Source organism: Rhinoderma darwinii, unplaced genomic scaffold (genome assembly GCF_050947455.1).
Source record: "Rhinoderma darwinii isolate aRhiDar2 unplaced genomic scaffold, aRhiDar2.hap1 Scaffold_886, whole genome shotgun sequence".
NCBI lineage: Eukaryota > Metazoa > Chordata > Amphibia > Anura > Rhinodermatidae > Rhinoderma > Rhinoderma darwinii.
The window spans coordinates 1-119,717 of record NW_027464457.1 but is presented as its reverse complement, the minus strand read 5'-3'; the positions used below and the strand labels follow the sequence as shown (position 1 = coordinate 119,717).

General features: G+C 38.9%; 1 protein-coding gene across 1 annotated transcript; it reads right to left on the bottom strand.

The window, feature by feature from the left end:
* Positions 1-41,669: 41,669 nt before the first annotated feature.
* LOC142731990 (small conductance calcium-activated potassium channel protein 3-like) lies at positions 41,670-105,988 on the bottom strand (the record flags this gene model as incomplete). Its single annotated transcript, XM_075849477.1, has 3 exons — positions 105,906-105,988; positions 104,954-105,798; positions 41,670-41,765 (listed from the first exon to the last, which is right to left on the bottom strand). Coding segments are annotated over exons 2-3 (864 nt in total), but the record flags the coding sequence as incomplete, so codon positions are not given.
* Positions 105,989-119,717: the final 13,729 nt, after the last annotated feature.

Sequence of the window (119,717 nt, the reverse complement as noted above, 5' to 3'; positions counted from 1 at the left end):
AACCCACTTTATAGTAAACTTAGACAGCAGACACTGTTTTGTCAGTTGCGAATGTCATAATGCATTTTTTTTAATACCTTAACCTGTATAATCGAGATGTTGCGACATCAGAAGGCACCAAATGTGTAAATATCATTCCCACACGCATCACATACATTACAAATATAACCCAAATCATATAGATTGTGTCGTATAACTTATACCAGCTGTACATATATAATTATATACAGAAGATACCCAGGTTATACCAGCATGCTCCATATCACTATATACAAGAAGATGTATAACTTATACCAGCTGTACATATATAATTATATACAGAATATACCCAGGATATACCAGCATGCTCCATATCACTATATACAAGAAGATGTATAACTTATACCAGCTGTACATATATAATTATGTACAGAAGATACCCAGGTTATACCAGCATGCTCCATATCACTATATACAGGAAGATGTATAACTTATACCAGCTGTACATATATAATTATATACAGGAGATACCCAGGTTATACCGGCATGCTCCATATCACTATATACAAGAAGATGTATAACTTATACCAGCTGTACATATATAATTATATACAGAAGATACCCAGGTTATACCAGCATGCTCCATATCACTATATACAAGAAGATGTATAACTTATACCAGCTGTACATATATAATTATATACAGAAGATACCCAGGTTATACCAGCATGCTCCATATCACTATATACAAGAAGATGTATAACTTATACCAGCTGTTCATATATAATTATATACAGAAGATACCCAGGTTATACCAGCATGCTCCATATCACTATATACAAGAAGATGTATAACTTATACCAGCTGTACATATATAATTATATACTGAAGATACCCAGGTTATACCAGCATGCTCCATATCACTATATACAAGAAGATGTATAACTTATACCAGCTGTACATATATAATTATATACAGGAGATACCCAGGTTATACCAGCATGTTCCATATCACTATATACAAGAAGATGTATAACTTATACCAGCTGTACATATATAATTATATACAGAAGATACCCAGGTTATACCAGCATGCTCCATATCACTATATACAAGAAGATGTATAACTTATACCAGCTGTTCATATATAATTATATACAGAAGATACCCGGGTTATACCAGCATGCTCCATATCACTATATACAAGAAGATGTATAACTTATACCAGCTGTACATATATAATTATATACAGAAGAAACCCAGGTTATACCAGCATGCTCCATATCACTATATACAAGAAGATGTATAACTTATACCAGCTGTACATATATAATTATATACAGAAGATACCCAGGTTATACCAGCATGCTCCATATCACTATATACAAGAAGATGTATAACTTATACCAGCTGTACATATATAATTATATACAGAAGATACCCAGGTTATACCAGCATGCTCCATATCACTATATACAAGAAGATGTATAACTTATACCAGCTGTACATATATAATTATATACAGAAGATACCCAGGTTATACCAGCATGCTCCATATCACTATATACAAGAAGATGTATAACTTATACCAGCTGTACATATATAATTATATACAGAAGATACCCAGGTTATACCAGCATGCTCCATATCACTATATATAAGAAGATATATAACTTATACCAGCTGTACATATATAATTATATACAGAAGATACCCAGGTTATACCAGCATGCTTCATATCACTATATAGAAGAAGATGTATACCTTATACCAGCTGTACATATATAATTATATACAGAAGATACCCAGGTTATACCAGCATGCTCCATATCACTATATACAAGAAGATGTATAACTTATACCAGCTGTACATATATATTATATACAGAAGATACCCAGGTTATACCAGCATGCTCCATATCACTATATACAAGAAGATGTATAACTTATACCAGCTGTACATATATAATTATATACAGGAGATACCCAGGTTATACCAGCATGCTCCATATCACTATATACAGGAAGATGTATAACTTATACCAGCTGTACATATATAATTATATACAGAAGATGCCCGGGTTATACCAGCATGCTCCATATCACTATATACAAGAAGATGTATAACTTATACCAGCTGTACATATATAATTATATACAGAAGATACCCAGGTTATACCAGCATGCTCCATATCACTATATACAAGAAGATGTATAACTTATACCAGCTGTACATATACAATTATATACAGAAGATACCCAGGTTATATCAGCATGCTCCATATCACTATATACAAGAAGATGTATAACTTATACCAGCCGTACATATATAATTATATACAGAAAATACCCAGGTTATACCAGCATGCTTCATATCACTATATACAGGAAGATGTATAACTTATACCAGCTGTACATATATAATTATATACAAAAGATACCCAGGTTATACCAGCATGCTCTATATCACTATATACAGGAAGATGTATAACTTATACCAGCTGTACATATATAATTATATACAGAAGATACCCAGGTTATACCAGCATGCTCCATATCACTATATACAAGAAGATGTATAACTTATACCAGCTGTACATATATAATTATATACAGAAGATACCCAGGTTATACCAGCATGCTCCATATCACTATATATAAGAAGATATATAACTTATACCAGCTGTACATATATAATTATATACAGAAGATACCCAGGTTATACCAGCATGCTTCATATCACTATATAGAAGAAGATGTATACCTTATACCAGCTGTACATATATAATTATATACAGAAGATACCCAGGTTATACCAGCATGCTCCATATCACTATATACAAGAAGATGTATAACTTATACCAGCTGTACATATATATTATATACAGAAGATACCCAGGTTATACCAGCATGCTCCATATCACTATATACAAGAAGATGTATAACTTATACCAGCTGTACATATATAATTATATACAGGAGATACCCAGGTTATACCAGCATGCTCCATATCACTATATACAGGAAGATGTATAACTTATACCAGCTGTACATATATAATTATATACAGAAGATGCCCGGGTTATACCAGCATGCTCCATATCACTATATACAAGAAGATGTATAACTTATACCAGCTGTACATATATAATTATATACAGAAGATACCCAGGTTATACCAGCATGCTCCATATCACTATATACAAGAAGATGTATAACTTATACCAGCTGTACATATACAATTATATACAGAAGATACCCAGGTTATATCAGCATGCTCCATATCACTATATACAAGAAGATGTATAACTTATACCAGCCGTACATATATAATTATATACAGAAAATACCCAGGTTATACCAGCATGCTTCATATCACTATATACAGGAAGATGTATAACTTATACCAGCTGTACATATATAATTATATACAAAAGATACCCAGGTTATACCAGCATGCTCTATATCACTATATACAGGAAGATGTATAACTTATACCAGCTGTACATATATAATTATATACAGAAGATACCCAGGTTATACCAGCATGCTCCATATCACTATATACAAGAAGATGTATAACTTATACCAGCTGTACATATATAATTATATACAGAAGATACCCAGGTTATACCAGCATGCTCCATATCACTATATACAGGAAGATGTATAACGTATACCAGCTGTGCATATATAATTATATACAGAAGATACCCAGGTTATACCAGCATGCTCCATATCACTATATACAAGAAGATGTATAACGTATACCAGCTGTATATATATAATTATATACAGAAGATACCCAGGTTATACCAGCATGCTCCATATCACTATATACAAGAAGATGTATAACTTATACCAGCTGTACATATATAATTATATACAGAAGATACCCAGGTTATACCAGCATGCTCCATATCACTATATACAGGAAGATGTATAACTTATACCAGCTGTACATATATAATTATATACAGAAGATACCCAGGTTATACCAGCATGCTCCATATCACTATATAGATGAAGATGTATAACTTATACCAACTGTACATATATATTTATATACAGAAGATACCTAGGTTATACCAGCATGCTCCATATCACTATATACAGAGGATGTATAACTTATACCAGCTGTACATATATAATTATATACAGAAGATTCCCAGGTTATACCAGCATGCTCCATATCACTATATACAAGAAGATGTATAACTTATACCAGCTGTACATATATAATTATATACAGAAGATACCCAGGTTATACCAGCATGTTCCATATCACTATATACAAGAATATGTATAACTTATACCAGCTGTACATATATAATTATATACAGAAGATACCTAGGTTATACCAGCATGCTCCATATCACTATATACAGAGGATGTATAACTTATACCAGCTGTACATATATAATTATATACAGAAGATTCCCAGGTTATACCAGCATGCTCCATATCACTATATACAGGAAGATGTATAACTTATACCAGCTGTACATATATAATTATATACAGAAGATACCCAGGTTATACCAGCATGCTCCATATCACTATATACAAGAAGATGTATAACTTATACCAGCTGTACATATATAATTATATACAGAAGATACCCAGGTTATACCAGCATGCTCCATATCACTATATACAAGAAGATGTATAACTTATACCAGCTGTACATATATAATTATATACAGAAGATACCCAGGTTATACCAGCATGCTACATATCACTATATACAAGAAGATGTATAACTTATACCAGCTGTACATATATAATTATATACAGAAGATACCCAGGTTATACCAGCATGCTCCATATCACTATATACAAGAAGATGTATAACTTATACCAGCTGTACATATATAATTATATACAGAAGATACCCAGGTTATACCAGCATGCTCCATATCACTATATACAAGAAGATGTATAACTTATACCAGCTGTACATATATAATTATATACAGAAGATACCCAGGTTATACCAGCATGCTCCATATCACTATATACAAGAAGATGTATAATATACCAGCTGTACATATATAATTATATACAGAAGATACCCAGGTTATACCAGCATGCTCCATATCACTATATACAAGAAGATGTATAACTTATACCAGCTGTACATATATAATTATATACAGAAGATACCCAGGTTATACCAGCATGCTCCATATCACTATATACAAGAAGATGTATAACTTATACCAGCTGTACATATATAATTATATACAGAAGATACCCAGGTTATACCAGCATGCTCCATATCACTATATACAAGAAGATGTATAACTTATACCAGCTATACATATATAATTATATACAGAAGATACCCAGGTTATACCAGCATGCTCCATATCACTATATACAAGAAGATGTATAACTTATACCAGCTGTACATATATAATTATATACAGAAGATACCCAGGTTATACCAGCATGCTCCATATCACTATATACAAGAAGATGTATAACTTATACCAGCTGTACATATATAATTATATACAGAAGATACCCAGGTTATACCAGCATGCTCCATATCACTATATACAAGAAGATGTATAACTTATACCAGCTGTACATATATAATTATATACAGAAGATACCCAGGTTATACCAGCATGCTCCATATCACTATATATAAGAAGATATATAACTTATGCCAGCTGTACATATATAATTATATACAGAAGATACCCAGGTTATACCAGCATGCTTCATATCACTATATAGAAGAAGATGTATACCTTATACCAGCTGTACATTATAATTATATACAGAAGATACCCAGGTTATACCAGCATGCTCCATATCACTATATACAAGAAGATGTATAACTTATACCAGCTGTACATATATATTATATACAGAAGATACCCAGGTTATACCAGCATGCTCCATATCACTATATACAGGAAGATGTATAACTTATACCAGCTGTACATATATAATTATATACAGAAGATACCCAGGTTATACCAGCATGCTCCATATCACTATATAGATGAAGACGTATAACTTATACCAGCTGTACATATATAATTATATACAGAAGATACCCAGGTTATACCAGCATGCTCCATATCACTATATACAAGAAGATGTGTAACTTATACCAGCTGTACATATATAATTATATACAGAAGATACCCAGGTTATACCAGCATGCTCCATATCACTATATACAAGAAGATGTATAACTTATACCAGCTGTACATATATAATTATATAAAGAAGATACCCAGGTTATACCAGCATACTCCATATCACTATATACAAGAAGATGTATAACTTATACCAGCTGTACATATATAATTATATACAGAAGATACCCAGGTTATACCAGCATGCTCCATATCACTATATACAAGAAGATGTATAACCTATACCAGCTCTACATATATAATTATATACAGAAGATACCCAGGTTATACCAGCATGCTCCATATCACTATATACAAGCAGATGTATAACTTATACCAGCTGTACATATATAATTATATACAGATTATACCCAGGTTATACCAGCATGCTCCATATCACTATATACAAGAAGATGTATAACTTATACCAGCTGTACATATATAATTATATACAGAAGATACCAAGGTTATACCAGCATGCTCCATATCACTATATACAAGAAGATGTATAACTTATACCAGCTGTACATATATAATTATATACAGAAGATACCCAGGTTATACCAGCATGCTCCATATCACTATATACAAGAAGATGTATAACTTATACCAGCTGTACATATATAATTATATACAGAAGATACCCAGGTTATACCAGCATGCTCCATATCACTATATACAAGAAGATGTATAACTTATACCAGCTGTACATATATAATTATATACAGAAGAAACCCAGGTTATACCAGCATGCTCCATATCACTATATACAGGAAGATGTATAACTTATACCAGCTGTACATATATAATTATATACAGATTATACCCAGGTTATACCAGCATGCTCCATATCACTATATACAGGAAGATGTATAACTTATACCAGCTGTACATATATAATTATATACAGAAGATACCCAGGTTATACCAGCATGCTCCATATCACTATATAGATGAAGACGTATAACTTATACCAGCTGTACATATATAATTATATACAGAAGATACCCAGGTTATACCAGCATGCTCCATATCACTATATACAAGAAGATGTGTAACTTATACCAGCTGTACATATATAATTATATACAGAAGATACCCAGGTTATACCAGCATGCTCCATATCACTATATACAAGAAGATGTATAACTTATACCAGCTGTACATATATAATTATATAAAGAAGATACCCAGGTTATACCAGCATACTCCATATCACTATATACAAGAAGATGTATAACTTATACCAGCTGTACATATATAATTATATACAGAAGATACCCAGGTTATACCAGCATGCTCCATATCACTATATACAAGAAGATGTATAACCTATACCAGCTCTACATATATAATTATATACAGAAGATACCCAGGTTATACCAGCATGCTCCATATCACTATATACAAGCAGATGTATAACTTATACCAGCTGTACATATATAATTATATACAGATTATACCCAGGTTATACCAGCATGCTCCATATCACTATATACAAGAAGATGTATAACTTATACCAGCTGTACATATATAATTATATACAGAAGATACCAGGTTATACCAGCATGCTCCATATCACTATATACAAGAAGATGTATAACTTATACCAGCTGTACATATATAATTATATACAGAAGATACCCAGGTTATACCAGCATGCTCCATATCACTATATACAAGAAGATGTATAACTTATACCAGCTGTACATATATAATTATATACAGAAGATACCCAGGTTATACCAGCATGCTCCATATCACTATATACAAGAAGATGTATAACTTATACCAGCTGTACATATATAATTATATACAGAGAAACCCAGGTTATACCAGCATGCTCCATATCACTATATACAGGAAGATGTATAACTTATACCAGCTGTACATATATAATTATATACAGATTATACCCAGGTTATACCAGCATGCTCCATATCACTATATACAGGAAGATGTATAACTTATACCAGCTGTACATATATAATTATATACAGATTATACCCAGGTTATACCAGCATGCTCCATATCACTATATACAGGAAGATGTATAACTTATAGCAGCTGTACATATATAATTATATACAGAGCATACCCAGGTTATACCAGCATGCTCCATATCACTATATACAAGAAGATGTATAACTTATACCAGCTGTACATATATAATTATATACAGAAGATTCCCAGGTTATACCAGCATGCTCCATATCACTATATACAGGAAGATGTATAACTTATACCAGCTGTACATATATAATTATATACAGAAGATACCCAGGTTATACCAGCATGCTCCATATCACTATATACAAGAAGATGTATAACTTATACCAGCTGTACATATATAATTATATACAGAAGAGACCCAGGTTATACCAGCATGCTCCATATCACTATATACAAGAAGATGTATAACTTATACCAGCTGTACATATATAACTATATACAGAAGATACCCAGGTTATACCAGCATGCTCCATATCACTATATACAAGAAGATGTATAACTTATACCAGCTGTACATATATAATTATATACAGAAGATACGCAGGTTATACCAGCATGCTCCATATCACTATATACAAGAAGATGTATAACTTATACCAGCTGCACATATATAATTATATACAGAAGATACCCAGGTTATACCAGCGTGCTCCATATCATTATATACAAGAAGATGTATAACTTATACCGGCTGTACATATATAATTATATACAGAAGATACCCAGGTTATACCAGCGTGCTCCATATCACTATATACAAGAAGATGTGTAACTTATACCAGCTGTACATATATAATTATATACAAGAGATACCCAGGTTATACCAGCATGCTCCATATCACTATATAGATGAAGACGTATAACTTATACCAGCTGTACATATATAATTATATACAGAAGATACCCAGGTTATACCAGCATGCTCCATATCACTATATACAAGAAGACGTATAACTTATACCAGCTGTACATATATAATTATATACAGAAGATACCCAGGTTATACCAGCATGCTACATATCACTATATACAAGAAGATGTATAACTTATACCAGCTGTACATATATAATTATATACAGAAGATACCCAGGTTATACCAGCATGCTCCATATCACTATATACAAGAAGATGTATAACTTATACCAGCTGTACATATATAATTATATACAGAAGATACCCAGGTTATACCAGCATGCTCCATATCACTATATACAAGAAGATGTATAATATACCAGCTGTACATATATAATTATATACAGAAGATACCCAGGATATACCAGCATGCTCCATATCACTATATACAAGAAGATGTATAACTTATACCAGCTGTACATATATAATTATATACAGAAGATACCCAGGTTATACCAGCATGCTCCATATCACTATATACAAGAAGATGTATAACTTATACCAGCTGTACATATATAATTATATACAGAAGAAACCCAGGTTATACCAGCATGCTCCATATCACTATATACAAGAAGATGTATAACTTATACCAGCTGTACATATATAATTATATACAGAAGATACCCAGGTTATACCAGCATGCTCCATATCACTATATACAAGAAGATGTATAACTTATACCAGCTGTACATATATAATTATATACAGAAGATACCCAGGTTATACCAGCATGCTCCATATCACTATATACAAGAAGATGTATAACTTATACCAGCTGTACATATATAATTATATACAGAAGATACCCAGGTTATACCAGCATGCTCCATATCACTATATACAAGAAGATGTATAACTTATACCAGCTGTACATATATAATTATATACAGAAGATACCCAGGTTATACCAGCATGCTCCATATCACTATATATAAGAAGATATATAACTTATACCAGCTGTACATATATAATTATATACAGAAGATACCCAGGTTATACCAGCATGCTTCATATCACTATATAGAAGAAGATGTATACCTTATACCAGCTGTACATATATAATTATATACAGAAGATACCCAGGTTATACCAGCATGCTCCATATCACTATATACAAGAAGATGTATAACTTATACCAGCTGTACATATATATTATATACAGAAGATACCCAGGTTATACCAGCATGCTCCATATCACTATATACAAGAAGATGTATAACTTATACCAGCTGTACATATATAATTATATACAGGAGATACCCAGGTTATACCAGCATGCTCCATATCACTATATACAGGAAGATGTATAACTTATACCAGCTGTACATATATAATTATATACAGAAGATGCCCGGGTTATACCAGCATGCTCCATATCACTATATACAGGAAGATGTATAACTTATACCAGCTGTACATATATAATTATATACAGGAGATACCCAGGTTATACCAGCATGCTCCATATCACTATATACAAGAAGATGTATAACTTATACCAGCTGTACATATATAATTATATACAGAAGATACCCAGGTTAAATCAGCATGCTCCATATCACTATATACAAGAAGATGTATAACTTATACCAGCTGTACATATATAATTATATACAGAAGATACCCAGGTTATATCAGCATGCTCCATATCACTATATACAAGAAGATGTATAACTTATACCAGCTGTACATATATAATTATATACAGAAGATACCCAGGTTATACCAGCATGCTCCATATCACTATATACAGGAAGATGTATAACTTATACCAGCTGTACATATGTAATTATATACAGAAGATACCCAGGTTAAACCAGCATGCTCCATATCACTATATACAGGAAGATATATAACTTATACCAGCTGTACATATATAATTATATACAGAAGATACCCAGGTTATACCAGCATGCTCCATATCACTATATAGATGAAGACGTATAACTTATACCAGCTGTACATATATAATTATATACAGAAGATACCCAGGTTATACCAGCATGCTCCATATCACTATATACAAGAAGATGTGTAACTTATACCAGCTGTACATATATAATTATATACAGAAGATACCCAGGTTATACCAGCATGCTCCATATCACTATATACAAGAAGATGTATAACTTATACCAGCTGTACATATATAATTATATACAGAAGATACCCAGGTTATACCAGCATACTCCATATCACTATATACAAGAAGATGTATAACTTATACCAGCTGTACATATATAATTATATACAGAAGATACCCAGGTTATACCAGCATACTCCATATCACTATATACAAGAAGATGTATAACCTATACCAGCTCTACATATATAATTATATACAGAAGATACCCAGGTTATACCAGCATGCTCCATATCACTATATACAAGCAGATGTATAACTTATACCAGCTGTACATATATAATTATATACAGATTATACCCAGGTTATACCAGCATGCTCCATATCACTATATACAAGAAGATGTATAACTTATACCAGCTGTACATATATAATTATATACAGAAGATACCAAGGTTATACCAGCATGCTCCATATCACTATATACAAGAAGATGTATAACTTATACCAGCTGTACATATATAATTATATACAGAAGATACCCAGGTTATACCAGCATGCTCCATATCACTATATACAAGAAGATGTATAACTTATACCAGCTGTACATGTATAATTATATACAGAAGATACCCAGGTTATACCAGCATGCTCCATATCACTATATACAAGAAGATGTATAACTTATACCAGCTATACATATATAATTATATACAGACAATACCCAGGTTATACCAGCATGCTCCATATCACTATATACAAGAAGATGTATAACTTATACCAGCTGTACATATATAATTATATACAGAAGAAACCCAGGTTATACCAGCATGCTCCATATCACTATATACAGGAAGATGTATAACTTATACCAGCTGTACATATATAATTATATACAGATTATACCCAGGTTATACCAGCATGCTCCATATCACTATATACAGGAAGATGTATAACTTATACCAGCTGTACATATATAATTATATACAGATTATACCCAGGTTATACCAGCATGCTCCATATCACTATATACAGGAAGATGTATAACTTATAGCAGCTGTACATATATAATTATATACAGAGCATACCCAGGTTATACCAGCATGCTCCATATCACTATATACAAGAAGATGTATAACTTATACCAGCTGTACATATATAATTATATACAGAAGATTCCCAGGTTATACCAGCATGCTCCATATCACTATATACAGGAAGATGTATAACTTATACCAGCTGTACATATATAATTATATACAGAAGATACCCAGGTTATACCAGCATGCTCCATATCACTATATACAAGAAGATGTATAACTTATACCAGCTGTACATATATAACTATATACAGAAGATACCCAGGTTATACCAGCATGCTCCATATCACTATATACAAGAAGATGTATAACTTATACCAGCTGTACATATATAATTATATACAGAAGATACGCAGGTTATACCAGCATGCTCCATATCACTATATACAAGAAGATGTATAACTTATACCAGCTGCACATATATAATTATATACAGAAGATACCCAGGTTATACCAGCGTGCTCCATATCATTATATACAAGAAGATGTATAACTTATACCGGCTGTACATATATAATTATATACAGAAGATACCCAGGTTATACCAGCGTGCTCCATATCACTATATACAAGAAGATGTGTAACTTATACCAGCTGTACATATATAATTATATACAAGAGATACCCAGGTTATACCAGCATGCTCCATATCACTATATAGATGAAGACGTATAACTTATACCAGCTGTACATATATAATTATATACAGAAGATACCCAGGTTATACCAGCATGCTCCCATATCACTATATACAAGAAGATGTATAACTTATATCAGCTGTACATATATAATTATATACAGAAGATACCCAGGTTATACCAGCATGCTACATATCACTATATACAAGAAGATGTATAACTTATACCAGCTGTACATATATAATTATATACAGAAGATACCCAGGTTATACCAGCATGCTCCATATCACTATATACAAGAAGATGTATAACTTATACCAGCTGTACATATATAATTATATACAGAAGATACCCAGGTTATACCAGCATGCTCCATATCACTATATACAAGAAGATGTATAATATACCAGCTGTACATATATAATTATATACAGAAGATACCCAGGATATACCAGCATGCTCCATATCACTATATACAAGAAGATGTATAACTTATACCAGCTGTACATATATAATTATATACAGAAGATACCCAGGTTATACCAGCATGCTCCATATCACTATATACAAGAAGATGTATAACTTATACCAGCTGTACATATATAATTATATACAGAAGATACCCAGGTTATACCAGCATGCTCCATATCACTATATACAAGAAGATGTATAACTTATACCAGCTATACATATATAATTATATACAGAAGATACCCAGGTTATACCAGCATGCTCCATATCACTATATACAAGAAGATGTATAACTTATACCAGCTGTACATATATAATTATATACAGAAGATACCCAGGTTATACCAGCATGCTCCATATCACTATATACAAGAAGATGTATAACTTATACCAGCTGTACATATATAATTATATACAGAAGAGACCCAGGTTATACCAGCATGCTCCATATCACTATATACAAGAAGATGTATAACTTATACCAGCTGTACATATATAACTATATACAGAAGATACCCAGGTTATACCAGCATGCTCCATATCACTATATACAAGAAGATGTATAACTTATACCAGCTGTACATATATAATTATATACAGAAGATACGCAGGTTATACCAGCATGCTCCATATCACTATATACAAGAAGATGTATAACTTATACCAGCTGCACATATATAATTATATACAGAAGATACCCAGGTTATACCAGCGTGCTCCATATCATTATATACAAGAAGATGTATAACTTATACCGGCTGTACATATATAATTATATACAGAAGATACCCAGGTTATACCAGCGTGCTCCATATCACTATATACAAGAAGATGTGTAACTTATACCAGCTGTACATATATAATTATATACAAGAGATACCCAGGTTATACCAGCATGCTCCATATCACTATATAGATGAAGACGTATAACTTATACCAGCTGTACATATATAATTATATACAGAAGATACCCAGGTTATACCAGCATGCTCCATATCACTATATACAAGAAGACGTATAACTTATACCAGCTGTACATATATAATTATATACAGAAGATACCCAGGTTATACCAGCATGCTACATATCACTATATACAAGAAGATGTATAACTTATACCAGCTGTACATATATAATTATATACAGAAGATACCCAGGTTATACCAGCATGCTCCATATCACTATATACAAGAAGATGTATAACTTATACCAGCTGTACATATATAATTATATACAGAAGATACCCAGGTTATACCAGCATGCTCCATATCACTATATACAAGAAGATGTATAATATACCAGCTGTACATATATAATTATATACAGAAGATACCCAGGATATACCAGCATGCTCCATATCACTATATACAAGAAGATGTATAACTTATACCAGCTGTACATATATAATTATATACAGAAGATACCCAGGTTATACCAGCATGCTCCATATCACTATATACAAGAAGATGTATAACTTATACCAGCTGTACATATATAATTATATACAGAAGAAACCCAGGTTATACCAGCATGCTCCATATCACTATATACAAGAAGATGTATAACTTATACCAGCTGTACATATATAATTATATACAGAAGATACCCAGGTTATACCAGCATGCTCCATATCACTATATACAAGAAGATGTATAACTTATACCAGCTGTACATATATAATTATATACAGAAGATACCCAGGTTATACCAGCATGCTCCATATCACTATATACAAGAAGATGTATAACTTATACCAGCTGTACATATATAATTATATACAGAAGATACCCAGGTTATACCAGCATGCTCCATATCACTATATACAAGAAGATGTATAACTTATACCAGCTGTACATATATAATTATATACAGAAGATACCCAGGTTATACCAGCATGCTCCATATCACTATATATAAGAAGATATATAACTTATACCAGCTGTACATATATAATTATATACAGAAGATACCCAGGTTATACCAGCATGCTTCATATCACTATATAGAAGAAGATGTATACCTTATACCAGCTGTACATATATAATTATATACAGAAGATACCCAGGTTATACCAGCATGCTCCATATCACTATATACAAGAAGATGTATAACTTATACCAGCTGTACATATATATTATATACAGAAGATACCCAGGTTATACCAGCATGCTCCATATCACTATATACAAGAAGATGTATAACTTATACCAGCTGTACATATATAATTATATACAGGAGATACCCAGGTTATACCAGCATGCTCCATATCACTATATACAGGAAGATGTATAACTTATACCAGCTGTACATATATAATTATATACAGAAGATGCCCGGGTTATACCAGCATGCTCCATATCACTATATACAGGAAGATGTATAACTTATACCAGCTGTACATATATAATTATATACAGGAGATACCCAGGTTATACCAGCATGCTCCATATCACTATATACAAGAAGATGTATAACTTATACCAGCTGTACATATATAATTATATACAGAAGATACCCAGGTTAAATCAGCATGCTCCATATCACTATATACAAGAAGATGTATAACTTATACCAGCTGTACATATATAATTATATACAGAAGATACCCAGGTTATATCAGCATGCTCCATATCACTATATACAAGAAGATGTATAACTTATACCAGCTGTACATATATAATTATATACAGAAGATACCCAGGTTATACCAGCATGCTCCATATCACTATATACAGGAAGATGTATAACTTATACCAGCTGTACATATGTAATTATATACAGAAGATACCCAGGTTAAACCAGCATGCTCCATATCACTATATACAGGAAGATATATAACTTATACCAGCTGTACATATATAATTATATACAGAAGATACCCAGGTTATACCAGCATGCTCCATATCACTATATAGATGAAGACGTATAACTTATACCAGCTGTACATATATAATTATATACAGAAGATACCCAGGTTATACCAGCATGCTCCATATCACTATATACAAGAAGATGTGTAACTTATACCAGCTGTACATATATAATTATATACAGAAGATACCCAGGTTATACCAGCATGCTCCATATCACTATATACAAGAAGATGTATAACTTATACCAGCTGTACATATATAATTATATACAGAAGATACCCAGGTTATACCAGCATACTCCATATCACTATATACAAGAAGATGTATAACTTATACCAGCTGTACATATATAATTATATACAGAAGATACCCAGGTTATACCAGCATACTCCATATCACTATATACAAGAAGATGTATAACCTATACCAGCTCTACATATATAATTATATACAGAAGATACCCAGGTTATACCAGCATGCTCCATATCACTATATACAAGCAGATGTATAACTTATACCAGCTGTACATATATAATTATATACAGATTATACCCAGGTTATACCAGCATGCTCCATATCACTATATACAAGAAGATGTATAACTTATACCAGCTGTACATATATAATTATATACAGAAGATACCAAGGTTATACCAGCATGCTCCATATCACTATATACAAGAAGATGTATAACTTATACCAGCTGTACATATATAATTATATACAGAAGATACCCAGGTTATACCAGCATGCTCCATATCACTATATACAAGAAGATGTATAACTTATACCAGCTGTACATGTATAATTATATACAGAAGATACCCAGGTTATACCAGCATGCTCCATATCACTATATACAAGAAGATGTATAACTTATACCAGCTATACATATATAATTATATACAGACAATACCCAGGTTATACCAGCATGCTCCATATCACTATATACAAGAAGATGTATAACTTATACCAGCTGTACATATATAATTATATACAGAAGAAACCCAGGTTATACCAGCATGCTCCATATCACTATATACAGGAAGATGTATAACTTATACCAGCTGTACATATATAATTATATACAGATTATACCCAGGTTATACCAGCATGCTCCATATCACTATATACAGGAAGATGTATAACTTATACCAGCTGTACATATATAATTATATACAGATTATACCCAGGTTATACCAGCATGCTCCATATCACTATATACAGGAAGATGTATAACTTATAGCAGCTGTACATATATAATTATATACAGAGCATACCCAGGTTATACCAGCATGCTCCATATCACTATATACAAGAAGATGTATAACTTATACCAGCTGTACATATATAATTATATACAGAAGATTCCCAGGTTATACCAGCATGCTCCATATCACTATATACAGGAAGATGTATAACTTATACCAGCTGTACATATATAATTATATACAGAAGATACCCAGGTTATACCAGCATGCTCCATATCACTATATACAAGAAGATGTATAACTTATACCAGCTGTACATATATAACTATATACAGAAGATACCCAGGTTATACCAGCATGCTCCATATCACTATATACAAGAAGATGTATAACTTATACCAGCTGTACATATATAATTATATACAGAAGATACGCAGGTTATACCAGCATGCTCCATATCACTATATACAAGAAGATGTATAACTTATACCAGCTGCACATATATAATTATATACAGAAGATACCCAGGTTATACCAGCGTGCTCCATATCATTATATACAAGAAGATGTATAACTTATACCGGCTGTACATATATAATTATATACAGAAGATACCCAGGTTATACCAGCGTGCTCCATATCACTATATACAAGAAGATGTGTAACTTATACCAGCTGTACATATATAATTATATACAAGAGATACCCAGGTTATACCAGCATGCTCCATATCACTATATAGATGAAGACGTATAACTTATACCAGCTGTACATATATAATTATATACAGAAGATACCCAGGTTATACCAGCATGCTCCATATCACTATATACAAGAAGATGTATAACTTATATCAGCTGTACATATATAATTATATACAGAAGATACCCAGGTTATACCAGCATGCTACATATCACTATATACAAGAAGATGTATAACTTATACCAGCTGTACATATATAATTATATACAGAAGATACCCAGGTTATACCAGCATGCTCCATATCACTATATACAAGAAGATGTATAACTTATACCAGCTGTACATATATAATTATATACAGAAGATACCCAGGTTATACCAGCATGCTCCATATCACTATATACAAGAAGATGTATAATATACCAGCTGTACATATATAATTATATACAGAAGATACCCAGGATATACCAGCATGCTCCATATCACTATATACAAGAAGATGTATAACTTATACCAGCTGTACATATATAATTATATACAGAAGATACCCAGGTTATACCAGCATGCTCCATATCACTATATACAAGAAGATGTATAACTTATACCAGCTGTACATATATAATTATATACAGAAGATACCCAGGTTATACCAGCATGCTCCATATCACTATATACAAGAAGATGTATAACTTATACCAGCTATACATATATAATTATATACAGAAGATACCCAGGTTATACCAGCATGCTCCATATCACTATATACAAGAAGATGTATAACTTATACCAGCTGTACATATATAATTATATACAGAAGATACCCAGGTTATACCAGCATGCTCCATATCACTATATACAAGAAGATGTATAACTTATACCAGCTGTACATATATAATTATATACAGAAGATACCCAGGTTATACCAGCATGCTCCATATCACTATATACAAGAAGATGTATAACTTATACCAGCTGTACATATATAATTATATACAGAAGATACCCAGGTTATACCAGCATGCTCCATATCACTATATATAAGAAGATATATAACTTATACCAGCTGTACATATATAATTATATACAGAAGATACCCAGGTTATACCAGCATGCTTCATATCACTATATAGAAGAAGATGTATACCTTATACCAGCTGTACATATATAATTATATACAGAAGATACCCAGGTTATACCAGCATGCTCCATATCACTATATACAAGAAGATGTATAACTTATACCAGCTGTACATATATATTATATACAGAAGATACCCAGGTTATACCAGCATGCTCCATATCACTATATACAGGAAGATGTATAACTTATACCAGCTGTACATATATAATTATATACAGGAGATACCCAGGTTATACCAGCATGCTCCATATCACTATATACAAGAAGATGTATAACTTATACCAGCTGTACATATATAATTATATACAGAAGATACCCAGGTTAAATCAGCATGCTCCATATCACTATATACAAGAAGATGTATAACTTATACCAGCTGTACATATATAATTATATACAGAAGATACCCAGGTTATATCAGCATGCTCCATATCACTATATACAAGAAGATGTATAACTTATACCAGCTGTACATATATAATTATATACAGAAGATACCCAGGTTATACCAGCATGCTCCATATCACTATATACAGGAAGATGTATAACTTATACCAGCTGTACATATGTAATTATATACAGAAGATACCCAGGTTAAACCAGCATGCTCCATATCACTATATACAGGAAGATATATAACTTATACCAGCTGTACATATATAATTATATACAGAAGATACCCAGGTTATACCAGCATGCTCCATATCACTATATAGATGAAGACGTATAACTTATACCAGCTGTACATATATAATTATATACAGAAGATACCCAGGTTATACCAGCATGCTCCATATCACTATATACAAGAAGATGTGTAACTTATACCAGCTGTACATATATAATTATATACAGAAGATACCCAGGTTATACCAGCATGCTCCATATCACTATATACAAGAAGATGTATAACTTATACCAGCTGTACATATATAATTATATACAGAAGATACCCAGGTTATACCAGCATACTCCATATCACTATATACAAGAAGATGTATAACTTATACCAGCTGTACATATATAATTATATACAGAAGATACCCAGGTTATACCAGCATGCTCCATATCACTATATACAAGAAGATGTATAACCTATACCAGCTCTACATATATAATTATATACAGAAGATACCCAGGTTATACCAGCATGCTCCATATCACTATATACAAGCAGATGTATAACTTATACCAGCTGTACATATATAATTATATACAGATTATACCCAGGTTATACCAGCATGCTCCATATCACTATATACAAGAAGATGTATAACTTATACCAGCTGTACATATATAATTATATACAGAAGATACCAAGGTTATACCAGCATGCTCCATATCACTATATACAAGAAGATGTATAACTTATACCAGCTGTACATATATAATTATATACAGAAGATACCCAGGTTATACCAGCATGCTCCATATCACTATATACAAGAAGATGTATAACTTATACCAGCTGTACATGTATAATTATATACAGAAGATACCCAGGTTATACCAGCATGCTCCATATCACTATATACAAGAAGATGTATAACTTATACCAGCTATACATATATAATTATATACAGACAATACCCAGGTTATACCAGCATGCTCCATATCACTATATACAAGAAGACGTATAACTTATACCAGCTGTACATATATAATTATATACAGAAGATACCCAGGTTATACCAGCATGCTCCATATCACTATATACAAGCAGATGTATAACTTATACCAGCTGTACATATATAATTATATACAGATTATACCCAGGTTATACCAGCATGCTCCATATCACTATATACAAGAAGATGTATAACTTATACCAGCTGTACATATATAATTATATACAGAAGATACCAAGGTTATACCAGCATGCTCCATATCACTATATACAAGAAGATGTATAACTTATACCAGCTGTACATATATAATTATATACAGAAGATACCCAGGTTATACCAGCATGCTCCATATCACTATATACAAGAAGATGTATAACTTATACCAGCTGTACATGTATAATTATATACAGAAGATACCCAGGTTATACCAGCATGCTCCATATCACTATATACAAGAAGATGTATAACTTATACCAGCTATACATATATAATTATATACAGACAATACCCAGGTTATACCAGCATGCTCCATATCACTATATACAAGAAGATGTATAACTTATACCAGCTGTACATATATAATTATATACAGAAGATACCCAGGTTATACCAGCATGCTCCATATCACTATATACAAGAAGATGTATAACTTATACCCGCTGTACATATATAATTATATACAGAAGATACCCAGGTTATACCAGCATGCTCCATATCACTATATACAAGAAGATGTATAACTTATACCAGCTGTACATATATAATTATATACAGAAGATACCCAGGTTATACCAGCATGCTCCATATCACTATATACAAGAAGATGTATAACTTATACCAGTTGTACATATATAATTATATACAGAAGAAACCCAGGTTATACCAGCATGCTCCATATCACTATATACAGGAAGATGTATAACTTATACCAGCTGTACATATATAATTATATACAGATTATACCCAGGTTATACCAGCATGCTCCATATCACTATATACAGGAAGATGTATAACTTATACCAGCTGTACATATATAATTATATACAGAGCATACCCAGGTTATACCAGCATGCTCCATATCACTATATACAAGAAGATGTATAACTTATACCAGCTGTACATATATAATTATATACAGAAGATTCCCAGGTTATACCAGCATGCTCCATATCACTATATACAGGAAGATGTATAACTTATACCAGCTGTACATATATAATTATATACAGAAGATACCCAGGTTATACCAGCATGCTCCATATCACTATATACAAGAAGATGTATAACTTATACCAGCTGTACATATATAATTATATACAGAAGAGACCCAGGTTATACCAGCATGCTCCATATCACTATATACAAGAAGATGTATAACTTATACCAGCTGTACATATATAACTATATACAGAAGATACCCAGGTTATACCAGCATGCTCCATATCACTATATACAAGAAGATGTATAACTTATACCAGCTGTACATATATAATTATATACAGAAGATACGCAGGTTATACCAGCATGCTCCATATCACTATATACAAGAAGATGTATAACTTATACCAGCTGCACATATATAATTATATACAGAAGATACCCAGGTTATACCAGCGTGCTCCATATCATTATATACAAGAAGATGTATAACTTATACCGGCTGTACATATATAATTATATACAGAAGATACCCAGGTTATACCAGCGTGCTCCATATCACTATATACAAGAAGATGTGTAACTTATACCAGCTGTACATATATAATTATATACAAGAGATACCCAGGTTATACCAGCATGCTCCATATCACTATATAGATGAAGACGTATAACTTATACCAGCTGTACATATATAATTATATACAGAAGATACCCAGGTTATACCAGCATGCTCCATATCACTATATACAAGAAGATGTATAACTTATATCAGCTGTACATATATAATTATATACAGAAGATACCCAGGTTATACCAGCATGCTCCATATCACTATAGACAAGAAGATGTATAACTTATACCAGCTGTACATATATAATAATATACAGAATATACCCAGGTTATACAAGCATTCTCCATATCACTATATACAAGAAGATGTATAACTTATACCAGCTGTACATATATAATTATATACAGAAGATACCCAGGTTATACCAGCATGCTCCATATCACTATATACAAGAAGATGTATAATATACCAGCTGTACATATATAATTATATACAGAAGATACCCAGGATATACCAGCATGCTCCATATCACTATATACAAGAAGATGTATAACTTATACCAGCTGTACATATATAATTATATACAGAAGATACCCAGGTTATACCAGCATGCTCCATATCACTATATACAAGAAGATGTATAACTTATACCAGCTGTACATATATAATTATATACAGAAGAAACCCAGGTTATACCAGCATGCTCCATATCACTATATACAAGAAGATGTATAACTTATACCAGCTGTACATATATAATTATATACAGAAGATACCCAGGTTATACCAGCATGCTCCATATCACTATATACAAGAAGATGTATAACTTATACCAGCTGCACATATATAATTATATACAGAAGATACCCAGGTTATACCAGCATGCTCCATATCACTATATACAAGAAGATGTATAACTTATACCAGCTGTACATATATAATTATATACAGAAGATACCCAGGTTATACCAGCATGCTCCATATCACTATATACAAGAAGATGTATAACTTATACCAGCTGTACATATATAATTATATACAGAAGATACCCAGGTTATACCAGCATGCTCCATATCACTATATATAAGAAGATATATAACTTATACCAGCTGTACATATATAATTATATACAGAAGATACCCAGGTTATACCAGCATGCTTCATATCACTATATAGAAGAAGATGTATACCTTATACCAGCTGTACATATATAATTATATACAGAAGATACCCAGGTTATACCAGCATGCTCCATATCACTATATACAAGAAGATGTATAACTTATACCAGCTGTACATATATATTATATAAAGAAGATACCCAGGTTATACCAGCATGCTCCATATCACTATATACAAGAAGATGTATAACTTATACCAGCTGTACATATATAATTATATACAGGAGATACCCAGGTTATACCAGCATGCTCCATATCACTATATACAGGAAGATGTATAACTTATACCAGCTGTACATATATAATTATATACAGAAGATGCCCGGGTTATACCAGCATGCTCCATATCACTATATACAGGAAGATGTATAACTTATACCAGCTGTACATATATAATTATATACAGGAGATACCCAGGTTATACCAGCATGCTCCATATCACTATATACAAGAAGATGTATAACTTATACCAGCTGTACATATATAATTATATACAGAAGATACCCAGGTTAAATCAGCATGCTCCATATCACTATATACAAGAAGATGTATAACTTATACCAGCTGTACATATATAATTATATACAGAAGATACCCAGGTTATATCAGCATGCTCCATATCACTATATACAAGAAGATGTATAACTTATACCAGCTGTACATATATAATTATATACAGAAGATACCCAGGTTATACCAGCATGCTCCATATCACTATATACAGGAAGATGTATAACTTATACCAGCTGTACATATGTAATTATATACAGAAGATACCCAGGTTAAACCAGCATGCTCCATATCACTATATACAGGAAGATATATAACTTATACCAGCTGTACATATATAATTATATACAGAAGATACCCAGGTTATACCAGCATGCTCCATATCACTATATAGATGAAGACGTATAACTTATACCAGCTGTACATATATAATTATATACAGAAGATACCCAGGTTATACCAGCATGCTCCATATCACTATATACAAGAAGATGTGTAACTTATACCAGCTGTACATATATAATTATATACAGAAGATACCCAGGTTATACCAGCATGCTCCATATCACTATATACAAGAAGATGTATAACTTATACCAGCTGTACATATATAATTATATACAGAAGATACCCAGGTTATACCAGCATACTCCATATCACTATATACAAGAAGATGTATAACTTATACCAGCTGTACATATATAATTATATACAGAAGATACCCAGGTTATACCAGCATACTCCATATCACTATATACAAGAAGATGTATAACCTATACCAGCTCTACATATATAATTATATACAGAAGATACCCAGGTTATACCAGCATGCTCCATATCACTATATACAAGCAGATGTATAACTTATACCAGCTGTACATATATAATTATATACAGATTATACCCAGGTTATACCAGCATGCTCCATATCACTATATACAAGAAGATGTATAACTTATACCAGCTGTACATATATAATTATATACAGAAGATACCAAGGTTATACCAGCATGCTCCATATCACTATATACAAGAAGATGTATAACTTATACCAGCTGTACATATATAATTATATACAGAAGATACCCAGGTTATACCAGCATGCTCCATATCACTATATACAAGAAGATGTATAACTTATACCAGCTGTACATGTATAATTATATACAGAAGATACCCAGGTTATACCAGCATGCTCCATATCACTATATACAAGAAGATGTATAACTTATACCAGCTATACATATATAATTATATACAGACAATACCCAGGTTATACCAGCATGCTCCATATCACTATATACAAGAAGATGTATAACTTATACCAGCTGTACATATATAATTATATACAGAAGAAACCCAGGTTATACCAGCATGCTCCATATCACTATATACAGGAAGATGTATAACTTATACCAGCTGTACATATATAATTATATACAGATTATACCCAGGTTATACCAGCATGCTCCATATCACTATATACAGGAAGATGTATAACTTATACCAGCTGTACATATATAATTATATACAGATTATACCCAGGTTATACCAGCATGCTCCATATCACTATATACAGGAAGATGTATAACTTATAGCAGCTGTACATATATAATTATATACAGAGCATACCCAGGTTATACCAGCATGCTCCATATCACTATATACAAGAAGATGTATAACTTATACCAGCTGTACATATATAATTATATACAGAAGATTCCCAGGTTATACCAGCATGCTCCATATCACTATATACAGGAAGATGTATAACTTATACCAGCTGTACATATATAATTATATACAGAAGATACCCAGGTTATACCAGCATGCTCCATATCACTATATACAAGAAGATGTATAACTTATACCAGCTGTACATATATAATTATATACAGAAGATACCCAGGTTATACCAGCATGCTCCATATCACTACATACAAGAAGATGTATAACTTATACCAGCTGTACATATATAATTATATACAGGAGATACCCAGGTTATACCAGCATGCTCCATATCACTATATACAAGAAGATGTATAACTTATACCAGCTGTACATATATAACTATATACAGAAGATACCCAGGTTATACCAGCATGCTCCATATCACTATATACAAGAAGATGTATAACTTATACCAGCTGTACATATATAATTATATACAGAAGATACGCAGGTTATACCAGCATGCTCCATATCACTATATACAAGAAGATGTATAACTTATACCAGCTGCACATATATAATTATATACAGAAGATACCCAGGTTATACCAGCATGCTACATATCACTATATACAAGAAGATGTATAACTTATACCAGCTGTACATATATAATTATATACAGAAGATACCCAGGTTATACCAGCGTGCTCCATATCATTATATACAAGAAGATGTATAACTTATACCGGCTGTACATATATAATTATATACAGAAGATACCCAGGTTATACCAGCGTGCTCCATATCACTATATACAAGAAGATGTGTAACTTATACCAGCTGTACATATATAATTATATACAAGAGATACCCAGGTTATACCAGCATGCTCCATATCACTATATAGATGAAGACGTATAACTTATACCAGCTGTACATATATAATTATATACAGAAGATACCCAGGTTATACCAGCATGCTCCATATCACTATATACAAGAAGATGTATAACTTATATCAGCTGTACATATATAATTATATACAGAAGATACCCAGGTTATACCAGCATGCTACATATCACTATATACAAGAAGATGTATAACTTATACCAGCTGTACATATATAATTATATACAGAAGATACCCAGGTTATACCAGCATGCTCCATATCACTATATACAAGAAGATGTATAACTTATACCAGCTGTACATATATAATTATATACAGAAGATACCCAGGTTATACCAGCATGCTCCATATCACTATATACAAGAAGATGTATAATATACCAGCTGTACATATATAATTATATACAGAAGATACCCAGGATATACCAGCATGCTCCATATCACTATATACAAGAAGATGTATAACTTATACCAGCTGTACATATATAATTATATACAGAAGATACCCAGGTTATACCAGCATGCTCCATATCACTATATACAAGAAGATGTATAACTTATACCAGCTGTACATATATAATTATATACAGAAGATACCCAGGTTATACCAGCATGCTCCATATCACTATATACAAGAAGATGTATAACTTATACCAGCTATACATATATAATTATATACAGAAGATACCCAGGTTATACCAGCATGCTCCATATCACTATATACAAGAAGATGTATAACTTATACCAGCTGTACATATATAATTATATACAGAAGATACCCAGGTTATACCAGCATGCTCCATATCACTATATACAAGAAGATGTATAACTTATACCAGCTGTACATATATAATTATATACAGAAGATACCCAGGTTATACCAGCATGCTCCATATCACTATATACAAGAAGATGTATAACTTATACCAGCTGTACATATATAATTATATACAGAAGATACCCAGGTTATACCAGCATGCTCCATATCACTATATATAAGAAGATATATAACTTATACCAGCTGTACATATATAATTATATACAGAAGATACCCAGGTTATACCAGCATGCTTCATATCACTATATAGAAGAAGATGTATACCTTATACCAGCTGTACATATATAATTATATACAGAAGATACCCAGGTTATACCAGCATGCTCCATATCACTATATACAAGAAGATGTATAACTTATACCAGCTGTACATATATATTATATACAGAAGATACCCAGGTTATACCAGCATGCTCCATATCACTATATACAGGAAGATGTATAACTTATACCAGCTGTACATATATAATTATATACAGAAGATACCCAGGTTATACCAGCATGCTCCATATCACTATATATAAGAAGATATATAACTTATACCAGCTGTACATATATAATTATATACAGAAGATACCCAGGTTATACCAGCATGCTTCATATCACTATATAGAAGAAGATGATACCCAGGTTATACCAGCATGCTTCATATCACTATATAGAAGAAGATGTATACCTTATACCAGCTGTACATATATAATTATATACAGAAGATACCCAGGTTATACCAGCATGCTCCATATCACTATATACAAGAAGATGTATAACTTATACCAGCTGTACATATATAATTATATACAGAAGATACCCAGGTTAAATCAGCATGCTCCATATCACTATATACAAGAAGATGTATAACTTATACCAGCTGTACATATATAATTATATACAGAAGATACCCAGGTTATATCAGCATGCTCCATATCACTATATACAAGAAGATGTATAACTTATACCAGCTGTACATATATAATTATATACAGAAGATACCCAGGTTATACCAGCATGCTCCATATCACTATATACAGGAAGATGTATAACTTATACCAGCTGTACATATGTAATTATATACAGAAGATACCCAGGTTAAACCAGCATGCTCCATATCACTATATACAGGAAGATATATAACTTATACCAGCTGTACATATATAATTATATACAGAAGATACCCAGGTTATACCAGCATGCTCCATATCACTATATAGATGAAGACGTATAACTTATACCAGCTGTACATATATAATTATATACAGAAGATACCCAGGTTATACCAGCATGCTCCATATCACTATATACAAGAAGATGTGTAACTTATACCAGCTGTACATATATAATTATATACAGAAGATACCCAGGTTATACCAGCATGCTCCATATCACTATATACAAGAAGATGTATAACTTATACCAGCTGTACATATATAATTATATACAGAAGATACCCAGGTTATACCAGCATACTCCATATCACTATATACAAGAAGATGTATAACTTATACCAGCTGTACATATATAATTATATACAGAAGATACCCAGGTTATACCAGCATGCTCCATATCACTATATACAAGAAGATGTATAACCTATACCAGCTCTACATATATAATTATATACAGAAGATACCCAGGTTATACCAACATGCTCCATATCACTATATACAAGCAGATGTATAACTTATACCAGCTGTACATATATAATTATATACAGATTATACCCAGGTTATACCAGCATGCTCCATATCACTATATACAAGAAGATGTATAACTTATACCAGCTGTACATATATAATTATATACAGAAGATACCAAGGTTATACCAGCATGCTCCATATCACTATATACAAGAAGATGTATAACTTATACCAGCTGTACATATATAATTATATACAGAAGATACCCAGGTTATACCAGCATGCTCCATATCACTATATACAAGAAGATGTATAACTTATACCAGCTGTACATGTATAATTATATACAGAAGATACCCAGGTTATACCAGCATGCTCCATATCACTATATACAAGAAGATGTATAACTTATACCAGCTATACATATATAATTATATACAGACAATACCCAGGTTATACCAGCATGCTCCATATCACTATATACAAGAAGATGTATAACTTATACCAGCTGTACATATATAATTATATACAGAAGATACCCAGGTTATACCAGCATGCTCCATATCACTATATACAAGCAGATGTATAACTTATACCAGCTGTACATATATAATTATATACAGATTATACCCAGGTTATACCAGCATGCTCCATATCACTATATACAAGAAGATGTATAACTTATACCAGCTGTACATATATAATTATATACAGAAGATACCAAGGTTATACCAGCATGCTCCATATCACTATATACAAGAAGATGTATAACTTATACCAGCTGTACATATATAATTATATACAGAAGATACCCAGGTTATACCAGCATGCTCCATATCACTATATACAAGAAGATGTATAACTTATACCAGCTGTACATGTATAATTATATACAGAAGATACCCAGGTTATACCAGCATGCTCCATATCACTATATACAAGAAGATGTATAACTTATACCAGCTATACATATATAATTATATACAGACAATACCCAGGTTATACCAGCATGCTCCATATCACTATATACAAGAAGATGTATAACTTATACCAGCTGTACATATATAATTATATACAGAAGATACCCAGGTTATACCAGCATGCTCCATATCACTATATACAAGAAGATGTATAACTTATACCCGCTGTACATATATAATTATATACAGAAGATACCCAGGTTATACCAGCATGCTCCATATCACTATATACAAGAAGATGTATAACTTATACCAGCTGTACATATATAATTATATACAGAAGATACCCAGGTTATACCAGCATGCTCCATATCACTATATACAAGAAGATGTATAACTTATACCAGTTGTACATATATAATTATATACAGAAGAAACCCAGGTTATACCAGCATGCTCCATATCACTATATACAGGAAGATGTATAACTTATACCAGCTGTACATATATAATTATATACAGATTATACCCAGGTTATACCAGCATGCTCCATATCACTATATACAGGAAGATGTATAACTTATACCAGCTGTACATATATAATTATATACAGATTCTACCCAGGTTATACCAGCATGCTCCATATCACTATATACAGGAAGATGTATAACTTATACCAGCTGTACATATATAATTATATACAGAGCATACCCAGGTTATACCAGCATGCTCCATATCACTATATACAAGAAGATGTATAACTTATACCAGCTGTACATATATAATTATATATAGAAGATTCCCAGGTTATACCAGCATGCTCCATATCACTATATACAGGAAGATGTATAACTTATACCAGCTGTACATATATAATTATATACAGAAGATACCCAGGTTATACCAGCATGCTCCATATCACTATATACAAGAAGATGTATAACTTATACCAGCTGTACATATATAATTATATACAGAAGAGACCCAGGTTATACCAGCATGCTCCATATCACTATATACAAGAAGATGTATAACTTATACCAGCTGTACATATATAACTATATACAGAAGATACCCAGGTTATACCAGCATGCTCCATATCACTATATACAAGAAGATGTATAACTTATACCAGCTGTACATATATAATTATATACAGAAGATACGCAGGTTATACCAGCATGCTCCATATCACTATATACAAGAAGATGTATAACTTATACCAGCTGCACATATATAATTATATACAGAAGATACCCAGGTTATACCAGCGTGCTCCATATCATTATATACAAGAAGATGTATAACTTATACCGGCTGTACATATATAATTATATACAGAAGATACCCAGGTTATACCAGCGTGCTCCATATCACTATATACAAGAAGATGTGTAACTTATACCAGCTGTACATATATAATTATATACAAGAGATACCCAGGTTATACCAGCATGCTCCATATCACTATATAGATGAAGACGTATAACTTATACCAGCTGTACATATATAATTATATACAGAAGATACCCAGGTTATACCAGCATGCTCCATATCACTATATACAAGAAGATGTATAACTTATATCAGCTGTACATATATAATTATATACAGAAGATACCCAGGTTATACCAGCATGCTCCATATCACTATAGACAAGAAGATGTATAACTTATACCAGCTGTACATATATAATAATATACAGAATATACCCAGGTTATACAAGCATTCTCCATATCACTATATACAAGAAGATGTATAACTTATACCAGCTGTACATATATAATTATATACAGAAGATACCCAGGTTATACCAGCATGCTCCATATCACTATATTCAAGAAGATGTATAACTTATACCAGCTGTACATATATAATTATATCCAGAAGATACCCAGGTTATACCAGCATGCTCCATATCACTATATACAAGAAGATGTATAACTTATACCAGCTGTACCTATATAATTATATACAGAAGATACCCAGGTTATACCAGCATGCTCCATATCACTATATACAAGAAGATGTATAACTTATACCAGCTGTACATATATAATTATATACAGAAGATACCCAGGTTATACCAGCATGACCCATATCACTATATACAAGAAGATGTATAACCTATACCAGCTGTACATATATAATTATATACAGAAGATACCGAGGTTATACCAGCATGCTCCATATCACTATATACAAGAAGATGTATAATATACCAGCTGTACATATATAATTATATACAGAAGATACCCAGGTTATACCAGCCTGCTCCATATCACTATATACAAGAAGATGTATAACTTATACCAGCTGTACATATATAATTAAATACAGAATATACCCAGGTTATACCAGCATGCTCCATATCACTATATTCAAGAAGATGTATAACTTATACCAGCTGTACATATATAATCATATACAGAAGATACCCAGGTTATACCAGCATGCTCCATATCACTATATACCAGAAGATGTATAACTTATACCAGCTGTACATATATAATTATATACAGAAGATACCCAGGTTACACCAGCATGCTCCATATCACTATATACAGGAAGATGTATAACTTATACCAGCTGTACATATATAATTATATACAGAAGATACCCAGGTTATACCAGCATGCTCCATATCACTATATACAAGAAGATGTATAACTTATACCAGCTGTACATATATAATTATATACAGAAGATACCCAGGTTATACCAGCATGCTCCATATCACTATATACAGGAAGATGTATAACTTATACCAGCTGTACATATATAATTATATACAGAAGATACCCAGGTTATACCAGCATGCTCCATATCACTATATACAAGAGGATGTATAACTTATACCAGCTGTACATATATAATTATATACAGAAGATACCCAGGCTATACCAGCATGCTCCATATCACTATATACAAGAAGATGTATAACTTATACCAGCTGTACATATATAATTATATACAGAAGATACCCAGGTTATACCAGCATGCTCCATATCACTATATAGATGAAGATGTATAACTTATACCAGCTGTACATATATAATTATATACAGAAGATACCCAGGTTATACCAGCATGCTCCATATTACTATATACAAGAAGATGTATAACTTATACCAGCTGTACATATATAATTATATACAGGAGATACCCAGGTTATACCAGCATGCTCCATATCACTATATACAAGAAGATGTATAACTTATACCAGCTGTACATATATAATTATATACAGGAGATACCCAGGTTATACCAGCATGCTCCATATCACTATATACAAGAAGATGTATAACTTATACCAGCTGTACATATATAATTATATACAGAAGATACCCAGGTTATACCAGCATGCTCCATATCACTATATACAAGAAGATGTATAACTTATACCAGCTGTACATATATAATTATATACAGGAGATACCCAGGTTATACCAGCATGCTCCATATCACTATATACAAGAAGTTGTATAACTTATACCAGCTGTACATATATAATTATATACAGAAGATACCCAGGTTATACCAGCATTCCCCATATCACTATATACAAGAAGATGTATAACTTATACCAGCTGTACATATATAATTATATACAGAAGATACCCAGGTTATACCAGCATGCTCCATATCACTATATACAAGAAGATGTATAACTTATACCAGCTGTACATATATAATTATATCCAGAAGATACCCAGGTTATACCAGCATGCTCCATATCACTATATACAAGAAGATGTATAACTTATACCAGCTGTACATATATAATTATATACAGAAGATACCCAGGTTATACCAGCATTCCCCATATCACTATATACAAGAAGATGTATAACTTATACCAGCTGTACATATATAATTATATACAGAAGATACCCAGGTTATACCAGCATGCTCCATATCACTATATACAAGAAGATGTATAACTTATACCAGCTGTACATATAGAATTATATCCAGAAGATACCCAGGTTATACCAGCATGCTCCATATCACTATATACAAGAAGATGTATAACTTATACCAGCTGTACATATATAATTATATACAGGAGATACCCAGGTTATACCAGCATGCTCCATATCACTATATACAAGAAAATGTATAACATATACCAGCTGTACATATATAATTATATACAGAAGATACCCAGGTTATACCAGCATGCTCCATATCACTATATACAGGAAGATGTATAACTTATACCAGCTGTACATATATAATTATATACAGAAGATACCCAGGTTATACCAGCATGCTCCATATCACTATATACAGGAAGATGTATAACTTATACCAGCTGTACATATATAATTATATACAGAAGATACCCAGGTTATACCAGCATGCTCCATATCACTATATAGATGAAGACGTATAACTTATACCAGCTGTACATATATAATTATATACAGAAGATACCCAGGATATACCAGCATGCTCCATATCACTATATACAAGAAGATGTATAACTTATACCAGCTGTACATATATAATTATATACAGAAGATAACCAGGTTATACCAGCATGCTCCATATCACTATATACAAGAAGATGTATAACTTATACCAGCTGTACATATATAATTATATACAGAAGATACCCAGGTTATACCAGCATGCTCCATATCACTATATACAAGAAGATGTATAACTTATACCAGCTGTACATATATAATTATATACAGAAGATACCCAGGTTATACCAGCATGCTCCATATCACTATATACAAGAAGATGTATAACTTATACCAGCTGTACATATATAATTATATACAGAATATACCCAGGTTACACCAGCATGCTCCATATCACTATATACAAGAATATGTATAACTTATACCAGCTGTACATATATAATTATATACAGAAGATACCCAGGTTATACCAGCATGCTCCATATCACTATATACAAGAAGATGTATAACTTATACCAGCTGTACATATATAATTATATACAGAATATACCCAGCTTATACCAGCATGCTCCATATCACTATATAGATGAAGACGTATAACTTATACCAGCTGTTACCCTCTGCAAGTAAAGCAAAGGATGGGTCTGGTAGGAGTGAAATAGCGGGTTGGCAGCAGACATGACAAACAATGTACTTCTATATATAACCCAGTGCACAGCTGTGTGATTATTCATATGCTTTATCTATGTGTTCATATGCCACGTGACCGGCACCTGCCCATGCATAGAGGACATATAATTCTGAGGTCGTGGTGCCACGGTGGAGGGGGGGGGGGGGCACTCAGCAGATCACAATGTCAAAGAAAAGCGTCCAAATATCCATACAGAAATACTTCAAAGCCTGGAATTCAGGACCTGCTGTGGTCCCTGGGGCACATGTTTAGGGCCATTGACAGGGACCATCTTGAGTTCACTTCCAGAATAAAGGTTTATTGACAGCTGTGAGTAATGACTGGTTCTGAACAAAGCCGAGCGGTGGCACAAATGACGACCTAAAAATACTGCACAACCAGACATTATACGGCAGATTTATTAATGGAGTTACACCACTTTTTTGATGTTTGGGTCCTGCAGGCGGTGTGGTGAAGGAATAGGATACGCATAGCTTGTTAAGGGCAGGAATTATAGGACAAGTACAGGCGGTGAAGAACAGGAATTATAGGACAAGTACAGGCAGTGAGGGGCAGGAATTATAGGACTAGTACAGGCGGTCAGGGGCAGGAATTATAGGACTAGTACAGGCGGTCAGGGGCAGGAATTATAGGACAAGTACAGGCGGTGAAGAACAGGAATTATAGGACAAGTACAGGCGGTGAGGAGCAGGAATTATAGGACAAGTACAGGCGGTGAGGAGCAGGAATTATAGGACAAGTACAGGCGGTGAGGGGCAGGAATTATAGGACTAGTACAGGCGGTGAGGGGCAGGAATTATAGGACAAGTACAGGCGGTGAGGGGCAGGAATTATAGAACAAGTACAGGCGGTGAAGGGCAGGAATTATAGGACAAGTACAGGCGGTGAGGGGCAGGAATTATAGGACAAGTACAGGCGGTGAGGGGCAGGAATTATAGAACAAGTACAGGCGGTGAGGGGCAGGAATTATAGGACAAGTACAGGCGGTGAGGGGCAGGAATTATAGGACAAGTACAGGCGGTGAGGGGCAGGAATTATAGAACAAGTACAGGCGGTGAGGGGCAGGAATTATAGGACAAGTACAGGCGGTGAGGGGCAGGAATTATAGGACAAGTACAGGCGGTGAGGGGCAGGAATTATAGAACAAGTACAGGCGGTGAAGGGCAGGAATTATAGGACAAGTACAGGCGGTGAGGGGCAGGAATTATAGGACTAGTACAGGCGGTGAGGGGCAGGAATTATAGGACAAGTACAGGCGGTGAGGGGCAGGAATTATAGAACAAGTACAGGCGGTGAGGGGCAGGAATTATAGGACAAGTACAGGCGGTGAGGGGCAGGAATTATAGGACAAGTACAGGCGGTGAGGGGCAGGAATTATAGAACAAGTACAGGCGGTGAGGGGCAGGAATTATAGGACAAGTACAGGCGGTGAGGGGCAGGAATTATAGGACAAGTACAGGCGGTGAGGGGCAGGAATTATAGAACAAGTACAGGCTGTGAGGGGCAGGAATTATAGGACAAGTACAGGCGGTGAGGGGCAGGAATTATAGGACAAGTACAGGCGGTGAGGGGCAGGAATTATAGGACAAGTACAGGCGGTGAGGGGCAGGAATTATAGGACAAGTACAGGCGGTGAGGAGCAGGAATTATAGGACTAGTACAGGCGGTGAGGGGCAGGAATTATAGGACAAGTACAGGCGGTGAGGGGCAGGAACTGTAGGACAAGCACAGGCGATAAGGGGCAGGAATTATAGGACAAGTACAGGCGATGAGGGGCAGTAATTGTAGGACAAGTACAGGCGGTGAGGAGCAGGAATTATAGGACAAGTACAGGCGGTGAGGGGCAGGAATTATAGGACAAATACAGGCGATGAGGGGCAGGAATTATAGGACAAGTACAGATGGTGAGGGGCAGGAATTATAGGACTAGTACAGGCGGTCAGGGGCAGGAATTACAGGACAAGTACAGGTGGTGAGGGGCAGGAATTACAGGACAAGTACAGGTGGTGAGGGGCAGGAATTATAGGACAAGTACAGGCGGTGAGGGGCAGGAATTATAGTACAAGTACAGGCAGTGAGGGGCAGGAATTATAGGACTAGTACAGGCAATGAGGGGCAGGAATTATAGGACTAGTACAGATGATAAGTGCAGGAATTATAGGATAGTGACATGCAGTTAGGAGCAGGAATTATAGGAATACATGTAGCTTGTGGCTAGTGAAAAGCAAAAATTATAGGACAAGTACAGGCGACGAGGGGCAGGAATTATAGGGCTATATATAGGTTGTGACGTGTGAAGGGCAGGGATTATAGGGCAATTACAGGCAGTAAGGGTCAGGAATTATAGGGCAGTGAGGAGCAATGATTATAGGGCAGTGAGAGACAGGAATTACATGATAGTTACACAAGGGAAAGGAAATAATACAATTCATACAGGTGGCGAAGAGCAGAAAATAAAGAATTGGTGAGGAGTAGGAGATTATAGAAATTACTGCCGCTGAGGGGAAGGAATTATGGAACAGTTATAGTTGAATAGGGTCAGACAAGTACAGGCGGTGAGGGGCAGGAATAATTGGGTGGATACAGGGAGTAGGGAACACGACAGGCAGTGAAGGGCAGGTTATACAACGGTTACAACAGGATAGGGCATGAATGGTAGGATGGATACAGGTGAGGGGAACTCATTATACGTTTTACAAGAGTTACTGTAGAACTGGTGATGGGATTAAATTATGGCCAGGGCTGGATAAAGGGGTGACTCAGGCAGCCTGGTACCAAAGGCAGTATTATTTACACATTATATAGCTCTGGTACTGGATGACTATGTATATACGGGGCTGTTATTTAGTTACTGTTTGGGTCATTATTTGAGCACTATAAAGTGGTATTATTTGGTCACTGTATGACAGTATTATTTGAGCACCGTATGGTGGTATTGTGTGACACTGTATGACGGTTTTATATAAGCACTGTATGGTGGTATTATGTGAGCACTGTATGGCGGTATTATATGAGCACTGTATGACGTTATTACTTGAGCACTGTATAGTGGTATTATTTGGTCACTGTATGGTGGTATTATGTGAGCACTGTATGGCGGTATTATATGAGCACTGTATGACGTTATTACTTGAGCACTGTATAGTGGCATTATATGAGCACTGCATAGTGGTATTATGTGAGCAGTGTATAGTGGTATTCAGTGTATGGTGGTATTATGTGAGCAGTGTATGGTGGTATTATGTGAGCCCTGTATGGTGGTATTATGTGAGCAGTGTATGGTGGTATTATATGAGCAGTGTATGGTGGTATTATGTGAGCAGTGTATGGTGGTATTATGTGAGCAGTGTATGGTGGTATTATGTGAGCAGTGTATAGTGGTATTATGTGAGCACTGTATGGTGGTATTATGTGAGCCCTGTATGGTGGTATTATGTGAGCAGTGTATGGTGGTATTATGTGAGCACTGTATGGTGGTATTATGTGAGCAGTGTATGGTGGTATTATGTGAGCAGTGTATGGTGGTATTATGTGAGCAGTGTATGGTGGTATTATGTGAGCAGTGTATGGTGGTGTTATGTGAGCAGTGTATGGTGTTATTATGTGAGCAGTGTATGGTGGTATTATGTGAGCAGTGTATGGTGGTATTATGTGAGCACTGTATGGTGGTATTATGTGAGCAGTGTATGGTGGTATTATGTGAGCACTGTATGGTGGTATTATGTGAGCAGTGTATGGTGGTATTATGTGAGCAGTGTATGGTGGTATTATGTGAGCCCTGTATGGTGGTATTATGTGAGCCCTGTATGGTGGTATTATATGAGCAGTGTATGGTGGTATTATGTGAGCAGTGTATGGTGGTATTATGTGAGCACTGTATGGTGGTATTATGTGAGCAGTGTATGGTGGTATTATGTGAGCAGTGTATGGTGATATTATGTGAGCAGTGTATGGTGTTATTATGTGAGCAGTGTATGGTGGTATTATGTGAGCAGTGTATGGTGGTATCATGTGAGCACTGTATGGTGGTATTATGTGAGCAGTGTATGGTGGTATTATGTGAGCAGTGTATGGTGGTATTATGTGAGCCCTGTATGGTGGTATTATGTGGGCACTGTATGGTGGTATTATATGAGCACTCTATGGTGGTATTATGTGAGCACTGTATGGTGGTATTATGTGAGCACTGTATGGTGGTATTATGTGAGCAGTGTATGGTGGTATTATGTGAGCACTGTATGGTGGTATTATGTGAGCAGTGTATGGTGGTATTATGTGAGCAGTGTATGGTGGTATTATGTGAGCCCTGTATGGTGGTATTATGTGAGCCCTGTATGGTGGTATTATATGAGCAGTGTATGGTGGTATTATGTGAGCAGTGTATGGTGGTATTATGTGAGCACTGTATGGTGGTATTATGTGAGCAGTGTATGGTGGTATTATGTGAGCAGTGTATGGTGATATTATGTGAGCAGTGTATGGTGTTATTATGTGAGCAGTGTATGGTGGTATTATGTGAGCCCTGTATGGTGGTATTATGTGAGCCCTGTATGGTGGTATTATATGAGCAGTGTATGGTGGTATTATGTGAGCAGTGTATGGTGGTATTATGTGAGCACTGTATGGTGGTATTATGTGAGCAGTGTATGGTGGTATTATGTGAGCAGTGTATGGTGGTATTATGTGAGCAGTGTATGGTGATATTATGTGAGCAGTGTATGGCGGTATTATGTGAGCAGTGTATGGTGGTATTATGTGAGCACTGTATGGTGGTATTATGTGAGCAGTGTATGGTGGTATTATGTGAGCAGTGTATGGTGGTATTATGTGAGCCCTGTATGGTGGTATTATGTGAGCCCTGTATGGTGGTATTATATGAGCAGTGTATGGTTGTATTATTTGAGCACTGTATGGTGGTATTATATGAGCAGTGTATGGTGGTATTATGTGAGCACTGTATGGTGGTATTATGTGAGCACTGTATGGTGGTATTATGTGAGCACTGTATGGTGGTATTATATGAGCTGTGTATGGTGGTATTATGTGAGCACTGTATGGTGGTATTATGTGAGCACTGTATGTTGGTATTATTTGAGCACTGTATGGTGGTATTATATGAGCAGTGTATGGTGGTATTATGTGAGCACTCTATGGTGGTATTATTTGAGCACTGTATGGTGGTATTATATGAGCAGTGTATGGTGGTATTATGTGAGCCCTGTATGGTGGTATTATGTGAGCACTGTATGGTGGTATTATATGAGCACTCTATGGTGGTATTATGTGAGCACTGTATGGTGGTATTATGTGAGCAGTGTACGGTGGTATTATGTGAGCCCTGTATGGTGGTATTATATGAGCAGTGTATGGTGGTATTATGTGAGCAGTGTGTGGTGGTGTTATGTGAGCAGTGTATGGTGGTATTATGTGAGCACTCTATGGTGGTATTATATGAGCAGTGTATGGTGGTATTATGTGAGCCCTGTATGGTGGTATTATGTGAGCCCTGTATGGTGGTATTATGTGAGCACTGTATGGTGGTATTATATGAGGTGTGTATGGTGGTATTATGTGAGCCCTGTATGGTGGTATTATGTGAGCAGTGTATGGTGGTATTATGTGAGCAGTGTATGGTGGTATTATGTGAGCAGTGTATGGTGGTATTATATGAGCAGTGTATGGTGGTATTATGTGAGCAGTGTATGGTGGTATTATGTGAGCAGTGTATGGTGGTATTATGTGAGCAGTGTATGGTGGTATTATATGAGCTGTGTATGATGGTATTATGTGAGCAGTGTATGGTGGTATTATGTGAGCAGTGTATGGTGGTATTATGTGAGCCCTGTATGACGCTATTTGAGCACTGTATGGTGATATTGTGTGGCACTGTATATTATTTTTGTAGTGTATGATGGTGACCACACTCTATTGCTGTTTAGACAACTGTATGGAAGTTTTACTTGGTCCACGCAACGGCACTGTTGTTCGGATACCATACTATATGGCGCTGATAATTATGCTGTTTGGTATAGTCATTTGTACTCTGTATGACTGTACACCATCTGGGAAAAGACACCAACAGAAGGTAAGACACAGGGCACCAACAAATGGCTGGCCCTTCAGACAACTACTGAGAAAAGGGGGCAGGGTACATTTTTGAGCAATGTCATGTGATAAGGGGATAATAATGACAGGACAATTACAGGAGCGGTAGACATATAACAGGGTCACCTACCTGCACCTCTCGTGCATGATAAGCAATGATCAGTCCCAGCAGAATGATGGATGATAAACTTATAAGGCATTTCAGGGCCAGAGAAAACATTGAGTCCTGTAAGGGGAAAAAGAAAGAGTGAGGCTAAAGAGCAAACCAGAAGCCACAAGAGTGTGCACCGTATACCTGTAATGGGACGTTGTCCTGGTATATAGCTATATAGGAGCGGGGGATGTATCACGGCCACTCCAGTGGAAGCTATAATGGTGGCCATGGTGTCACATGACCTAATAATAGGCTGTGCGTTCAATGCAATGTATGCAAATACGCCATAAACCCTTTCGGCCAATCAGAAGCACCATTCAAAATTCACAGTTGGCAAGTCCTTTCGACTCTTCTCATTGGCCAAGAAGACTATTTTATAGTGCATACCGCCTGTTCAACCCCCCAATTTGAAGATTTGCAGAGCCATTTAGCAGGTGCACCCTGTAGCCCGTCTTGCCCTAAACCTAAAGGGTGTGTCAGGAGAGAGGATTTAAAGGAGCAGATCCCTGCTGCCTCCACTATGGGCAGAGTCTGCGGGCAGGGAACGCCAGTGTCTGTACATGGAAGGCCTGTCTACAAGATGAATTACAGATGTACCTCTAGTGGTTACTATGAGATCATAATGCGGTAGAGAAATTAAGAAATTGAAGCAGTTTTTCCAGAAAGCTTTAAATCTCGACTGCAGAAAGAGGAAGACTTGTTGTAAACCAGACACCCAGTGTAAATCTCATCTGGAACTTGATCAAAATGACATTTTTAACAGCTCCTTTAAAGCATTGTCGGACCTTACGATATTAATCTGTTTTACCTATTGTGTACTGGTATTATACTCCAGTCACATCCAAAGCTGCATTCAAAATTCTGCTGTTGGCCCCGTTTGCATTAAGACTTAACAGTCTCACATCTTTCTGGTGTCGTTACATGTTTATTGACTGCACAGAGGATTCACTGATATGGTGCATTGTGGTAGATGTAGTGTTCACATCAGGAATGGTATAGTAGTCTAGAAATAGAGCTACATCTCCCAGAATGAAATACATTAAAGTGCAGTCTGGTGTTTCAGCCCTCCAAAGCTGTTAGAGGGGTATCTGTCAGTACAGTGTTGATGGATTCCAAGAATCAGGCTATTTACTTTTTTTAAATACAGCTTTGGATGTGACTAGAGTATGATATGTGATATCAATCAAGGGTAGTAAAGCAAAGAAATTGACACAGAGCTGCTGCTTGTTAACACCTTCTTTTCAGTTATCATAGAGATCCTAGATACAGGGGACTGGATTTCCATTATATAACAGTGATTGACAGGTGTTGAGATTTTTGGTTCTAATTTCTGCCAGTCTTTGGGAGCCCATCATTAAGACGGACCCTTCACATCTATTACATCTTATAGATGCCTTAAAGCATACCTATACCTTTCAGGTGACTTTTCAAAATAATGTCATGTGTGTGTACATGAGGAATAATACTATATCTGACCATTATATAACTTGTATATGCAATTTATCAGAAGCTTTCCCTTCTGCAGGCTCTCTAATTGTCAATTTTCCCTGAGCTCCACTCCAAAATTATAAAAAGCTAGCTGCTATGATGTCTCCCATACACAGCATACAAAAAAAAGAGAAGCTCCTAATCCCCTATCTCTATCTATCATACTATAGAAGCTGCAGCAGCATGGAGGACATTATACAGCAGTAATGAGTAGTGTAGCTGTGAATCCAGCACTGGTGTAAGATATAACACTTACTAGAAGTTCCAGAAGCATAGAGGACATTGTACAGCAGTAATGAGCAGTGTAGCTGTGAAATCAGCACTAGGGTGAGATATAACACTTACTAGAAGCAGCAACAGCACAGAGGGCATTATACAGCAGTAATGATCAGTGTAGCTGTGAATCCAGCAACTGGGTGAAATATAACACTTACTAGAAGCAGCAGCAGCATGGAGGACTTTATACAGCAGTAATGAGCAGTGTAGTTGTGAATCCAGCACTAGGGTGAGATATAGCACTTACTAGAAGCAGCAACAGCACGGAGGGCATTATACCGCAGTAATGATCAGTGTAGCTGTGAATCCAGCAACTGGGTGAAATATAACACTTACTAGAAGCAGCAGCATGCAGGACATTGTACAGCAGTACTGAGAAGTGTAGCAGTGAATCCAGCACTAGGGTGAGATATAGCACTTACTAGAAGCAGCAACAGCACGGAGGGCATTATACCGCAGTAATGATCAGTGTAGCTGTGAATCCAGCAACTGGGTGAAATATAACACTTACTAGAAGCAGCATGCAGGACATTGACCCGCAGTAATGAGCAGTGTAGCAGTGAATCCAGGACTAGGGTGAGATATAACACTTACTAGAAGCAGCAGCAGCATGGGGGGGGGGACGACGACAGCATTTACTTCTCATTACTGCTGTATCTGTGTATCCAGCACTAGATTTTCCTGTAATAAGATATATTACAAAGTTTCTTATCGTCCCTTGTACTATTGATTTATGGGAAATATGTACCGTTTAGATGCCCTTAGAAAAGGGCACAATTGTATCCACTAAACTGCCTCCCAAAATACCAGGAAGAGACTAGAAAGAGCTCCTCTCTGTGATTTCTGAGATAATCAACGCAGCCAAGAGAGCGGTTACATGGCACGTCTCTTCTGTCCGGACTCTCTGACTGACTCTTTTCTGGCCCCTGACTGGCACTTTGCGTCTCACTATGTTTAAGATTTCAGAAGATTCCTGCCCATTGACTCTGAAGAAGCTGGACTCATCCTGGCATGTTACCCTCTTGTTCATGGTCACCTTGTGCATTGACTAAGAGCGGGGCATACGTGGAATGCTATTTTGCCGCTCCCTGACTGGCACTTTGGGATGTGTTCCCTAATATTGGGGTCGCTGTGCCTTTTTAAGTCCGGGATAACGCTCTGGCACTTTTTCGAGCCCATCGCACGCTGCCCACCGGCCATCTAATTAAGAGTCATTAGAGGAAATACTCATGTTCTTTCCTTTTTGGAGAAGTCGCTGCTACTTCTCTGTTTGATTTCAGGTCTTCTCCTTCCCACTTTGTTCTGCCTGTTCTAAAATTCTATATGAAGAATTAAAGAATATGTTTTGTTCCGATCAGTAAAGTGTTCTGGAAACCAAGCTGTTCTATTATATCCTATAACAATGTACAACAATCTCCATACAGCAGCAATTAAAGGGCATTATTAATTACAAATTAAAGGAACGGTCCTGGAAAAAAATGCGGAGGCCCAGAGAACAGATCTCGGTGGGGAAAGAAAGATCTCTGCTGTGGCCATCACTCTCCGCCCATACAGGAAACTATTATTTTGTTCTTTCTACGACTTGACTCATATTAACCTAAAATAAAACTAATATCATAAGTATATATATATATATATATGTAGACACACACACGCACGCACGCACACACACACACACACACACACACACACACACACACACACACACACACACACACACACAAATAATCAATTCTTCTGTTCATGAAATCCATACACCATATACTACAGTGACAGCTATTCATCTATTACTACTGACAACCAGCCTGTATATCATGTGTGAGAGGTTGTCACAGCCCCGCCCCCTGTTACTGACATCACTGATATATAATATAATTACATGTGATCAGACATGAGATCCACACATCTTATATACAGTAACAGCTATTCATCTATTACTACTGACAACCAGCCTGTATATCATGTGTGAGAGGTTGTCACAGCCCCGCCCCCTGTTACTGACATCACTGATATATAATATAATTACATTGTGATCAGACATGAGATCCACACATCTTATATACAGTAACAGCTATTCATCTATTACTACTGACAACCAGCCTGTATATCATGTGTGAGAGGTTGTCACAGCCCCGCCCCCTGTTACTGACATCACTGATATATAATATAATTACACTGTGATCAGACATGAGATCCACACATCTTATATACAGTAACAGCTATTCATCTATTACTACTGACAACCAGCCTGTATATCATGTGTGAGAGGTTGTCACAGCTCCGCCCCCTGTTACTGACATCACTGATATATAATATAATTACATGTGATCAGACATGAGATCCACACATCTTATATACAGTAACAGCTATTCATCTATTACTACTGACAACCAGCCTGTATATCATGTGTGAGAGGTTGTCACAGCTCCGCCCCCTGTTACTGACATCACTGATATATAATATAATTACACTGTGATCAGACATGAGATCCACACATCTTATATACAGTGACAGCTATTCATCTATTACTACTGACAACCAGCCTGTATATCATGTGTGAGAGGTTGTCACAGCCCCGCCCCCTGTTACTGACATCACTGATATATAATATAATTACATGTGATCAGACATGAGATCCACACATCTTATATACAGTAACAGCTATTCATCTATTACTACTGACAACCAGCCTGTATATCATGTGTGAGAGGTTGTCACAGCCCCGCCCCCTGTTACTGACATCTCTGATATATAATATAATTACATTGTGATCAGACATGAGATCCACACATCTTATATACAGTCACAGCTATTCATCTATTACTACTGACAACCAGCCTGTATATCATGTGTGAGAGGTTGTCACAGCTCCGCCCCCTGTTACTGACATCACTGATATATAATATAATTACACTGTGATCAGACATGAGATCCACACATCTTATATACAGTAACAGCTATTCATCTATTACTACTGACAACCAGCCTGTATATCATGTGTGAGAGGTTGTCACAGCTCCGCCCCCTGTTACTGACATCACTGATATATAATATAATTACACTGTGATCAGACATGAGATCCACACATCTTATATACAGTGACAGCTATTCATCTATTACTACTGACAACCAGCCTGTATATCATGTGTGAGAGGTTGTCACAGCCCCGCCCCCTGTTACTGACATCACTGATATATAATATAATTACATGTGATCAGACATGAGATCCACACATCTTATATACAGTAACAGCTATTCATCTATTACTACTGACAACCAGCCTGTATATCATGTGTGAGAGGTTGTCACAGCCCCGCCCCCTGTTACTGACATCTCTGATATATAATATAATTACATTGTGATCAGACATGAGATCCACACATCTTATATACAGTCACAGCTATTCATCTATTACTACTGACAACCAGCCTGTATATCATGTGTGAGAGGTTGTCACAGCTCCGCCCCCTGTTACTGACATCACTGATATATAATATAATTACACTGTGATCAGACATGAGATCCACACATCTTATATACAGTAACAGCTATTCATCTATTACTACTGACAACCAGCCTGTATATCATGTGTGAGAGGTTGTCACAGCTCCGCCCCCTGTTACTGACATCACTGATATATAATATAATTACACTGTGATCAGACATGAGATCCACACATCTTATATACAGTCACAGCTATTCATCTATTACTACTGACAACCAGCCTGTATATCATGTGTGAGAGGTTGTCACAGCCCCGCCCCCTGTTACTGACATCACTGATATATAATATAATTACATGTGATCAGACATGAGATCCACACATCTTATATACAGTAACAGCTATTCATCTATTACTACTGACAACCAGCCTGTATATCATGTGTGAGAGGTTGTCACAGCTCCGCCCCCTGTTACTGACATCACTGATATATAATATAATTACACTGTGATCAGACATGAGATCCACACATCTTATATACAGTGACAGCTATTCATCTATTACTACTGACAACCAGCCTGTATATCATGTGTGAGAGGTTGTCACAGCCCCGCCCCCTGTTACTGACATCACTGATATATAATATAATTACATGTGATCAGACATGAGATCCACACATCTTATATACAGTAACAGCTATTCATCTATTACTACTGACAACCAGCCTGTATATCATGTGTGAGAGGTTGTCACAGCCCCGCCCCCTGTTACTGACATCTCTGATATATAATATAATTACATTGTGATCAGACATGAGATCCACACATCTTATATACAGTCACAGCTATTCATCTATTACTACTGACAACCAGCCTGTATATCATGTGTGAGAGGTTGTCACAGCTCCGCCCCCTGTTACTGACATCACTGATATATAATATAATTACATTGTGATCAGACATGAGATCCACACATCTTATATACAGGAACAGCTATTCATCTATTACTACTGACAACCAGCCTGTATATCATGTGTGAGAGGTTGTCACAGCCCCGCCCCCTGTTACTGACATCACTGATATATAATATAATTACATTGTGATCAGACATGAGATCCACACATCTTATATACAGTAACAGCTATTCATCTATTACTACTGACAACCAGCCTGTATCTCATGTGTGAGAGGTTGTCACAGCCCCGCCCCCTGTTACTGACATCACTGATATATAATATAATTACACTGTGATCAGACATGAGATCCACACATCTTATATACAGTAACAGCTATTCATCTATTACTACTGACAACCAGCCTGTATATCATGTGTGAGAGGTTGTCACAGCCCCACCCCCTGTTACTGACATCACTGATATATAATATAATTACACTGTGATCAGACATGAGATCCACACATCTTATATACAGTAACAGCTATTCATCTATTACTACTGACAACCAGCCTGTATATCATGTGTGAGAGGTTGTCACAGCCCCGCCCCCTGTTACTGACATCACTGATATATAATATAATTACACTGTGATCAGACATGAGATCCACACATCTTATATACAGTAACAGCTATTCATCTATTACTACTGACAACCCGCCTGTATATCATGTGTGAGAGGTTGTCACAGCCCCACCCCCTGTTACTGACATCACTGATATATAATATAATTACACTGTGATCAGACATGAGATCCACACATCTTATATACAGTCACAGCTATTCATCTATTACTACTGACAACCAGCCTGTATATCATCTGTGAGAGGTTGTCACAGCCCCTCCCCCTGTTACTGACATCACTGATATATAATATAATTACATTGTGATCAGACATGAGATCCACACATCTTATATACAGTAACAGCTATTCATCTATTACTACTGACAACCTGCCTGTATATCATGTGTGAGAGGTTGTCACAGCTCCGCCCCCTGTTACTGACATCACTGATATATAATATAATTACACTGTGATCAGACATGAGATCCACACATCTTATATACAGTAACAGCTATTCATCTATTACTACTGACAACCAGCCTGTATATCATGTGTGAGAGGTTGTCACAGCCCCGCCCCCTGTTACTGACATCACTGATATATAATATAATTACACTGTGATCAGACATGAGATCCACACATCTTATATACAGTAACAGCTATTCATCTATTACTACTGACAACCAGCCTGTATATCATGTGTGAGCGGTTGTCACAGCCACGCCCCCTGTTACTGACATCACTGATATATAATATAATTACATGTGATCAGACATGAGATCCACACATCTTATATACAGTAACAGCTATTCATCTATTACTACTGACAACCAGCCTGTATATCATGTGTGAGAGGTTGTCACAGCCCCGCCCCCTGTTACTGACATCACTGATATATAATATAATTACATTGTGATCAGACATGAGATCCACACATCTTATATACAGTAACAGCTATTCATCTATTACTACTGACAACCAGCCTGTATATCATGTGTGAGAGGTTGTCACAGCCCCGCCCCCTGTTACTGACATCACTGATATATAATATAATTACATTGTGATCAGACATGAGATCCACACATCTTATATACAGTAACAGCTATTCATCTATTACTACTGACAACCAGCCTGTATATCGTGTGTGAGAGGTTGTCACAGCTCCGCCCCCTGTTACTGACATCACTGATATATAATATAATTACACTGTGATCAGACATGAGATCCACACATCTTATATACAGTAACAGCTATTCATCTATTACTACTGACAACCTGCCTGTATATCATGTGTGAGAGGTTGTCACAGCTCCGCCCCCTGTTACTGACATCACTGATATATAATATAATTACACTGTGATCAGACATGAGATCCACACATCTTATATACAGTAACAGCTATTCATCTATTACTACTGACAACCAGCCTGTATATCATGTGTGAGAGGTTGTCACAGCCCCGCCCCCTGTTACTGACATCACTGATATATAATATAATTACACTGTGATCAGACATGAGATCCACACATCTTATATACAGTAACAGCTATTCATCTATTACTACTGACAACCAGCCTGTATATCATGTGTGAGCGGTTGTCACAGCCCCGCCCCCTGTTACTGACATCACTGATATATAATATAATTACATGTGATCAGACATGAGATCCACACATCTTATATACAGTAACAGCTATTCATCTATTACTACTGACAACCAGCCTGTATATCATGTGTGAGAGGTTGTCACAGCCCCGCCCCCTGTTACTGACATCACTGATATATAATATAATTACACTGTGATCAGACATGAGATCCACACATCTTATATACAGTAACAGCTATTCATCTATTACTACTGACAACCAGCCTGTATATCATGTGTGAGAGGTTGTCACAGCCCCGCCCCCTGTTACTGACATCACTGATATATAATATAATTACATTGTGATCAGACATGAGATCCACACATCTTATATACAGTAACAGCTATTCATCTATTACTACTGACAACCAGCCTGTATATCGTGTGTGAGAGGTTGTCACAGCTCCGCCCCCTGTTACTGACATCACTGATATATAATATAATTACACTGTGATCAGACATGAGATCCACACATCTTATATACAGTAACAGCTATTCATCTATTACTACTGACAACCAGCCTGTATATCATGTGTGAGAGGTTGTCACAGCCCCGCCCCCTGTTACTGACATCACTGATATATAATATAATTACATTGTGATCAGACATGAGATCCACACATCTTATATACAGTAACAGCTATTCATCTATTACTACTGACAACCAGCCTGTGTATCATGTGTGAGAGGTTGTTACAGCTCCGCCCCTGTTACTGACATCACTGATATATAATATAATTACATTGTGATCAGACATGAGATCCACACATCTTATATACAGTAACAGCTATTCATCTATTACTACTGACAACCAGCCTGTATATCATGTGTGAGAGGTTGTCACAGCCCCGCCCCTGTTACTGACATCACTGATATATAATATAATTACACTGTGATCAGACATGAGATCCACACATCTTATATACAGTCACAGCTATTCATCTATTACTACTGACAACCAGCCTGTATATCATGTGTGAGAGGTTGTCACAGCTCCGCCCCCTGTTACTGACATCACTGATATATAATATAATTACATGTGATCAGACATGAGATCCACACATCTTATATACAGTAACAGCTATTCATCTATTACTACTGACAACCAGCCTGTATATCATGTGTGAGAGGTTGTCACAGCCCCACCTCCTGTTACTGAGAGGTTGTCACAGCCACGCCCCCTGTTACTGACATGACTAAACTTCTCAGTGGCAGTCTATGAGTTTGAACATTTACAGCACTCCACCAAGAAGATGCTTTACGTTGAATTTCCCTTTTTCCGGTACTATCTGAAAATTTTTTATTTTTTTCTTTAAATTCAAGGTGTGATATGGTTAAAAAGTGACTATGTTTTTCTTCCTTTCAGTACCACTACCTCTAAGCATTGGGTATAATGGTATGTGGCGTAGTGATCTATGGTTAGGTGTCCAGCCTTCTTTGCCTGACAGTTCCTGTAAGTTCGGACCCCCATCAATCCTAAGAAGAAAGGACTTGGGGAACCTCCTCAGTGCTGCTCTATGCCATGCTCCCAATAGTGCAGCACGAACCCTCACAAATATTATTCTATGACAGGTCCATAGCATTGAAAAGATAAATATTAGTGGAATTCCCCTTTAATTACATAACCTCCCTTAAAATATACACGTTTTAAGGGAAAATGGGAGATAACGCAAGTCAAAAGATCACAGAAGAATTTCGTCGGATACATCTATGCTTTAGTGAGCAAGGAGAACACAAAATATGAAGGCGATCTAGGAAGAGCTGACACTTCAGACGTGTCGATGCAGCTCATTGCACAGAGATGCCGGTTTCTGGGTTCTATACAGAATAATCTCCGAATAATTTACATTACAAGGACAGGTTGGATGGATGCAGATGTAACTACGTGAACACGGTTTAGTCGACATGGGGGAGCGCGTCTTCGATGTGACCTGTCGTGAGTCACCCGCCGCGTGTTACACAATACAGAAGTGATTACTAACACATTCAGCCTTGAGTGAAGCCACAGGGAAAAAAAACCACACACTGGTCTTACAGGAAAATACATCACTCGTTGTCTGATTCGATTTCGTTCTACATTCAGGAGCTGGAAAATAGACTGACGACCGGATTATGTGAGAAGACCGGCTGGTAGGGATTCTTAAAGAAACAAACTAGTGTAAAGAAAAATATGGGGAAACCTTTATCTGCTGCACTTCACATGTCCTGTCTGGTCAGAGGGGCATCAAAAAGTGTCAATAAGGGGCTAGTAAAGCTAATAAAAATGGTCGTTGCAAAGTGATAAAGACTGAAGGCCTGACCACAGGTATTAGAGGAACATCTACCAGCTTATCGAAGACTGGTTATGTAGCCAAAGACATAGAAACCTGTATTGTCCGTGACGCCCCACACAAATGAGTTCATCCAAAAAGTTCATTGATCATTTTCAGGATTGGTGGGTAAAAGCAAGAACAACCTTCACTCTCCAACAAATGGCTAAAAATAATAACCTGGATGATCCATTGGGACGTTGAATTGATATTTTATCTAAGGACATCTAAAGGTTAGCCATAATAAAGTTGATATCTCTCATCACTGATGGTCGGTGAGACATTTGCTCTTCTTCAGGCCTTCTTGGCACAGCTAAAAAGATCTAGATCTCAACAGTAGTGCCAGTTGGACATGAAGATTGTGACGGGATAAACGGACAAATAAGAGAGTAAATCAAGAAGGTGACCAGCGGAAGGTGTGGTGGAATAGAGGATTTAATTACCACTGCAGGATGGGTGGGATTAAATAAGAAATGGACAAGAGGTTTATGGAACGGGGAGTGATTTGATGAAAAGGCCCGGTATGAGTGGTGACAATTGACGAGTTGGTAGCCACTGGTAGATGTACGGTTGACGATGGGACCATAAGTAGTTGGACTCACAAAAGTGGATGTGAGGGAATGAGAAGGCCACCAGCAGTATTGCCATGATGTGAGTGGAGGAAGTTTAGGAGTCAGTGAATAGCAATAGGTGGACTGACAAGTAGTAGCAACTGAGGAGTCAGTGACTGGTGGAAGATGGACAAATAGATGGGGCTGAGAGTTAATGGTTAGGTAAGTATAAGAGCAAATGAAAGGGCCAAGGGCAAAGTTGGACTGATAAAAGTGGTGGCAATTGAGGAATCAGTAATCAGCAATAGATGGACTGATAAAACTGGTGGCAATTGAGGAATCAGTGATCAGCAATAGATGGACTGATATAAGTGGTGGCAATTGAGGAGTCAGTGATCGGCAATAGATGGACTGATATAAGGGGAGGCAATTGAGGAGTCAGTGATCGGCAATAGATGGACTGATATAAGGGGAGGCAATTGAGGAGTGGATCTCATGTCTGATCACAGTGTAATTATATATCAGTGATGTCAGTAACAGGGGGCGGGGCTGTGACAACCTCTCACACATGATATACAGGCTGGTTGTCAGTAGTAATAGATGAATAGCTGTCACTGTATATAAGATGTGTGGATCTCATGTCTGATCACATGTAATTATATTATATATCAGTGATGTCAGTAACGGGGCGGGGCTGTGACAACCTCTCACACATGATATACAGGCTGGTTGTCAGTAGTAATAGATGAATAGCTGTTACTGTATATAAGATGTGTGGATCTCATGTCTGATCACAGTGTAATTATATATCAGTGATGTCAGTAACAGGGGGCGGGGCTGTGACAACCTCTCACACATGATATACAGGCTGGTTGTCAGTAGTAATAGATGAATAGCTGTTACTGTATATAAGGTGTGTGGATCTCATGTCTGATCACAGTGTAATTATATTATATATCAGTGATGTCAGTAACAGGGGGCGGGGCTGTGACAACCTCTCACACATGATATACAGGCTGGTTGTCAGTGGTAATAGATGAATAGCTGTGACTGTATATAAGATGTGTGGATCTCATGTCTGATCACAATGTAATTATATTATATATCAGTGATGTCAGTAACAGGGGGCGGAGCTGTGACAACCTCTCACACATGATATACAGGCTGGTTGTCAGTAGTAATAGATGAATAGCTGTTACTGTATATAAGATGTGTGGATCTCATGTCTGATCACAGTGTAATTATATTATATATCAGTGATGTCAGTAACAGGGGGCGGGGCTGTGACAACCTCTCACACATGATATACAGGCTGGTTGTCAGTGGTAATAGATGAATAGCTGTTACTGTATATAAGATGTGTGGATCTCATGTCTGATCACAGTGTAATTATATTATATATCAGTGATGTCAGTAACAGGGGGCGGGGCTGTGACAACCTCTCACACATGATATACAGGCTGGTTGTCAGTAGTAATAGATGAATAGCTGTTACTGTATATAAGATGTGTGGATCTCATGTCTGATCACTGTGTAATTATAGTATATATCAGTGATGTCAGTAACAGGGGGCGGGGCTGTGACAACCTCTCACACATGATATACAGGCTGGTTGTCAGTAGTAATAGATGAATAGCTGTTACTGTATATAAGATGTGTGGATCTCATGTCTGATCACTGTGTAATTATATTATATATCAGTGATGTCAGTAACAGGGGGCGGGGCTGTGACAACCTCTCACACATGATATACGGGCTGGTTGTCAGTAGTAATAGATGAATAGCTGTTACTGTATATAAGATGTGTGGATCTCATGTCTGATCACTGTGTAATTATATTATATATCAGTGATGTCAGTAACAGGGGGCGGGGCTGTGACAACCTCTCACACATGATATACAGGCTGGTGTCAGTAGTAATAGATGAATAGCTGTTACTGTATATAAGATGTGTGGATCTCATGTCTGATCACAGTGTAATTATATTATATATCAGTGATGTCAGTAACAGGGGGCGGAGCTGTGACAACCTCTCACACATGATATACAGGCTGGTTGTCAGTAGTAATAGATGAATAGCTGTTACTGTATATAAGATGTGTGGATCTCATGTCTGATCACTGTGTAATTATATTATATATCAGTGATGTCAGTAACAGGGGGCGGGGCTGTGACAACCTCTCACACATGATATACGGGCTGGTTGTCAGTAGTAATAGATGAATAGCTGTTACTGTATATAAGATGTGTGGATCTCATGTCTGATCACAGTGTAATTATATTATATATCAGTGATGTCAGTAACAGGGGGCGGGGCTGTGACAACCTCTCACACATGATATACAGGCTGGTTGTCAGTAGTAATAGATGAATAGCTGTTACTGTATATAAGATGTGTGGATCTCATGTCTGATCACAGTGTAATTATATTATATATCAGTGATGTCAGTAACAGGGGGCGGGGCTGTGACAACCTCTCACACATGATATACAGGCTGGTTGTCAGTAGTAATAGATGAATAGCTGTTACTGTATATAAGATGTGTGGATCTCATGTCTGATCACTGTGTAATTATATTATATATCAGTGATGTCAGTAACAGGGGGCGGAGCTGTGACAACCTCTCACACATGATATACAGGCTGGTTGTCAGTAGTAATAGATGAATAGCTGTTACTGTATATAAGATGTGTGGATCTCATGTCTGATCACAATGTAATTATATTATATATCAGTGATGTCAGTAACAGGGGGCGGAGCTGTGACAACCTCTCACACATGATATACAGGCTGGTTGTCAGTAGTAATAGATGAATAGCTGTGACTGTATATAAGATGTGTGGATCTCATGTCTGATCACAGTGTAATTATATTATATATCAGTGATGTCAGTAACAGGGGGCGGGGCTGTGACAACCTCTCACACATGATATACAGGCTGGTTGTCAGTAGTGATAGATGAATAGCTGTTACTGTATATAAGATGTGTGGATCTCATGTCTGATCACAGTGTAATTATATTATATATCAGTGATGTCAGTAACAGGGGGCGGGGCTGTGACAACCTCTCACACATGATATACAGGCTGGTGTCAGTAGTAATAGATGAATAGCTGTTACTGTATATAAGATGTGTGGATCTCATGTCTGATCACAATGTAATTATATTATATATCAGTGATGTCAGTAACAGGGGGCGGAGCTGTGACAACCTCTCACACATGATATACAGGCTGGTTGTCAGTAGTAATAGATGAATAGCTGTGACTGTATATAAGATGTGTGGATCTCATGTCTGATCACAGTGTAATTATATTATATATCAGTGATGTCAGTAACAGGGGGCGGGGCTGTGACAACCTCTCACACATGATATACAGGCTGGTTGTCAGTAGTGATAGATGAATAGCTGTTACTGTATATAAGATGTGTGGATCTCATGTCTGATCACAGTGTAATTATATTATATATCAGTGATGTCAGTAACAGGGGGCGGGGCTGTGACAACCTCTCACACATGATATACAGGCTGGTTGTCAGTAGTAATAGATGAATAGCTGTTACTCTATATAAGATGTGTGGATCTCATGTCTGATCACAGTGTAATTATATTATATATCAGTGATGTCAGTAACAGGGGGCGGGGCTCTGACAACCTCTCACACATGATATACAGGCTGGTTGTCAGTAGTAATAGATGAATAGCTGTTACTGTATATAAGATGTGTGGATCTCATGTCTGATCACATGTAATTATATTATATATCAGTGATGTCAGTAACAGGGGGCGGGGCTGTGACAACCTCTCACACATGATATACAGGCTGGTTGTCAGTAGTAATAGATGAATAGCTGTGACTGTATATAAGATGTGTGGATCTCATGTCTGATCACAATGTAATTATATTATATATCAGTGATGTCAGTAACAGGGGGCGGGGCTGTGACAACCTCTCACACATGATATACAGGCTGGTTGTCAGTAGTAATAGATGAATAGCTGTTACTGTATATAAGATGTGTGGATCTCATGTCTGATCACAATGTAATTATATTATATATCAGTGATGTCAGTAACAGGGGGCGGGGCTGTGACAACCTCTCACACATGATATACAGGCAGGTTGTCAGTAGTAATAGATGAATAGCTGTTACTGTATATAAGATGTGTGGATCTCATGTCTGATCACAATGTAATTATATTATATATCAGTGATGTCAGTAACAGGGGGCGGGGCTGTGACAACCTCTCACACATGATATACAGGCTGGTTGTCAGTAGTATTAGATGAATAGCTGTTACTGTATATAAGATGTGTGGATCTTATGTCTGATCACAGTGTAATTATATTATATATCAGTGATGTCAGTAACAGGGGGCGGGGCTGTGACAACCTCTCACACATGATATACAGGCTGGTTGTCAGTAGTAATAGATGAATAGCTGTTACTGTATATAAGATGTGTGGATCTCATGTCTGATCACAATGTAATTATATTATATATCAGTGATGTCAGTAACAGGGGGCGGGGCTGTGACAACCTCTCACACATGATATACAGGCAGGTTGTCAGTAGTAATAGATGAATAGCTGTTACTGTATATAAGATGTGTGGATCTCATGTCTGATCACAATGTAATTATATTATATATCAGTGATGTCAGTAACAGGGGGCGGGGCTGTGACAACCTCTCACACATGATATACAGGCTGGTTGTCAGTAGTAATAGATGAATAGCTGTTACTGTATATAAGATGTGTGGATCTCATGTCTGATCACAGTGTAATTATATTATATATCAGTGATGTCAGTAACAGGGGGCGGGGCTGTGACAACCTCTCACACATGATATACAGGCTGGTTGTCAGTAGTAATAGATGAATAGCTGTCACTGTATATAAGATGTGTGGATCTCATGTCTGATCACAGTGTAGTTATATTATATATCAGTGATGTCAGTAACAGGGGGCGGAGCTGTGACAACCTCTCACACATGATATACAGGCAGGTTGTCAGTAGTAATAGATGAATAGCTGTTACTGTATATAAGATGTGTGGATCTCATGTCTGATCACAATGTAATTATATTATATATCAGTGATGTCAGTAACAGGGGGCGGGGCTGTGACAACCTCTCACACATGATATACAGGCTGGTTGTCAGTAGTAATAGATGAATAGCTGTCACTGTATATAAGATGTGTGGATCTCATGTCTGATCACAGTGTAATTATATTATATATCAGTGATGTAACGGGTGGGTGGTATTTTGGGTGGAGATATATATATGAGGGAGACTCCACCTTTGGTAGAATGTATACTTTATGTCGGTATTGGTGTAAATCATGTTTGTATTTGATGTCTTCCATGTCCGCAGCGGGTATAAGTTTCGTGTCTGTCGCATCTCCGGTAATTTGGTACATCCTGTAATCTGTGAACAAGGATCCGGCTCTACACACATAGAAATCCTGATATATATATATACATCTGCTGGGTGGGGGAAGGGTTCGGGCACTGGCCGCCGCCGCCGCCGCTGAGGGAACACTCCTGATAATAACATTATGGGATTAGTGGAAGAACTCGGAAATTTTCATAACCTCCATTCATCTCAATTTAGAGTGACTGATCATAAATAGCCGGCTCCCCACCGAGGGGTCAGGACAGGGATCGGCTGATTTTTGGGATCGTGGGGGTCCCACCTACCATAGCCTCACTGTGTATATTAGGAGTGTATACAACCTTGTCAGATCTTTCCCTGTGTCACATTGCATTGGATTTGTTTTATCAGTGCAAGCTGTTGTTCTATGTTATCAGCCATTAGTGTTCACTTGCTGGAACTGATGTCATGTGGATATTCTGCATCGGGGGTGTTCTGATCTGACCCCCCGGAGTGATGTCCCCAGTGAGATGCCGCAGTGTGAACGTGGACATGTTTATTCAGTCATTTCACTGCAGACTCGAGATAAGAGCTTGACTATAACATAAATGAATGAGACTCCAGGCGGCCCCGAAATCACCCGGTGTACCCCGCGAAGTGTGCGGTACTGTCTGCTGAGCCGTGTATCTAAGCCTATCATGTGTGATACTGTCTGCTGAGCCGTGTATCTAATCCTATCATGTGTGATACTGTCTGCTGAACCGCTGTATCTAACCCTATCATGTGTAATACTGTCTGCTGAGCCGTGTATCTAATCATATCATGTGTGATACTGTCTGCTGAGCCTTGTATCTAATCCTATCATGTGTCTGCTGAGCCGTGTATCTAATCCTATCATGTGTGATACTGCCTGCTGAGCTGTGTATCTAATCCTATCATGTGTGATACTGTCTGCTGAGCCGTGTATCTAAGCCTATCATGTGTAATACTGTCTGCTGAGCCTTGTATCTAATCCTATCATGTGTCTGCTGAGCCGTGTATCTAATCCTATCATGTGTGATACTGTCTGCTGAGCCGTGTATCTAATCCTATCATGTGTGATACTGTCTGCTGAGCCGTGTATCTAAGCCTATCATGTGTCTGCTGAGCCGTGTATCTAAGCCTATCATGTGTGATACTGTCTGCTGAGCCGTGTATCTAAGCCTATCATGTGTGATACTGTCTGCTGAGCCGTGTATCTAAGCCTATCATGTGTCTGCTGAGCCGTGTATCTAAGCCTATCATGTGTGATACTGTCTGCTGAGCCGTGTATCTAAGCCTATCATGTGTGATACTGTCTGCTGAGCCGTGTATCTAAGCCTATCATGTGTCTGCTGAGCCGTGTATCTAATCCTATCATGTGTGATACTGTCTGCTGAGCCGTGTATCTAAGCCTATCATGTGTGATACTGTCTGCTGAGCCGTGTATCTAAGCCTATCATGTGTGATACTGTCTGCTGAGCCGTGTATCTAACCCTATCGTGTGTGATACTGACTGCTGAGCTGTGTATCTAATCCTATCATGTGTGATACTGTCTGCTGAACTGTGTATCTAATCCTATCATGTGTGATACTGACTGCTGAGCCATGTATCTAAGCCTATCATGTGTGCTACTGTCTGCTGAGCCCTGTATCTAATCCTATCATGTGTGATACTGTCTGCTGAGCTGTGTATCTAATCCTATCATGTGTGATACTGTTTGCTGAGCCGGTGTATCTAAGCCTATCATGTATGAGCCCATCATACTCAGAGCTACATTGACAATTCTGCTGGGTTCCGGTTTCCTGTCATAGCTGGGAATACCTGCTGGCTCAGTGCGTTTACAAAGAATGTTCTGCTGTGCTACATTGTGGGAGATGTAGTGTTTACCCCATGCACAGCACAGTAGTTTGAATCATAAGTTCTACATCTCCCCCAGTACAATCCAGTGTAATATGGGGGTCTCAGTTAAGGTGTTACGGGTGGGCCTGTCAACACAGTGTCGACAGATTCTCAGTGGCACCTGACAGTTTTGAATGCAGCTTTGGATGTGACTGGAGTATAAGATCTCATAATATGTACAAGATAAGTAAAGCAAAATATTCAGAATGTGTCTCAGAGTTGTATGGAGATTTATCTGTGACTGATGTTTAGGGGCAGAGTTCTGCTTTACAGTCATGTGACCAATATCTACGACCCCCCCATCCACTTAGTTTCTATGTCAGTACCCCCTGGGTGCATGTAGCAGAGGCCACTCACGCGCCCTATCACTACTCATTAACTATTCGGCGTCTCCGCTATATCCCTGTGCTCTCTCCTGGCAGCGGAGCTGTTTCTTTTACATCGATTCCTCCTGATTCGTTATCTTTCTCCTGTTCTGCTGCAGACTTTTATTTCTTCCTCTCTCGGTGGATGGACCCCAAGGGTTTGTTCCTTTAATTACATATAAACAACTTTTCACCGCTGATAGACGGATAGGGATGAGCACAAAGCGCAGATAGGAGAGATCTGACCGAACATATAACTAGTCAGCTGTCTGGGGCGGCAGGGATGGGGTTCCTTATAGGTACAAAAATACTCCTAAATGTAAGTCCTTGAGTCGTCTCCTCCATCTGTCCGATGGTAAAAATTCTGCTCAAATTCTGCTCAGGCCTTTCTTAGTTTTATCACTTTCCTGGAAAGCTGGTCAACAATTAATATGGCCGCCATTACAGCAGAGGGCTGTCACTAAGTACTCCTAAATGTCAAATCTGTCGAGTCTGGGCACCCATGTTTATGACAATGTCTGACAATGTTCGTAGAGGGATTCTGTCCGGCAGTGTTCATAGAGGGATTCTGTCCGGCAGTGCTCATAGAGGGATTCTGTCCAGAAGTGTTTATAGAGGGATTCTGTCCGGCAGTGTTCATAGAGGGATTCTGTCCGGCAGTGCTCATAGAGGGATTCTGTCCGGCAGTGCTCATAGAGGGATTCTGTCCAGAAGTGTTTATAGAGGGATTCTGTCCGGCAGTGCTCATAGAGGGATTCTGTCCAGAAGTGTTTATAGAGGGATTCTGTCCGGCAGTGTTCATAGAGGGATTCTGTCCGGCAGTGTTCATAGAGGGATTCTGTCCGGCAGTGCTCATAGAGGGATTCTGTCCAGAAGTGTTTATAGAGGGATTCTGTCCGGCAGTGCTCATAGAGGGATTCTGTCTGGCAGTGTTCATAGAGGGATTCTGTCCGGCAGTGTTCATAGAGGGATTCTGTCCGGCAGTGTTCATAGAGGGATTCTGTCCGGCAGTGCTCATAGAGGGATTCTGTCCGGCAGTGCTCATAGAGGGATTCTGTCCGGCAGTGCTCATAGAGGGATTCTGTCAGGCAGTGTTCATAGAGGGATTCTGTCAGGCAGTGTTCATAGAGGGATTCTGTCCGGCAGTGCTCATAGAGGGATTCTGTCCGGCAGTGCTCATAGAGGGATTCTGTCCGGCAGTGTTCATAGAGGGATTCTGTCCAGAAGTGTTTATAGAGGGATTCTGTCCGGCAGTGCTCATAGAGGGATTCTGTCTGGCAGTGTTCATAGAGGGATTCTGTCCGGCAGTGCTCATAGAGGGATTCTGTCAGGCAGTGTTCATAGAGGGATTCTGTCCGGCAGTGCTCATAGAGGGATTCTGTCCGGCAGTGCTCATAGAGGGATTCTGTCCGGCAGTGCTCATAGAGGGATTCTGTCCGGCAGTGCTCATAGAGGGATTCTGTCCGGCAGTGCTCATAGAGGGATTCTGTCCGGCACTGCTCATAGAGGGATTCTGTCAGGCAGTGCTCATAGAGGGATTCTGTCCAGCAGTGCTCATAGAGGGATTCTGTCTGGCAGTGTTCATAGAGGGATTCTGTCCGGCAGTGTTCATAGAGGGATTCTGTCCGGCAGTGTTCATAGAGGGATTCTGTCAGGCAGTGTTCATAGAGGGATTCTGTCCGGCAGTGCTCATAGAGGGATTCTGTCCGGCAGTGCTCATAGAGGGATTCTGTCCGGCAGTGCTCATAGAGGGATTCTGTCCGGCAGTGCTCATAGAGGGATTCTGTCCGGCAGTGCTCATAGAGGGATTCTGTCCGGCACTGCTCATAGAGGGATTCTGTCAGGCAGTGCTCATAGAGGGATTCTGTCCAGCAGTGCTCATAGAGGGATTCTGTCTGGCAGTGTTCATAGAGGGATTCTGTCCGGCAGTGTTCATAGAGGGATTCTGTCCGGCAGTGTTCATAGAGGGATTCTGTCAGGCAGTGTTCATAGAGGGATTCTGTCAGGCAGTGTTCATAGAGGGATTCTGTCAGGCAGTGTTCATAGAGGGATTCTGTCAGGCAGTGTTCATAGAGGGATTATGTCCGGCAGTGTTCATAGAGGGATTCTGTCCGGCAGTGTTCATAGAGGGATTCTGTCCGGCAGTGTTCATAGAGGGATTCTGTCAGGCAGTGTTCATAGAGGGATTCTGTCCGGCAGTGTTCATAGAGGGATTCTGTCCGGCAGTGCTCATAGAGGGATTCTGTCCGGCAGTGCTCATAGAGGGATTCTGTCCAGCAGTGCTCATAGAGGGATTCTGTCCGGCAGTGTTCATAGAGGGATTCTGTCCGGCAGTGTTCATAGAGGGATTCTGTCCGGCAGTGTTCATAGAGGGATTATGTCCGGCAGTGCTCATAGAGGGATTCTGTCCGGCAGTGTTCATAGAGGGATTCTGTCCGGCAGTGCTCATAGAGGGATTCTGTCCGGCAGTGTTCATAGAGGGATTCTGTCCGGCAGTGCTCATAGAGGGATTCTGTCCGGCAGTGCTCATAGAGGGATTCTGTCCGGCAGTGTTCATAGAGGGATTATGTCCGGCACTGCTCATAGAGGGATTCTGTCCGGCAGTGCTCATAGAGGGATTCTGTCCGGCAGTGCTCGTAGAGGGATTCTGTCCGGCAGTGCTCGTAGAGGGATTCTGTCCGGCAGTGTTCGTAGAGGGATTCTGTCCGGCAGTGCTCATAGAGGGATTCTGTCCGGCAGTGTTCATAGAGGGATTCTGTCCGGCAGTGCTCATAGAGGGATTCTGTCCGGCAGTGTTCATAGAGGGATTCTGTCCGGCAGTGCTCATAGAGGGATTCTGTCTGGCAGTGTTCATAGAGGGATTCTGTCCGGCAGTGCTCATAGAGGGATTCTGTCCGGCAGTGTTCATAGAGGGATTCTGCCCGGCAGTGCTCATAGAGGGATTCTGTCCGGCAGTGCTCATAGAGGGATTCTGTCCGGCAGTGCTCATAGAGGGATTCTGTCCGGCAGTGCTCATAGAGGGATTCTGTCCGGCACTGCTCATAGAGGGATTCTGTCCGGCACTGCTCATAGACGGATTCTGTCCGGCACTGCTCATAGAGGGATTCTGTCCGGCACTGCTCATAGAGGGATTCTGTCCGGCACTGCTCATAGACGGATTCTGTCCGGCACTGCTCATAGAGGGATTCTGTCCGGCAGTGCTCATAGAGGGATTCTGTCCGGCAGTGTTTTACAGGGGAAATTCTGGCTGCGACTTTTTAGAGGGGGAACTCTGGGCGTCAGTATTTATATGGGAAATCTGTCTTTTGTTATTAGGGTATGTGCACACGACCTCTTTTCAGACGTAATGGAGGCGTTTTACGCCTCGAATTACGCTTGAAAAAACTGCTCCAATACATCGGCAAACATCTGCCCATTGCTTGCAATGGGTCTTACGATGTTCTGTGCAGACGAGCTGTCATTTTACGCGTCGCTGTCAAAATACGGGCGTAAAATGATGGCTCGTCAAAAGAAGTGCAGGACACTTCTTGGGACGTTTTTGGAGCAGTTTTCTCATAGACTCTATTGAAAAAGCTCCAAAAACGGCCGTAAAAAACGCCGCGAAAAACGCGAGTTGCTCAAAAAACGTCTGAAAATCAGGAGCTGTTTTCCCTTGAAAACAGCTCCGTATTTTCAGACGTATTTTGTGAATCGTGCGAACATACCCTTAGAGTAGAATATTCCTGACACTGTTTCTAGGGGTGAATCTGACAATGTTTATAGAAGAGAATCCATCTAACACTGTTTATAGAAGAGAATCCCCCCTGACACTGTTTATAGAGGAGAATTCCCCTTACACTGTTTATAGGGGAGAATCTTCCGGACACTGTTTATAGGGGAGAATCTTCCGGACACTGTTTATAGGGGGGAATCTTTCGGACACTGTTTATAGGGGAGAATCTTCCGGACACTGTTTATAGAGGAGAATCTTTCTGACACTGTTTATAGGGGAAAATCTGTCTAACACTGTAAGGCTGGATTCACACGAGCATGTTCGGTCTGTAAAGTACGGAATGTATTTCCCGGACCGAACACACTGCCGGGAGCCGGGCTCCTAGCATCATAGTTATGTGTGACGCTAGGTGTCCCGGCCTCTCCGTGGAACTACTGTCCCATACTGAAAACATGATTATAGTACGGGACAGTTGTCCGGCAGTGAGGCAGGGACTCCTAGCATCGTACGTAACTATGATGCTAGGAGCCCGGCTCCCTGCACTGAGTTCTGTACTTTACGGACCGAACATGCTCGTGTGAATCCAGCCTTATAATTGTAGAATATGTCTGACACTTTATAAAGGAGAATTCATGTGACATTGTTTATAGGGGAGAATCTGACTGACACTGTTTATAGGGGAGAATCTGTCTGACAATGTTTATAGGGGGTCTTTGGCAGGCACTGTTTACAGTGGATCTCTTCTTGGCAATGTTTATAGGTAACACTCTGGCTAGCACTGTTTATAGGTGGAACTCCGGCATTGTCTATAGGGTGGACTTTGGCTGGAACTATTTATAGGCGGGTTTCTGGTCGGCACTGTTTATAGGTGGGAACTGGATGGTATTGTTAACAGTGGATCTTTATCCGGCTTTGTTTATAGGAAGGAATCTGGCTATCACTGTTTGTAGGGGACATTCTTTCTGACACTGGCTATAGAGGAGAATTTGTCTGCCACTGTTTATAGGGGAGATTCTGGCTGCCTTTGTTAATAGATAAGAATGTGCCTGAAACTGTTTATATGGAAAATTCTGCCCGGCACTGTTTATAGAGGAGAATTTATTAACCACTATGTATAGGTAAGATTCTGGCTGACACTATTTATAAGGGGGACTGTGGCTGCAATGTTTTCTAGAAGAGAATCTGACTGATAATTTTTATAGGGGAGATTTTGTCTGGCACTGTTTATAGAGGAGAATTTGTCTGCCACTATTTATGGGAGAGTATCTGGCTTGCATTGTTTTTATGGGGGACTCTGGCTAGCACTGTGTATAGTTGAGACTCTGTCTGCGACCATGTGTAGGGGGGACGCCTTCTAGAGGAGAACGTGGCTGGCACGTTTTATAGGGGAGATTCTGACCACTATTTATAGGGGTGGAAGTCGAGCGGCTCTGTTTATACAGTATCTGCCTGCCACTGCATGAAGGGGACGCTGACACTGCTTATAAAGAAAACTCTGGCGGCCACTGGTTATAGGATGGACTGTGGCTGGCACTGTTTAGAAGGGGAACTCTGTCCAGTACTATTTATAGGGGAAGTTCTCACCACCGTAAACTTAAGCCCATTAGGGATATTATGTATTAACCCCAAAGTACACATGGGTGTTTTCAGAATTGTGACCTTCAGCTGCAGGAGACAATGGGAGATATGTCCTGTGCTGGTAGCTGTGTCCATATAAAGGGAATGGAGAGGTACAACTGCCGCCATCTTCCTTTATAGGCATATATCTACCTGCACAGGATTTTCCCAGAGACTACTAAGGAACCACTAGGAATGGCAACCACATAACCAGGATCTTCAGGAAAGGGGTGTAAAGTTCTGCATCACTGGTATGAGCAATAAGGTCACCCGGCTACGTCCCTTTAAGAACCTTCCCAATAGAGCATGACTATTTTTAACACTGGTGGGTTTTATATTAGTGTTTCCACTGTTGTAAATGTGTACATATAACAGAGCCTCGGCTATCCCCGTGCCCCCAATACACACTCATCAACATGTCAGCACGGCTGTGAATAGCCTATGTTATTATACGTAGCTGTGAAGTGCTCAGTGCTGCCCCTGACCACAGAGCTATACGGCAATCACCCCCAGACGACCATAAATGTGAGATGAGATAAGAAGCTAGTTCCTTTTATATATATATATATATATATATATATATATATATATATATATATACACACACACACACACACACGGGATGAGCAGAAACCAGGAGGCACATGGAACTACTGCACCTCACATTGACACCATCCTGCAACTACTGCACCTCACACTGACACCATCCTACAACTACTGTACCATACACTGACCCATCCTACAACTACTGTACCCTACACTGACACCATCCTACATTTACTGTACCGTACACTGACACCATCCTACAACTACTGTACCTTACACTGACACCATCCTACAACTACTGTAGCCTACATTGACACCGTCCTACAACTTCTGTACCTTACACTGACACCATCTTACAACTACTGTACCTTATACCGACACCATCCTACAAATACTGTACCTTACATTGACACCGTCCTACAACTACTGTACCCTACACTGACACCATCTTACAACTACTGTACCCTACACCGACACCATCCTACAACTATTGTACCGTACACTGACACCATCCTACAACTACTGTACCCTACACTGACACCATCCTACAACTACTGTATCCTACACTGACACCATCCTACAACTACTGTACCCTACACTGACACCATCCTCCAACTACTGTACCCTACACTGACACCATCCTACAACTACTGTACCCTACACTGACACCATCCTACAACTACTGTATCCTACACTGACACCATCCCACAACTACTTAACCCTACACTGACACCATCCTACAACTACTGTACCCTACACTGACACCATCCTACAACTACTGTATCCTACACTGACACCATCCCACAACTACTGTACCCTACACTGACACCATCCTACAACTACTGTACCCTACACCGACACCATCCTACAACTAATGTTCCTTACACTGACACCATCCTACAACTACAGTACCCTACACCGACACCATCCCACAACTACTGTACCCTACATAGACACCATCCTACAACTAGAGTACCCTACACCGACACCATCCCACAACTACTGTACCCTACATCGACACCATCCCACAACTACTGTACCGTACATCGACACCATCCTACAACTACAGTACCCTACACCGACACCATCCCACAACTACTGTACCCTACATCGACACCATCCTACAACTACTGTACCCTACACCGACACCATCCCACAACTACTGTACCCTACATCGACACCATCCTACAACTACTGTACCCTACACTGACATCATCGTACAACTACTGTACCCTACACCGACACCATCCCACAACTACTATACCCTACACCGACACCATCGTACAACTACTGTACCCTACACCGACACCATCCCACAACTACTGTCCCTACACTGACACCATCCTACAACTACTGTACACTACACTGACACCATCCTACAACTACTGTACCCTACACTGATACCATCCTACATTTACTGTACCGTACACTGACACCATCTTACAACTACTGTACCTCACACCGACACCATCTTACAACTACTGTAGCCTACACTGACACCATCCTACAACTACTGTACCTTACACTGACACCATCTTACAATTACTGTAGCCTACACTGACACCGTGCTACAACTACTGTACCTTACACTGACACCATCCTACAACTATTGTACCGTACACTGACACCATCCTACAACTACTGTACCCTACACTGACACCATCCTACAACTACTGTATCCTACACTGACACCATCCTACAACTACTGTACCCTACACTGACACCATCCTCCAACTACTGTACCCTACACTGACACCATCCTACAACTACTGTACCCTACACTGACACCATCCTACAACTACTGTATCCTACACTGACACCATCCCACAACTACTTAACCCTACACTGACACCATCCTACAACTACTGTACCCTACACTGACACCATCCTACAACTACTGTATCCTACACTGACACCATCCCACAACTACTGTACCCTACACTGACACCATCCTACAACTACTGTACCCTACACCGACACCATCCTACAACTAATGTTCCTTACACTGACACCATCCTACAACTACAGTACCCTACACCGACACCATCCCACAACTACTGTACCCTACATAGACACCATCCTACAACTAGAGTACCCTACACCGACACCATCCCACAACTACTGTACCCTACATCGACACCATCCCACAACTACTGTACCCTACACCGACACCATCCCACAACTACTGTACCCTACATCGACACCATCCTACAACTACTGTACCCTACACTGACATCATCCTACAACTACTGTACCCTACACTGACATCATCCCACAACTACTATACCCTACACCGACACCATCGTACAACTACTGTACCCTACACCGACACCATCCCACAACTACTGTCCCTACACTGACACCATCCTACAACTACTGTACACTACACTGACACCATCCTACAACTACTGTATCCTACACTAACACCATCCTACAACTACTGTACCCTACACTGATACCATCCTACATTTACTGTACCGTACACTGACACCATCCTACAACTACTGTACCTCACACCGACACCATCTTACAACTACTGTAGCCTACACTGACACCATCCTACAACTACTGTACCTTACACTGACACCATCTTACAATTACTGTAGCCTACACTGACACCGTGCTACAACTACTGTACCTTACACTGACACCATCCTACAACTATTGTACCGTACACTGACACCATCCTACAACTACTGTACCCTACACTGACACCATCCTACAACTACTGTATCCTACACTGACACCATCCTACAACTACTGTACCCTACACTGACACCATCCTCCAACTACTGTACCCTACACTGACACCATCCTACAACTACTGTACCCTACACTGATACCATCCTACATTTACTGTACCGTACACTGACACCATCCTACAACTACTGTACCTCACACCGACACCATCTTACAACTACTGTAGCCTACACTGACACCATCCTACAACTACTGTACCTTACACTGACACCATCTTACAATTACTGTAGCCTACACTGACACCGTGCTACAACTACTGTACCTTACACTGACACCATCCTACAACTATTGTACCGTACACTGACACCATCCTACAACTACTGTACCCTACACTGACACCATCCTACAACTACTGTATCCTACACTGACACCATCCTACAACTACTGTACCCTACACTGACACCATCCTCCAACTACTGTACCCTACACTGACACCATCCCACAACTACTTAACCCTACACTGACACCATCCTACAACTACTGTACCCTACACTGACACCATCCTACAACTACTGTATCCTACACTGACACCATCCCACAACTACTGTACCCTACACTGACACCATCCTACAACTACTGTACCCTACACCGACACCATCCTACAACTAATGTTCCTTACACTGACACCATCCTACAACTACAGTACCCTACACCGACACCATCCCACAACTACTGTACCCTACATAGACACCATCCTACAACTAGAGTACCCTACACCGACACCATCCCACAACTACTGTACCCTACATCGACACCATCCCACAACTACTGTACCCTACACCGACACCATCCCACAACTACTGTACCCTACATCGACACCATCCTACAACTACTGTACCCTACACTGACATCATCGTACAACTACTGTACCCTACACCGACACCATCCCACAACTACTATACCCTACACCGACACCATCGTACAACTACTGTACCCTACACCGACACCATCCCACAACTACTGTCCCTACACTGACACCATCCTACAACTACTGTACACTACACTGACACCATCCTACAACTACTGTATCCTACACTAACACCATCCTACAACTACTGTACCCTACACTGATACCATCCTACATTTACTGTACCGTACACTGACACCATCCTACAACTACTGTACCTTACACTGACACCATCTTACAACTACTGTAGCCTACACTGACACCATCCTACAACTACTGTACCTTACACTGACACCATCTTACAACTACTGTAGCCTACACTGACACCGTCCTACAACTACTGTACCTTACACTGACACCATCCTACAACTACAGTACCCTACACTGACACCATCCTACAACTACTGTACCCTACACTGACACCATCCTACAACTACTGTACCCTACACTGACACCATCCTCCAGCTACTGTATCCTACACTGACACCATCCTACAACTACTGTATCCTACACTGACACCATCCCACAACTACTGTACCCTACACCGACACCATCCTACAACTAATGTTCCTTACACTGACACCATCCTACAACTACAGTACCCTACACCGACACCATCCCACAACTACTGTACCTTACACTGACACCATCCTACAACTACTGTACCCTACACCGACACCATCCCACAACTACTGTACCCTACATCGACACCATCCTACAACTACAGTACCCTACACCGACACCATCCCACAACTACTGTACCCTACATCGACACCATCCCACAACTACTGTACCCTACATCGACACCACCCTACAACTACAGTACCCTACACCGACACCATCCCACAACTACTGTACCCTACATCGACACCATCCTACAACTACTGTACCCTACACCGACACCATCCCAAAACTACTGTACCCTACATCGACACCATCCTACAACTACTGTACCCTACACTGACACCATCGTACAACTACTGTACCCTACACCGACACCATCCCACAACTACTATACCCTACACCGACACCATCGTACAACTACTGTACCCTACACCGACACCATCCCACAACTACTGTCCCTACACTGACACCATCCTACAACTACTGTACACTACACTGACACCATCCCACAACTACTGTATCCTACACTGACACCATCCTACAACTACTGTATCCTACACTAACACCATCCTACAACTACTGTACCCTACACTGACACCATCCTACAACTACAGTACCCTACACTGACACCATCCTACAACTACTGTACCCTACACTGACACCATCCTACAACTAATGTACGCTACACTGACACCATCCTACAACTACTGTATCCTACACTGACACCATCCTACAACTACTGTACCCTACACTGACACCATCCTACAACTACTGTTCCTTACACTGACACCATCCTACAAATACTGTACCCTACACTGACACCATCCTCCAACTACTTAACCCTACACTGACACCATCCTACAACTACTGTATCCTACACTGACACCATCCCACAACTACTGTACCCTACATCGACACCATCCTACAACTACTGTACGCTACACTGACACCATCCTACAACTACTGTACCCTACACCGACACCATCCTACAACTACTGTACACTACACTGACACCATCCTACAACTACTGTATCCTACACTGACACAATCCTACAACTACTGTACCCTACACTGACACCATCCTACAACTACTGTACCCTACACTGACACCATCCTACAACTACTGTACCCTACACTGACACCATCCTCCAACTACTTAACCCTACACTGACACCATCCTACAACTACTGTATCCTACACTGACACCATCCCACAACTACTGTACCCTACATCGACACCATCCTACAACTACTGTACCCTACACTGACACCATCCTACAACTACTGTACCTTATACCGACACCATCCTACAAATACTGTACCTTACATTGACACCGTCCTACAACTACTGTACCCAACACTGACACCATCCCACAACTAATGTATCCTACACTGACACCATGCTACAAATACTGTACCCTACACTGACATCATCCTACAACTACTGTACCCTACACTGACACCATCCCACAACTAATGTATCCTACACTGACACCATCCTACAACTACTGTACCTTGCACTGACACCATCCTACAACTACTGTACCCTACACTGACACCATCCTACAACTACTGTACCTTACACCGACACCATCCTACAACTACTGTACCCTAGATCGACACCATCCTACAACTACTGTACCCTACACTGACATCATCTTACAACTACTGTACCTTACACTGACATCATCCTACAACTACTGTACCCTACACTGACATCATCTTACAACTACTGTACCTTACACTGACACCATCGTACAACTACTGTACCCTACACCGACACCATCCCACTACTGTACCCTACATCGACACCATCCTACAACTACTGTACCCTACACTGACACCATCGTACAACTACTGTACCCTACACCGACACCATCCCACAACTACTGTACCTTACACCGACACCATCCCACAACTACTGTCCCTACACTGACACCATCCTACAACTACTGTACACTACACTGACACCATCCTACAACTACTGTATCCTACACTAACACCATCCTACAACTACTGTACCCTACACTGACACCATCCTACAACTACAGTACCCTACACTGACACCATCCTACAACTACTTTACCCTACACTGACACCATCCTACAACTACTGTTCCTTACACTGAAACCATCCTACAACTACTGTACCCTACACTGACACCATCCTACAACTAATGTATCCTACACTGACACCATCCTACAAATACTGTACCCTACACTGACACCATCCTGCAACTACAGTACCCTGCACTGACACAATCCTACAACTACTGTACCCTACACTGACACCATCCTACAACTACTGTTCCTTACACTGACCATCCTACAACTACTGTACCCTACACCGACACCATCCTACAACTACTGTACCCTACACTGACACCATCCTACAACTACAGTACCCTACACTGACACCATCCTACAACTACTGTACCCTACACTGATACCATCCTACATTTACTGTACCGTACACTGACACCATCCTACAACTACTGTACCTTACACTGACACCATCTTACAACTACTGTAGCCTACACTGACACCATCCTACAACTACTGTACCTTACACTGACACCATCCTACAACTACTGTACCTTATACCGACACCATCCTACAAATACTGTAGCCTACACTGACACCGTCCTACAACTACTGTACCTTACACTGACACCATCCTACAACTACTGTAGCCTACACTGACACCGTCCTACAACTACTGTAGCCTACACTGACACCGTCCTACAACTACTGTACCTTACACTGACACCATCCTACAACTACTGTACCCTACACTGATACCATCCTACATTTACTGTACCGTACACTGACACCATCCTACAACTACTGTACCTTACACTGACACCATCTTACAACTACTGTAGCCTACACTGACACCATCCTACAACTACTGTACCTTACACTGACACCATCCTACAACTACTGTACCTTATACCGACACCATCCTACAAATACTGTAGCCTACACTGACACCGTCCTACAACTACTGTACCTTACACTGACACCATCTTACAACTACTGTAGCCTACACTGACACCGTCCTACAACTACTGTACCTTACACTGACACCATCCTACAACTACTGTACCCTACACTGACACCATCTTACAACTACAGTACCCTACACTGACACCATCCTACAACTACTGTACCCTACACTGACACCATCCTCCAACTACTGTACCCTACACTGACACCATCCTACAACTACTGTATCCTACACTGACACCATCCCACAACTACTGTACCCTACACCGACACCATCCTACAACTAATGTTCCTTACACTGACACCATCCTACAACTACAGTACCCTACACCGACACCATCCCACAACTACTGTACCCTACATCGACACCATCCTACAACTACAGTACCCTACACCGACACCATCCCACAACTACTGTACCCTACATCGACACCATCCCACAACTACTGTACCCTACATCGACACCATCCTACAACTACAGTACCCTACACCGACACCATCGTACAACTACTGTACCTTACACTGACACCATCCCACAACTACTGTACCCTACACCGACACAACCTACAACTACTGTACCCTACACCGACACCATCCTACAACTACTGTACCCTACACCGACACCATCCTACAACTACTGTACCGTACACTGACACCATCCTACAACTACTGTACCTTATACTGACACCATCCTGCAACTACTGTACCGTACACTGACACCATCCTACAACTACTGTACCCTACACTGATACCATCCTACAACTACTGTACCGTACACTGACACCATCCTACAACTACTGTACCGTACACTGACACCATCCTACAACTACTGTACCCTATACTGACACCATCGTACAACTACTGTACCCTACACCGACACCATCGTACAACTACTGTACCTTACACTGACACCATCCCACAACTACTGTACCCTACACCGACACAACCTACAACTACTGTACCCTACACCGACACCATCCTACAACTACTGTACCCTACACCGACACCATCATACAACTACTGTACCGTACACTGACACCATCCTACAACTACTGTACCTTACACTGACACCATCCTACAACTACTGTACCCTACACTGACATCATCTTACAACTACTGTACCTTACACTGACACCATCGTACAACTACTGTACCTTACACTGACACCATCGTACAACTACTGTACCTTACACTGACACCATCCTACAACTACTGTACCCTACACTGACACAACCTACAACTACTGTATCTTACACTGACACAACCTACAACTACTGTACCCTACACCAGCCCACAACTACTGTACCCTACACCGACACCATCCCACAACTACTGTATCCTACACCGACACCATCCCACAACTACTGTACCCTACACCAGCCCACAACTACTGTACCCTACACCGACACCATCCCAAAACTACTGTACCCTACACATGACACCATCCCACAACTACTGTACCCTACACCAACCCACAACTACTGTACCCTACACCGACACCATCCCACAACTACTGTACCCTACACTGACACCATCCTACAACTACTGTACCCTACACCGACACCATCCTACAACTACTGTACCCTACACTGACACCATCCTACAACTACTGTACCCTACACCGACACCATCCTACAACTACTGTACCCTACACTGACACCATCCTACAACTACTGTACCGTACACTGACACCATCCCACAACTACTATATCCTACACAGACACCATCCTACAACTACTGTACCGTACACTGACACCATCCCACAACTACTGTATCCTACACAGACACCATCCTACAACTACTGTACCTTACACTGACACCATCCTACAACTACTGTACCCTACACTGACACCATTGTACAACTATTGTACCCTACACCGACACCATCCCACAACAACTGTACCCTACACCGACACCATCCTACAACTACTGTACCGTACACTGACACCATCCTACAACTACTGTACCGTACACTGACACCATCCTACAACTACTGTACCCTACACTGACACCATCGTACAACTACTGTACCCTACACCGACACAACCTACAACTACTGTACCCTATACCGACACCATCCTACAACTACTGTACCCTACACCGACACCATCCTACAACTACTGTACCGTACACTGACACCATCCTACAACTACTGTACCCTACACTGACACCATCGTACAACTACTGTACCATACACCGACACCATCCCACAACTACTGTACCCTACACCGACACAACCTACAACTACTGTACCCTACACCGACACAACCTACAACTACTGTACCCTACACCGACACCATCCTACAACTACTGTACCCTACACCGACACCATCCTACAACTACTGTACCGTACACTGACACCATCCTACAACTACTGTACCGTACACTGACACCATCCCACAACTACTGTACCCTACACCAGCCCACAACAACTGTACCCTACACCGACACAATCCCACAACTACTGTACCCTACACATGACACCATCCCACAACTACTGTAACCTACACCAACCCACAACTACTGTACCCTACACCGACACCATCCCACAACTACTGTACCCTACACTGACACCATCCTACAACTACTGTACCCTACACCGACACCATCCTACAACTACTGTACCCTACACTGACACCATCCTACAACTACTGTACCCTACACCGACACCATCCTATAACTACTGTACCCTACACCGACACAATCCTACAACTACTGTACCCTACACAGACACCATCCTACAACTACTGTACCCTACACTGACACCATCCTACAACTACTGTACGCTACACTGACACCATCCCACAACTACTGTACCCTACACTGACACCATCCTACAACTGCTGTACCCTACACAGACACCATCCTACAACTACTGTTCCTTACACTGACACCATCCTACAACTACTGTACCCTAAACTGACACCATCCTACAACTACTGTACCCTACACTGACACCATCTTACAACTACTGTACCCTAAACTGACACCATCCTACAACTACTCTACCCTACACTGACACCATCCTACAAATACTGTACCCTACACTGACACCATCGTACAACTACTGTACCGTACACTGAAACCATCCCACAACTACTGTATCCTACACAGACACCATCCTACAACTACTGTACCCTAAACTGACACCATCCTACAACTACTCTACCCTACACTGACACCATCCTACAACTACTTTACCCTACACTGACACCATCCTAAAAATACTGTACCCTACACTGACACCATCCTACAACTACTGTACCGTACACTGACACCATCCCACAACTACTGTATCCTACACAGGCACCATCCTACAACTACTGTACCTTACACTGACACCATCCTTCAAATACTGTACCCTACACCGACACCATCTCACAACTACTGTACCCTACACCGACACAACCTACAACTACTGTACCCTACACCGACACCATCCTACAACTACTGTACCCTACACCGACACAATCCTACAACTACTGTACCGTACACTGACACCATCCTACAACTACTGTACCGTACACTGACACCATCCTACAACTACTGTACCGTACACTGACACCATCGTACAACTACTGTACCCTACACCGACACCATCCCACAACTACTGTACCCTACACCGACACAACCTACAACTACTGTACCCTACACCGACACCATCCTACAACTACTGTACCCTACACCGACACCATCCTACAACTACTGTACCGTACACTGACACCATCCTACAACTACTGTACCGTACACTGACACCATCCTACAACTACTGTACCGTACACTGACACCATCCTACAACTACTGTACCGTACACTGACACCATCCCACAACTACTGTACCCTACACCGACACCATCCCACAACTACTGTACCCTACACTGACACAATCCTACAACTACTGTACCGTACACTGACACCATCCTACAACTACTGTACCGTACACTGACACCATCCTACAGCTACTGTACCTTACACTGACACCATCCTACAACTACTGTACCTCACACCGACACCATCCTACAACTACTGTACCTTATACTGACACCATCCTACAACTACTGTACCCTACACTGACACCATCCTACAACTACTGTACCTCACACCGACACCATCCTACAACTACTGTACCTTATACTGACACCATCCTACAACTACTGTGTACTACTGTAATAGTCTACCTCCACTTCAATCCTGAAAATTCTCACTAGCTCTGCAGTTAGCCCCCCCAGGCCCCTCACTGGTCACACTTATAGAGGTGACGGAAACATAGACATTGACAGGTATTTTATAGTTAGGAATAGAAAATCCCTGTTTGTATTGAGTTTCTCAGGTGACACGTCTCATTGCCTCCCCCTGCTGGTTTAGTATCTGTACAAAGTATACGTTGTTTTGTTGAATTATGGGATATTTAATGTGCTATAATCTGGCACAGTAAAAACTACACGGGGTAACAATGCAATACCAAAGAACAATGCATCATCGGATCATAGCTTCGCTGCCTTGTGTGTGCTTCTTGCTGATAGACCCAGCAGTCCGAAAATGTATGAGTGGAGTTTAATGCGGCTGGAGTATAAGACTTGATGTAACTTGACGTACAGTACTCACAGATCGAACGGTTTATTACTCATTGATGTGTAATATGGGTGTAATACTGAAATACTCGGTACTCCCTGGTCTGATGGTGTAATACTCAGCGCTGTGTAATATGTATATAATATATAATACTGTAATACTCGGTACTCCCTGGTCTGATGGTATAATACTCAGCACTGTGTAATATGGATATAATATATAATACTGTAATACTCGGTACTCTCTGGTCTAATGGTGTAATACTCAGCGCTGTGTAATATGGATATAATATATAATACTGAAATACTCGGTACTCCCTGGTCTGATGGTGTAATACTCAGCGCTGTGTGATATGGATATAATATATAATACTGTAATACTCGGTACTCTCTGGTCTGATGGTGTAATACTCAGCGCTGTGTAATATGGATATAATATATAATACTGTAATACTCGGTACTCCCTGGTCTGATGGTGTAATACTCAGCGCTGTGTAATATGGATATAATATATAATACTGTAATACCCGGTACTCCCTGGTCTGATGGTGTAATTCTCAGCGCTGTGTAATATGGATATAATATATAATACTCGGTACTCCCTGGTCTGATGGTGTAATACTCAGCGCTGTGTAATATGGATGTAATATATAATACTGTAATACTCGGTACTCCCTGGTCTGATGGTGTAATACTCAGCACTGTGTAATATGGATATAATATATAATACTGTAATACTCGGTACTCCCTGGTCTGATGGTGTAATACTCAGCGCTGTGTAATATGGATATAATATATAATACTGTAATACTCGGTACTCCCTGGTCTGATGGTGTAATACTCAGCGCTGTGTAATATGGATATAATATATAATACTGTAATACTCGGTACTCCCTGGTCTGATGGTGTAATACTCAGCGCTGTGTAATATGGATATAATATATAATACTGTAATACCCGGTACTCCCTGGTCTGATGGTGTAATACTCAGCACTGTGTAATATGGATATAATATATAATACTGTAATACTCGGTACTCCCCGGTCTGATGGTGTAATACTCAGCGCTGTGTGATATGGATATAATATATAATACTGTAATACCCGGTACTCCCTGGTCTGATGGTGTAATTCTCAGCACTGTGTAATATGGATATAATATATAATACTGTAATACTCGGTACTCCCTGGTCTGATGGTGTAATACTCAGCGCTGTGTGATATGGATATAATATATAATACTGTAATACTCGGTACTCCCTGGTCTGATGGTGTAATACTCAGCACTGTGTAATATGGATATAATATATAATACTGTAATACTCGGTACTCCCTGGTCTGATGGTGTAATACTCAGCGCTGTGTAATATGGATATAATATATAATACTGTAATACCCGGTACTCCCTGGTCTGATGGTGTAATACTCAGCGCTGTGTAATATGGATATAATATATAATACTGTAATACTCGGTACTCCCTGGTCTGTTGGTGTAATACTCAGCGCTGTGTAATATGGGTATAATATATAATACTGTAATACTCGGTACTCCCTGGTCTGATGGTGTAATACTTAGCGCTGTGTGATATGGATATAATATATAATACTGTAATACCCGGTACTCCCCGGTCTGATGGTGTAATACTCAGCCCTGTGTAATATGGATATAATATATAATACTGTAATACCCGGTACTCCCTGGTCTGATGGTGTAATACTCAGCGCTGTGTAATATGGACATAATATATAATACTGTAATACCCGGTACTCCCTGGTCTGATGGTGTAATACTCAGCGCTGTGTAATATGGATATAATATATAATACTGTAATACTCGGTACTCCCTGGTCTGATGGTGTAATACTCAGCACTGTGTAATATGGATATAATATATAATACTGTAATACTCGGTACTCCCTGGTCTGATGGTGTAATACTCAGCGCTGTGTAATATGGATATAATATATAATACTGTAATACTCGTTACTCCCTGGTCTGATGGTGTAATACTCAGCACTGTGTAATATGGATATAATATATAATACTGTAATACTCGGTACTCTCTGGTCTGATGGTATAATACTCAGCACTGTGTAATATGGATATAATATATAATACTGTAATACTCGGTACTCTCTGGTCTGATGGTGTAATACTCAGCACTGTGTAATATGGATATAATATATAATACTGTAATACTCGGTACTCACAGGTCTGATGGTGTAATACTCAGCTCTGTGTAATATGGATATAATATATAATACTGTAATACTCGGTACTCCCTGGTCTGATGGTGTAATACTCAGCACTGTGTCATATGGATATAATATATAATACTGTAATACCCGGTACTCCCTGGTCTGATGGTGTAATACTCAGCACTGTGTAATATGGATATAATATATAATACTGTAATACTCGGTACTCCCTGGTCTGATGGTGTAATACTCAGCACTGTGTAATATGGATATAATATATAATACTGTAATACTCGGTACTCCCTGGTCTGATGGTGTAATACTCAGCGCTGTGTAATATGGATATAATATATAATACTGTAATCCTCGGTACTCCCTGGTCTGATGGTGTAATACTCAGCACTGTGTAATATGGATATAATATATAATACTGTAATACTCGGTACTCCCTGGTCTGATGGTGTAATACTCAGCACTGTGTAATATGGATATAATATATAATACTGTAATACCGGGTACTCCCTGGTCTGATGGTGTAATACTCAGCGCTGTGTAATATGGATATAATATATAATACTGTAATACTCGTTACTCCCAGGTCTGATGGTGTAATACTCAGCACTGTGTAATATGGATATAATATATAATACTGTAATACCCGGTACTCCCTGGTCTGATGGTGTAATACTCAGCGCTGTGTAATATGGACATAATATATAATACTGTAATACCCGGTACTCCCTGGTCTGATGGTGTAATACTCAGCGCTGTGTAATATGGATATAATATATAATACTGTAATACTCGGTACTCCCTGGTCTGATGGTGTAATACTCAGCACTGTGTAATATGGATATAATATATAATACTGTAATACCCGGTACACCCTGGTCTGATGGTGTAATACTCAGCACTGTGTAATATGGATATAATATATAATACTGTAATACCCGGTACTCCCTGGTCTGATGGTGTAATACTCAGCGCTGTGTAATATGGATATAATATATAATACTGTAATACTCGGTACTCCCTGGTCTGATGGTGTAATACTTAGCGCTGTGTGATATGGATATAATATATAATACTGTAATACCCGGTACTCCCCGGTCTGATGGTGTAATACTCAGCGCTGTGTAATATGGATATAATATATAATACTGTAATACCCGGTACTCCCTGGTCTGATGGTGTAATACTCAGCGCTGTGTAATATGGACATAATATATAATACTGTAATACCCGGTACTCCCTGGTCTGATGGTGTAATACTCAGCGCTGTGTAATATGGATATAATATATAATACTGTAATACTCGGTACTCCCTGGTCTGATGGTGTAATACTCAGCACTGTGTAATATGGATATAATATATAATACTGTAATACTCGGTACTCCCTGGTCTGATGGTGTAATACTCAGCGCTGTGTAATATGGATATAATATATAATACTGTAATACTCGTTACTCCCTGGTCTGATGGTGTAATACTCAGCACTGTGTAATATGGATATAATATATAATACTGTAATACTCGGTACTCTCTGGTCTGATGGTATAATACTCAGCACTGTGTAATATGGATATAATATATAATACTGTAATACTCGGTACTCTCTGGTCTGATGGTGTAATACTCAGCACTGTGTAATATGGATATAATATATAATACTGTAATACTCGGTACTCACAGGTCTGATGGTGTAATACTCAGCTCTGTGTAATATGGATATAATATATAATACTGTAATACTCGGTACTCCCTGGTCTGATGGTGTAATACTCAGCACTGTGTCATATGGATATAATATATAATACTGTAATACCCGGTACTCCCTGGTCTGATGGTGTAATACTCAGCACTGTGTAATATGGATATAATATATAATACTGTAATACTCGGTACTCCCTGGTCTGATGGTGTAATACTCAGCACTGTGTAATATGGATATAATATATAATACTGTAATACTCGGTACTCCCTGGTCTGATGGTGTAATACACAGCGCTGTGTAATATGGATATAATATATAATACTGTAATCCTCGGTACTCCCTGGTCTGATGGTGTAATACTCAGCACTGTGTAATATGGATATAATATATAATACTGTAATACTCGGTACTCCCTGGTCTGATGGTGTAATACTCAGCACTGTGTAATATGGATATAATATATAATACTGTAATACCGGGTACTCCCTGGTCTGATGGTGTAATACTCAGCGCTGTGTAATATGGATATAATATATAATACTGTAATACTCGTTACTCCCAGGTCTGATGGTGTAATACTCAGCACTGTGTAATATGGATATAATATATAATACTGTAATACCCGGTACTCCCTGGTCTGATGGTGTAATACTCAGCGCTGTGTAATATGGACATAATATATAATACTGTAATACCCGGTACTCCCTGGTCTGATGGTGTAATACTCAGCGCTGTGTAATATGGATATAATATATAATACTGTAATACTCGGTACTCCCTGGTCTGATGGTGTAATACTCAGCGCTGTGTAATATGGGTATAATATATAATACTGTAATACTCGGTACTCCCTGGTCTGATGGTGTAATACTCAGCGCTGTGTAATATGGATATAATATATAATACTGTAATCCTCGGTACTCCCTGGTCTGATGGTGTAATACTCAGCGCTGTGTAATATGGATATAATATATAATACTGTAATACCCGGTACTCCCTGGTCTGATGGTGTAATACTCAGCACTGTGTAATATGGATATAATATATAATACTGTAATACCCGGTACTCCCTGGTCTGATGGTGTAATACTCAGCGCTGTGTAATATGGATATAATATATAATACTGTAATACCCGGTACTCCCTGGTCTGATGGTGTAATACTCAGCGCTGTGTAATATGGATATAATATATAATACTGTAATACTCGGTACTCCCTGGTCTGATGGTGTAATACTCAGCGCTGTGTAATATGGATATAATATATAATATATAATACTGTAATACTCGTTACTCCCTGGTCTGATGGTGTAATACTCAGCGCTGTGTAATATGGATATAATATATAATACTGTAATACTCGGTACTCCCTGGTCTGATGGTGTAATACTCAGCACTGTGTAATATGGATATAATATATAATACTGTAATACTCGTTACTCCCTGGTCTGATGGTGTAATACTCAGCGCTGTGTAATATGGATATAATATATAATACTGTAATACTCGGTACTCCCTGGTCTGATGGTGTAATACTCAGCGCTGTGTAATATGGATATAATATATAATACTGTAATACTCGGTACTCCCTGGTCTGATGGTGTAATACTCAGCGCTGTGTAATATGGATATAATATATAATACTGTAATACTCGGTACTCCCCGGTCTGATGGTGTAATACTCAGCGCTGTGTAATATGTATATAATATATAATACTGTAATACTCGGTACTCCCCGGTCTGATGGTGTAATACTCAGCGCTGTGTAATATGGATATAATATATAATACTGTAATACCCGGTACTCCCTGGTCTGATGGTGTAATACTCAGCACTGTGTAATATGGATATAATATATAATACTGTAATACTCGGTACTCCCTGGTCTGATGGTGTAATACTCAGCGCTGTGTAATATGGATATAATATATAATACTGTAATACTCGGTACTCCCTGGTCTGTTGGTGTAATACTCAGCGCTGTGTAATATGGGTATAATATATAATACTGTAATACTCGGTACTCCCTGGTCTGATGGTGTAATACTTAGCGCTGTGTGATATGGATATAATATATAATACTGTAATACCCGGTACTCCCCGGTCTGATGGTGTAATACTCAGCCCTGTGTAATATGGATATAATATATAATACTGTAATACCCGGTACTCCCTGGTCTGATGGTGTAATACTCAGCGCTGTGTAATATGGACATAATATATAATACTGTAATACCCGGTACTCCCTGGTCTGATGGTGTAATACTCAGCGCTGTGTAATATGGATATAATATATAATACTGTAATACTCGGTACTCCCTGGTCTGATGGTGTAATACTCAGCACTGTGTAATATGGATATAATATATAATACTGTAATACTCGGTACTCCCTGGTCTGATGGTGTAATACTCAGCGCTGTGTAATATGGATATAATATATAATACTGTAATACTCGTTACTCCCTGGTCTGATGGTGTAATACTCAGCACTGTGTAATATGGATATAATATATAATACTGTAATACTCGGTACTCTCTGGTCTGATGGTATAATACTCAGCACTGTGTAACATGGATATAATATATAATACTGTAATACTCGGTACTCTCTGGTCTGATGGTGTAATACTCAGCACTGTGTAATATGGATATAATATATAATACTGTAATACTCGGTACTCACAGGTCTGATGGTGTAATACTCAGCTCTGTGTAATATGGATATAATATATAATACTGTAATACTCGGTACTCCCTGGTCTGATGGTGTAATACTCAGCACTGTGTCATATGGATATAATATATAATACTGTAATACCCGGTACTCCCTGGTCTGATGGTGTAATACTCAGCACTGTGTAATATGGATATAATATATAATACTGTAATACTCGGTACTCCCTGGTCTGATGGTGTAATACTCAGCACTGTGTAATATGGATATAATATATAATACTGTAATACTCGGTACTCCCTGGTCTGATGGTGTAATACTCAGCGCTGTGTAATATGGATATAATATATAATACTGTAATCCTCGGTACTCCCTGGTCTGATGGTGTAATACTCAGCACTGTGTAATATGGATATAATATATAATACTGTAATACTCGGTACTCCCTGGTCTGATGGTGTAATACTCAGCACTGTGTAATATGGATATAATATATAATACTGTAATACCGGGTACTCCCTGGTCTGATGGTGTAATACTCAGCGCTGTGTAATATGGATATAATATATAATACTGTAATACTCGTTACTCCCAGGTCTGATGGTGTAATACTCAGCACTGTGTAATATGGATATAATATATAATACTGTAATACCCGGTACTCCCTGGTCTGATGGTGTAATACTCAGCGCTGTGTAATATGGACATAATATATAATACTGTAATACCCGGTACTCCCTGGTCTGATGGTGTAATACTCAGCGCTGTGTAATATGGATATAATATATAATACTGTAATACTCGGTACTCCCTGGTCTGATGGTGTAATACTCAGCACTGTGTAATATGGATATAATATATAATACTGTAATACCCGGTACACCCTGGTCTGATGGTGTAATACTCAGCACTGTGTAATATGGATATAATATATAATACTGTAATACCCGGTACTCCCTGGTCTGATGGTGTAATACTCAGCGCTGTGTAATATGGATATAATATATAATACTGTAATACTCGGTACTCCCTGGTCTGATGGTGTAATACTTAGCGCTGTGTGATATGGATATAATATATAATACTGTAATACCCGGTACTCCCCGGTCTGATGGTGTAATACTCAGCGCTGTGTAATATGGATATAATATATAATACTGTAATACCCGGTACTCCCTGGTCTGATGGTGTAATACTCAGCGCTGTGTAATATGGACATAATATATAATACTGTAATACCCGGTACTCCCTGGTCTGATGGTGTAATACTCAGCGCTGTGTAATATGGATATAATATATAATACTGTAATACTCGGTACTCCCTGGTCTGATGGTGTAATACTCAGCACTGTGTAATATGGATATAATATATAATACTGTAATACTCGGTACTCCCTGGTCTGATGGTGTAATACTCAGCGCTGTGTAATATGGATATAATATATAATACTGTAATACTCGTTACTCCCTGGTCTGATGGTGTAATACTCAGCACTGTGTAATATGGATATAATATATAATACTGTAATACTCGGTACTCTCTGGTCTGATGGTATAATACTCAGCACTGTGTAATATGGATATAATATATAATACTGTAATACTCGGTACTCTCTGGTCTGATGGTGTAATACTCAGCACTGTGTAATATGGATATAATATATAATACTGTAATACTCGGTACTCACAGGTCTGATGGTGTAATACTCAGCTCTGTGTAATATGGATATAATATATAATACTGTAATACTCGGTACTCCCTGGTCTGATGGTGTAATACTCAGCACTGTGTCATATGGATATAATATATAATACTGTAATACCCGGTACTCCCTGGTCTGATGGTGTAATACTCAGCACTGTGTAATATGGATATAATATATAATACTGTAATACTCGGTACTCCCTGGTCTGATGGTGTAATACTCAGCACTGTGTAATATGGATATAATATATAATACTGTAATACTCGGTACTCCCTGGTCTGATGGTGTAATACACAGCGCTGTGTAATATGGATATAATATATAATACTGTAATCCTCGGTACTCCCTGGTCTGATGGTGTAATACTCAGCACTGTGTAATATGGATATAATATATAATACTGTAATACTCGGTACTCCCTGGTCTGATGGTGTAATACTCAGCACTGTGTAATATGGATATAATATATAATACTGTAATACCGGGTACTCCCTGGTCTGATGGTGTAATACTCAGCGCTGTGTAATATGGATATAATATATAATACTGTAATACTCGTTACTCCCAGGTCTGATGGTGTAATACTCAGCACTGTGTAATATGGATATAATATATAATACTGTAATACCCGGTACTCCCTGGTCTGATGGTGTAATACTCAGCGCTGTGTAATATGGACATAATATATAATACTGTAATACCCGGTACTCCCTGGTCTGATGGTGTAATACTCAGCGCTGTGTAATATGGATATAATATATAATACTGTAATACTCGGTACTCCCTGGTCTGATGGTGTAATACTCAGCGCTGTGTAATATGGGTATAATATATAATACTGTAATACTCGGTACTCCCTGGTCTGATGGTGTAATACTCAGCGCTGTGTAATATGGATATAATATATAATACTGTAATCCTCGGTACTCCCTGGTCTGATGGTGTAATACTCAGCGCTGTGTAATATGGATATAATATATAATACTGTAATACCCGGTACTCCCTGGTCTGATGGTGTAATACTCAGCACTGTGTAATATGGATATAATATATAATACTGTAATACCCGGTACTCCCTGGTCTGATGGTGTAATACTCAGCGCTGTGTAATATGGATATAATATATAATACTGTAATACCCGGTACTCCCTGGTCTGATGGTGTAATACTCAGCGCTGTGTAATATGGATATAATATATAATACTGTAATACTCGGTACTCCCTGGTCTGATGGTGTAATACTCAGCGCTGTGTAATATGGATATAATATATAATATATAATACTGTAATACTCGTTACTCCCTGGTCTGATGGTGTAATACTCAGCGCTGTGTAATATGGATATAATATATAATACTGTAATACTCGGTACTCCCTGGTCTGATGGTGTAATACTCAGCACTGTGTAATATGGATATAATATATAATACTGTAATACTCGTTACTCCCTGGTCTGATGGTGTAATACTCAGCGCTGTGTAATATGGATATAATATATAATACTGTAATACTCGGTACTCCCTGGTCTGATGGTGTAATACTCAGCGCTGTGTAATATGGATATAATATATAATACTGTAATACTCGGTACTCCCTGGTCTGATGGTGTAATACTCAGCGCTGTGTAATATGGATATAATATATAATACTGTAATACTCGGTACTCCCCGGTCTGATGGTGTAATACTCAGCGCTGTGTAATATGTATATAATATATAATACTGTAATACTCGGTACTCCCCGGTCTGATGGTGTAATACTCAGCGCTGTGTAATATGGATATAATATATAATACTGTAATACCCGGTACTCCCTGGTCTGATGGTGTAATACTCAGCACTGTGTAATATGGATATAATATATAATACTGTAATACTCGGTACTCCCTGGTCTGATGGTGTAATACTCAGCGCTGTGTAATATGGATATAATATATAATACTGTAATACTCGGTACTCCCTGGTCTGATGGTGTAATACTCAGCACTGTGTAATATGGATATAATATATAATACTGTAATACCCGGTACTCCCTGGTCTGATGGTGTAATACTCAGCGCTGTGTAATATGGATATAATATATAATACTGTAATACTCGGTACTCCCTGGTCTGATGGTGTAATACTCAGCGCTGTGTAATATGGATATAATATATAATACTGTAATACTCGGTACTCCCTGGTCTGATGGTGTAATACTCAGCGCTGTGTAATATGGATATAATATATAATACTATAATACTCGGTACTCTCTGGTCTGATGGTGTAATACTCAGCGCTGTGTAATATGGATATAATATATAATACTGTAATACTCGTTACTCCCTGGTCTGATGGTGTATTACTCAGCGCTGTGTAATATGGATATAATATATAATACTGTAATACTCGGTACTCCCTGGTCTGATGGTGTAATACTCAGCGCTGTGTAATATGGATATAATATATAATACTGTAATACTCGGTACTCCCTGGTCTGATGGTGTAATACTCAGCACTGTGTAATATGGATATAATATATAATACTGTAATACCCGGTACTCCCTGGTCTGATGGTGTAATACTCAGCACTGTGTAATATGGATATAATATATAATACTGTAATACCCGGTACTCCCTGGTCTGATGGTGTAATACTCAGCGCTGTGTAATATGGATATAATATATAATACTGTAATACACGGTACTCCCTGGTCTGATGGTGTAATACTCAGCGCTGTGTAATATGGATATAATATATAATACTGTAATACTCGGTACTCCCTGGTCTGATGGTGTAATACTCAGCGCTGTGTAATATGGATATAATATATAATACTGTAATACCCGGTACTCCCTGGTCTGATGGTGTAATACTCAGCACTGTGTAATATGGATATAATATATAATACTGTAATACCCGGTACTCCCTGGTCTGATGGTGTAATACTCAGCGCTGTGTAATATGGATATAATATATAATACTGTAATACCCGGTATTCCCTGGTCTGATGGTGTAATACTCAGCGCTGCTGTGTAATATGGATATAATATATAATACTGTAATACTCGGTACTCCCTGGTCTGATGGTGTAATACTCAGCGCTGTGTAATATGGATATAATATATAATATATAATACTGTAATACTCGTTACTCCCTGGTCTGATGGTGTAATACTCAGCGCTGTGTAATATGGATATAATATATAATACTGTAATACTCGGTACTCCCTGGTCTGATGGTGTAATACTCAGCACTGTGTAATATGGATATAATATATAATACTGTAATACTCGTTACTCCCTGGTCTGATGGTGTAATACTCAGCGCTGTGTAATATGGATATAATATATAATACTGTAATACTCGGTACTCCCCGGTCTGATGGTGTAATACTCAGCGCTGTGTAATATGGATATAATATATAATACTGTAATACTCGGTACTCCCTGGTCTGATGGTGTAATACTCAGCACTGTGTAATATGGATATAATATATAATACTGTAATACTCGGTACTCCCTGGTCTGATGGTGTAATACTCAGCACTATGTAATATGGATATAATATATAATACTGTAATACTCGGTACTCCCTGGTCTGATGGTGTAATACTCAGCACTGTGTAATATGGATATAATATATAATACTGTAATACTCGTTACTCCCTGGTCTGATGGTGTAATACTCAGCGCTGTGTAATATGGATATAATATATAATACTGTAATACTCGGTACTCCCCGGTCTGATGGTGTAATACTCAGCGCTGTGTAATATGGATATAATATATAATACTGTAATACCCGGTACTCCCTGGTCTGATGGTGTAATACTCAGCACTGTGTAATATGGATATAATATATAATACTGTAATACTCGGTACTCCCTGGTCTGATGGTGTAATACTCAGCGCTGTGTAATATGGATATAATATATAATACTGTAATACTCGGTACTCCCTGGTCTGATGGTGTAATACTCAGCACTGTGTAATATGGATATAATATATAATACTGTAATACTCGGTACTCCCTGGTCTGATGGTGTAATACTCAGCGCTGTGTAATATGGATATAATATATAATACTGTAATACTCGGTACTCCCTGGTCTGATGGTGTAATACTCAGCACTGTGTAATATGGATATAATATATAATACTGTAATACTCGGTACTCCCTGGTCTGATGGTGTAATACTCAGCACTATGTAATATGGATATAATATATAATACTGTAATACTCGGTACTCCCTGGTCTGATGGTGTAATACTCAGCGCTGTGTAATATGGATATAATATATAATACTGTAATACTCGGTACTCCCTGGTCTGATGGTGTAATACTCAGCGCTGTGTGATATGGATATAATATATAATACTGTAATACTCGGTACTCCCTGGTCTGATGGTGTAATACTCAGCGCTGTGTAATATGGATATAATATATAATACTGTAATACTCGGTACTCCCTGGTCTGATGGTGTAATACTCAGCACTGTGTAATATGGATATAATATATAATACTGTAATACTCGGTACTCCCTGGTCTGATGGTGTAATACTCAGCGCTGTGTAATATGGATATAATATATAATATATAATACTGTAATACTCGGTACTCTTTGGTCTGATGGTGTAATACTCAGCACTGTGTGATATGGATATAATATATAATACTGTAATACTCGGTACACCCTGGTCTGATGGTGTAATACTCAGCGCTGTGTAATATGGATATAATATATAATACTGTAATACTCGTTACTCCCTGGTCTGATGGTGTAATACTCAGCGCTGTGTAATATGGATATAATATATAATACTGTAATACTCGGTACTCCCTGGTCTGATGGTGTAATACACAGCACTGTGTAATATGGATATAATATATAATACTGTAATACTCGGTACTCTCTGGTCTGATGGTGTAATACTCAGCGCTGTGTAATATGGATATAATATATAATACTGTAATACTCGGTACTCCCAGGTCTGATGGTGTAATACTCAGCGCTGTATAATATGGATATAATATGTAATACTATAATACTCGGTACTCCCTGGTCTGATGGTGTAATACTCAGCACTGTGTAATATGGATATAATATATAATACTGTAATACTCGTTACTCCCTGGTCTGATGGTGTAATACTCAGCACTGTGTAATATGGATATAATATATAATACTGTAATACTCGGTACTCCCCGGTCTGATGGTGTAATACTCAGCACTGTGTAATATGGATATAATATATAATACTGTAATACTCGGTACTCCCCGGTCTGATGGTGTAATACTCAGCGCTGTGTAATATGGATATAATATATAATACTGTAATACTCGGTACTCTCTGGTCTGATGGTGTAATACTCAGCACTGTGTAATATGGATATAATATATAATACTGTAATACTCGGTACTCTCTGGTCTGATGGTGTAATACTCAGCGCTGTGTAATATGGATATAATATATAATACTGTAATACTCGGTACTCTCTGGTCTGATGGTGTAATAATCAGCACTGTGTGATATGGATATAATATATAATACTGTAATACTCGGTACTCCCTGGTCTGATGGTGTAATACTCAGCGCTGTGTAATATGGATATAATATATAATACTGTAATACTCGTTACTCCCTGGTCTGATGGTGTAATACTCAGCACTGTGTAATATTGATATAATATATAATACTGTAATACTCGGTACTCCCTGGTCTGATGGTGTAATACTCAGCACTGTGTAATATGGATATAATATATAATACTGTAATACTCGGTACTCTCTGGTCTGATGGTGTAATACTCAGCGCTGTGTAATATGGATATAATATATAATACTGTAATACTCGGTACTCCCTGGTCTGATGGTGTAATACTCAGCACTATGTAATATGGATATAATATATAATACTGTAATACTCGGTACTCCCTGGTCTGATGGTGTAATACTCAGCGCTGTGTGATATGGATATAATATATAATACTGTAATACCCGGTACTCCCTGGTCTGATGGTGTAATACTCAGCGCTGTGTAATATGGATATAATATATAATACTGTAATACTCGGTACTCACAGGTCTGATGGTGTAATACTCAGCGCTGTGTGATATGGATATAATATATAATACTGTAATACTCGGTACTCCCTGGTCTGATGGTGTAATACTCAGCACTGTGTAATATGGATATAATATATAATACTGTAATACTCGGTACTCCCTGGTCTGATGGTGTAATACTCAGCGCTGTGTAATATGGATATAATATATAATACTGTAATACCCGGTACTCCCTGGTCTGATGGTGTAATACTCAGCACTGTGTAATATGGATATAATATATAATACTGTAATACTCGGTACTCCCCGGTCTGATGGTGTAATACTCAGCGCTGTGTAATATGGATATAATATATAATACTGTAATACTCGGTACTCCCTGGTCTGATGGTGTAATACTCAGCGCTGTGTAATATGGATATAATATATAATACTGTAATACTCGGTACTCCCCGGTCTGATGGTGTAATACTCAGCGCTGTGTAATATGGATATAATATATAATACTGTAATACCCGGTACTCCCTGGTCTGATGGTGTAATACTCAGCACTGTGTAATATGGATATAATATATAATACTGTAATACTCGGTACTCCCTGGTCTGATGGTGTAATACTCAGCACTGTGTAATATGGATATAATATATAATACTGTAATACTCGGTACTTCCTGGTCTGATGGTGTAATACTCAGCACTGTGTAATATGGATATAATATATAATACTGTAATACTCGGTACTCCCTGGTCTGATGGTGTAATACTCAGCGCTGTGTAATATGGATATAATATATAATACTGAAATACTCGTTACTCCCTGGTCTGATGGTGTAATACTCAGCGCTGTGTAATATGGATATAATATATAATACTGTAATACTCGGTACTCCCTGGTCTGATGGTGTAATACTCAGCGCTGTGTAATATGGATATAATATATAATACTGTAATACTCGGTACTCCCTGGTCTGATGGTGTAATACTCAGCACTGTGTAATATGGATATAATATATAATACTGTAATACTCGGTACTCCCTGGTCTGATGGTGTAATACTCAGCACTGTGTAATATGGATATAATATATAATACTGTAATACTCGGTACACCCTGGTCTGATGGTGTAATACTCAGCACTGTGTAATATGGATATAATATATAATACTGTAATACTCGGTACTCCCCGGTCTGATGGTGTAATACTCAGCGCTGTGTAATATGTATATAATATATAATACTGTAATACTCGGTACTCCCCGGTCTGATGGTGTAATACTCAGCGCTGTGTGATATGGATATAATATATAATACTGTAATACTCGGTACTCTCTGGTCTGATGGTGTAATACTCAGCACTGTGTAATATGGATATAATATATAATACTGTAATACTCGGTACTCCCTGGTCTGATGGTGTAATACTCAGCACTGTGTAATATGGATATAATATATAATACTGTAATACTCGGTACACCCTTGTCTGATGGTGTAATACTCAGCACTGTGTAATATGGATATAATATATAATACTGTAATACCGGTACTCCCTGGTCTGATGGTGTAATACTCAGCACTGTGTAATATGGATATAATATATAATACTGTAATACTCGTTACTCCCTGGTCTGATGGTGTAATACTCAGCACTGTGTAATATGGATATAATATATAATACTGTAATACTCGGTGCTCCCTGGTCTGATGGTGTAATACTCAGCGCTGTGTAATATGTATATAATATATAATACTGTAATACTCGGTACTCCCTGGTCTGATGGTGTAATACTCAGCGCTGTGTGATATGGATATAATATATAATACTGTAATACTCGGTACACCCTGGTCTGATGGTGTAATACTCAGCACTGTGTAATATGGATATAATATATAATACTGTAATACTCGTTACTCCCTGGTCTGATGGTGTAATACTCAGCACTGTGTAATATGGATATAATATATAATACTGTAATACTCGGTGCTCCCTGGTCTGATGGTGTAATACTCAGCGCTGTGTAATATGGATATAATATATAATACTGTAATACTCGGTACTCCCCGGTCTGATGGTGTAATACTCAGCACTGTGTAATATGGATATAATATATAATACTGTAATACACGGTACTCCCCGGTCTGATGGTGTAATACTCAGCGCTGTGTGATATGGATATAATATATAATACTGTAATACTCGGTACTCCCCGGTCTGATGGTGTAATACTCAGCGCTGTGTAATATGGATATAATATATAATACTGTAATACTCGGTACTCCCTGGTCTGATGGTGTAATACTCAGCACTGTGTAATATGGATATAATATATAATACTGTAATACTCGGTACTCCCTGGTCTGATGGTGTAATACTCAGCACTGTGTAATATGGATATAATATATAATACTGTAATACTCGGTACTCCCTGGTCTGATGGTGTAATACTCAGCGCTGTGTAATATGGATATAATATATAATACTGTAATACCCGGTACTCCCCGGTCTGATGGTGTAATACTCAGCGCTGTGTAATATGGATATAATATATAATACTGTAATACCGGGTACTCCCTGGTCTGATGGTGTAATACTCAGCACTGTGTAATATGGATATAATATATAATACTGTAATACTCGTTACTCCCTGGTCTGATGGTGTAATACTCAGCACTGTGTAATATGGATATAATATATAATACTGTAATACTCGTTACTCCCTGGTCTGATGGTGTAATACTCAGCACTGTGTAATATGGATATAATATATAATACTGTAATACCCGGTACTCCCTGGTCTGATGGTGTAATACTCAGCGCTGTGTAATATGGATATAATATATAATACTGTAATACTCGTTACTCCCTGGTCTGATGGTGTAATACTCAGCGCTGTGTAATATGGATATAATATATAATACTGTAATACTCGGTACTCCCTGGTCTGATGGTGTAATACTCAGCACTGTGTAATATGGATATAATATATAATACTGTAATACTCGGTACTCCCCGGTCTGATGGTGTAATACTCAGCGCTGTGTAATATGGATATAATATATAATACTGTAATACTCGGTACTCTCTGGTCTGATGGTGTAATACTCAGCGCTGTGTAATATGGATATAATATATAATACTGTAATACTCGGTACTCCCTGGTCTGATGGTGTAATACTCAGCGCTGTGTAATATGGGTATAATATATAATACTGTAATACCCGGTACTCCCTGGTCTGATGGTGTAATACTCAGCGCTGTGTAATATGGATATAATATATAATACTGTAATACTCGGTACTCCCCGGTCTGATGGTGTAATACTCAGCGCTGTGTAATATGGATATAATATATAATACTGTAATACTCGGTACTCCCTGGTCTGATGGTGTAATACTCAGCACTGTGTAATATGGATATAATATATAATACTGTAATACTCGGTACTCCCCGGTCTGATGGTGTAATACTCAGCACTGTGTCATATGGATATAATATATAATACTGTAATACCCGGTACTCCCTGGTCTGATGGTGTAATACTCAGCGCTGTGTAATATGGATATAATATATAATACTGTAATACTCGGTACTCTCTGGTCTGATGGTGTAATACTCAGCACTGTGTAATATGGATATAATATATAATACTGTAATACTCGGTACTCCCTGGTCTGATGGTGTAATACTCAGCACTGTGTAATATGGATATAATATATAATACTGTAATACCGGGTACTCCCTGGTCTGATGGTGTAATACTCAGCGCTGTGTAATATGGATATAATATATAATACTGTAATACTCGGTACTCTCTGGTCTGATGGTGTAATACTCAGCACTGTGTAATATGGATATAATATATAATACTGTAATACTCGGTACTCTCTGGTCTGATGGTGTAATACTCAGCACTGTGTAATATGGATATAATATATAATACTGTAATACTCGGTACACCCTGGTCTGATGGTGTAATACTCAGCGCTGTGTAATATGGATATAATATATAATACTGTAATACTCGGTACTCCCCGGTCTGATGGTGTAATACTCAGCACTGTGTAATATGGATATAATATATAATACTGTAATACTCGGTACTCCCTGGTCTAATGGTGTAATACTCAGCGCTGTGTAATATGGATATAATATATAATACTGTAATACTCGGTACTCCCCGGTCTGATGGTGTAATACTCAGCGCTGTGTAATATGGATATAATATATAATACTGTAATACCCGGTACTCCCTGGTCTGATGGTGTAATACTCAGCGCTGTGTAATATGGATATAATATATAATACTGTAATACTCGGTACTCCCCGGTCTGATGGTGTAATACTCAGCACTGTGTAATATGGATATAATATATAATACTGTAATACCCGGTACACCCTGGTCTGATGGTGTAATACTCAGCGCTGTGTAATATGGATATAATATATAATACTGTAATACTCGGTACTCTCTGGTCTAATGGTGTAATACTCAGCACTGTGTAATATGGATATAATATATAATACTGTAATACTCGGTACTCCCTGGTCTGATGGTGTAATACTCAGCGCTGTGTAATATGGATATAATATATAATACTGTAATACCCGGTACTCCCTGGTCTGATGGTGTAATACTCAGCACTGTGTAATATGGATATAATATATAATACTGTAATACTCGGTACTCCCTGGTCTGATGGTGTAATACTCAGCGCTGTGTAATATGGATATAATATATAATACTGTAATACCCGGTACTCCCCGGTCTGATGGTGTAATACTCAGCGCTGTGTAATATGGATATAATATATAATACTGTAATACCGGGTACTCCCTGGTCTGATGGTGTAATACTCAGCACTGTGTAATATGGATATAATATATAATACTGTAATACTCGTTACTCCCTGGTCTGATGGTGTAATACTCAGCACTGTGTAATATGGATATAATATATAATACTGTAATACTCGTTACTCCCTGGTCTGATGGTGTAATACTCAGCACTGTGTAATATGGATATAATATATAATACTGTAATACCCGGTACTCCCTGGTCTGATGGTGTAATACTCAGCGCTGTGTAATATGGATATAATATATAATACTGTAATACTCGTTACTCCCTGGTCTGATGGTGTAATACTCAGCGCTGTGTAATATGGATATAATATATAATACTGTAATACTCGGTACTCCCTGGTCTGATGGTGTAATACTCAGCACTGTGTAATATGGATATAATATATAATACTGTAATACTCGGTACTCCCCGGTCTGATGGTGTAATACTCAGCGCTGTGTAATATGGATATAATATATAATACTGTAATACTCGGTACTCTCTGGTCTGATGGTGTAATACTCAGCGCTGTGTAATATGGATATAATATATAATACTGTAATACTCGGTACTCCCTGGTCTGATGGTGTAATACTCAGCGCTGTGTAATATGGGTATAATATATAATACTGTAATACCCGGTACTCCCTGGTCTGATGGTGTAATACTCAGCGCTGTGTAATATGGATATAATATATAATACTGTAATACTCGGTACTCCCCGGTCTGATGGTGTAATACTCAGCGCTGTGTAATATGGATATAATATATAATACTGTAATACTCGGTACTCCCTGGTCTGATGGTGTAATACTCAGCACTGTGTAATATGGATATAATATATAATACTGTAATACTCGGTACTCCCCGGTCTGATGGTGTAATACTCAGCACTGTGTCATATGGATATAATATATAATACTGTAATACCCGGTACTCCCTGGTCTGATGGTGTAATACTCAGCGCTGTGTAATATGGATATAATATATAATACTGTAATACTCGGTACTCTCTGGTCTGATGGTGTAATACTCAGCACTGTGTAATATGGATATAATATATAATACTGTAATACTCGGTACTCCCTGGTCTGATGGTGTAATACTCAGCACTGTGTAATATGGATATAATATATAATACTGTAATACCGGGTACTCCCTGGTCTGATGGTGTAATACTCAGCGCTGTGTAATATGGATATAATATATAATACTGTAATACTCGGTACTCTCTGGTCTGATGGTGTAATACTCAGCACTGTGTAATATGGATATAATATATAATACTGTAATACTCGGTACTCTCTGGTCTGATGGTGTAATACTCAGCGCTGTGTAATATGGATATAATATATAATACTGTAATACCCGGTACTCTCTGGTCTGATGGTGTAATACTCAGCGCTGTGTAATATGGATATAATATATAATACTGTAATACTCGGTACACCCTGGTCTGATGGTGTAATACTCAGCGCTGTGTAATATGGATATAATATATAATACTGTAATACTCGGTACTCCCCGGTCTGATGGTGTAATACTCAGCACTGTGTAATATGGATATAATATATAATACTGTAATACTCGGTACTCCCTGGTCTAATGGTGTAATACTCAGCGCTGTGTAATATGGATATAATATATAATACTGTAATACTCGGTACTCCCCGGTCTGATGGTGTAATACTCAGCGCTGTGTAATATGGATATAATATATAATACTGTAATACCCGGTACTCCCTGGTCTGATGGTGTAATACTCAGCGCTGTGTAATATGGATATAATATATAATACTGTAATACTCGGTACTCCCCGGTCTGATGGTGTAATACTCAGCACTGTGTAATATGGATATAATATATAATACTGTAATACCCGGTACACCCTGGTCTGATGGTGTAATACTCAGCGCTGTGTAATATGGATATAATATATAATACTGTAATACTCGGTACTCTCTGGTCTAATGGTGTAATACTCAGCACTGTGTAATATGGATATAATATATAATACTGTAATACTCGGTACTCCCTGGTCTGATGGTGTAATACTCAGCGCTGTGTAATATGGATATAATATATAATACTGTAATACCCGGTACTCCCTGGTCTGATGGTGTAATACTCAGCGCTGTGTAATATGGATATAATATATAATACTGTAATACCCGGTACTCCCTGGTCTGATGGTGTAATACTCAGCGCTGTGTAATATGGATATAATATATAATACTGTAATACTCGGTACTCCCTGGTCTGATGGTGTAATACTCAGCACTGTGTAATATGGATATAATATATAATACTGTAATACCCGGTACTCCCTGGTCTGATGGTGTAATACTCAGCGCTGTGTAATATGGATATAATATATAATACTGTAATACTCGGTACTCCCTGGTCTGATGGTGTAATACTCAGCGCTGTGTAATATGGATATAATATATAATACTGTAATACTCGGTACTCCCTGGTCTGATGGTGTAATACTCAGCGCTGTGTGATATGGATATAATATATAATACTGTAATACTCGGTACTCCCTGGTCTGATGGTGTAATACTCAGCGCTGTGTAATATGGATATAATATATAATACTGTAATACTCGGTACTCCCCGGTCTGATGGTGTAATACTCAGCGCTGTGTGATATGGATATAATATATAATACTGTAATACCCGGTACTCCCTGGTCTGATGGTGTAATACTCAGCGCTGTGTAATATGGATATAATATATAATACTGTAATACTCGGTACTCCCTGGTCTGATGGTGTAATACTCAGCACTGTGTAATATGGATATAATATATAATACTGTAATACCCGGTACTCCCTGGTCTGATGGTGTAATACTCAGCGCTGTGTAATATGGATATAATATATAATACTGTAATACTCGGTACTCCCTGGTCTGATGGTGTAATACTCAGCGCTGTGTAATATGGATATAATATATAATACTGTAATACCCGGTACTCCCTGGTCTGATGGTGTAATACTCAGCGCTGTGTAATATGGATATAATATATAATACTGTAATACTCGGTACTCCCTGGTCTGATGGTGTAATACTCAGCACTGTGTAATATGGATATAATATATAATACTGTAATACCCGGTACTCCCTGGTCTGATGGTGTAATACTCAGCGCTGTGTAATATGGATATAATATATAATACTGTAATACTCGGTACTCCCTGGTCTGATGGTGTAATACTCAGCGCTGTGTAATATGGATATAATATATAATACTGTAATACCCGGTACTCCCTGGTCTGATGGTGTAATACTCAGCACTGTGTAATATGGATATAATATATAATACTGTAATACCCGGTACTCCCTGGTCTGATGGTGCAATACTCAGCGCTGTGTAATATGGATATAATATATAATACTGTAATACTCGGGTACTCCCTGGTCTGATGGTGTAATACTCAGCGCTGTGTAATATGGGTATAATATATAATACTGTAATACTCGTTACTCCCTGGTCTGATGGTGTAATACTCAGCGCTGTGTAATATGGGTATAATATATAATACTGTAATACTCGGTACTCTCTGGTCTGATGGTGTAATACTCAGCACTGTGTAATATGGATATAATATATAATACTGTAATACCCGGTACTCCCTGGTCTGATGGTATAATACTCAGCACTGTGTAATATGGATATAATATATAATACTGTAATACTCGTTACTCCCTGGTCTGATGGTGTAATACTCAGCACTGTGTAATATGGATATAATATATAATACTGTAATACTCGTTACTCTCTGGTCTGATGGTGTAATACTCAGCGCTGTGTAATATGGATATAATATATAATACTGTAATACTCGGTACTCCCCGGTCTGATGGTGTAATACTCAGCGCTGTGTAATATGGATATAATATATAATACTGTAATACTCGGTACTCCCTGGTCTGATGGTGTAATACTCAGCACTGTGTAATATGGATATAATATATAATACTGTAATACTCGGTACTCTCTGGTCTGATGGTGTAATACTCAGCGCTGTGTAATATGGATATAATATATAATACTGTAATACTCGGTACTCCCTGGTCTGATGGTGTAATACTCAGCGCTGTGTAATATGGATATAATATATAATACTGTAATACTCGGTACTCCCTGGTCTGATGGTGTAATACTCAGCACTGTGTAATATGGATATAATATATAATACTGTAATACCGGGTACTCCCTGGTCTGATGGTGTAATACTCAGCGCTGTGTAATATGGATATAATATATAATACTGTAATACTCGGTACTCCCCGGTCTGATGGTGTAATACTCAGCGCTGTGTAATATGGATATAATATATAATACTGTAATACTCGGTACTCCCTGGTCTGATGGTGTAATACTCAGCGCTGTGTAATATGGATATAATATATAATACTGTAATACCCGGTACTCCCTGGTCTGATGGTGTAATACTCAGCACTGTGTAATATGGATATAATATATAATACTGTAATACTCGGTACTCCCTGGTCTGATGGTGTAATACTCAGCACTGTGTAATATGGATATAATATATAATACTGTAATACTCGTTACTCTCTGGTCTGATGGTGTAATACTCAGCGCTGTGTAATATGGATATAATATATAATACTGTAATACTCGGTACTCCCTGGTCTGATGGTGTAATACTCAGCGCTGTGTAATATGGATATAATATATAATACTGTAATACTCGGTACTCCCTGGTCTGATGGTGTAATACTCAGCACTGTGTAATATGGATATAATATATAATACTGTAATACTCGGTACTCCCTGGTCTGATGGTATAATACTCAGCACTGTGTAATATGGATATAATATATAATACTGTAATACTCGGTACTCCCTGGTCTGATGGTGTAATACTCAGCACTGTGTAATATGGATATAATATATAATACTGTAATACTCGTTACTCCCTGGTCTGATGGTGTAATACTCAGCACTGTGTAATATGGATATAATATATAATACTGTAATACTCGGTACTCCCTGGTCTGATGGTGTAATACTCAGCCCTGTGTAATATGGATATAATATATAATACTGTAATACCCGGTACTCCCTGGTCTGATGGTGTAATACTCAGCACTGTGTAATATGGATATAATATATAATATATAATACTGTAATACTCGTTACTCCCTGGTCTGATGGTGTAATACTCAGCACTGTGTAATATGGATATAATATATAATACTGTAATACTCGGTACTCCCTGGTCTGATGGTGTAATACTCAGCGCTGTGTAATATGGATATAATATATAATACTGTAATACTCGGTACTCCCTGGTCTGATGGTGTAATACTCAGCACTGTGTAATATGGATATAATATATAATACTGTAATACTCGTTACTCCCTGGTCTGATGGTGTAATACTCAGCACTGTGTAATATGGATATAATATATAATACTGTAATACTCGGTACTCCCTGGTCTGATGGTGTAATACTCAGCCCTGTGTAATATGGATATAATATATAATACTGTAATACCCGGTACTCCCTGGTCTGATGGTGTAATACTCAGCACTGTGTAATATGGATATAATATATAATATATAATACTGTAATACTCGTTACTCCCTGGTCTGATGGTGTAATACTCAGCACTGTGTAATATGGATATAATATATAATACTGTAATACTCGGTACTCCCTGGTCTGATGGTGTAATACTCAGCACTGTGTAATATGGATATAATATATAATACTGTAATACCGGGTACTCCCTGGTCTGATGGTGTAATACTCAGCGCTGTGTAATATGGATATAATATATAATACTGTAATACTTCATCTTGTTAGTCGATGACTAATGAATATATTGCCATTAACCCCTCGTACGCCTCACCGCTGGTGTCACATTCGCAGTAATAACCGGCCGGAGAGATTAACTCATTTTTCTGTAAGAAGCAACTTTTTTAACGAGCCTGAAAACTCGCAGAGTGGAAAGTATTGATTTTCCTTCTAGAGCGGATGAAGATATTAGCATATCCAGAGGGGGGGGGGCGCTAAATACTCCCATCATCCGGGGACAACGCCTCTTAACCCTGCGGCCGGCCGCTGCATCTCCTCCCGGGGACGGTCCTGATGACACCCCTATACATGGAGCCGGGACACCACTCCCTCTGCTGCAAAATGACTTCTTATCGTGGAGTAATGGAGCTGATGAGGCGCCTGGTTCTCTCTGTATATACAGCCTGCTTTATATATGGTGTATATGGCCCATAACCCTTCATTACACGTCCCTGCATGGGAACCCCCCGAGGGTCCAGATCTCTGCCCCCGTCTGCATTACACACTGGTGTCTGACAGCAGCAGATGTCTCGCATTAGACAGATCTCCAACAGCTGAAATGCCACCAGTCCCCCTCCCCTGCCATCTCTGTAGACCCCCTGCACCACGTCCATATACCACCCCGGCCACCACCAATAACATCTGTGCCCCCGGCTGCCCTTTAACTATTTACCCCCCCCCCCTCCTCATCCCTTCAACAATGGAGTGTGGTAAAAGTTTCTGCTGAGAGTCACCATCCTGCAGGCAATTACGGACTAGACAGATTTACCGCTCAGGACTCTGGGAAAGCCGGGCGACAACCCCTACAATTATTACTCATCAATTATTTTCTCTGCACACATGACATGGGCACCGGCACCGACCACCAAGATTCCCAGGCCACTCCATAGTGGATGATGACCTGATGTTCCCCCATAATCCCGTTCACCCACTTTCTTCCTCCTCTCCCTCTCCTTGGCAGCTGTTCTCGCCGGTTATATCTTAAGATTTGCTCAGCAGATGGTGCTCGTGGCTGCAGAATGGAGCCGACAAGAGACTTAGGAGAAGCTTCTCCTCCTGACTGCAGATGGAGAGGGAGATCTCATTGTACATTCTGCCGGCTTCCCGGGAACAAGTGTGGAATGATCCTCTGAGAAGTCCCATCTCCCCCCTCCATGAGGTCTCTCCCTGATTCTTCATCACAGCAGCATCTTATTCCCCGGTGCCAATACCAGACGTTCGCCTCCTTGACACCTGTAGCCATTTTTTTCCCAGCATCCTCTACTCCCTGAGACCTCTCCATATAGGAGGTGTATGACTATCTATGTGTGCGTTTCCGACCCTGCAATTGCATTGAATTCAGTGGGTTCTGTGATTGTTACACTCCTTATTTCCCGAGGACGGGAAAAATGTTGTCAAGCTACCAAGTGTGAGAGCCGATAACTCCTCCAGAGCCGGAGCCACAACAAGCTGTGGCCCTGGAGGAGTAGTCGCCTAATGGTTGTAAGGAAGGAGCCATGTCCTATCAACATGAGGAGATCCGGCATAGGTTCCCCCACCATGAAACCCCCGTCCAACCACCCAACCCAACCGTCTTCTCTTAGGAGATGTTGATCCTACCTTTTCGTACAAACCCCAAGACAGTTCGGTCTCAATGACCATGATAACTATTCCAAACATCCCGAATATCAGAGCGTAGTCACTGAGCCTCTTCCGTTTCTCGAAAAGCGCCCTCCTATGTCCCAATTTGTATCCAATGTTTTGATGCTTCCTCTTGTTGGGTTTGGGGTAGTTGGCGGTGGTGGTGTTATTGCCTGAGTGTTGGTGGTTCTGTGTGGCATTGGGATGGTGGTGGTGCAAATTCTGGTTAGAGTGGTGCTCGTCCTTGGAAGAGATGACTATCTCGGGAGTGTTGCTGGAGTTGAAGATCTGAAGAGGTTGGCTCTCGGGCTCGGAGTCTATCAGGTTCCTTCTGGAGGCACTTAGTCGGCTGAGGGGCTTCATGACCCCCCCTGTGTATTTACAAGAGCTCATGGCTATTTCGGTGAATGGGTTGCTGTCCCTTCTGTGGACGAGAGGACTGGCTTGTCTGTGCTTGCATCCTCCGCCAGCCCCACTTGTAGACGCTGAAGTTGGAGAGTGTCCAACCAAGTGGTCACTTAAATTGAGCTGGCTGCCCTGCCTGGAGGAAGAAGGGTGGTGGAGGATGGTTGAGTTGTTGGAAGGAGGTGCCCTGAAAGCTGACGGAGAGGACGAGTGCAACAGGCTGTGTTGGTAGCTCTGGCTCTGCAGCTGGTTCACAGAGTCCCCCGATAACGGGCAGTGACATTTGGGTTCTTCGTCCATGTCGCCAACCCCTGAATCATGAAGGTGCCCAGAGGTGTCCATGCCGGTGATGGTGGTGGTGTGGATGTGATGATGAGATACCTTCAGCCCCCCAATCCTGACACTCTGTGTGCAATATCCTACAGGGAAAGAAGACAGATTAAAGACAAATGTGCAATGCCCCCCCATCCCCTGCCAAGGTGGCCAATGCCATGAAATCCTCAGGTGTTACTTTGCCAGCTCTTACATGTCATTGTATGGGAAGGTGCTGGGGACTCGGAGCCGAGATCCTGCCTGCCTTCTCTCTCTATAGCTTGCTCTGTCTCCCTTACCAAGCCAAGCCCATCTCTTGGCAGCCGGCTCCTATTGGCTCGTCTGGCAGCTGTGACAAACTGATCCAGCCCTACACCCTGGTGTTAACCTCTCCAGAGCTGCAGAGGTGCCCAGGTGAAGCGCCATGGGATGGTCCTGGCATCCAGTCCTGCACCCTTCACCTCCAGTCCTTGCCCCGGTGCCTCCTCACAGCTCCTCACCACAATCAGTGCACATTAATCCTCACTGGAGCCTGCAGGAGAGGGGGTGGCAAGCCGGGGGTTAACACTGGATATGGATTGGCACTCTCTGGGTATGTTCACACGGCTTATTTTCAGCCGTTTTTTTTCCGGCCGTAAACGCCCCAAAAAACGGCTGAAAATGCGGGGGGCTGAACATCGCCTCCAAACATCTGCCCATTGATTTCAATGGGAAAAACTGCGTTTCGTTCCCACGGGGGGGGGGGGGGGGGGGTTCTTTTACACGGCGTTTGTGAAAACGGGGCGTAAAAAACGCCCCGTAAAAAAGTGCATTTCACTTCCTGAGCTGTTTTTGGAGCCGTTTTTCACTGTGTGAATAGAGAAACAGCTCCAAAAACTGCCGTAAAAAACGGCTGAAAATCAGGGGCGGTTTTCCCTTGAAAAGCTCCGTACTTTACAGCCGTTTTTTGTTTGGCGTGTGGACACAGCCTTAGATTGCAAGCTCCTCCGCTCCAGACAGTGGGACATGATAACCAAGGAAGAGGTTTCTTCAATGTTCCTTCAGAATCTTGGCTGTGCCATAGCTGGGGACGCTACATCTGTACCATGAATGTTTGCAGTTGGAGCAGCATGTATTGCAACCTTTATATAAATCTTCATCTCCCTCCGTTTTGTACCAGTTTTATGTATATGTACTGACGGATTTTGAGGCTTTCAGTCACCCGGAGCTTGTGATAACGATGAGGCAGGAAGACCACAGGATCTGGACGAAGTGCTGGATATGACTGAGGCACGAGGCACAGAGTCCATGACATTCAGCATATTAGATCCCTAGGAGTTAGTGGGATCATGGAGGCACGCGTCCAATAAGCCATGAGGCGCACATTATATCATTTTGCTAGAAGCGAATGGTACTGCTGAGGCGCGAGGCGCAGACATTTGAGACATCACTGAGGTATGAGGCATAAAGTGTGTGAAGCATTCCCCTAAATTTCGCCAGTGACATTGTTGAGGCGGACGAACACAGACTATGAGGCACACAGACTATGAGGCATGAGGCACACGGACTATGAGGCATGAGGCACACGGACTATGAGGCACACAGACTATGAGGCACACAGACTATGAGGCACGCAGACTATGAGGCACGCAGACCATGAGGCACACAGACTATGAGGCACACAGACTATGAGGCACACAGACTATGAGGCACACAGACTATGAGGCACACAGACCATGAGGCACGCAGACTATGAGGCATGAGGCACACAGACTATGAGGCATGAGGCACACAGACCATGAGGCACACAGACCATGAGGCACACAGACCATGAGGCACACAGACTATGAGGCACACGGACTATGAGGCACACAGACTATGAGGCACACGGACTATGAGGCACACGGACTATGAGGCACGCAGACCATGAGGCACACGGACTATGAGGCACACAGACTATGAGGCACACAGACTATGGGGCACACAGACTATGAGGCACACAGACTATGAGGCACACAGACTATGGGGCACACAGACTATGAGGCACACAGACTATGAGGCACACAGACTATGAGGCACACAGACTATGAGGCACACAGACTATGAGGCACACAGACCATGAGGCACACAGACCATGAGGCACACAGACCATGAGGCACACAGACCATGAGGCATGAGGCACACAGACTATGAGGCACACAGACTATGAGGCATGAGGCACACAGACTATGAGGCATGAGGCACACAGACTATGAGGCACACAGACCATGAGGCACACAGACTATGAGGCACACAGACCATGAGGCACACAGACTATGAGGCACACAGACTATGAGGCATGAGGCACACAGACCATGAGGCACACAGACCATGAGGCACACAGACCATGAGGCACACAGACTATGAGGCATGAGGCACACAGACTATGAGGCACACAGACTATGAGGCACACGGACTATGAGGCACACGGACTATGAGGCACGCAGACCATGAGGCACACGGACTATGAGGCACACAGACTATGAGGCACACAGACTATGAGGCACACAGACCATGAGGCACACAGACCATGAGGCACACAGACCATGAGGCACACAGACCATGAGGCACACAGACCATGAGGCATGAGGCACACAGACTATGAGGCACACAGACTATGAGGCATGAGGCACACAGACTATGAGGCATGAGGCACACAGACTATGAGGCACACAGACCATGAGGCACACAGACTATGAGGCACACAGACCATGAGGCACGCAGACCATGAGGCACGCAGACTATGAGGCACACAGACTATGAGGCACACGGACTATGAGGCACACAGACCATGAGGCACGCAGACCATGAGGCACACAGACCATGAGGCACACAGACTATGAGGCACACAGACCATGAGGCACACAGACTATGAGGCACACAGACTATGAGGCACACAGACTATGAGGCACACAGACCATGAGGCACACAGACTATGAGGCACACAGACCATGAGGCACGCAGACCATGAGGCACGCAGACTATGAGGCACACAGACTATGAGGCACACGGACTATGAGGCACACGGACTATGAGGCACACAGACCATGAGGCACGCAGACTATGAGGCACACAGACTATGAGGCACACGGACTATGAGGCACACAGACTATGAGGCACACAGACTATGAGGCACACGGACTATGAGGCACACAGACTATGAGGCACACAGACTATGAGGCACACGGACTATGAGGCACACGGACTATGAGGCACACAGACCATGAGGCACGCAGACCATGAGGCACACGGACTATGAGGCACACAGACTATGAGGCACACAGACTATGAGGCACGCAGACTATGAGGCACACAGACCATGAGGCACACAGACTATGAGGCACACAGACTATGAGGCATGAGGCACACGGACTATGAGGCATGAGGCACACGGACTATGAGGCACACAGACTATGAGGCACACAGACTATGAGGCACGCAGACTATGAGGCACGCAGACCATGAGGCACGCAGACTATGAGGCACACGGACTATGAGGCACACGGACTATGAGGCACGCAGACCATGAGGCACACGGACTATGAGGCACACAGACTATGAGGCACACAGACTATGAGGCATGAGGCACACAGACCATGAGGCACACAGACCATGAGGCACACAGACCATGAGGCATGAGGCACACGGACTATGAGGCACACAGACTATGAGGCACACAGACTATGAGGCATGAGGCACACAGACCATGAGGCACACAGACCATGAGGCACACAGACCATGAGGCATGAGGCACACGGACTATGAGGCACACAGACTATGAGGCACACAGACTATGAGGCATGAGGCACACAGACTATGAGGCATGAGGCACACAGACTATGAGGCACACAGACCATGAGGCACACAGACTATGAGGCACACAGACCATGAGGCACACAGACTATGAGGCACACAGACCATGAGGCACGCAGACCATGAGGCACGCAGACTATGAGGCACACAGACTATGAGGCACACGGACTATGAGGCACACGGACTATGAGGCACACAGACCATGAGGCACGCAGACCATGAGGCACACGGACTATGAGGCACACAGACTATGAGGCACACAGACCATGAGGCACACAGACCATGAGGCATGAGGCACACAGACTATGAGGCACACAGACTATGAGGCATGAGGCACACAGACTATGAGGCATGAGGCACACAGACTATGAGGCACACAGACCATGAGGCACGCAGACCATGAGGCACACGGACTATGAGGCACACAGACTATGAGGCACACAGACCATGAGGCACACAGACCATGAGGCATGAGGCACACAGACTATGAGGCACACAGACTATGAGGCATGAGGCACACAGACTATGAGGCATGAGGCACACAGACTATGAGGCACACAGACCATGAGGCACACAGACTATGAGGCACACAGACCATGAGGCACACAGACTATGAGGCACACAGACTATGAGGCACGCAGACCATGAGGCACGCAGACCATGAGGCACGCAGACCATGAGGCACACAGACCATGAGGCACGCAGACCATGAGGCACGCAGACTATGAGGCACACAGACCATGAGGCACACAGACTATGAGGCACACAGACTATGAGGCACACAGACTATGAGGCACACAGACTATGAGGCATGAGGCACACAGACTATGAGGCATGAGGCACACAGACCATGAGGCACACAGACCATGAGGCACACAGACCATGAGGCACACAGACTATGAGGCACACAGACTATGAGGCACACAGACTATGAGGCACACAGACTATGAGGCATGAGGCACACAGACTATGAGGCATGAGGCACACAGACCATGAGGCACACAGACCATGAGGCACACAGACCATGAGGCACACAGACTATGAGGCACACGGACTATGAGGCACACGGACTATGAGGCACACAGACCATGAGGCACGCAGACCATGAGGCACACAGACCATGAGGCACACAGACCATGAGGCACACAGACTATGAGGCATGAGGCACACAGACTATGAGGCACACAGACTATGAGGCACACAGACTATGAGGCATGAGGCACACAGACTATGAGGCACACAGACTATGAGGCACACGGACTATGAGGCACACGGACTATGAGGCACACAGACTATGAGGCACACAGACCATGAGGCACGCAGACCATGAGGCACACGGACTATGAGGCACACGGACTATGAGGCACACAGACTATGAGGCACACAGACCATGAGGCACACAGACCATGAGGCACGCAGACCATGAGGCACGCAGACCATGAGGCACGCAGACTATGAGGCACACAGACCATGAGGCACACAGACTATGAGGCACACAGACTATGAGGCACACAGACTATGAGGCATGAGGCACACAGACTATGAGGCATGAGGCACACAGACCATGAGGCACACAGACCATGAGGCACACAGACCATGAGGCACACAGACTATGAGGCACACAGACCATGAGGCACACAGACCATGAGGCACACAGACCATGAGGCACACAGACTATGAGGCATGAGGCACACAGACTATGAGGCACACAGACTATGAGGCACACAGACTATGAGGCACACAGACCATGAGGCACGCAGACTATGAGGCACACAGACTATGAGGCACGCAGACTATGAGGCACGCAGACTATGAGGCACACAGACTATGAGGCACACAGACTATGAGGCACACAGACTATGAGGCATGAGGCACACAGACTATAAGGCACACAGACTATGAGGCACACAGACCATGAGGCACACAGACCATGAGGCACACAGACCATGAGGCACACAGACCATGAGGCACGCAGACTATGAGGCACACAGACCATGAGGCACACAGACTATGAGGCACACAGACTATGAGGCACACAGACTATGAGGCACACAGACCATGAGGCATGAGGCACACAGACTATGAGGCACACAGACTATGAGGCACGCAGACTATGAGGCACACAGACTATGAGGCACACAGACTATGAGGCACACAGACCATGAGGCATGAGGCACACAGACTATGAGGCACACAGACTATGAGGCACGCAGACTATGAGGCACACAGACTATGAGGCACACAGACCATGAGGCACACAGACTATGAGGCATGAGGCACACAGACTATGAGGCACACAGACTATGAGGCACGCAGACTATGAGGCACACAGACTATGAGGCACACAGACTATGAGGCACACAGACTATGAGGCACGCAGACTATGAGGCACGCAGACTATGAGGCACACAGACCATGAGGCACGCAGACTATGAGGCACACAGACTATGAGGCACACAGACTATGAGGCACACAGACTATGAGGCACGCAGACTATGAGGCACACAGACCATGAGGCACACAGACTATGAGGCACACAGACTATGAGGCATGAGGCACACAGACTATGAGGCACACAGACCATGAGGCACACGGACTATGAGGCAGATGCTCAGTTTACTAGGAGTTGGTAAAATTCTCAATAGAGGTCAATACATGGGGCACTCCATACCTCGAGCCTCAGGAATTTTTTATTCTAGTTTTTTAGGTCTATTGGTTCAGCTTTCCTATATTTGGCTACAGGCGATCGTGTATTATATTATGCCGAAAACCGGAAGCCTCTCATACGTTTATTTCTAGGGGGGGGGGGGGTGTGCGTTCTCTGGCTTTGTATTTTACCGGGAACTGTTGCTATGGACACTGCGGGGTTTTTTCGTGTACATGTTATTAAGGGAGAGGAGAAGTCACACATCTATATTTGTCTGATAGGGGGCGCCCTGTCACTTTTATGCGATTAGTCCTCACGGAGGGAATCCCTGAGCGGTGATTTGTTCCCCCCCCCACATTAGTGATTATTTCTTCTTGCTATTACATGACTCACACGCATGTTCCAGTACTATAGACATCTCAGGATTATTTTCTTATTGAACTTTATTTGCGTGATTTTTTTTGATGTGATGCAGGTTTTTTACATTGTAAGGCCTTATTTACACCAACGTGTTAAACGTCCGTGGGACAGCCATTGAAGCACCCACGTACCTATGTAATTCAACGTGGCCGTTCACACAGCTGTTGTTTCAACAGACCGTGTGAAGGGTCCGTGCGAAAATGACATGTCCGTTCTTTTTAGGCATCACGCATCCCTCCATAGACTCTCAACTATAGGGGATGCGTGACATCGCGTCCCGCAGCGCTGAGCACGGATACACCTCGGACGTGGAAAACGGCAGCGTTCATGTAAATAAGGCCTAACTGTAAAACTTTTTTTCACTCACGTACTGCATGTATTATTTTTTATATACACATTATATTAGGGAGGATTATTGCATTGTTCCATATATAGGGTGGTAACACCAACTTTGTGTGTGGGGTGGTGGAGAATCGCCTTATTTTGACGTATCCCCTGACCGCTATTTTTGAAATGTTTTTACAAATTTACTTCCAAGATCTTTCATGAGATTAGGTGCCATTTTATTTGGATGTCTACTTTTCCTTTACCTCTTTTTTTGTTGTCACGGGAGGGCAACTACAATACCCACAATGCACACAGGTCTCTATAATACTGCTCCTATATGCAAGAATATAACTACTATAATACTGCCCCTATATACAAGAATATAACTACTATAATACTGCTCCTATATACAAGAATATAACTACTATAATACCGCCCCCTATATACAAGAATATAACTACTATAATACTGCCCCCTATATACAAGAATATAACTACTATAATACTGCCCCCTATATACAAGAATATAACTACTATAATACTGCTCCCTATATACAAGAATATAACTTCTATAATACTGCTCCTATATACAAGAATATAACTACTATAATACTGCCCCTATATACAGGAATATAACTACTATAATACTGCCCCTATATACAGGAATATAACTACTATAATACTGCCCCTATATACAGGAATATAACTACTATAATACTGCTCCTATATACAAGAATATAACTACTATAATACTGCTCCTATATACAAGAATATAACTACTATAATACTGCTCCTATATACAAGAATATAACTACTATAATACTACCACTATATACAAGAATATAACTACTATAATACTGTCCCCTATATACAAGAATATAACTACTGTAATACTGCTCCCTATATACAAGAATATAACTACTATAATACTGCCCCCTATATACAAGAATATAACTACTATAATACTCCCCCCTATATACAAGAATATAACTACTGTAATACTGCCCCCTATATACAAGAATATAACTACTATAATACTCCCCCTATATACAAGAATATAACTACTATAATACTGCCCCTATATACAAGAATATAACTACTATAATACTGCTGCCTATATACAAGAATATAACTACTATAATACTGCTCCCTATATACAAGAATATAACTACTATAATACTGCCTCCTATATACAAGAATATAACTACTATAATACTGCCCCCTATATACAAGAGTATAACTACTATAATACTGCCCCTATATACAAGAATATAACTACTATAATACTGCTCCTATATATAAGAATATAACTACTATAATACCGCCCCCTATATACAAGAATATAACTACTATAATACTGCCCCCAATATACAGGAATATAACTACTATAATACTGCTCCTATATACAAGAATATAACTACTATAATACTGCTCCTATATACAAGAATATAACTACTATAATACTGCTCCTATATACAAGAATATAACTACTATAATACTACCACTATATACAAGAATATAACTACTATAATACTGCCCCCTATATACAAGAATATAACTACTATAATACTCCCCCCTATATACAAGAATATAACTACTGTAATACTGCTCCCTATATACAAGAATATAACTACTATAATACTGCCCCCTATATACAAGAATATAACTACTATAATACTCCCCCCTATATACAAGAATATAACTACTGTAATACTGCCCCCTATATACAAGAATATAACTACTATAATACTCCCCCCTATATACAAGAATATAACTACTATAATACTGCCCCTATATACAAGAATATAACTACTATAATACTGCTGCCTATATACAAGAATATAACTACTATAATACTGCTCCCTATATACAAGAATATAACTACTATAATACTGCCTCCTATATACAAGAATATAACTACTATAATACTGCCCCCTATATACAAGAGTATAACTACTATAATACTGCCCCTATATACAAGAATATAACTACTATAATACTGCTCCTATATATAAGAATATAACTACTATAATACTGCTCCCTATATACAAGAATATAACTACTATAATACGGCTCCTATATACAAGACTATAACTACTATAATACTGCTCCTATATACAAGAATATAACTTCTATAATACTGCTCCTATATACAAGAATATAACTACTATAATACTGCCCCCTATATACAAGAATATAACTACTATAATACTGCTCCTATATACAAGAATATAACTACTATAATACTGCCCCCTATATACAAGAATATAACTACTATAATACTGCTCCTATATACAAGAATATAACTACTATAATACTGCCCCTATATACAAGAATATAACTACTATAATACTGCTCCTATATACAAGAATATAACTACTATAATACTGACTCCTATATACAAGAATATAACTACTATAATACTGCTTCCTATATACAAGAATATAACTACTATAATACTGCCCCCTATATACAGGAATATAACTACTATAATACTGCCCCTATATACAAGAATATAACTACTATAATACTGCTCCCTATATACAAGAATATAACTACTATAATACTGCCCCTATATACAAGAATATAACTACTATAATACTGCCCCTATATACAAGAATATAACTACTATAATACTGCTCCCTATATACAAGAATATAACTACCATAATACTGCTCCCTATATACAAGAATATAACTACTATAATACTGCCCCCTATATACAAGAATATAACTACTATAATACTGCTCCTATATACAAGAATATAACTACTATAATACTGCCCCTACATACAAGAATATAACTACTATAATACTGCTCCTACATACAAGAATATAACTACTATAATACTGCTCCTATATACAAGAATATAACTACTATAATACTGCTCCTATATACAAGAATATAATTACTATAATACTGCCCCCTATATACAAGAATATAACTACTATAATACTGCTCCTATATACAAGAATATAACTACTATAATACTGCCCCTATATACAGGAATATAACTACTATAATACTGCTCCTATATACAAGAATATAACTACTATAATACTGCTCCTATATACAAGAATATAACTACTATAATACTGCCCCCTATATACAAGAATATAACTACTATAATACTGCTCCTATATACAAGAATATAACTACTATAATACTGCCCCTACATACAAGAATATAACTACTATAATACTGCTCCTATATACAAGAATATAACTACTATAATACTGCTCCTATATACAAGAATATAACTACTATAATACTGCTCCTATATACAAGAATATAATTACTATAATACTGCCCCCTATATACAAGAATATAACTACTATAATACTGCTCCTATATACAAGAATATAACTACTATAATACTGCCCCTATATACAGGAATATAACTACTATAATACTGCTCCTATATACAAGAATATAACTACTATAATACTGCTCCTATATACAAGAATATAACTACTATAATACTGCCCCCTATATACAGGAATATAACTACTATAATACTGCTCCTATATACAAGAATATAACTACTATAATACTGCCCCTATATACAGGAATATAACTACTATAATACTGCTCCTATATACAAGAATATAACTACTATAACACTGCCCCCTATATACAAGAATATAACTACTATAATACTGCTCCTATATACAAGAATATAACTACTATAATACTGCCCCCTATATACAAGAATATAACTACTATAATACTGCACCCTATATACAAGAATATAACTACTATAATACTGCTCCTATATACAAGAATATAACTACTATAATACTGCCCCCTATATACAAGAATATAACTACTATAATACTGCCCCTATATACAAGAATATAACTACTATAATACTGCCCCCTATATACAAGAATATAACTACTATAATACTGCTCTTATATACAAGAATATAACTACTATAATACTACCCCTATATACAAGAATATAACTACTATAATACTGCTCCCTATATACAAGAATATAACTACTATAATACTGCTCCCTATATACAAGAATATATCTACTATAATACTGCCCACTATATACAAGAATATAACTACTATAATACTGCTCCTATATACAAGAATATAACTACTATAATACTGCCCCCTATATACAAGAATATAACTACTATAATACCGCCCCTATATACAAGAATATAACTACTATAATACTGCCCCTATATACAATAATATAACTACTATAATACTGCCCCTATATACAGGAATATAACTACTATAATACTGCCCCCTATATACAAGAATATAACTACTATAATACTGCCCCTATATACAAGAATATAACTACTATAATACTGCTCCTATATACAAGAATATAACTACTATAATACTGCTCCTATATACAAGAATATAACTACTATAATACTGCTCCCTATATACAAGAATATATCTACTATAATACTGCCCACTATATACAAGAATATAACTACTATAATACTGCTCCTATATACAAGAATATAACTACTATAATACTGCCCCCTATATACAAGAATATAACTACTATAATACCGCCCCTATATACAAGAATATAACTACTATAATACTGCCCCTATATACAATAATATAACTACTATAATACTGCCCCTATATACAGGAATATAACTACTATAATACTGCCCCCTATATACAAGAATATAACTACTATAATACTGCCCCTATATACAAGAATATAACTACTATAATACTGCCCCCTATATACAAGAATATAACTACTATAATACTGCCCCTATATACAAGAATATAACTACTATAATACTGCCCCCTATATACAAGAATATAACTACTATAATACTGCTCTTATATACAAGAATATAACTACTATAATACTACCCCTATATACAAGAATATAACTACTATAATACTGCTCCCTATATACAAGAATATAACTACTATAATACTGCTCCCTATATACAAGAATATATCTACTATAATACTGCCCACTATATACAAGAATATAACTACTATAATACTGCTCCTATATACAAGAATATAACTACTATAATACTGCCCCCTATATACAAGAATATAACTACTATAATACCGCCCCTATATACAAGAATATAACTACTATAATACTGCCCCTATATACAATAATATAACTACTATAATACTGCCCCTATATACAGGAATATAACTACTATAATACTGCCCCCTATATACAAGAATATAACTACTATAATACTGCCCCTATATACAAGAATATAACTACTATAATACTGCTCCTATATACAAGAATATAACTACTATAATACTGCTCCTATATACAAGAATATAACTACTATAATACTGCTCCCTATATACAAGAATATATCTACTATAATACTGCCCACTATATACAAGAATATAACTACTATAATACTGCTCCTATATACAAGAATATAACTACTATAATACTGCTCCCTATATACAAGAATATATCTACTATAATACTGCCCACTATATACAAGAATATAACTACTATAATACTGCTCCTATATACAAGAATATAACTACTATAATACTGCCCCCTATATACAAGAATATAACTACTATAATACCGCCCCTATATACAAGAATATAACTACTATAATACTGCCCCTATATACAATAATATAACTACTATAATACTGCCCCTATATACAGGAATATAACTACTATAATACTGCCCCCTATATACAAGAATATAACTACTATAATACTGCCCCCTATATACAAGAATATAACTACTATAATACTGCCCCCTATATACAAGAATATAACTACTATAATACTGCTCCTTATATACAAGAATATATCTACTATAATACTGCCCACTATATACAAGAATATAACTACTATAATACTGCTCCTATATACAAGAATATAACTACTATAATACTGCCCCCTATATACAAGAATATAACTACTATAATACCGCCCCTATATACAAGAATATAACTACTATAATACTGCCCCTATATACAATAATATAACTACTATAATACTGCCCCTATATACAGGAATATAACTACTATAATACTGCCCCCTATATACAAGAATATAACTACTATAATACTGCCCCTATATACAAGAATATAACTACTATAATACTGCTCCTATATACAAGAATATAACTACTATAATACTGCCCCCTATATACAAGAATATAACTACTATAATACTGCTCCTACATACAAGAATATAACTACTATAATACTGCCCCCTATATACAAGAATATAACTACTTTAACGGCATGTTCAGACGTGACAGCAGACGGTTTTTACATTGTTTTATATACCCTTTCAGGTAACTTAGTTAAGTTGCGGAACGTAACAGTGCGGAATTTAGGCTGCGGTGCAGAATTTTCCCTCTGTAGCATGCATGGCCTCCCCTGTGTGTTTTCACTGCAGATGCAAAGGCTGAAATCTGTGGCACGTCCGCTGTGATATTGACAATGTCTGAATTACCTGTCAAATGTGCAAATCTTGCTCCAGATTCGTTGCGTAATTGCCACAAATTTGCAGCGTGGAAATTCTACAACATCTGAACATGCCCTAATACTGCCCCCTATGTACAAGAATATGGATCTGTATGGGAAGGAGTCTCTGGTGTGTGGATCTGACATTTCTTCATGTCTGTTCTCTGCTGTTAGATCAGGTATCACCTCTCACGGGGGTTTCCTATAATCACCCCCCTACACCCGGTGCTATCCCTGTGCCCTCCGGTGCAGTTCTCTACACCGTTCCTACGTAATTACAGGCGCACAAGACGTGTGAAGATATCAGAGGTGTAACATGAGAGAATG